Consider the following 144,179-nt stretch of genomic DNA (forward strand, 5'->3'; position numbering starts at 1 on the left):
CCGCAAAGTTTTAAAATAAAAGAAAAAAAGGTTTTAATTTTATTTATTTTAAAAATATCCTTACAATGGCATCGGTGGAAAATTGTTGCTTATATGTTTCCAGTAATAGCAATATTGGAAAGTGGATTTGATTCTTTCATTTGTGGTAGTGTCTGAATGAAGAAAGTTTTTCATCACCCAAGTTTCAATTGGACAGAAACTTGGAATCATACAAGTTGTATTGTATGATGAATGAGAATTTTCATCTTTGAAAAATTAAGACTAATTCTTTGATCACATGTATATGTGAGTCAATTGAAGGACTAAGGAATTAGGTACACTGGGTGTGCGCTGGTCAAGGTCCACCACAAAGATTGATTTGTCATGATTTACTAAAGATTAGTAAATATGATTATACTTATAAGGTTAAGTATAATTTTGTAACATTGGAAAACGAATAAGAAGAATCAAATTAGGCAGAAAGATAAAAGTTTCTCAAATCTGAAAGGACGGGAGAGTACTTTAGTATCAGCTTTGTGATCATCTTAATGATTAAGAAACCATATCAAAATTTGTTCTCTAAGAAAGTCTTAGTGCATTCTTATGACTAAGAAGAAGGGATCTTGAAATTGTTGAAATGGTTAAATCAAGAAGATGAATCATACTTCGTTCCAATACAAGTCTTGGAGTCATACTCCAAGATTGTAATTTGAGTGACATGTCTTAAAGAAGGTTTAAAACACTTATCAAATGTAAGAGTAAAATGTTTTCTACTCTTGTACATTTGAGATTGGTAAGTTGTGATGTCTTGGATGAGACAAAGACCAACTAAGACCAATTGTGTGAAGTGTTAGTCTTGATAAGAATCCGCACTATCCCTTGAATATTTGTTTTATCAAGGAATGGTTCTTGACTAGGAAAACTTATATGTCAAGGGGACAGTGGGAGCCTTAAAGATCCTGAAAGAGTTTCAAGATTTAATCAAGAGTGAAACCTGTAATTTATCACTAGCACACGACTTAAGGTTTTCAACCTATCGTGTTGACATAATTCTTATTTCTGTACCTACTTCAAATAAGTTGAATTTACATGTGAGTTATCAGAGTTCAACTTGGAAGCATTGGTGGGCCTTGTGTTACCAAGGTGACAAGAAACTAAGATTGAATAAGTTTAATCCATGTAGGGCTGAATTTGTCACTAACCTTATCTTGTGATTATGGTTTTGACAAATTCGCATGGATAGGAACTCATACACTATTAAATCTAAGTGTCATAAGGTTTCTCTCCGATTCATGAAAATGATGGTGAGGAAATGCTTTCACTAAATAGATTTTAAGTAGATATCAATTGTGTCATTTGCATTTTCAAAAGTCATTAGTGGAGCGCGTGTGGTTAACCGGCACACTAACATGGACTTGTGAGAAATGGCAAATGCCTAAGCAATTGAGACTATGATTACGGCATCCCTTTTCATAGTTCTGAAAATTGTTTAGACACACATGTGAGCTATCTAAGAAAGGGTGTATGAATCTAAATTTCAGAAGTCCAACAGATTTCTGGAAATGTGTCAGAGCTAGTGGGAGCATAAGTGTTATGCTGATAATCATCATGTTAGTGGGAGCATGACTATTATGATTAGTATTGCAAGCTAGCAATGTTAATTATAGAAAACAAAGTTTCAATCCGTGAAGTTGCAGGGGTTGAAAAGTTGTTTTGCTATAATTAAGGGAGAGGAAATTATACTTCATGTCAATTCTAAAGCTTAGATTGAGATTTTAATCATCTTTAGTCAAGAATATATGTGAATTTTGTGTTGGAATGGTTCAACTTGAAGAAATTCTATATATATTGCATTTTCAAAATTCGATTATGATTACGGCATCCCTCTTCATAGTTAAATTTTGAAAACATGGCAAATAAAAAATATTGTAGCAAAAGACTGGTCTAGTGTCATGTCTTTATGTCAAACATCATGAATAGTATCCCATATGCTTCGGATATAGGATCGATTTCATGTGCTATAATATTCATCCTTTCTAAATTTTCCAAATGCTTAAGGCATTTAGAAGGGAAAAGTCTAGAACTGGATATGACTAAAGTGATTAAGCAATTGTCGAGGACAATCTGAGGTTCGCCAAAGATTGGTTGCTCAGGGACATTTGGAAGTCTAGTGTTAATTTTGGTAGGACCATATCGACATTTTCTGAAAAGAGGTAACTCTTGTTCGGAAGTGATAGTCAAATAGGACTATGGAAATGTCTCCATAGGTGGAAGTGATTCAATCTATGTAAGATTAGGAAACTTAATGCAAAAAGGATGTTCCCAAGGAGCTGATCTCCTTTGGAATGCTCTGTAATGGTTGTTGTCAAGTCTTTCTGACTTTGTGCATAATCATTACAAGAGGATCAATGCATATAAGTTTAGAATCTAACAGATTTCAGTAAATGACATAAATTTGGAATTCTTGCATTTACAATAAGGATTTGGGATTGTGAAATGAGTATCATTGGAATCATGTTCAATTGATCTACATCACAATGTAAGGATCATAGACAAACATAGTGTGCATACTTGGGGTATGGCATAACTATTGTTTAGAAAAACAAAGTGTACATGCTAGGAGCATGGGACGACTGTTGTTTTTATTCAAGTCTTAAGTTGATTATTTGAAACATTGAATAATGTGTAATCAATATGGTGATAAATAAAAAGTGGTTTTATTTATATTCAAAAGGGTTCTGAGACCATATTAGATTCGATTATTATTGTATTTCACTTTGCATGTTTTGACTTCCAAAATAGCTAGGTTATTCTTTCCGGATGACTAAGTTATTTAAACACTCCACAGTCGTTCATATGTTGGAAGTAGGTATGAATCAAGACTGTCATGAATCGGGTTTGTAGATGGCTAAATGAGTTTAGTCATAGCAATGGTTGCTACAACATTCATGAGTACTCATAAGTTATGAGTATTGGAATAAACCCACGCTCACTTGTATCACTTCATGGAATTTATCTCGAGTGATCGTGAGACGATAATATCATATAAATCTTCAAACCTAGAGATATGAGTTGTTACCTATGAGTTGGTTGTGCATTGATTGCACGTAAACGCATCAGTAACTTGATGTTATAAAACGTGCCTTTGTGTACAATTCAACAAGTAGTAGAACAAGCATATGAGTCGAAGTTTATCTGTTCCTTCTAGAAATAGAAGCGATATCTGGGCCCCTCGATGATTTTGTTGTGACCTATGTACCGGCCGGTCAGAACTGAATTGATGTGTTCGATTAAGTTCTTTGTCAAACAAATCGAAAATCGGGAAACAAACTGCTGGACAATAAGTACGACGTTGTTCCATGTATTTGTCCGGCTGATATCATGAGAACAGAGGATTATATGATCCCTTATCTAATGGACAAGTCATTGACAAGATCAGAGTTCATCTACAAGGTCGGAGTTCGACAGAAGCTTTTGAGAGCTACGATTGTCGGTTGGTTCCTGAAGTCATACACAATAATAGTTTTAGACTTATCCAAGTGGGAGACTGTTGGATTAATGTCTAAGTCCATAACTATAATTGGTAAGACTTGACCCGACCCGGCATGGTCCATTTGGGTTGCAAACCTTCATGCACTTAGATAGACTATAATGAGAGAAATAAGACACTTATGGTTATTAATATATTATAAGTTCTAGTATATTAATAATAAGAATAATAAGATTGTTTAATTAGTATTGATCAAGAATTAATCTAGGATTAATTAAGTGATCAAAAGAAGACTAATTAAATATATGGGTTGATTGTGTAAATCATCCATACTTATATAGTGGGCTAATGCTCCATGGATAATCAAGTTGGGCTAAAACCCATAGGATGGTCCATGGGTGCTCCATGGTGTATTTGAACCCATGGATCCAAGGAAATGGAAAGTCATGACAATTAAGGATTTACCCTAATTGTAACACTATATAATGATCTTATTCTTGACAAAAAATCGGACACTAGGATTATTCTAGAGAGGGCTAGCCGATTTCATGAAGTGTAGAACTCTCTGAAGTTATTCTAAGTGTTTTGATAACTGTGATTCCATTTGAGGCTTCCACACTATTGGGGCTAGGCACTCAAGCTTCATGAAGACTTTCTACATCAAAGAGGTATGTATTCTATCTTGTAATATTCATGTTTTGTATGATAGATTAGGATGATACCTTGGATATTCTTATTTGCATGTATAATAGAGAAAACATAGATCCAAGGTATTTAGGGTTGCATGTACACTTAGGAGTGTTAGAATGCTCAAAACCCAAGGTATTCACTCAAGCTTCATGAAGACTTTCTACATGCAACCCTAAATACCTTGGATCTATGTTTTCTAACACTCCTAAGTGTACATGCAACCCTAAATACCTTGGATCTATGTTTTCTCTATTATACATGCAAATAAGAATATCCAAGGTATCATCCTAATCTATCATACAAAACATGAATATTACAAGATAGAATACATACCTCTTTGATGTAGAAAGTCTTCATGAAGCTTGAGTGCCTAGCCCCAATAGTGTGGAAGCCTCAAATGGAATCACAGTTATCAAAACACTTAGAATAACTTCAGAGAGTTCTACACTTCATGAAATCGGCTAGCCCTCTCTAGAATAATCCTAGTGTCCGATTTTTTGTCAAGAATAAGATCATTATATAGTGTTACAATTAGGGTAAATCCTTAATTGTCATGACTTTCCATTTCCTTGGATCCATGGGTTCAAATACACCATGGAGCACCCATGGACCATCCTATGGGTTTTAGCCCAACTTGATTATCCATGGAGCATTAGCCCACTATATAAGTATGGATGATTTACACAATCAACCCATATATTTAATTAGTCTTCTTTTGATCACTTAATTAATCCTAGATTAATTCTTGATCAATACTAATTAAACAATCTTATTATTCTTATTATTAATATACTAGAACTTATAATATATTAATAACCATAAGTGTCTTATTTCTCTCATTATAGTCTATCTAAGTGCATGAAGGTTTGCAACCCAAATGGACCATGCCGGGTCGGGTCAAGTCTTACCAATTATAGTTATGGACTTAGACATTAATCCAACAGTCTCCCACTTGGATAAGTCTAAAACTATTATTGTGTATGACTTCAGGAACCAACCGACAATCGTAGCTCTCAAAAGCTTCTGTCGAACTCCGACCTTGTAGATGAACTCTGATCTTGTCAATGACTTGTCCATTAGATAAGGGATCATATAATCCTCTGTTCTCATGATATCAGCCGGACAAATACATGGAACAACGTCGTACTTATTGTCCAGCAGTTTGTTTCCCGATTTTCGATTTGTTTGACAAAGAACTTAATCGAACACATCAATTCAGTTCTGACCGGCCGGTACATAGGTCACAACAAAATCATCGAGGGGCCCAGATATCGCTTCTATTTCTAGAAGGAACAGATAAACTTCGACTCATATGCTTGTTCTACTACTTGTTGAATTGTACACAAAGGCACGTTTTATAACATCAAGTTACTGATGCGTTTACGTGCAATCAATGCACAACCAACTCATAGGTAACAACTCATATCTCTAGGTTTGAAGATTTATATGATATTATCGTCTCACGATCACTCGAGATAAATTCCATGAAGTGATACAAGTGAGCGTGGGTTTATTCCAATACTCATAACTTATGAGTACTCATGAATGTTGTAGCAACCATTGCTATGACTAAACTCATTTAGCCATCTACAAACCCGATTCATGACAGTCTTGATTCATACCTACTTCCAACATATGAACGACTGTGGAGTGTTTAAATAACTTAGTCATCCGGAAAGAATAACCTAGCTATTTTGGAAGTCAAAACATGCAAAGTGAAATACAATAATAATCGAATCTAATATGGTCTCAGAACCCTTTTGAATATAAATAAAACCACTTTTTATTTATCACCATATTGATTACACATTATTCAATGTTTCAAATAATCAACTTAAGACTTGAATAAAAACAACAGTCGTCCCATGCTCCTAGCATGTACACTTTGTTTTTCTAAACAATAGTTATGCCATACCCCAAGTATGCACACTATGTTTGTCTATGATCCTTACATTGTGATGTAGATCAATTGAACATGATTCCAATGATACTCATTTCACAATCCCAAATCCTTATTGTAAATGCAAGAATTCCAAATTTATGTCATTTACTGAAATCTGTTAGATTCTAAACTTATATGCATTGATCCTCTTGTAATGATTATGCACAAAGTCAGAAAGACTTGACAACAACCATTACAGAGCATTCCAAAGGAGATCAGCTCCTTGGGAACATCCTTTTTGCATTAAGTTTCCTAATCTTACATAGATTGAATCACTTCCACCTATGGAGACATTTCCATAGTCCTATTTGACTATCACTTCCGAACAAGAGTTACCTCTTTTCAGAAAATGTCGATATGGTCCTACCAAAATTAACACTAGACTTCCAAATGTCCCTGAGCAACCAATCTTTGGCGAACCTCAGATTGTCCTCGACAATTGCTTAATCACTTTAGTCATATCCAGTTCTAGACTTTTCCCTTCTAAATGCCTTAAGCATTTGGAAAATTTAGAAAGGATGAATATTATAGCACATGAAATCGATCCTATATCCGAAGCATATGGGATACTATTCATGATGTTTGACATAAAGACATGACACTAGACCAGTCTTTTGCTACAATATTTTTTATTTGCCATGTTTTCAAAATTTAACTATGAAGAGGGATGCCGTAATCATAATCGAATTTTGAAAATGCAATATATATAGAATTTCTTCAAGTTGAACCATTCCAACACAAAATTCACATATATTCTTGACTAAAGATGATTAAAATCTCAATCTAAGCTTTAGAATTGACATGAAGTATAATTTCCTCTCCCTTAATTATAGCAAAACAACTTTTCAACCCCTGCAACTTCACGGATTGAAACTTTGTTTTCTATAATTAACATTGCTAGCTTGCAATACTAATCATAATAGTCATGCTCCCACTAACATGATGATTATCAGCATAACACTTATGCTCCCACTAGCTCTGACACATTTCCAGAAATCTGTTGGACTTCTGAAATTTAGATTCATACACCCTTTCTTAGATAGCTCACATGTGTGTCTAAACAATTTTCAGAACTATGAAAAGGGATGCCGTAATCATAGTCTCAATTGCTTAGGCATTTGCCATTTCTCACAAGTCCATGTTAGTGTGCCGGTTAACCACACGCGCTCCACTAATGACTTTTGAAAATGCAAATGACACAATTGATATCTACTTAAAATCTATTTAGTGAAAGCATTTCCTCACCATCATTTTCATGAATCGGAGAGAAACCTTATGACACTTAGATTTAATAGTGTATGAGTTCCTATCCATGCGAATTTGTCAAAACCATAATCACAAGATAAGGTTAGTGACAAATTCAGCCCTACATGGATTAAACTTATTCAATCTTAGTTTCTTGTCACCTTGGTAACACAAGGCCCACCAATGCTTCCAAGTTGAACTCTGATAACTCACATGTAAATTCAACTTATTTGAAGTAGGTACAGAAATAAGAATTATGTCAACACGATAGGTTGAAAACCTTAAGTCGTGTGCTAGTGATAAATTACAGGTTTCACTCTTGATTAAATCTTGAAACTCTTTCAGGATCTTTAAGGCTCCCACTGTCCCCTTGACATATAAGTTTTCCTAGTCAAGAACCATTCCTTGATAAAACAAATATTCAAGGGATAGTGCGGATTCTTATCAAGACTAACACTTCACACAATTGGTCTTAGTTGGTCTTTGTCTCATCCAAGACATCACAACTTACCAATCTCAAATGTACAAGAGTAGAAAACATTTTACTCTTACATTTGATAAGTGTTTTAAACCTTCTTTAAGACATGTCACTCAAATTACAATCTTGGAGTATGACTCCAAGACTTGTATTGGAACGAAGTATGATTCATCTTCTTGATTTAACCATTTCAACAATTTCAAGATCCCTTCTTCTTAGTCATAAGAATGCACTAAGACTTTCTTAGAGAACAAATTTTGATATGGTTTCTTAATCATTAAGATGATCACAAAGCTGATACTAAAGTACTCTCCCGTCCTTTCAGATTTGAGAAACTTTTATCTTTCTGCCTAATTTGATTCTTCTTATTCGTTTTCCAATGTTACAAAATTATACTTAACCTTATAAGTATAATCATATTTACTAATCTTTAGTAAATCATGACAAATCAATCTTTGTGGTGGACCTTGACCAGCGCACACCCAGTGTACCTAATTCCTTAGTCCTTCAATTGACTCACATATACATGTGATCAAAGAATTAGTCTTAATTTTTCAAAGATGAAAATTCTCATTCATCATACAATACAACTTGTATGATTCCAAGTTTCTGTCCAATTGAAACTTGGGTGATGAAAAACTTTCTTCATTCAGACACTACCACAAATGAAAGAATCAAATCCACTTTCCAATATTGCTATTACTGGAAACATATAAGCAACAATTTTCCACCGATGCCATTGTAAGGATATTTTTAAAATAAATAAAATTAAAACCTTTTTTTCTTTTATTTTAAAACTTTGCGGAAAAACTTATCCTTACAATCCACATGAAAACCTTGTTGTTATCTATTCACAAGCAATATATTATAACTCTTAAGCAACAGCTCAAAAATTCTGATTACCGAACCATGCGATCGAAACCCATCTTCGCAATCAGAATCAGCATATACTTACTTTAAGCTTCCTATCTTTTCTTTGATTCTTAAAAGACATCAGCATGTGACCCATTCACATTATGTAATAAGAATCTCCAAATAGGAACTTAACAGAGTTATACAGTGTATTTTACCCGAAGTAGAGTCAAACCTCTTGACTTGATCAACCTTATGACCTTTCAGGTAAATAGGGCAGCTTCGCAACCAATGCCCCTTTCTTTGGCAATATAAACATATGGAGACCCTTAGATAATGGCACATGAGACTATTTCAGACTTAGCCTTTCTCTTTACCATTTGGTCAACCGAGTTGACTATGGCCGATCCCTTTCCATTGGGAAGAGAAATGCTTTTCTAGATATCCAATGCTACCATTGCCAATGTCCATTTAAGGTTTGGGAAGTTGATCTTCTAACAAAATTTGCTTTACTAGTGTTCCAAATCATTGCTGATTCCACAGTACAAAACAAATAGATAAGATCATTAAGGCTCGTGTCATAGTCTGTCTCATAGTAGTCCCAAAGTGACCCGCTATGTTACTAATAAAGTGATTGAACATCCAACTTTCACGAGACTTTGACACCCAACTCTCCCGTCTTGTCAATATGTGACTACATCTCCAAGATGTGACCACACCAAGACCTTAACTTGCCAATAGGGCTTGAGTGACTTTAAACTTTTCAAGAACTTGTGGGTGAGGGAGAATAATTGGAGGAGATAAAGGAAGTGAAGCATGATGTTGAGGAACATCATCTTCAAGAGATTTGGGAAGATCATAAATGTCTAAACCAGACATGTTTTGGGAGATATTCAAGATAGTTGATTTAAAGTCCTTAATATGACACCCAATATGAAATATTAAGGCTAGGACCCAACAAACTATTTTATAACTTAGAAGAGGGATGCCGTAATCCAAGCTATAAAATATTTGAAGGTAGGCGAATGACGATTCACCAATTTCCACCATGAAAAACGAAATAATTTATTAGGTTTTAATTGGATTTGAAATTCCTAGATCTTTTGAGATTCATTGAACTTTTCAATGGCATGTTTCAATCTCGAGTGTGCCCTCTCAAATTTTGTGACTGGGATGCCGAGGATCACAAAACAAGGTGTGAATAACCATACCAATTCACTTGGTATCCTTAATATTATCACCTAATCAATGTGCCGGTTAACCACACACGCTCCATTGATCTATGACAAACATTAAGTCACCCTTCGTGGTCCTTACTAGTCCAAGTTAGTGTGCCGGTTAACCACACACGCTCCACCAACGACTTGGTAAGGTACAAAGTGTGAATTCCATGGGTTAGCACCAAATTCACATTTTTCCTAAAGTAACTAAGATTGGGAATTATTAAGATTTTAGTTACTTTAGTATTTATCATTAATACTTTTAATGAAGGGAGAATTTAAAGTCATTGTCCTACCCGTTCGGCTAACGACCCTCCACCAGTCAAGCAAGCGGTGGGTGAGAGTAGACACCCATTAAGTCGCCATTTTATAGGCAACAACCTTATACCCACCTTATAGACCGGCTTCGTGAATGAGGCCTACTAACGGTAAAACGACTTGTTCTTATACATATATATAATAATTAACCATTAATGTTATAAATAGTATAAGTGTTGAATTTTAACTTTTTTTTTTAAATTCTAAGGGCTAACTTGGAATTAAAGTATTCATAAGTGAAAACTTTTCAAATTCCAAAACTTGAGGGCAAGTTTTGAAACTATTCAAAACTAATTAATTCCATAACTTATGTGTTTAAAGTAGTTTTAATCCAAAAAACTCTTCAAGTTCCATAACTTATGGAAGACTTTAAACTAATAAAAGAATTAATCTTTTCTTTATTTTTATAACTTATGGAATTAATTAAGGTTACACTTTATTTATTTATTTATTTATTAATGAAGTGACTCTTGAATTTCCATAACTTGAGGACAAGTTATGGAGTCATAAAAAAAAAAATTCAATGACACAAGACTCTTCATTTTGTAACCATTACCAACTTTTATGAGTTTTATGAGTCTTTAATGTGACTCTTCATGTAACTTGAGGACAAGTTACACAAACACATTTTGTACTCAACTCTTAGATTAAAATGGATTGAAAACAACTATTTCAATTAACTTTTCTATTAATCTAAGCAACTCATAAGAACAAGATAATTCATATCAAACTTCTTCATGTAATTAGTCTAAACCTTAAACTAATACAAAACATGAATCTATTGACAATTATCTTTGAAAATGGATTAGCATGAACATTACCACATTAAAAAACAAGTTTATAAGTTCAAAAACAACGTAGGGTATAATGTTCCTAGTCCATTTCTAGCCAAAAACCTCGAAAATATGCTGTCTGGGGTCCAACTCGTCGAGTGCATGAACATAACTCGGCGAGTTGGATGAATTTTGCCTTGGACTCGTCGAGTCCCTTCATGGACTCGGCGAGTCTGCTGGGCTGACAGCATCACAACTCGATTTTTCAGCTCCATTTGCAAGTATAACAAGAAAACATGCCTAGGCTCTGATACCATTGTTGGGTTTTGAGCATTCTAACACTCCTAAGTGTACATGCAACCCTAAATACCTTGGATCTATGTTTTCTCTATTATACATGCAAATAAGAATATCCAAGGTATCATCCTAATCCATCATACAAAACATGAATATAACAAGATAGAATACATACCTCTTTGATGTAGAAAGTCTTCATGAAGCTTGAGTGCCTAGCCCCAATAGTGTGGAAGCCTCAAATGGAATCACAATTATCAAAACACTTAGAATAACTTGAGAGAGTTCTACACTTCATGAAATCGGCTAGCCCTCTCTAGAATAATCCTAGTGGCCGATTTTTGTCAAGAATAAGATCATTATATAGTGTTACAATTAGGGTAAATCCTTAATTGTCATGACTTTCCATTTCCTTGGATCCATGGGTTCAAATACACCATGGAGCACCCATGGACCATCCTATGGGTTTTAGCCCAACTTGATTATCCATGGAGCATTAGCCCACTATATAAGTATGGATGATTTACACAATCAACCCATATATTTAATTAGTCTTCTTTTGATCACTTAATTAATCCTAGATTAATTCTTGATCAATGCTAATTAAACAATCTTATTATTCTTATTATTAATATACTAGAACTTATAATATATTAATAACCATAAGTGTCTTATTTCTCTCATTATAGTCTATCTAAGTGCATGAAGGTTTGCAACCCAAATGGACCATGCCGGGTCGGGTCAAGTCTTACCAATTATAGTTATGGACTTAGACATTAATCCAACAGTCTCCCACTTGGATAAGTCTAAAACTATTATTGCATATGACTTCAGGAACCAACCGACAATCGTAGCTCTCAAAAGCTTCTGTCGAACTCTGACCTTGTAGATGAACTCTGATCTTGTCAATGACTTGTCCATTAGATAAGGGATCATATAATCCTCTGTTCTCATGATATCAGCCGGACAAATACATGGAACAACGTCGTACTTATTGTCCAGCAGTTTGTTTCCCGATTTTCGATTTGTTTGACAAAGAACTTAATCGAACACATCAATTCAGTTCTGACCGGCCGGTACATAGGTCACAACAAAATCATCGAGGGGCCCAGATATCGCTTCTATTTCTAGAAGGAACAGATAAACTTCGACTCATATGCTTGTTCTACTACTTGTTGAATTGTACACAAAGGCACGTTTTATAACATCAAGTTACTGATGCGTTTACGTGCAATCAATGCACAACCAACTCATAGGTAACAACTCATATCTCTAGGTTTGAAGATTTATATGATATTATCGTCTCACGATCACTCGAGATAAATTCCATGAAGTGATACAAGTGAGCGTGGGTTTATTCCAATACTCATAACTTATGAGTACTCATGAATGTTGTAGCAACCATTGCCATGACTAAACTCATTTAGCCATCTACAAACCCGATTCATGACAGTCTTGATTCATACCTACTTCCAACATATGAACGACTGTGGAGTGTTTAAATAACTTAGTCATCCAGAAAGAATAACCTAGCTATTTTGGAAGTCAAAACATGCAAAGTGAAATACAATAATAATCGAATATAATATGGTCTCAGAACCCTTTTGAATATAAATAAAACCACTTTTTATACTTTTACTCTTACATTTGACAAGTGTTTTAAACCTTCTTTAAGACATGTCACTCAAATGACAATCTTGGAGTATGACTCTAAGACTTGTATTGGAACGAAGTATGACTCATCTTCTTGATTTAACCATTTCAACAATTCAAGTTCCTCTTCTTAGTCATAAGAATGCACTAAGATTTCCTTAGAGAACTAATTTTGATATGGTTTCTTAATCATTAAGATGATCACAAAACTGATACTAAAGTACTCTCCCATCTTTTCAGATTTGAGAAACTTTTATCCTTCTGCCTTATTTGATTCTTCTTATCGGTCTTTTGTGGTGGACTTAATCAGTGCACAAGAATGTGTACTCGATCCCTAAGTCCTTTACTTGACTCACACATCCATGTGAACAAGTAATTAGTCTTAATTTTCCAAAACTTGAAAGTTCTCATTCATCATGCTATACAACTTGCATGATTCCAAGTTCCGGTCCAATTGAAACTTGGGTGATGAGAATCTTTCCTTATTTGGTAAATTTAGACATTACCACAAATGAAAGAATCAATTTCATACTTCCACTCTTGCTACTAATGGAATCTTATAAGCAACAAAAATTTCCACAGATGCCATTGTAAGGATATTTTAAAATAAATAAAATCAAAAATTTCCTTTTATTTTAAAACTTTGCGGAAAAACTATCCTTACAATCCATATGAAAACTTGTTGTTATCTATTCCTAAGCAATATCTCATAACTCCTAAGAAGTAGCTCAAGAATCCGATTTTTCAAACTATGCGATAGAAATCCATCTATGCGATCAGATTCAGCATATTCTTCCTTTAAGTTTCTTCACTTTCCTTTGATTCTTAAACCATCACCATGCGACCCGGTCACATCATGTATCAAGAATCTCAGAATAGAAACTTAACAGAGTTAGATAGTAGATTTTACCTGAAGTAGAGTCAAACTTATTGACTTTAACATCCTTAGGTAAATTTGGCAGCTTCGCAACCAATGCCCCTTCCTTTGGCAATATAAACATATGGACCCTTTGATAATGGTACACGGGACTATCACAGACTTAGCTTTTCTCTTTACCATTTGGTCAACCGAGTTAACTATGGCCGATCCCTATCCACTGGGAAGAGAATGCTTTACTGGATAACCAATGTCATCATTATCAATGTCCATAAAGTTTTAGGAAGTTGATCTTAGCAAATAGATAAGATCATTAAGGGTCTTGTCATAGTCTGTTTCATAGGTGTCCCAAAGGAACTCACTATGTGACTTAGAAAGTGATTGAACCACCAACTTTCTCAAGACTTTGACACCCAACTCTCCCGGCTTGTCAATATGTGACTACATCTCCAAGATGTGATCACACCTAGACCTTGCTTTGCCAATAGGGCTTGAGTGACCTTAAACTTTTCAAGAACTTGTGGGTTAGGGAGAATAATTGGAGGAGGAGAAAGAAGTATGATATCCATGGGACATCATCTTCATTAGGAAACCTTGTTTCACTAGATTTGGGAAGTTCATAGGTGTCTATTACAGACATCTTTTGGGAGATATTCAAGATAGTTGATTTAAAGTCCTTAATATGACACCCAATATGAAATATTAAGGCTAGGACCCAACAAACTATTTTATAACTTAGAAGAGGTATGCCGTAATCCAAGCTATAAAATATTTGAAGGTAGGTGAATGACGATTCACCAATTTCCACCAAGATAAACGAAATGAATTATTAGGTTTTAATTGGTTTTGAAACTCCTAGATCTTTGAGATTCATTGAACTTTTCAAAGGCATGTTTCAATCTCGAGTGTGCCCTTCAGGTTTTGTGACTGGGATGCCGAGGATCACAAAACAAGGTGTGAAGTAACCATGCAAATCACTTGGTACCCTTAATAAATTACCCCTCAATCGATGTGCCGGTTAACCACACACGCTCCATCGATACTATGATAAATATTAAGTCACCCTTTACCTACCTTGTTAAGTCCAAGTTAGTGTGCCGGTTAACCACACACGCTCCACTAACGACTTAGACAAAGTGTAAAGTGTAATTTCATGGGTTAGCACCTTATTCACATTTTTCCTAAGTAACTAAGATTGGGTATTATTAAGAGTTTAGTTACTTAGTATTATCATTAATACTTTTAATGAAGGGAGAATTCTAGTCCTGTCAAACCCGTTCGGCTAACGACCCTCCACCAGTCAAGCAAGCGGTGGGTGAGAGTGGACACCCATTAAGTTGCCATTTTATAGGCAACAACCTTATACCCACCTTATAGACCGGCTTCGTGAATGAGGCGTACTAGCGGTAAGACTGACTTTACTCTTATACATATATATATTATTAACTTATAATATTATAAAGTATAAGGGTTGAATTTTAACTTTTAAAATTCTAAGGGCTAACTTGGAATTAAAGTATTCATTAGAGAAAACTTTACAAATTCCAAAACTTGAGAGCAAGTTTTGAAACTATTCAAAACTAATTAATTCCATAACTTATGTGTTTAAAGTAGTTTTAATCCAAAAACTCTTCAAGTTCCATAACTTATGGAAGACTTTAAACTAATAAAAGAATTAACTTTTCTTTATTTTATAACTTATGGAATTAATTAAGGTTACACCTTTTTTTATTTTATTTTATTTTATTAAATGAAGAGACTCTTGGTCCTCCATAACTTGAGGACAAGTTATGGAGTCATAAAACCATTTAATTAGAACTAGACTCTTCATTTTTGTAACCTTTGCCAATTTTTATGAGTTTTATGATTCTTAAATGTGACTTTTCATATAACTTGAGGACAAGTTACAAAAACACATTTTAGAATCAATTCTTAGATTAATTTGGATTAAAACCAACTATCACATAATTTTCATCATTAATCTAAATTCACTCATAAAACAAGATAACACAAAAAACTTTTGGTGATCCATAACTTATTCTTAAGTTATGTAATCCTTTAAAACATTAACACCAAATTTTGTAACTCCAAAAAAACTTTGAATCAATTTTTTTTTAAAACCTTTTCATATCCATAACTTATGGAGGTTTCAAAAAATAAAACTCTTTAGATCAAACTTTTAAAACTAATAAAAATAATCATATTATTTTATCTTTTATTAAATTTGACCTAATTCAACTCATAAAGCAAATTATTCAAATTTTACAAATAATTAGTTTTTCACAAGAACAAGTAATTATCTTAAAATTTGACAAACTTCATGGTTTTTTTTTTCAACTTTGAAAATAAAATATTTGCATCAATATAACAGAAAACAACCCGTGGCTCTGATACCACTGTTGGGTTTTGAGCATTCTAACACTTCCTAAGTGTACATGCAACCCTAAATACCTTGGATCTATGTTTTCTCTATTATACATGCAAATAAGAACTTCCAAGGTATTATCCTAATCTAGCATATAAAACAATGAATATAGTAGGACAGAATACATACCTTTTTGGTGTAGAAAGTCTTCATGAAGCTTGAGTGCCTAGTGCCCCAAGTGTGACAACATTACCATCCATGTCGGTCTTCTTCTTGAAGATCCATTTGCACCCTACAGTCTTATGACCTGGTACATTCTCAACCAAGTTCCAAACTTGATTGTCATACATGGATTGTATCTCACTGTCCATTGACTCTTTCCACTTAGCTGACTCAGGGCTTGCCATGGCTTCCGCGTAACTGTTAGGTTCATCCAGACCTATCAGTGTCTCATCACTGATTAGTGTATCACCTTCCGCAATAATATGGAATCCATAGTAATGCTTAGGTGCATCCCTAACCCTTGTGGAATGCCTCAGAGGTACAGACTTGTCAATTGGCTCAACAGGAGTTTCCTCCTCAAGTTGAGTGCTAGGGTTTGAAGTTCCTTCACCGCTTGACTCTTGAATTTCTTCAAGGTCAACTTGTTGCCCACTGTTTCCTTGGCTTATGAACTCTCTCTCTCTCTCTCTCTAAAGAAAGCCCTCCTATCTACAAAGACCACATTTTCACTAGGTCTGTAGAAGAGGTAACCAAAGGATTGTTGTGGGTAGCCGATGAAAATACACCTCTCGCTTCGAGGTTCGAGCTTATCATAAGTCTTGCGTCTCACGAAAGCCTCGCAACCCCAATTCTTGATGTGGTCTAGTTTGATTACTTTACTAGTCCACATCTCATGAGGAGTTTTGGCAACTTCCTTTGTAGGGACTAGATTAAGGATATGGGCGGCAGTATCTAAGGCATACCCCCAAAATGAGATTTGTAGTGAAGCTCGACTCATCATGGAACGAACCATATCCAAAAAGGTTCGATTATGCCTCTCAGCCACACCATTCAACTGCGGTGTCCTGGGAGGTGTCAATTGTGAGACAATCCCACATTCCCTAAGATAGTCGAGGAACTCTGAACTAAGATACTCACCATCTCAATTGAATCGAAGCATCTTCATGTTCCTGCCCAATTGATTCTCGACTTTCTATTTAAATTCTTTAAACCTTTCAAAAATCTCTGACTTATGTTTGATTAAGTAGACATATCCATATCTACTGTAATCATCAGTAAAAGTCAAATAATAACGATTAGAATCCCTTGAGGCATATTTGAAGTGTCCACACAGATCCGTGTGTATAAGATCCAACAAACCTTCACCCCTCTCACAAGAACCTGTGAAGGGTGACTTTTTCATTTTTCCAAGTAAGCGTGATTCGCTACTATCATCTGACTTTAGGTCAAATAACTCCAAGACTCCATCCTTTTGGAGTTGGCCTATGTGTTTCTTGCTTATATGTCCAAGACAACAATGCCATAATCATGCTTTATCCAAGTTATTATTATTAACAGAATCAATACACAATACATTATTTCCTAAGTTATCAACCACATATACAGTTTCATACACGCCTTCACAAGGTAATGCTTTAAAATAAAGAGCATTATTAAAGAAAGCATTCATCGAACCAACTTCATTATCAAATGAAAAGGTGAAACCTTGTTTATACAATGCATGAAAGGAAATAATGTTTCTTGCCATTTCTGGCGAATAACAACATTTATTCAAATCTAAATTAAACCCACTACTTAGAGATAAAGTATAAACTCCAATCTTGGTGACAGGTAAAGCTTTCCTATTCCCCATGATTAAGTTTATTATTCCATGCTCCACATTCTCACTTCTTCTTAGTCCCCGCAAATAAGAACAGATATGAATACCACAACCGGTATCAAGGACCCAAGAGTTAGAATGGGGTAAGTTATTAGATAAGATAGTGTAAATACCTGCATGGTTGGGTTTAACTTTCCCGTCCTTCACATCTTGCTGGTATTTTGGGCAGTTCCGCTTCCAATGTGACTTTTCATGGCAATAGAAGCATTCAGCCTCTTTTGGGTCAGAAGAAGGAGTGATGAAACCTTTCTTGGTTCCACTTGAAGAAGAGCTATCAAGGGTCCTAGCCTTGGTACCCTTCGAAGAGATCTTCCTCTTCTTCCCTCGACTTTTCCTGATTGCCAAAACTAGGGCGGAGTTTGGAGTAGGAGTGTTAACAACCGACTTCCCCTTAAGACCTATTTTTGCGGTCTTAAGAAGTCCCTGAAGTTTGCTGAGTGTGACCTCTTCCTTATTCATGTGATATGTCATGCGGAATTGATCATAGCACGATGGTAAGGAGTGCAAAATGATATCTATTGCAAGCTCCTCAGGGAAGCTCACATTAAGCCTCGGTAACCGATCCACATACCTTTGCATTTTCTGCATGTGGCTCGTGACGAATTCCCCGTCCTTCATCATGGTTGTTATCATGGAGCAAATGATTTCATACCTCTCTTGTCGTGCACTTTGATTGTATCTTTCCATCAGATCTTGGTGCATTTCAAAAGGGTAGAAGTCCTCATAGGACTTTTGGAGTTCTGCTGTCATCATGGCCAACATGATGCATGCCACTTTAGTAGCATCCCTTTCATGTGCCTCGAAGTCAGCGATCTCCTGGGGAATTGTAGTGGTCTCATCAATCTCCTTAAGCTCCTTTTCGAGGACATATTCTTTGTCCTCGTAGCGGGTAATCATCTTGATGTTTCTGATCCATTCATTGAAGTTGGATCCATCAAAAGTGACTTTCCCACACAAGTTCATATGGGTAAAGGAACCATTAGGATTAGAGCCAGAAGCAGCATTGTTTGAAGACATCTGAAAGAAGAGAATCATATTAGTTTAGATATTAAGAGAGTCCTTAATAAAACACCCAAATGTAATATTAAGGCTAGGATCCAATCATAATATATTATAGCTTAGAAGAGGTATGCCGTAATCCAAGCTATAACATATTTGAAAGGTAGGTGAATGACGATTCACCAATTTCCACCATGAAAAACGAAATATTAAATATTAGGTTTTTGATTGGTTCTTAGAAATTCCTATATTCTTTTGAGATTCAATGAATTTTTCAAAGGCATGTTTCAATCTCGAGTGTGCCCTCCAAGTTTTGTGACTGGGATACCGAGGATCACAAAACGAGGTGTGAAGTAACCATGCAAATCACTTGGTACCCTTAAAGTTTATCACTCAATCGATGTGTCGGTAAACCACACACGCTCCACCGATACTATGATAAACCATAAGTCACCCTTTACCTACCTTGTTAAGTCCAAGTTAGTGTGCCAGTTAACCACACACGCTCCACCAACGACTAAAACAAAGTGTAAAGTGTAATTTCATGAATTAGCACCTTATTCACATTTTTCCTAAAGTAACTAAGATTGGGAATTTAATAAAACATTTAATTACTTTATAATATTCATCATACTTTTAATGAGAATTTATAAGTCCTTGTCCTACCCGTTCGGCTAACGACCCTCCACCGATCAAGGAAGCGGTGGGTGAGAGTGAACACCAATTAAGTTGCCATTTTATAGGCAACAACCTTATACCCCCCTTATAGATCGGCTTCGTGAATGAGGCGTACTAGCGGTAAGACGACTTGATCTTATACATACATACATACATATATATATATATATATATATATATATATATATATATATATATATATATATATATATATATTAACTTATAATATTATAAAGTATAAGGGTTGAATTTTAACTTTTAAAATTCTAAGGGTTGGAACTAAAGTTTTAATCAAGACTTTACTTGTTCCAAACTTGAGGGCAAGTTTTGTAAACTTTCAAAATTTTTCATTTCTTATAACTTATGAATTTAATTGAGTAATAAAAAATGAAGACTCTTCATTTTTATAACTCTAGTGTTCTTTTAATGGCTTTAATAAAAGTGTGACTTTTGGTTTTTCATAACTTGAGGACAAGTTATGGACTCCATTAAAACACATTATGATCATGAATTAAACTACCATGAAGGTTACAAGTAATTCCTATGATCATCTAATCTTCATAAGTTCAAGAACATGAATATGAACACTTCCAAGAATCAAAAATTACACTTAAAAACTTTGTAATTTTGATAATTGCCATTGCAAATGGTCTAGCATAAACATTACACCATCAAAAACAAGTTTTCATGTACCAAAACAGTTTAGGGTAACGTTTCTAGTCCATTTCTAGCAACAAAAGTCGAAAATCTGCATTCTGAGGCTCCTACTCGTCGAGGGCACGTACCTACTCGGCAAGTAGAATGAATTTACACATGAACTCGGCGAGTCCCCCCATGGACTCGGCGAGTTCAACAGGCAGATTGCACAATATCAACTTTTTTCAACAATTTTGGACAAATAACAAACAAACAAGCCTAGGCTCTGATACCACTGATAGGTTTTAAGCATTCTAACACTTCCTAAGTGTACATGAAACCCTAATAACATTGGATCTATGTTTGTCTAATTATCATGCAAAGTTGAATTCCAAGGTTATATTCCTATCTAGCATACATGGGGAACAATTTTAACTTGAATGAAAGATAGAATAACTTACCTTGTTGTTGCTTATGATCCTTGAAACCTTGTGAGCCTAGCACCCCAAGTGTGATGCCTCAAATGCTTCACACAACACCAAATGCTTTTGGAATGACTTTAGAGAGAATACACACTTCTAAAATCGGCCTAGCCCTCTTGTTTCTTATGTGTAGCCGATTTTGGTGGAAAATGGGTTTCTTATATAGTTTTGACACATCTAGGGTTACACCATGTAAACCCTAATGTGTCATGACTCTTCATTTCCATGACCCATGGGTTTGTAACTCCCATGGAGCATCCTATGGGTGGAACCCAACTTGATAATCCATGGAGCCTCTTAGCCCACTATACAAGTTATGGATGATTTACATAATCAACCCACATATTTAATTAGTTATCTTTTGATCACTTAATTAATTCTAAATTAATTCTTGATCAAACTAATTAAATAATATTATTAATATATTAGAACTTATAATATATTAATAATCCACAAGTGTTATTTCTGTCATGTAGTCTATCCAATTGCATGGTGCCATGCAACCCAAATGGACCATGCAGGGTCGGGTCAAGTACATACCAGAAATAGTTATGGACTTAGACACCTTATCCAACAGTCTAGTTCAGACAACAATGATCTTCCCAAATCTTATGGAACAAGGTTTCCTAATGAAGTTGACTTCCTGAGTTTGGCTCATGGAAATCATACTTCTCTTCCTCCTCCTCCTCCAATTATTCTCCCTGACCCATAAGCTCAAAGACTTGAAAAGTTCAAGATCACTCAAGCCCTACTCGCAATGAAACATGAAGAGGCAAGACATGTGTGCACTCATGTATTAGGAATGAAGTCACACATTGACAAATTGAGAATGTTGGATGTCATTGTCCCAAGGAAGTTGGCTATTGGCTGGGTCCTTCAGTCACTTCCTAAGTCATATAGTAAGTTTATTAAAGACTATTATGTTACAGATCATGACATTACCCTATTAGATCTTTCTTATTTGCTTATTGCTGCTGAATCAGAAATGATTTGGTGCAATAGTCAACCAAATATGGGTGGAAGGTCTACTTCTCAAGCTTTCATGGACATGGACAATGGTAACATTGGAAGTCCAGAAAAGCTTTCTCTTCCAAATGGAAAGGGATCGGCCTTGGTCAACCCGGTTGACCTGAAGGTAAAGAGAAAGTCTAAGTATGGAATAGCCTTTTGTACCATTCCCGAGAGTCTATATGTTTTCATTGTGAAGAAAAAGGGCATTGGAAGCGAAGCTGCCCTAGCTACCTGAAGGATCTGAAAGGAATCAAAAAGTTTGACTCTAATTCAGGTAAGTCCACTATCTAACTCTGTTAACTTCCTAATTGTTGATTATCAATACATGATGTCACTAAGTTACATTTTGATGTTTGGTTGAATCTGATCGCGAAGATGGATTTCTATCGCACGGTTGAAGATCAGATTTTTGAGCTACTACTTAAGGGTTATGATAGATTGCTAGAAAACATGTAATAGCATAGTGTTCATTTAAAGTTGCATTGTAAGGAAAAAAATCTCATTTTTATAAATAAATAAAATTTTGATTTTAATTTAGTTTATATCTCCTTGCAATGACTTTTATTGAAAATTGATCTTTATATGTTTCTAGCAATAATCGAAATGTGAATTTGATTCTTTCGTTTGTGGTAGCGTCTAAATTTACCAAATAAGGAAAGCGTCTCATCACCCAAGTTTTCAGTTAGATAGAAACTTAGAATCATACAAGTTGTACAGTATGATGAATGAGAACTTTCAGCTTGGAAAAATTAAGACTACTTCCTTGTTCACATGTATATTTAAGTCAAGTGAAGGACTAAGGGATCGAGTACAAATTCTTGTGCACTGATTAAGGTCCACCACAAAAAGTTGATAAGACTATTCGTCATGATTTACTAAGGTGTAGTAAATATGGTTATACTTACAAGTTTAAGTATAATTCTGAAACACTGAAAAATTTCAGTGTATGGCAGGACGGATGAGAAGAATCAAATTAGGCAGAATGATAAATGTTTCTCAAATCTGAAAAGATGGGAGAGTACTTTAGTATCATGTTTTGTGTTCATTTTAATGATTAAGAAACCATGTCACAATTGGTCCTCTAAAGACATCTTAGTGCATTCATATGGCTAAGAAGAGGAATCAATAATTGCTGAAATGGTTAAATCAAGAAGATGAGTCAAACTTCGTTCCAAAAACAATTCTTAGAGTCATACTCCAAGATTGTAACTTGAGTGATGTATCTTAAAGAAAGGTTTATAACACTAGTCAAATATAAGAGTAAAGTGTATCCCACTCTTGTACATTCGAAATTGGTAAGTTGTGATGTTTTGGATAAAACAAAGAACAACTTAAGGCCAATTGTGTGAAGTGTTTGTCTTGATAAAGAATCTGCACTATCTCTTGAATATTTGGCAAGTAAGTCTTATATGTCAAGAGGGAAGTGGGAGTCTTAAAGATCTTGGAAATACTTCCAGATCTAATCAAGAAGGAAAAACCTATAGTTGATCACTAGCACAGGACTTGAGGTTTATAACCTATCGTATTGACATATTCCTATTTTTGTGCCCATTCCAGTTAAAGTTGGATTTGCATATGAGTTCTGAGAGTTCTCAATTGGTTGCATATGTAACAACGTAAATTTGAAAACAATTTTTCACTTTTAAAGATATAATTTCATTCATAAATATTCTCAAATCTCGATGTATCACATATCAAATCCATAAAAACACATCCCAAGATCAAAATGTATAAAACTCCAATAGTGTGTACTAATCATGCCGGCACCCTCCCGCGATCATCACTCGTGCCTGAAACACATAACACAAAAAACTGTAAGCATAAATGCTTAGTGAGTCCCCCAAAATACCACATATAACACATATTAGCCACTCGAGGCTATAACTCTGTGGGACCTCTGGCCCTAACTCTGTGGACCCTATGGTCCTAACTCTGTGGACCCTCTGGACCTAACTCTGTAAACTCTGGAGCACATACAACATAAAAAAATAGTAATAATGCAGTGCATCACATCACATACATAACATACAATATACTCTGTCACATAACTCTAATTACCACTCAAGGTAAAGTATAGTGAGAAGACTCACCTCGGATAACTTGGTAACCCTCGGACTCGGAAATACTGATCTAGCCTCCGCCTAATCACATAAAATAGTTACTCTAATGAATACAACTTTCAAAGTCTAGGCTTAACCCTCTCTAAGTTCTCAAAGAAGGGTAAAAGACCATTATACCCCTCCAATGGCTCAAAAGTCCAAATATTGACTAAACTCTAATAGTCAACAAAGTCAACTCCAGTCAACGGTCAACTTTGACCAGACTCGTCGAGTGCACTCGGGCGACTCGACGAGTCCACGCAGGTCCCCTAAATCCTTCTAAGCCTCACTGGGCACGTCGAGTCGCTCCTCCACTCGCCGGGTCACTCTGCAACGAATCATGGGGCAACCCCGACTCGACTCGTCAAGCCCACTTATGAACTCGGCGAGTTGCTCCCATAACATCTCTCAAATGACTTCTGAGGTCAGATCTGCTTCTCTAAACTAAAGATCTGACCTCCCCAAGGCCAATAACCACGTAAAGTTCGAAACTTGACCCACATGCAATGCACCCAAGGCTTCTTTTGGTGAAATAACTACTAAAATGTCTTGCTAGGCTCATAACTCCAAAGGGGTGGCATAAAGCATAATGATAGGGACTCTCTGGACCCCTTATGGTACAGATCTAAGAACCATTTCACCTTGGGACCTCACACATTCCAGATTTAAGTTAAATAAGGCATATAGAAACTCTAGGTTCAACCAAATCAACATAAATACGAGAATAAACATAGATTGATACCTCCAACAACTTCCTCTGATCAAATGGAAATAGATTCAAGCTCCCCAACTGTCCTAGCTTGACCTTCCTCCTTCCTTCTTGCTAAAATCCACAAGAAATGATGAACAATGCCCTCATTTCTCACTCACAAGGCTCACAGATGCTCTGGTACACTCAAGGACGAAGGTAGCCGCAATTAAGGGCCATAAGGTCCTTTAAATAGGGCATGACGTCATGTCAAGTATCACAACATACGCAATATAGTAATCAAAGTACAACAACCATTGCATTAATAGTAATAATTTTACATCGATTACATGTTATAGTAATATCAAAGTAATTACACAACATAGCATAGATGCAGCTCGGTACTAGACTGTCTTCACAAAAACTCCTGGGATGTACCTGTCTATCGCTGACCTGAGAATACAAGTTATTTTGAAAGCGAGTATCAGCATTTTATAATGCCAGTGAGTCCATAAGTATTTAGTGTCATTTGTATAAATACGCATTTGTATTCAAAATAACTTTATGAAAAGTAGTAGTTTAGAATCTCCGGTGTATTAGCGTCCTTTCAAGAAAATCCTATATTTTCTAAATAAAAGCAGTCTTCTACCAAGACTCGGCAGAGTTAGGTTTTAAAGAGTAATTTCCCCTTACATACTATCATTACCAAAATACGGTATTTGACTTTAAAGAAAGTAGGAGAATATCACTAGTAAAAATACTAGGGGAAAATAACATATGCCTCAGCAAAAATACTGCTGACTAAGGCAAAAGAAAACATAGACTCCAGGGGAGTATCGAATGAATGATACGCCTGGCTCAGTCTAACGAAAGGAAAGACAGACCCCAGACGGTATCAAATGAACGATACAGCTAGCAAGGTCTAAAACAAAGAATACAGAGACCCCAGACAGTATCAAATGAACGATACAGCTAGCAAGGTCTAAAACAATGAAACACAGACCCCAAACAGTATCAAATGAACGATACAGCTAGCAAGGTCTAAAACAAAGAAACACAGACCCCAGACATTATCAAATGAACGATACACCTAGCAAGGTATAAATCATCAGTTAATCCTAAGTGGGTTGTCTCGAAGTACAGTGTTGATTCTCGTTACCTTAAGGCCATGAATTATAAGGTAAACATGGAGATACTCGTAACCATACTAATTGACACTATAGTACTTGACGCCCTGCAAGCGTCGGAATAATTGTGACATTTGTCACCCCTTGGCTTGGTAGGCCGAGGAGTGTAGCTAACAGTCAGGGTGCGGGAGTGTCAGTCCCCCATAGATCTATACACACAATGCTCGCTCTCCCTCCAAGAGACTCTGGTTACCAACTTGACAACGGGGAAATCCGTGTCTTGAAGATGTATCTCGTATTCTAAATTCTGTTAGAGGCGTTGGAATAATGATATAGACTCACGAATGAACTGACTCCTTTGGAATTCTCGTACTAGAAAGAGTAAATAGAACCTCCTAATTATTCCTACAACAGTTACTAGTGTCTCTGGTCCATTAAAGTTGACTAGAAGGATGCCCTTGCTACCCAAGGGAAATGAACTAGTCGATGGAAACCTTTATGTCTATACATGTATACATGATATATAACTAATATTTAAACGACCTTCGGACGGATAACCGATACCCACCAGACCACATCCAAACGAGGAAAAGGAAATAGGGTGAACTAGCCTTCCTAAGTCTTTTAAACATTATTTTTAAAATTATACAAATACAGGCATGCATTTAACGCAGTAAAAGCATACAAGAAAATTCTAATGAAAACTTTGGAAAACCTTTACACATAAGAAGTTTACGACTTGATGTAAGTTTGTAAAACAAGTTTTGAAAATCTTTGGAATCCTTTGAAAAACCTTTCATAACGACTTTGAAATTGATTTTTATAAGACAGATTAAGTGAAGAAAACCTTTGGAAAGCCATTGACAAGAGTTGAAAGCGAGATTTGGAACATCTTAAGCTGGAGAAAACAGTTATCATGCAAAAATGTATTTGGCTATACAGTTACTAATCACATGTGATTTATATAATAACTGTATAGATCAACTTGTATTCCCCCCCCCCCCCCCCCCCCCGCAGAAAAAAGTATTTAAAATCATTTAAAAGGTTAATTCAGGGGTATGAACTCACCTGCCGTTGGCGTTTCGGATGAATGGACGGTATAGGATGCTAAGTGTCAAGTGAGGACATGACCACACACACGAATCCTATTTAACATGTAATGATACATTTAAGTATCTAATTAGTCATTTAATAACTAATTAAGCAAGTAAGGATGTCTTAGTACTTAAAAACACTTTGCTACAAGTGCTAGAAGTACCGAGGGTTGCATATAAGGTGTGTATGGACTCACATTGGAGTTTACTCTTCAAATGATGGCCCCTATGGGTGTTTACGGTTTCAAGACCACTTCCCCCATGAGTTTACGGCCGTAAACTCATGGTAGTGGTGTCATGGGATGTTTAAAGGTCTTATCTCACTCATAGAATCATGCTAGAGTCGAATCAAGGGCTAAGGAAGTGATTGGGGCTCAAAATGGACACAATAGGGAGTTTACGGTCCTTGGACCACTCCTTGAGGAGTTTACAGTCATAAACACATGAGTTTACGGTCGTAAACTCATCTTTGTGCATTTCTTTTGTGCTTTGGTGGTTCTAGGATATGTAGGCAAGGTTCTAGTCACTTATATGAGGATAGGAAGGTGTTAAAGGCACTTAAACACCTTGGAAAGGTGTTTATGATTTTGGGAGACCTTCCCAAACCGTAAACTCAAGTGTTTCTCATTAGGGCATGTATTGGTGCATCACATGAAGGAATACAAGGCTCTAGGCACTCATGAAAGCTTTTGGAGGTGTTTGAGGGGTAATTTAACACCCAAAAAGGTGTTTATGGTCCTTGAATATGGGTTTACGGTCCAAGAATGTTCTTAGACCGTAAACTCATGTTTACTCCCCATATGTTAAGATTTTGGTGTTCTAAGTCCTTTCATGTAAGCCCCTAAGTCATAACTAAGCTCCATAAGTGGTTTGGAAGGGTTTTTGGGCATCAAAACCCCATTTATGAGTGTTTACGGTCCAAGAGTGTTCTTGGGCCGTAAACACATGATTTTGGCACTTTTGGATGTCTTAAACACGAATTTGCATGTTAAATGAGCTAAACAACAAGTTGGGGTAGATCACTTACTAGTTTGGGGCTTGAAAGAGGCGATTTTTGACCAAACCCGATTTATAGAGAGAGAAAGTAGAGAGAGAGAGAGAGAGAGACTCCTAAGGTGTGAAAAGGGTTAGAATGAAACTCACTCAACCCTTATATAAGGTGGAGTTTATGGCCTGGTTGGGGCTCCACCCGACACCAACCGCGAACGGGGGTTTTTCACGACTACCGTTAAACACGGTAATTTTTAAAATTAGACCGCCTTATTTTCAGTTTGCTTGACGAATATTATTTAAAATATTCCAACGGGTTTAAATCCGGTCAAAAATATTTTTGGGATAAATTTGGCTAATTTTTGACGTACTTAATTTCGACGTTAAACACATCATCCCCCCGTTAGAGGGAATTTCGTCCCGAAATTAGAGTTTAGGCAAAGAAGTAGGTATGAATGATCGAGTAATGAGATGAGGGAACTTCCTATTCGAATGTTCCTTGCACTCCCAAGTGAGCTCCTGTCTTTGCTTAGCGTTCCAGCGAACCTTCACTAGTGGCATGCGGATTCGTTACGCTCGCTTGATTCTTCGGTATGCAGTTTCCTATGGGTTTTTCTATGAAGTTAGGGTTCCCAATGATTGCTATTAAGACGAGTGGTTTTATACAAGTCACGTTGGTCAAATGCTTTGTCCAAGCTGGAGACGCAAATAGACTACGGTGGAATTTATGGAATTCCGTAAGTAGTCGTGGTCTGACAATGGTTGGACCAATTCTTATAAAGAATCTCGAATGGTCCTAAGCTCTCGGAAAGATAGAGCTTTTCAGTTCTCAGAACATAATGCACTTCTAGGGTGGGATCATCACTGGCGTGATCGCCATTTTGAAGTTTCAAACGTTCACTCATACTGGGGGTGTAGTTCTTCGGGTTGGTTCTTAGAAAGCTCATGTCGATTTCGGATTCGTCTTTCCTACTGATTGGCTTTTGGAGGTTTTCTGGATCATCGGATGTATTGGCTACACACTGGCATGTAATTGGTTTCGTGGAATCTATCTCAACTTAGTGCAAAATGGACCTGCACTTCTGATTCTTGAGGTGTTTCTAACGGAAACTCTCAAAGTTAATGAGATAGGGCCTTAGCAGACGATGGTTAGAGGGTTTTAGATTTCTTCGTCGTCTAACAGATGCTTTCACAGTATGATTCTTAACTTGGAAGGAATCATGCTATGACTAGCTTTGCTATTTCATGAATAGCAAGCTTTGCTTAGGGCTAACTCAATCCTTAGAGATTTTCTGAAGTGTTGGACTATCTCGGGAGGTGGTTTTACTATTTCTGTGTGAGATAGTATTCTTGGATCACTTAGTAGTCCGATGAATCTCTAAGATATGCCCTATTCTTTAAGGCTTCGGTTTATTCCGGTAGCAGAAAGCGCGTGTTCTTGTATAACCCATCGAATAACACCTAGACTGGTGTCAAGTCTATAATCTCTTCGGGATCTGGTTTATAAGGTTTAACGTAACCTACTTTCGCACTTTACTCAAGTATTCTTGGCTACGTAGTTTATCCTGTGGTTCTTGGCATTCTGGTATTCACTTCGGAGAACGCAGTCTATTGTCTACCGGGAGACGCTGACTTCTTCCACGTGAGGAGGCGGAGTGTCTTATGCACTACTTGTCAGTAACGGGGTGGATGAAGTGCCTGAGTAGTGTGAGCATCTTCTGCAACTACTCTTCCGGTGGTTCCGAGTTTTCTTGATTTAGATTAGGTCTTGAAGTATAGTGTTCTGTCACTCGGAACTTTTAATGTCCTCATCCACTCTTCTCAGAGTTTAACTTAACACAGCTCCCAGGTTTCCGGGATATCCGCTGAGATTCTTAATTTGTAGGATTAAGCGTGAATGGATGGTCGCAATCAATGTCCTTGACTCTTACAACTCAGATTTCTTTACCAACTGAGGGCGTTAGCTACTATATTGGCTTAACCGGGATGATAACAAACTTCTGATTTGTGGTCATTATAGTAGCTCAACCCGCAGTGGTTCTCTTGACTCTAGTTCCTATTCTATGGGATATGATGAAAGGTTTTACTATGAGGTTCATGGTAGAGCTCATACTTCGCTTAACCACTAATACTTGGTGTATGCAAGCCGTATATAATTGAGGTCGGTAGGATGTTCAGTTGTGCGACTCCACCCCAGACCCACAACCCAACAAGAAACAGGGAATAGGGAGGAAGCACACATCTTAAATCTTTTTTATCTCAATTATATACCACCCTTATGCATATACTCAGTTATAGTAGTCAGTCCCATGAGTTCTATCCTCTTGATTCACGAACCTGATTGTGAGGTGCGAAGGGTCTTTCTGGCGGGTTCTACGGAGTAGGTTTCGGGTGGTTATTGTCTTCTAGAATGCCTATAGTGTCTTTCGTTTTGATTCCTATCCGTCTAAGAAGGGTTTGGTTAACAGCGCGCAATAACCTACTCAGGGGTATTTTGGAAAGTTTTAGATAAGAGCGATGACCGATGGATCGCATTAGGTTTTATTATTAGGTTTGGAAGAACCTTTATTTGCTAAAATGGCTATGGTGAAAGTTCTTTTTACACAGCACTAGGAATTTACACATGGTTGCACTAAGTCAAACCATGATCGATAGAGGCGTCGAAGTTGGCATACATCGTCATGACATAGAATGAGGGTTGATAGGGCCATGTGCCGAACGGGCACACAAGTTCTTGGCGTCTCGGGTTTCATCCCGTGTATCACTGTCACGGATACTCGGACTGATAGAGTCGATGCGGAACTATAGAGGGTCCCGAGGTTCCGGAATAATGTACTTCTCATGAATGGATTCTCACGAGGCCTCTCTATAATCACCTAGTATACACTAGTCATGTATAATTAAGATGGGAAGGACTATTGACTGAGCGACTCCACCCTAAATCCACAACCAAACGAGGAACAGGAAATGAGGCAGCATCACTCACTCGAGGTCTATCCATCTTCATTATACATGGCCTTAACGTATATTCCGAGCCATTATAGTTTTACCTGATGAAACTTTAAATTCTTACGACAGTGATGTGAATTTCATCTTATCGGGAGAGTAATTACATTTAGAATTAGCCTTTTAATGTTTTCGGTTAGTTATCTAGGATTGAGAGACGTACCAAAATTCTACCGGGTTTCTTGATGCTTCTTCCTAGGCATTAGAGTTAGACTCATCCTGCGCTATTGTCGTTCCTTTCAGTTGGGCAGTCTCGCTTTAGGTGCCCAATCTCACCACATAGATGGCATACTGGATTGGTCGCCACATTGGTGGTTGATGTAAAGAACTCAACCAGGGCTCTATAGGTACGAGAGGTATGCCCCTTCCTGTTGCACGTAGCACAAAAGAGTTCCCGGCATATACCATGATGATGGTAGCTACACTTGCTGCAGTGGGGAAGGTTTCCTAGGTATGGTATTCTTGAAGTCGGGATGGAAGGGCTGGCAGGGGTATTGACTGTCTCAGCTCGTTGCCCTTCAGAAGGTCCTTGAGACGAGGTACTTCCCTCCTCGCTCTTGAACTTCCTCTTCAGTGGCTTTGGTTGAGGTTCTTGGGTGGCTGGGTACGTAGAAGTTGGTTGTTGTCGTCCTTTGCTAGGATCAGGAATCCTGATAGGGCTATTGCTAACATTTGCGTTGTTAGCATTTAGATGAGCCATGATAGCTGCTACGGCTGCCGAGAATGCAGCTTGGAACGCAGCTTCATCGAATAGGAGAGTAGGTTTCTTGCCAGCGGATTGGTTACGCTTCTTTGGAGGCATCGTTTTCCTACAAGGAAAGGAACACAAGCTGATGAGAGACGATGGTTAAACCTGGACGTATCTATCCTTACTATATTAGGCATAAACTTTTCCCGCGCCTCGGATATTGGTTATCTGAGTGTCGACCTACATCCCTATGATGTAGTCTGGGTATTCAAGGTAGGAATAAGAGTATCGGAAAGCCATTAGATGGGAGTCGTTCCTACTAGTTTATCTTTATACTTGAGAGATTCACTCTCTGGCTTTGGAAAGATCCGAGGACAGTTCGGAATGAAGACTGCAGAAAGAAAGGCTCATGAAGACTTATGGCTAAAAATTCTCAATCGAGGTTTTGAAATCCAATCTAATCGTATCACTTGTGACGGGAAAAGGCGATTTACCTAACACATAGTGTGAGTAGTGTAATCACTAACTCACGAAATTGTTTTATTTTATGGGTGTATTAGCGCGACAATAATGAGGAAAAGACACTTCTCGGGTTCCATGTACTGGCTCCCTCTGTCTACCTCTTATTCTTGACTGGGATCGGCGTTGGTTTTCTTCGGGTAGTTACCTAGGGTTCTCCTCTTTTGTAGACGTACTGAATCTCTACTCCGTCTTACTTCCGATTCTGAATCTGAGTGTCATCGCTGCATGGAGGATGACTGGAAATCTCGGAAATTCAAGCGGATTTCCCACCGGTGTCCTTAAAAGGTATAGGCACTTGGTGGTTTCAGTAGTCTCGTCCTAGTTCATTTATTTCCGAACTGGAAATCTTCTCAATGAACCTCTTATGGGTTTGAATCAACTCTTCTGTCGAACACTGAAGTGGATAAGGTTTTCTACAGGGTTCGTGTGAGAATGGAAATGTATAGAGAATCCTAAGAGAATATTAACATTTCACTGGGTGATCCATATCGAGTCCTGCTACAATTACATATGGTACACAAATTATACATAGTTTAGATCCGATAGGCCTTCGAATATGTGACACTTCTCTATATCCACATCTAAACAAGGAAAAAGAAGTAGAGTGAAACCACACATTCTTAGCCTATGGTGCATAATCTTGGAAGTATACCCTCTGAAATCATAGGTATATCAATAAGGGATCTTTTTAGTTTTTCACACAAGGTTAGTTATGGATCCTAAAATACCCTTATGGTATTTTAATTTCTTGTTTGATTCTTAACTTCTGAATATGATTATGGGATTAATGTGAGTCTTTTAGTATTCCAAAATACTCCCATAGTATTTTAAACTTTATGTTTGGCTCTAGCATTCCTAGTTGTTAAGTTTCAGACCTGTTGCAACACCACCATCACTCCCAAGCACACGTTCATCGTATCTCGAATAAATGTAGTTGATCAGGTTACATTTATTCCAGCTTACGATTACATAGCTGCCCAGGTTTGACGGTAATGCTCAACATCCGAAGACTTTTATCCTTGTTCTTCTTGTGATACTTGTGTTCGAGTGTTTAGATTATGGATGTTCTTATACTTTCGTAAAATATGGTTATATTTTAAAGTATAATTCTTGTTCAGAGTGTTTTATCCCTATGTATTTATAGGTTGTATATCTTTTATGAATTGATATACTGAGCTCACTATAAACAATGCTCTGATACCAATCTGTCACACCCCAAAACCGGAACGGCGGAAACGCTCTAGGGTGAATGACGTCATGTCAAGTATCACAACATATGCAGTATAGTAATTAAAGTACAACAACCATTGCATTAATAGTAATAATTTTACATCGGTTACATGTTATAGTAATATCAAAGTAATTACAGAACATAGCATAGATGCAGCTCGGTACTAGACTGTCTTCACAAAAACTCCTGGGATGTACTTGTCTATCGCTGACCTGAGAATATGAGTTATTTTGAAAGCGAGTATCAGCATTTTATAATGCTGGTGAGTCCATAAGTATTTAGTGTCATTTGTATAAATACGCATTTTTATTCAAAATAACTTTATGAAAAGTAGTAGTTTAGAATCTCCGGTGTATTAGCGTCCTTTCCAGAAAATCCTATATTTTCTAAATAAAACCAGTCTTCTACCAAGACTCGACAGAGTTAGGTTTTAAAGAGTAATTTTCCCTTACATACTATCATTACCAAAATACGGTATTTGACTTTAAAGAAAGTAGGAGAATATCACTAGTAAAAATACTAGGGGAAAATAACATATGCCTCAGCAAAAATACTGCTGACTAAGGCAAACGAAAACATAGACTCCAGGGGAGTATCGAATGAATGATACGCCTGGCTCATTCTAACAAAAGGAAACACAGACCCCAGACTATATCAAATGAACGATATAGCTAGCAAGGTCTAAAACAAAGAATACAGAGACCCCAGACAGTATCAAATGAACGATACAGCAAGCAATGTCTAAAACAAAGAAACACAGACCCCAGATAGTATCAAATGAACGATACATCTAGCAAGGTCTAAAACAAAGAAACACAGACCCCAAACAGTATCAAATGAACGATACAACTAGCAAGGTCTAAAACATCCGTTAATCCTAACTGGGTTGTCTCGAAGTAAAGTGTTGATTCTCGTTACCTTAAGGCCATGAATTATAAGGTAAACATGGAGATACTCGTAACCATACTAATTGACACTAGAGTACTTGACGCCCTGCAAGCGTCGGAATAATTGTGACATTTGTCACCCCTTGGCTTGGCAGGCCGAGGACTGTTGCTAGCAGTCAGGGTGCAGGAGTGTCAGTCTCGTATAGATCTATACACACAATGCTCGCTCTCCCTCCAGGGGACTCTGGTTACCAACTTGACAACGGGGAAATCCGTGTCCTGAAGATGTATCTAGTATTCTGAATTATGTTAGAGGCGTTGGAATAATGATATAGACTCACGAATGAACTGGCTCCTTTGGAATTCTCGTACTAGAAAGAGTAAATAGAACCTCCTAACTATTCCTATAATAGTTACTAGTGTCTCTGGTCTATGAACGTTGACTAGAAGGATGCCCTTGCTACCCAAGGGAAATGAACTGGTAGATGGAATCCTTTATGTCTATACATGTATACATGATATATAACTAATTTTTAAACGACCTTCGGACGGATAACCGATACCCACCAGACCACATCCAAACGAGGAAAAGGAAATGGGGCGAACTAGCCTTCCTAAGTCTTTTAAACATTATTTTTAAAATTATACAAATACAGGCTTGCATTTAACGAAGTAAAAGCATATAAGAAAATTCTAATGAAAACTTTGGAAAACTTTACACATAAGAAGTTTATGACTTGATGTAAGTTTGTAAAACAAGTTTTGAAAATCTTTGGAATCCTTTGGAAACCCTTTAACAAGAGTTGACAGCGAGATTTGGAACATCTTAAGTTGGATAAAACAGTTATCATGCAAAAATATATTTGGCTAAATAGTTACTAATCACATGTGATTTATATAATAACTGTATAGGTCAACTTGTATTCCCCCCTATAAAAGAAGTTAAAATCATTTAAAAGGTTAATTCAGGGGTATGAACTCACCTGACGTTGGCGTTTCGGATGAACGGATGGTATAGGATGCTAAGTGTCAAGTAAGGACTTGACCACACACGTGAATCCTATTTAACATGTAATGATAAATTTAAGTATCTAATTAGTCATTTAATAACTAATTAAGCAAGTAAGGATGTCTTACTACTTAAAAACACTTTGCTACAAGTGCTAGAAGTACTAAGGGTTGCATATAAGGTGTGTATGGACTCACATTGGAGTTTACTCTTCAAATGATGGCCCCTATGGGTGTTTACGGTTTCAAGACCACTTCCCCCATGATTTTACGGTCGCAAACTCATGGTAGTGGTGTCATGGGATGTTTAAAGGTCTTATCTCACTCATAGAATCATGCTAGAGTCGAATCAAGGGCTAAGTAAGTGATTGGGGCTCAAAATGGACACAATAGGGAGTTTACAGTCCTAAGACCACTCCTTGAGGAGTTTATATTCGTAAACACATGAGTTTACGATCATAAACTCATATTTGTCCATTTCTTTTGTGCTTTGGTGGTTCTAGGCTATGTAGGCAAGGTTCTAGTCACTTATATGAGCATAGGAAGGTGTTAAAGGCACTTAAACACCTTGGAAAGGTGTTTACGGTTTTGGGAAACCTTCCTAAACCGTAAAATCAAGTGTTGCTCATTGGGGCATGTTTTGGTGCATCAGATGAAGGAATACAAGGCTCTAGGCACTCATGAAAGCTTTTGGAGGTGTTTGAGGGGTAATTTAACACCCAAAAAGGTGTTTATGGTCCTTGAAGATGGGTTTACAGTCCAAGAATGTTCTTAGACTGTAAACTCATGTTTACTCCCCATATGATAAGATTTTGGTGTTCTAAGTCCTTTCATGTAAGCTCCTAAGTCATAACTAAGCTCCATAAGTGGTTTGGAAGGGTTTTTGGGCATCAAAACCCCTTTTATGAGTGTTTACGGTCCAAGAGTGTTCTTGGGCCGTAAAGACATGATGTTGCCAATTTTGGATGTCTTTAACACGAATTTGCATGTTAAATGAGCTAAACAACAAGTTAGGGTAGATCACTTACTAGTTTGGGGCTTGAAAGAGGCGATTTTTGACCAAACCCGATTTGTAGAGAGAGAAAGTAGAGAGAGAGACTCCTATGGTGTGAAAAGGGTTAGAATGAAACTCACTCAACCCTTATATAGGGTGGAGTTTATGGCCTGGTTGGGGGTCCACCCGACACCAACCGCGAACAGGGGTTTCTCACGACTACTGTTAAACACGACAATTTTTAAAATTAGACCGCCTTGTTTTCGGTTCGCTTGACGAATATTATTTAAAATATTCCAACAGGTTTAAATCCGGTCAAAAATATTTTTGGGATAAATTTGGCTAATTTTTGACGTACTTAATTTCGACATTAAAACTAACGGAAATTTTTGGGTTTTCACAGAAGGTTAATAAAGTACTTATTTCTAGAAGTCCAGCAGATTTATGACTATATGTCAAAGCTAGTGGAAGCATAAGATTCATGCTAATAATCATCATGCAAGTGGGAGCATGATAATTATAATAAGTGTTGCAAGTTAGCAATGTTAATTATAGAAAACAAAAGGTTTCAATTGGGAAAAAGTTGTTTTGCTATAATTAAGGGAGAGAAATTATACTTCACTTCAATTCTAAAATCTTCGATTGAGGTTTTAATCATATTTAGTCAAGGATATATATATATATATATATATATATATATATATATATATATATATATATATATATATATATATATATATATATATATATATATGAATTTCATGTTGGAATGACTCAACATATGGAAATTCTATATATGGGTCCATTATTTGCGTTCTAAAATTCGATTATGATTACGGCACCCCTTTTCATAATCCGAGTTATGAGAACTTGGCAAATAGAAATAGAAATATTATAGCAAAAGACTGGTCTACTATCATGTCTTTATGAATCGTGTCCTGTATGCTTCGGATATAGGACCGATTGCATGTGCTATAATATTCATCTGTTCTAAATTTTTCCAAATGCCCAGAGCATTAAGAGGGAAAATATACTAGAAGTAGATATGACTAATTTTATTAAGCAATTGTCGAGGAAAATCTAAGGTTTACCAAAGATTGGTTGCTCAGGGCAGTTGGAAGTATAATGTCAATTTTGGAAGGACCATAGTGACATATTCTGAAAAGAGGCAACTCTTGTTCAGGGGTAATAGTCAAAAGGGGAATATGGAAATGTTCCCATAGGTAGAAGGTATTCATTAAATCTATGTAAGATTAGGAAATTTAATGCAAGAAGAGTGTTCAAAGGCAATGAACATTGAATATAAGACTTCGATTCCTTGGAGTTGATCTCCATTGTAATACTCTGTAATTTCTGTTGACAAGTCTTTGTGACTTTGTGCATAATCATTACAGGAGGACCAATGCATATAAGTTTAGAATCTAACAGATTTAGGTAAATGGCAGGAATTTGGAATTCTTGCATTTGCAGTAAGGATTGGGTTTGTGAAATGAGTATCACTAGAATTATGTTCAATCGATCTATTTCACAGAGTAAAGATCATAGAAAAAAAAACATGGCATGCATACTTGGTGTATGGCATGACTAGTGTTTAGAAAAACATAGTGTACATGCTTGGAGCACTAACAACTATTGTTTTTAACTCAAGTATAAAGTTAATAGTTGGAACAGTATGCAACGAATGATGGGTAATCAATATGGGGATAAATAACAGATGTTTTATTTATATTCATAAGCTCTGAGACTAAATTGGATTCAATTATTCTTGTGTTTCACTTTGCATGTTTTGACTTCCAGAATAACTAAGTCGCTCTTCCTGAATGACTAAGTTATTCAAACCATCCACAGTCGGTCATATGTTGTAAATAGATATGAATCAAGATTGTCATGGGTTGGCTTGTAGAGGTCTAAGATGTTGGACAAAGTGGTGCTACAACACTCATGAGTACTCATAGGTTCTGAGTATTGGATTCAACCCACGCTCACTGGTATCACTTCATGGAATTTATCTCGAGTGATCGTGAGACGGTAATATCATATAAGTCTTCAAACCTAGAGATATGACTCGTTGCCTATGAGTTGGTTATACGTTGATCGTAAGAAAACGCATTGGTAACTCGGTGTTAGGAAATGTGTCTTTGTGTATGATTCAACAAGTAGAAGAACAAGCATATGAGTCGAAGTTTATTTGTTCCTTCTTGGATTAGAAGCGATATATGGGCCCTTCGATGATTTTGTGTTGACCCATGTACCGGGCCCGGTCAGAACTAAGTTTATCTGTTCACTTAAGTTTTATGTCAAACAAATCGGAAATCGAGAAACAAACTGTTGGACGATAAGTAAGACATTGCTCCATGTATTTGTCCGGCTGATATCTAGAACAGAGGATTATATGATCACTTATCTTAAATGGAATATCATCGTCATCTCACTTCCACAAGACCTTTAAAGAGCTACGATTGCTGATCGGTTCCTGAAGTTATTCTTGCAGATATAGTTATTAGACTTATCCAAGTGGTAGACTGTTGGATTAGGTGTCTAAGTTCATAACTATTCTAGGATGTACTTGACCCGATCAGCATGGTCTATTTGGGTTGCATGGCATCATGCATTTAGATAGACTAAAACGAGAGAAATAACACTTATGGTTTATTAACATATTATAAGTTCTAATATATTAATAGGATTATTTAATTAGTGTTGATCAAGAATTAATTTGGAATTAATTAAGTGATCAAAAGAAGATAAATTAAACATATGGGTTGATTGTGTAAATCATCCAAACTTGTATAGTGGGCTAATGCTCCATGGATTATCAAGTTGGGCTAAAACCCATAGGATGTTACATGGATGCTCCATGGTGTCTTTGAACCCATGGATCATGGAAATGAAGAGCCATGTGAAATTAGGGTTTACATGGTGTAACCCTAATTATGACACATTATATAAGCAACATGTTGTAGACCAAAATCGGGATTAGTGTGTGAACAAGAGGGCATTTCTGATTTTAGTAGTGTTCTATTTCTCTCATGGTTATTCCAAGTGCATTTGCTGTTGTGTGAGACATTTGAGGCATCACACTTGGGATGCAAAAAGAAGACAACAGAGCTGAAACCGACGACAAACAAAGAAAACTGGTAAGGCAACTCAATATCGCACCACACATCTTTATGGGTAAGCCCCTCCCTGACAAAAAAATATATCCATTATCGGTTTATGAATTCGTGTGCAATATGGAATATCGTCCACCACACCACAGTTTGGACATTATCGAGACGCGGCGTCGCAAATCTATAAATACATGATCTTTCCCGCCTTAATCGGTGTACAACCATTGGCAGTCCTATGAAACAAGTTATAAGTCAACTTTGACTTCCAAAAAACCCTTTAGGTTCTATTTTGAAGTTAGATAGTCAACTAGAGCAAAGATTCAAAAAAGCATCAATATTTCACTTCGGGTTTGCTTGATGATCGTGTGTTGGAATCATTTAGTGATGTTTTTTCTATTTTAGATACTAATTATGGTGTAAAAACTTTATACTTTCCCTAGATGTAAATGAACCCTTGTTAAAATGATTCAGTTTTGTTAGTAGGGTTAACGATTTTGGTTAATACTTGTACTTGATTGATCGTTTTACCTTTCATGTTAAAGTTATGATATGTATTCCATATTGTTGAGTTATGTGTAGTTAAAAGGAACAATCTAATTACATTAACTTTAATCATAACTGATTTATGACCATTAAAATGTCAAGACTAGAGATCCATCTAATCCTAGGGTTAGGTAAGATTAACTTTTAACTTTGATTGTGTCAAAAATTATTTTGTCTAATATTTGTTGATTGAGTCAGATCTAACTGATTCACAGGTTGACTGAGTTAGAGGATAACAACAATACCAATACTAAATTTTAGGGAACCATAACCTGATACATGATCTTCAACCCAATTTAAACAATAATTTGTCATAAAGCTCTTGATAACCACCAAATAATCATAAGCAAACAAATATACCAATTAATCCAAGTCCATCATGTACCAAATCTAAAGATCATTATCCCATCCTCATAAACCCACCCATCCATATCATATTCCATAGGGCTGCAAATATCAATCAACTTCCTCCTATATATAAGGAATCCTATGGGCAATATTGTCCAACTCACCCAAAAACTTGCATAAAGAGCCAGCTCATCCAAGAAACTCGACATGGGACAGCCCATAAAATAAATTATTGTTTAAGAAATGAATTCAAAAGGAGTATTCAAGTAAAAACAAGGGATTGACTAATTGAAGAAAAATCAAGGACAAAACCCTCAATGGACATACTACTATTTCTTAAAAAAATGATGATGGAATGAAGAATAGAAGACGACTTGTTGCTGCTTATTTAAGGGAAGGTTGAAGATGATGGAACCCCTTTCTGTTCATACCTAGCACACATAGAAGATGATGGCACAATTTTTGTTGCTTATTCAAAAAAAGATAATGACACTATTTTCTAAGGATGAAGGAGTTGTGCAGATGGGGTGTTGGGCAGAGAACATACATGAAGGAAGGAAGAAGAGAATGGCAAATGGGGGCAAACAGATTTCTTGTCTCGGTCAACATTAGTTTTGTAATGGAAAGAGATAGAATATTTTTTTGTGGACAAAGACCTGTTTAGATTCTCAGTCTACACAAATCAACAACTCTGACAGGACCGATCAGACAAAAATGTCTGACCGGACCCAATCAACACCAAATTAAACAATCCCTTAGATATCCATGTTATTATTCGATTGATTGTTATCACTATTAACAAGAAGTGACTAGATCACATCGTTCATAGTTCAAATATAATTAATTAATTATGTGTTCACTACTTACATGACCGTTGTGTTAGTTGTTCATTAATTATTAGTACTAATAGATCCTAACAAGATAACTAATTATATTACAATTCGATAACCAACTCATTAATCCATTGCACGTCTAATAAATAAAACATAAAAGTTGTGGGGATTTGTATTCTAGTGGAAGTACTTAAAATTTATTGTTTTAAATAAGTTCCTTACTTCCGTTTACTTCATTTTAGTGTTAAAACAAATTTAATTATTTTAAACAAAAACCGTCTTTATTAATTTAATTAAGATTTGAATTATTTGATCTACACCATTCTCATTTTCCGTAGTGTTCGACACTATTTTCTTACCACAACTATATTATTATATGATTAGGTTCACTGCCTAGTGTGTCTATTATTTAAGACGTAAATGATTTGGATTTATAAATTTAAAACTACTACATAAAATACACACCAACACATCAACCCACGAACCAAAACAAGTCACCTTGAAAAGCACAGCCTGTGATGGGGTAGGCTGTAACCTAGCCATTAATTTTCTACCCAATTCAAGTTTGTATGTTGTAGTGGCAATTGTTTCATATATACCGTCATGCTATTCAAAAAATTAGCATATTGTGTCAACTAGAATTGCTATTGTTTCGGATACTGCACTATTTTACGTGTTCCACAAAAGTTCTACAAATTTTGGACGCATTCTCACATTTAGGAGTGTTTAGGAAGAGTTGTTTTTTAGGATTATACTTGCACTAATTGTTGCTAATACTAATATTAATCATACAAAAACCATAAATACCATCAAAATATAGTAACATGAATTATTTCCTACTAAAAGCTACTACCAACGAACAAAAGATTCTAGTGACGCCACCGATTTATGAAGGACACATACCAACAGATGTTTGAGCTCTTCATAGTTAGATGACATCCTTTGCTAATCTTTTAGTATGAAATGGGCATTCCTACAAGTCCAGAACACCAGGTAGAGAAAAAGGTGTAGTTTCAAATACTTATTCTAGAGTAAGTGTCCGAAGTGATGTAAATATCGTAACCAAGTAGCAAATCTGATGAACATTATGGGTAAACCGATTCCAAACCTAAATCTAATGAACAATATGTGTGAACCGATTACAAACGAGTAACAAATGCAACATTCTACACTTTATGGTTATTCTAAAAAAAATTTCAAATAGTTGGTTACATTTTTTAAAAAACCTACAAAATTGGCTAGTTTACTCAATTTCCATAAAAATAACACACACACACACACATATATATATATATATATATATATATATATATATATATATATATATATATATATATATATATATATATATATATATATATATATATATATATATATATATATATATATATAAACTAGTCAATATCCTTAAATACATTGCAACTATTAGCCAAAAATTAGTCATCGAAACCTAATACGAGACAAATTCGGCTTCGGTTTCGGCCTTCCCTATAAAAATAAAAATAAATAAATAAATAACATTTGTAGCCATAAATGAAACTGAAGCCAAGATGAGAGGAAAACTAAGATGGCATAACCCATATTGGATTTCATTGTGAAAAAATGAATTTTTTTTTATAGTGAAGGCCGAAACCGAAGATGAGTTACGAATCCAAGCTGAGTTTGTCTCCTATTAGGTTTTGATGTTTTTTTTTTGGTAAATGCTAACTTTTTCCTAATAGTTGCTAAGTAATTAAGGATCTTGGTTAGATTAATAATTCTCTTAAACTAATTGAATTTTGATTTTTTTTTGAACGACAATTTGGTACAGCGGACAGTGACATTCAACATCGGATACGACAATATGTCATAACATCCAACGAACCTGAGTTTAGTCCCACCCCGAAGAGATAACATATTTAGCAACCAAGATTTCCCATAAGAGGTTTAATTTCTTTGGAGAGGGATAGAACTCGATACCATTCTTCCAAAAATCTCTCAAAGAGAAAAATTGTAGTTCAACCGGACTTCATTGCCAATTGAATTTTGATTTAATATAAGAACAATTATATTTAGTAAATGGTCTTAGAAAGGTCATGTGAAGCAATATGAGAAGCCGAAGACATCGAGAGATTCCTTCCACCGAATTCTTTAGTTGCCACTAGTTTTAAGTAAACGATTCGATATTTCGATCAATAGACGCCATTTCTTAAGTCAACGAGAAAACCCGGTCAAAGGCGTTTCTGGATTTTAAAATAACTATTATTAATCTTCAACAGTTACAACAGGAAAGGAATATTTTGCGAAAAGATATTACGCGTGTTTGGTTCCTGAATTCTTACACAATTTTAAATGAACGAAAAACTGAGATTCTATTATGTGACCTAGTTGATGACAAAAGAAAAGGATTTAATTTTGACAAGATATGAAATATTTGTGAAATAATCAATACTTATTCCTCTTGAATTGATTTTATATATATATATATATATATATATATATATATATATATATATATATATATATATATATATATATATATATATATATATATATATATATATATATATATATATATATATATATATATATATATATATATATATAGGGAGAGATCAAATGAGAACACCTAAAAGGTTGAGAACGCGAGAATAGTTCTGGACCAATCATTTTATAAGGGTATATTAGTAACTTTATATAAATATTAACTAATGATTTTCTAAAATCTAGGGATAATGATTTTAATTACCTAACAAAATTAATATTTCCTTTTAGTTAATAAAATATATATAAATATTTTTTTTATGATTTTTCCCAAAAATTATTTATGACTGTTTCAAAAAAAATCACCTAAAAAAATTAATATTTTCTTTTATTTTAAATCTGAAAAGAAAATCTTAAAAAAATGTTATTTTCTACTATTTTACGTTTTTGTTTTTCAAAAGAAAAAAATGAATAGAAATCCAATCACAAATCAATATACTTCCAATCATAAATGAAAACACATCAAATTACAAATAATTCAATGCATTTTTCATAAATTGAAAATAAAAAAAAGTGTAAAAATTATCATTTTTTCATAAAATGAATAACTCTAACCATAAATAAATACACTCATTCATATGAATACACTAATATTCATAAATAAATACAATCATTCACACATGAATACATTGCAATTCACAAATGAATACACTGTTATTTATAAATTACTACACATTCTATCATAAATGAATACACGTGCTATTAATAAATGAATACAACTATTCACACATAACTACAATGTTATTCATAAATGAATACACGTGTTATTCATAAATAAATACAACCATTCACGCACCCCCTTCAATAAATTATTACCAAAAAATTCGAAAATTAGGATTGTGTTTCTTTCCATTGGTACACCTCGTTGTCGCTTTTTGGTTTGCAAAATCTCTCCCATAAGGTGGGAAATTGCCCCTGAAAGGGGTCAGAATGTAGTTGTTGTTTCCAGGATCAGAAGTGGAGTCTCCGAACACCAAAATAGCAGAAACCTTGTGGTTTTGAGTAGACATTTTCACGATAAGATCTTGTGGTTCATAAAACTTAATTCCAAAGCTAGATTCATGTATGAATAGAAAAAAATACGAGTAAAGAAATGTAGTTGATTAAACTTCATTGATTTACAGTCAAAATAAAAATAAAAGAGAAGATAATCATTACCGATCGAAGCAACTGCCCCATCGAGACCCCTTCCATCATTCCAGTCGAAAATGCTCTCACAAACATTTTATCGAGCACCTTATGTGCACAATTCATCCCTTCTTCATGAACAGACCCTCTTGGCCCCATTGGTTCCCATTCGTTCAACAAATTAAAGACCATTGCTAATTTGTAAACAAAAATGTACAATTTTTGAGAGCGATCCATGATTTTCGATTAAATCCCAAATCTAGGTAGCCATGTGTTAAGATATTTGTATTTGGATAATAAAATTTCAAAGAGCATACCTGTGAACAATGTGTCCCTTTCCATCCACTAAATCTACCCGACTTCAAGTGAGAAAGAAATCGGGGGTTTATCTCGCTACTGTTGACTTTTTGTCAAAGTTACATTGTGAAAATATGCATCCCTGATAGCCTCGCCGATACAATGTTACCATGTGCTGTGAACGAGAAAACTCAGAAAGATGAGAAATCAGATGACTTACAAAGGTCCGATTAGGGCTGCGATAGATGGTGGAGCGAAGATGATGTTGCTATTAGGAAGAAATCGGGGGAATACAGATGATGGAGACAGTTTATTGATTCAACCCTAGGAATAAAGAGAGAGAGAGAGAGAGAGAGAGAGAGAGAGAGAGAGAGAAAGAGATGAGGTGGGGGAAAATAATTTAAACGGCAATATGAGAGGTGATTGAGAAATTATAGGAACAAGTTAAAATTGCAATTACCATTATAGCCTTGTGACCTTTTACAAGTTACACTTAAATACCTATGGTTTTAGAATTTTCATAAATCCCCTTTCAATAATGACCTTAGATTTAAGTATTTAAATGGTCCAGATCTGTTCTCGCGTTCTCAATCTTTTAGGTGTTCTCATTTGATCCTACTCCTATATATATATATATATATATATATATATATATATATATATATATATATATATAGAGAGAGAGAGAGAGAGAGAGTTAGGTTCAAATGTTTTCACTATCTATTATGTGCATGTATGATTGATTATGGACCAATCATTTTAGTTATTTTAAGAAAGTAATTAATGCATATTAAATGTTGAAGATGTAATTAATATCCATTATATCTTCAACACGTAATATGCATTAATTACTTTCTTAAAATAACTAAAATGATTGGTCCAGAATGAATAATACATGCACACAATAGATAGTGAAAACAAAATAACCTAACCCTATATAGAGTTATATATATATATATATATATATATATATATATATATATATATATATATATATATATATATATATAACCTAACCCTATATAGAGTTATATATATATATATATATATATATATATATATATATATATATATATATATATATATATATATATATAGGAAGGATCATTTGAGAACTCAAAGTTTCCCGAAAACTAAACAATAACTGTTAGATTAAATAATAAAGGGTTAGGATGCTTCGTGGCATTTTCGTAAATATCTGAAAATAAAATGGGGCGGGGGCATCTTATTAAAATAAATCAGGGACATTTAATCACGTCAACTCTTTATGTCATCTCTCTCTCTCTCGATCCTCTCTCTCTCTCTACCCTTCATCACACCTCCGATCTCAAATCCTAAAATCGTCGTTGAAATATGACAGGATGTGAAGAACTGCAACGTATAATTCTTCGGAACCTACGCAGATCGTCTACAAAGAAGCATTAGGTCGGTCATTTTCTTCTGAATCTGATCTTGACCTATCGATTTGGAGAAGACAGTCCTATCGAATGTCCAGTTGGAGTGGAATCGATCGTATAGAGATCCAATCATGTCCGGTTGAAGAAGATGATCCTCTGTCGATCGATTATTACAGCTCCACCGATGGATCGATTTTTTGATGCCTTCTAATCTCACCAAAAACATACACAGCTACAGATATTAAATCTACAGTAGGCGACGATCTCTCCTTCCAGTGGTAAATATCTCGTTCTCGTGTCTTCTTCCTCGATTGATCAAGTCGCGAAGATTTCTCTTTCCTATGGTATAAATCTATTTTATTCTATTTATTTTAATTGATAAATAAAGTGACAAAGTCTTCATTAAGACAATTTCTCAAATGTAATTGCAATTAGAAGGTATTCTGAACTGATAGAAACATAAATTCCTTGATTCTAGCACTTAGTTCTTGTTACGTATGTTACTTATTTTCTTTTTCAACGATTAAGTTCTGAACTTTTATCAATTATCATATAGTGATATTGTGCTCTTTAAATCGATTAAGTTCGTTTATGTGATAACTGATCACTGGATTCACTAATCTAGCAGTAGAGATGAGCATGTAGTAGGTAAAGGATCTAGTGTATAAATCTTATAAGTGTGATATATATATATATATATATATATATATATATATATATATATATATATATATATATATATATATATATATATATAATTCTTGCGCTTCTTTTTCTTTGTAAAAGTTCCTGCCATTTTGTCCCTGAACCGATTTGACCCTGTTTTGGACACATTTTCCCTTCAAAATATCCATTTTCATCCTGTTTAGAACACATAAACCTGTTTTGGCTACACATCTACAACTTTTCATCCTGATGGTCTCATTCTAGGAACTGGTATTTCTGGATCTATTGTTAAAATCTGGGATGTGAAGAGTCAGGTAAAATTCCAAAACTGCCCCTGGTTCATTGCTTTTCTGTATCTTACATCATTTGATTTTTGTAGGCAAATGTTGCAAGGTTTGATGGGCATGTTGGGGCTGTTACTGCAATATCATTTTCAGAAAATGGTTACTTCCTTGCTGTAAGTGTTTAGCTCTAAATGCAATATTTAATAAGATGGCCGATGTACTTTTTTGAGTTTAACAGTTTTTTCTCAAAAATTGAAACTTTTATTACTTTTGGTCCCTTTTTAATGGTTTCATATCGGTTCTGGTCCCTAAAAGTTTGAAACGAAGAGCAAAATCATAAAAAGCCCAAGGGACCAAAATTAAAAAATGTTTTAACTAAGGGAGAAATTATATCACCTGCCATTTTGTAAAAAGTTCATTTTCACTTATAGTCTCTTTCAAATAGTTTCATAACTTTAATTTCTTACAGGGATATTTTAGCTTTCTGATTACATGTGAATCACATGTAATTTACATGTGAATCACATGTAATTCATATGTGATTCACATGTAAGTTGCATGTGATTTATATGTAAATTACATGTGATTCACATGTAAATCACAAGTGAATCACGTATGAATTACATGATTCACATGTAAATCACATGTGGTTCACATGTAAATCACAAGTGAATCACATATGAGTTATATGATTCACATGTAAATTACAAGTGAATCACATATACGTTACATGATTCACATGTAAATCACATGTGGTTCACATGTAAATCACAAGTGAATCCCATATGAGTTGCATATGAATCACAAGTGATTCACATATGAATTACATGTGATTTAAATGTAGATCACAAGTGAATCACATAAGAATTATATGTGATTCACATGTAAATAACATGTAACTCACATATGAATTACATGTGATTCACATGTAAATCACATGTAATTCACATATGAATCACATGTAAATCTTATATGATATATACATGTGCATTTTTGTGAGTGTTCTAGCATTAATCAAAATTTTTTAATTTTCTTGTAAATTTTGAAGAATTTGTGGAAATTATTGAAGAGGTGAAAAGTGAGAAATTAAAGAAAATATGAAAATCTTGATATGAAGAAATGATAACATTGTGAATTTTCGTATCATTTTTTTATTTTTTATATTGTATTTGTATCGAATAAAATACTTGTATTATTATGTTTATAGATTGATTAATAAAAATGAGATTTTTTATGATTTACTTACAAATATTATAGTATAAGAAATATGTATATATTCATTTGAAAAAAATATGAATATATGCACCTAAAATGTTGATTTTTTTTGTTAAAAAAGTTAGAGTTTTTTTTTTATAAATATTCTAGTTTTTTTATATAAATTTACTGATTTTTAAAAATTATATTTTTTTTAAATAATGTAGCTTTATTAAAAAAATGCAGTTTTTTTTTTAAAAAAATTACAATTTTTTGTTGAAAAAGTTGCACTTTTTTTGAAAAAAATCGCAGTATAATAGAAAAAATGCAGTTTTTTTGAAAAAATTACAGTTTTTTTTTAAATTACTATTTTATTAAAAATTTTGCAGTTTTTTTAAACACAGTTTTTTTTTTCAAAAAAACTGTAGTTTTTTTTTTTTGAAAAAATTGCAGTTTGTAAAAAAAACGAATTTTTTTATGCTTTCCAAAAATTTATGCTTTCCAAAAAAGTTAAAAAAAATCTGCAGTTTAAAAAAACAAAAATTATTTTTTTATAAATAAATCCAAAATTTTGTTTTATAATGTTAATTTGAGAGCATTTTATTAATATTTCCAATAATACAAAAAATTAAGTGGGATTGGTATGATGACGATCATGTCCTTAATGATTTGATTTTGATCCAACGCTCCACTTTTACTTCTTAGGTTCCTATATATATATATATATATATATATATATATATATATATATATATATATATATATATATATATATATATATATATATAAAGAGAGAGAGAGAAAGAGAGAGAGAATCATTTGAAAACTTATATACTCAACCAATCTCAACCGATCTCAACCCTATATATATATATATATATATATATATATATATATATATATATATATATATATATATATATATATAAAGAGAGAGAGAGAGAGAGAGAGAGAGAGAGTAGCTAAATAAGGACCATCATATCAAAATAATAAAGGGTTAGGATGCTTTATGGCAGTTTTGTAAATAATTAAAAAAATTACACAGGGGTATACGATTGAAATAAATCACTTGGCATTTTAGGGATAAGATAATTCATATCCCCCTAATACGTTTCTCTCAAACCCACGATCTTCCTCCTCCCCCTACGGCGTTCTTCTTTGATGCTCCCTAAATCAGCATTTCTCTGGCTTTATTCATCATCCCAAACCCTCTGTTGTTTTCATTTCTCACCGACCGTCTTTTCCTACGCCATACCTGTTGATATTTCACTCAAAATCCAGATTCTAGCACCGTCGTATGAAATCAATGGTCACATTCACCTATCAGCACTTTTTAATCTCTTGATTGCAAGCAGCTAAATCCATGGATCAACGTTCCGACCTAGAAATCCAATGTTGCCTCTTCCATTATCGGTTATGAAGTTATTTTATCCTGCAATCAACAACGATTTTTTGATATCCTGTAATTGTTCGGACACTGTTTACATCTTATCCTCACACCTCATGGCGGCCTTGCAAGTTCCTTGAATCGTTTCTATCTTTCATGAATCAAGTAATCCATTGAACAATACATCATATCCTCTTCTGTTTTCCATAGTGTAACGGCATGATGTTTTTAACCTTTTCTCATACGAATAATTATATAATGACCTGTCACGGAATCGAGTGAGGAACATTGGAAAACAAGATTACTGAAAAAAACTCCACCTCCACCTCCATTGGAGAAAAGGAATCAGATGCTTTACTTTCATTTTCTTCCATCATATGAACATCACATGAAATTTGAATCATTAAAATCCTTATTGCTTCCCTGTTTTAGTAGAAAGTGTGATGTTACTGTTATTCTAATCATAAAATATTCAAAAATGAAGTATCAAATGAGTATCAATGAAAATCTTTGAATTTTGTTAGATTTTGATTCTAATCAAGTCTGTTATTCATCCTTCTCGTTGTTTCATTGATCCGTGCACGCAACCTATTTGATAAAGTGTCATAGTTTTACTTCATTTAAGTTGTTGTCCCTAGAAGAGATGTATGATGTAATCCATTGTTTTGGCAGGTGTAATCCCTAAGATATTATGTTACAACTTAGAAGAGATCCTCCAATAGTAGGTGATGATGCCCTCTCCCTCTTTTCTTGCAAACAGGCTTTCTCCACTCCTTTCTTTCTTCACTCTCGATACAGTTGTTGGTGGCATTACATACAGACCATATGTCAGGTAGATATTTTACATATCTCACATGGTTTACATTCATTTAGTATTTGGAAGAATTACTTTCTGAAAAGAGATTTTGTTTGCTTATCATATGTGACATGTTAGCCAAAAATTTGGGGAGATAGTTTTTTGTGCAATCATTTTAGATGAACAAGTAAAGGGTTATGGTACAAGACTATTGAATCATCTAAAGCAACATGCTCGAGATATGGATGGGTTACTCATTTTCTCACACATGCAGACAACAATGTTGTTGGTTATTTTAATAAACAAGTTAAACATCTTTTACCTGTTCTCTCATCATTTAGTGTTACTACTTAAAAGTTAAAACACCTTCTTATCCGTATGTAATCCACTGTTTTTTAAAATATACTTTGTTTTTTTGTTAGGTTGTATCGAAACCAGGATCCACAGTGAAGAGGATCTCGGGGATCAATATACTTGACAACAATGGTCTGAATCTTGTATTGGTATTTTTAACTTCAGTTCTTACCTCTTTCATGTGCTTATACATATTCTGAATGTACAGTTTTACCCTTTTAATATGCCAAATATTACCATAATGCCATTATTCATGTTGCATCCTTCATCATTCACATATCATGTTAATTTTTGCAACTCGGTTATGGTTTTTATGAGTTTATGTTTGTTATGTACAAATGGAAAGTGAAAATAACATGATACTCAAGTCTGATAATCGGAAAAAAAAGCATATTTCATCCCCGAATAAATATTTTCACTAGATTTGTTTTGTAATATTTAGAAGCCGAGATGTTTAATTGATTGTTTGATTTATTAAGTTAAAACAATGAATTGGTTATTTGATTCATTGATCCGTGCACACAACCTGTTTGACTAGATCTAGCTGCAGCAAGAATTGTAAGGATAAAGCATGCCAAGCTCAATATATTAAACCAAATCCAGGTAAAAGAAACCTTTTACTGCAGTTTCTTGGAATCTTATGAACCCAACCTATGAGAATTTAATAATTTATATTACGATATTTGGGTGGATATCTCTGTATGTGATTTGTTATAATATTTTAGTAATTAACTAGAAGCAAGACTATAAATATGTAGTGATTCACATGTAAATCACAAGTGAATCACATATGAATTACATGTGATTCACATGTAAATCACAGGTAATTCATATATGAATCACATGTGATTAACATGTAAATCACAGGTAATTCATATATGAATCACATGTGATTCACATGTAAATCACAAGTGAAATGCATATGAATTACATGTAAATCACATATGAATTACATGTGATTCACATGTTAATCACAAGTGAAAATTATTTGAGTTAATGAACTTTATTATCTTCAATGGCATTAGCCTCATACTTTTATTTATTTAATTTACAAGGTACGAGAAAAATTATATATTTACATGTGAATTATATGTGATTCACATGTAAATCACATGCGATTCACATGTAAATCATATGTGATTCACATATAAATCACATGTGATTTACATATGATGTCATATGTAAATGTGATTCGTATGTGAATTGCATGTGATTCATATATTAATCAAATGAAAATCACATATGTATTTTTGTGAGTGTTTTCACATTATTAAATATTTTAAAATTTTCTTGTAGATTTGGAAGAAATTGTGGTGAATATTGAAGAAGTGAAAAATGATAAATTTAAAAAAAAAAAGGAAATATTGACATGAACACATGAAAATGCTTTGAAATTTGTAGCATTTTTTATTTTTTATATTTTATTTTGTATCGAATAAAATACTTGTACTATTATGTTTATAAATTAATTAATAAATATAAGATTTTTTGTGATTTACTTATGAATATTATAGTATAAGAAATATACATATGTGCATTTGAAAAAATATGCACATATGCACCTAAAAATGTACTTTTTAAAAAAATGCAGTTTTTTTTTAAATTGCAGTTTTTTTTTTTAAATATAGTTTTTTCTAAAAAAAATGTAATTTTCTTTAAAAAACTTAAACTTGCAGGTTTTTTGAAAAAATTGTAGTTTTTTTATTTATAAATGTAGCTTTAAAAAAAATTGCAGTTTTTTTTTTTTTTGAAAAAATGCAGTTTACTTTAAAAAAAATTGCAGTTTTTTTTTGAAAAAAAAAACATGCAGTTTCTTTAAAAAATTGCAGTTTAGAAAAAAGCTTTTTTCAATTTTTTTTTCACAAATTCATGTTTTCTATAAAAAAAATAAAAATCTACATTTAAAAAAAACAAACAATACTATTTTTTAAAAAATATGAAAATTTGATTTATAATGTAAATTTTTAGACATTTTTTTTAACCGACAAATAAATAGAAGGTAACCCGAGCCGATGGATCAGGAATGCCTGGCGGGCCACCAAAAGGGGCACCACTCACCACCAAAGGGAACGAAGAATCGAAGCCACGTCAATCCAGGGCAAATCCCTCAAATGTGTTCAACCAAGAATCGAACTCTTGACCTCACCCACTGAGGCCTATAACCCAAGATGCATCACAACCAACTAGGCTGGTGATCACTTGCAAATGTTTAGACATTTATATTAATATGTAAAATAACACAAATAAAGATTAAACATTAAATGAGATTGATATGATGACGATCATGTCCTTAATGAATTACTTTGGATCAAACGCTTCACTTTTAGTTCTCGGGTTCTCGGGAAAATATGAGTTCTCAACCGATCTCACCCCTATATATATATATATATATATATATATATATATATATATATATATATATATATTCTAATAAATGAATATTTTTTGCCACTTGTCACACTCTGTCACACCCCGAAACCGATGGTGGAAACATTCTGGGGCGGAGGACGTCATGTAAAGTATCACAACCAATGTACATAGTAAGCGTAGTAAACACAACCATTACATTACATAGAAGTATTTACATTTCCTTTGATAAACATTTCTGTAATATTGAAAACCATTGATACTAAGTTATGAAATACATATGCATGTTTTCCCAGAAAATCCCATATTTTCTAACATGTAAGTTGATTTCCATAAGATAAGAAAAACCTCGATTATCACCAGTACAATAAGAAAACCATAAGTTAAGATCCCTGGAATACCCTTCAGTACGAAAGTAGGTAGTTTTAATACATAAAACTATAGATTAAGATCCCTGGAATACCCTCCAGCATGAAAGTAGGTAGTTTTAATACATAAAACTATAGATTAAGAACCCTGGAATACCCTCCAGTACGAAAGTAGGTAGTCTTATTACACAAATAAGGCTATAGAAGAAAGAAAGAAATAAATCCGTGAATAAAACTATTTAGTTTAATACGTATTGTCAATCGTATAACCATACTGATTTGACCCGTGACCTCCTTGACGTTCTTCAGGCGTCGAACGATATCCGAAATTTGTCACCCTAGGTGTGCCCGCCTAACTGTAGCTAGCAGTTAAGGTGTGGGATTGTCAGTCCCGAATAGATCTATCCACAAATTTCACGCTCTCCCTCTAGGAGACTCTGGTTATACTTCCGGTGAGGATTTATTCATACCCTGAAGGGTATAACGAAGACGAATCTCATAAGCTAGTATTAAATAATTCACGGTGCACTTGGTCGTTATCGAGTTTCGAAATCGTTTGAAACGAAGTAGAGTATAAATAATAAAATACAAAGTAATTATTTAGCATGATACTCTAGATTAAACATGGATAAACCAAATCAGACATAGTTTATATATCGTCTTTTCATGAAATCTGAATCCGTGAAACTAGTAATGAAGATCCCAAATTATTCCCATAATAATTTGATTGGTTTGATAAATTTCCCCACACTGTATTGAAAACTATGTAATTATATTCAGAAAACATCCCTTATGCTCCGCATATTACAAAAGGGATAAAGATATCTAAAAGTTTGTCAGAAAATCGTATAATTACATCAGTTTTTTTAAGTTACGAAAACTTTTATGGTTTGCTTATATTCCCCCCCCCCCCCTGAAAACATGAAAAACTCGGAAAAAGAGTAGGGGTATGAACTCACCAGTCGAGAAATGCGCCGATTAGGATGCTAAGTGTCAGTTCGGGGCTTGAAAACACGCGAGGTTCCTATGTAATATGAAGAGATACATAATTGTATCTAATTAGATTTTGAACTACCAAATAAGTAAGACAATACACTCCGAGACGCGAAAACACTTTATTTCAAGTGTTAGGAGTGATCTGGGTTGCATCAAAGGGTGTGTAGGGCCTAGATAAGGAGTTTACTCTTCAAGAGTAAGCCCTTAGGGGTGTTTACGGTCCAAAGACCATATCCCCATGAGTTTATGGCCGTAAACTCATGGGTGATGTGTTCTTGGATGTTAAATGGTCTTACAATGCACAAGGGAAGGTTCTAGGGTTTAATCAAAGGCTTAGGAAGTGATCGGGACTTGAATTGGCCTTGGAAAGGAGTTTACGGTTTATGAAGGTGTTCTTGGTGAGTTTACTGCCATAAACACATGAGTTTACGGCCGTAAACTCATGTTTGCCCATGATTCATGTGATTTGGTGGTTGTAGGTTAAGCATGCTAAGATCCAGACCCAAATCTAAGCCATACAAGGTGTTAGGGGCACTTTTTCACCCTTAAATGGTGTTTATGGTCCATGAATGAGGGTTTACGGTCCAACCATGTTCTTGGGCCGTAAACTCATGTTTACTCCTCAAATGGTAAGATTTTGGTGCTCTAAGTCCATTCATGCAAGCCCTTAAGTCATATCTAAGCACTAGAACTGATTTGGAAGGGTTTTGGGGCTTCAAAACCCTCTTTAAAGGAGTTTACGGTTTTGGGAGGGTTCCCAAACCGTAAACACATGTTCTTGATGCATTTGGATTATTTCAACACGAATTTGCATGTTAAACACGCTTAGTAACAAGCTAGGATAGATTTCTTACCAATTTGAAGCTTGAAAGGGTGTTTTTGGATCAAACTCGAGTTTTAGAGAGAGAGTAGAGAGAGAAATATATGAGGGTGGGCAAAACGCTTTAAATGAAGGTCCACTCACCCTTATATAGGGTTTGAGTTTGTGGCCAAGTGGGAATCCGCCCAATACCGACGTTAAACGGGGCTTTTGGTCGTACGCGATTAATTTGCCATAACCCGACTAAGTCGTAACTAAAAATTTTCCAAATAAAAATTTGGGGCGTTTTCACGTGCTTCAAATGGGTTTGGACACTCACGAGGTCATAATAAAAGTCGCAATTTAATTAATTTATACCAAAAGTTAACGGAAAATTTTAAATACAAACGAGTTTTATTAACGGAAACGGGTTATAGTGATGGAATAAATTACGGGTTGTCACATTGTCCCCCCGTTAAAGGGAATTTCGTCCCGAAATCCAAAATTAATAGAAAAATCATGGATTTGGAAATAGATGCGGATATTTCTGTTTCATTGAGTCTTCGCGCTCCCAAGTGAATTCAGGTCCCCGCTTGGAATTCCAACAAACCTTCACTATTGGGATGCGGCTTTCTTTCGTACGTTTGATCTCTCGATCCATGATTTCGATTGGTTCTTCCACAAAGTTTAGGTTTTCGTTGATCTCAATCTCATCAAGAGGGATCACGAGGGTTTCATCGGATAGACACTTTTTAAGATTAGAGACGTTGAAGACAGGATGGATGTTGCTAAGTTCTTGAGGTAGTCGGAGTTTATAGGCTACAGGACCGATCCTAGCGAGGCTCTCGAAAGGTCCTATGTACCTCGGGTTAAGTTTTCCGTGCTTTCCAAAGCGTATCATGTCTTTCCAGGGCGAGACTTTCAACAAGACACGATCTCCTACCTGGAATTCCAAGGGTTTCTGTCGTTTATCAGCGTAACTCTTCTGTTTGTCTCGTGAAGCTTTCAGTCATTCTCGGATTTGGATGATCTTCTCGGTGGTTTCGCGGATAATTTCAGGACCAGTTAGAGCATTGTCGGGGACTCGACCCTTAGCTAACTGCGTGTCTCCTACCTCGGCCCAACACAGATGGGATCTGCACTTGCGACCGTAGAGGGGCTTCGAACGGGGCAGCCTTGATGCTGGTGTGGTAGCTATTGTTATACGAGAACTCGATCAAGGGTAGATGGGTGTCCCACGACTTTCCGAAAACGATGACACATGCTCTCAGCATGTCTTCCAGGGTCTGGATAGTTCTCTCACTTTGTCCGTCTGTCTGAGGATGATAAGCTGTACTCATATCCAGCTTAGTTCCAAGAGCTTTCTGAAGGGACTGCCAAAACCTTGAGGTAAACCTGCTATCTCGATCAGAGATAATGGAAACAGGTACACCGTGTAGTCGGACTATCTCTTGGATGTAAACTCGCGTGAGTCTCTCCATCTTGAATGATTCTTTAATCGGAAGGAAGTGAGCGGATTTTGTCAAACGATCAACAATTACCCAAATGGTATCGTACCCACTCGGAGATCTGGGTAACTTGGTGATGAAATCCATAGTAATCATCTCCCATTTCCACTCAGGTATCTCGGGCTGCTGGAGCAGACCCGAGGGCTTCTGATACTCGACTTTTACCTTGGCGCAAGTCAGATACTTGCCCATGAAGGTAGCGATCTCGGCTTTCATGTTTGGCCACCAGTATTGTTTCTTGAGATCCAGGTACATCTTGTCCGAACCTGGGAGAACAGAGTAGCTGATCCTGTGAGCTTCGTTCATAACAACTTCCTTGAAACCTCCGAACTTTGGGGTCCATATTCGATCCATGAAACAGTAGACTCCGTCACCTCTAATCTCAAGTTTCTTATCCATTCCCCTTAAAGCTTCGTTCAACACGTTCTCTGGTTTTAGGGCTTCCAACTGGGCTTCTCGGATCTGTATGGATAAGTGGGAATGGATTGTCTTTGCCTTGTTGCTTGATCTTTCCTTTCAGCTGAGGGCATCTGCTACCACATTGGCCTTACCGGGATGGTAGCGGATTTCGCACTCGTAATCACTGAGCAGCTCTACCCATCACCGTTGCCTCATGTTTAAGTCTTTCTGATTGAAGATATGATGCAGGCTTTTATGGTCAGTGAAGATTGTGCACTTAGTTCCGTAAAGATAATGTCTCCAAATCTTCAGTGCGAAGACCACTGCTCCTAACTCCAAGTCGTGAGTTGTGTAGTTAACTTCGCGTGCCTTCAACTGTCTCGAAGCATAACTAATAACTTTTCCTCTCTGCATAAGCACACAACCTAAGCCCTAGTTGGACGCATCGCAATAAACAATGAAGTCCTCTGTTCCTTCGGGCAGGGACAGGATAGGCGCACTGCACAGGGCTCGCTTCAATGTTTGGAAGGCAGTGTCTTGCTTCTCAGTCCAACAAAAAGGTACACCTTTCTGTGTCAGAGTAGTTAAGGGTTTGGCGATTCTGGAAAAATTCTGGATGAACCTGCGATAGTAGCCAGCGAGACCCAAGAATTGACGGATTTCTATGGGTGTCTTCGGTGCCGACCAATTCTCTATCGCCTTGATTTTGGACGGGTCCACGTGTATACCCTCCTCGCTTACCACGTGACCAAGGAAAGCTACCTTCCGAATCCAGAATTCGCACTTGGAGAATTTCGCGTACAGCTTCTCCGTTCTAAGGGTTTCCAACACTGATCTCAAGTGTTGTTTGTGATCTTCCTCGCTTCTATAGTAGACATGTATATCTTCAATGAATACGATAACGAAATTGTCCAGAAAGGGGCGACACACCCGGTTCATCAGTTCCATGAACATTGCCGGTCCGTTGGTTAGACCAAAGGGCATCACTACGAACTCGTAGTGTCCATACCGAGTCTTGAAATCTGTTTTGGAAACATCACTCTCATGAACTCATAGCTGATGGTATCCTGACCTAAGGTCTATCTTCGAGAAGTAACTGGCTCCCTGAAGTTGGTCAAAAAGGTCGTCTATTCGAGGAAGAGGATAACGGTTTTTGACGGTCAACTTATTCAGCTCACGGTAGTCTATACACATCCGGAAGGATCCATATTTCTTCTTTACAAACAATATCGGGGCTCCCCAGGGTGAGGAACTCGGTCTGATGAACCCTTTGTCGAGCAGCTCATTAAGCTGGCTGGATAACTCCTGCATTTCTGTTTGCGCTAACTGATAAGGAGACTTGGCTACAGGGGTAGCTCCAGGGATTAGATCGACGCGGAACTCAACTTGACGTTCGGGAGGAACTCCCGGAAGCTTTTCGGGAAAGACATCAAGAAAGTTGCAGACTTTGGGGATGCTCTCAAGGTCTTTAACTTCCTGTTTCTCGTTGATTACATGAGCCAGGAATGCGTAACACTCCTTTCGCAAGAGCTTTTGAGCTTTGATGCAGGAAATGATGAGGACATTGGAACTAAGTTTATCGTCGTAGATTATGAGAGTTTGACCAGCAGGAAGATTGAGACGAATGACTTTTTCATAACAAAGGATATCAGCATGATTAGGCTCAACCAATCCATGCCGATGATAACATCGAATCTCTTTATGAAAACTGGCATAAGATCAATGGGAAAGGAATGCTTGTTGAGGGTAAGGGTACAACCTATGAATATATGGTTAGCGTTTTCTTTTTCACCGTTCACCATCTCGACGGTAAATGTTCCGGTTAACGGTTGAGGATTAGGTTGAAGAAGATGTTTGAATGAATGGCTAACAAAACTTCTTTCAGCACCAGAATCGAAAAGGATACTAGCATAAGAGTTGTCAAGAAGGAATGTACCCAAGACAACGGTGGGATCGGCGACTGCCTCCTCTCATCCCATAGCTAGGACTCTCCCGGTGTTACCAACTGTTGCTGCCTTAGGGAAGTTTCGCTTAAAATGCCCGACTTCACCGCAACCGTAGCAGGCCTGACCGACACCTGCTCCGGAAGCTTGATTGGTTGATTGGGCTGGTGTTCTGCAGTTTCGAGCAAGGTGGCCCTTCTTGCCACAGTTGTTGTTGCAGAGTCTTTCACGACATGGCCCGGGACTACGATGATGGTAGCTGCACTTGCTACACCAAGGAAGGGTACCAGTGTATCCACTGGTAGGGGTTTGAGTTGTGGAAGTGACAACAGAATCAGCAACAGGAGTAGTAGCAGCATGGATTGCCACAGTTTGCTGGTTCTTGGAGGATCCTTGCGAACCCTGGCCCTTCCATTTGTTCCAGAATTTCTTTTTATTTTCACGACTACCTTTAGTCGGTTCAGGAGCGGTGACCGCCTCATCGGGATTGTCTCCGTGATCAATTAGAGTTTGCGCCAGACATTTAGCGCTGTCGTATGTATACAGCTTCACAGCTAAGACATTACCCTTTGTTGGCTGGGTCAACCCCCAGATGAACCTCTCAATCTTTTTACTCTCCGGGGTAACCATTCCCGGACAGAGTAGCGCCAAGTCATCGAAAATGGAGGTGTAAGCGGCGATATCGGAACTCTTCATCTTTAGGTTCCAGAGTTCATGCTCCAGCTTTTGCATTTCGCCCCGGGGGCAGTCCTCCGCAAGTAGAAGCTCCTTCATGACCTCCCAACCCATAACATTGGCTACAGGTAGAGTTAAGGATTTGACTCGGCCATTCCACCAAGTCAGGGCTTTATCGATGAAGGTGCAGGCGGCAGACTTCACCTTATCAGTTTCAGAGCAGTCACAGATTTCGAAAATAGATTCGATTTTCTCGAACCATCGAGTTAGGTTAATGACACCTCCAGTGCCATTGAAGGGCGTGGGTTTTGCGTTCATAAAGTCTTTATAGGAACACTCCTTCCGGTGTACCTGGCTACCTTCTATGTTTTGAGGCTGAGTTCCACCTCCTGACCCGCCTGAACCACCGGGGTTCATTTTTGACATGGCAGCAGCCACAACAGCAGTAACAGCTGCTTGGAACATGGCGGTATCAAATGGAGAGGGAGGTGGTGGTGGAGGAGGATTGTTGTTCTTTGAGCTGGGTCTTTTCCTTGGAGGCATCTTGATCTAAAATAGCCAGGAAGGAGAGGATTATAAGTCCTCTGAATTGAATCAAGAGATATGGAACAAGAGATATCTCATTATGACAAATATAGGGTTCTATTAAGCGATAAGCAGGAAAGAGTTATCAAAGCAGATAAACTATCGCTAAAGAAAGAATGAGTAGCAACACTCAGAATGAATTTCTACAACGTATTCGGTTTTGGCTAAAATACTCCCATAGTATTTTATGTTTCGCTGCGACGACGACTCATTGTTTGGGTATTAGGTAAGTTTTAGGCATGCTGCACACCACAGTCACTCCCAAGCACATGTCGACCGTGTCTCGAATGAATATAGTTGATCAGGCTATATTGACCCTAGACACGACTACATAACTGCCCAGGTTTAACCGCAGCGTACAACACCCAATTACTTATGTTTTGTTCTACTCGTAGTTACGGTATCTGACGGTTAGGTATTCTTGTATACTTTTGAAAAATACTTATATTTTAAAGTATACTTTTAGTTCAGAGCACTTCGGCCCCTTAATGTTTATAGTCTTATACCATGTAAGGTTCAGTATACTTAGTTCACTATAAACAAGGGCTCTGATACCAATCTGTCACACCCCGAAACCGATGGCGGAAACGTTTCGGGGCGGAGGACGTCATGTAAAGTATCACAACCAATGTATATAGTAAGCGTAGTAAACACAACCATTACATTACATAGAAGTATTTACACTTCCTTTGATAAAGATTTATGTAATATCGAAAACCATTGATACTGAGTTATGAAATACATATGCATGTTTTCCCAAAAAATCTCATATTTTCTAACATGTAAGTCGATTTCCATAAGATAAGAAAAACCCCGGTTATCACCAGTACGATAAGAAAACCATAAGTTAAGATCCCTGGAATACCCTCCAGTACGAAAGTAGGTAGTTGTAATACATAAAACTATAGATTAAGATCCCTGGAATACCCTCCAGCACGAAAGTAGGTAGTTTTAATACATAAAACTATAGATTAAGAACCCTGGAATACCCTCCAGTACGAAAGTAGGTAGTCTTATTACACAAATAAGGCTATAGAAGAAAGAAAGAAAGAAATCCGTGAATAAAACTATTTAGTTTAATACGTATTGTCAATCGTATAACCATACTGATTTGACCCGTGACCTCCTTGACGTTCTTCAGGCGTCGAACGATATCCGAAATTTGTCACCCTAGGTGTGCCCGCCTAACTGTAGCTAGCAGTTAAGGTGTGGGATTGTCAGTCCCGAATAGATCTATCCACAAATTTCACGCTCTCCCTCTAGGAGACTCTGGTTATACTTCCGGTGAGGATTTATTCATACCCTGAAGGGTATAACGAAGACGAATCTCATAAGCTAGTATTAAATAATTCACGGTGCACTTGGTCGTTATCGAGTTTCGAAATCGTTTGAAACGAAGTAGAGTATAAATAATAAAATACAAAGTAATTATTTAGCATGATACTCTAGATTAAACATGGATAAACCAAATCAGACATAGTTTATATATCGTCTTTTCATGAAATCTGAATCCGTGAAACTAGTAATGAAGATCCCAAATTATTCCCACAATAATTTGATTGGTTTGATAAATTTCCCCACACTGTATTGAAAACTATGTAATTATATTCATAAAACATCCCTTATGCTCAGCATATTACAAAAGGGATAAAGATATCTAAAAGTTTGTCAGAAAATCGTATAATTACATCAGTTTTTTTAAGTTAAGAAAACTTTTATGGTTTGCTTATATTCCCCCCCCCCCCCTTGAAAACATGAAAAACTCGGAAAAAGAGTAGGGGTATGAACTCACCAGTCGAGAAATGCGCCGATTAGGATGCTAAGTGTCAGTTCGGGGCTTGAAAACACGCGAGGTTCCTATGTAATATGAAGAGATACATAATTGTATCTAATTAGATTTTGAACTACCAAATAAGTAAGACAATACACTCCGAGACGCGAAAACACTTTATTTCAAGTGTTAGGAGTGATACGGGTTGCATCTAAGGGTGTGTAGGGCCTAGATAAGGAGTTTAGTCTTCAAGAGTAAGCCCTTAGGGGTGTTTACGGTCCAAAGACCATATCCCCATGAGTTTACGGCCGTAAACTCATGGGTGATGTGTTCTTGGATGTTAAATGGTCTTACAATGCACAAGGGAAGGTTCTAGGGTTGAATCAAAGGCTTAGGAAGTGATCGGGACTTGAATTGCCGTAACCCGACTTAGTCGTAACTAAAAATTTTCCAAATAAAAATTTGGGGCGTTTTCACGTGCTTCAAATGGGTTTGGACACTCATGAGGTCATAATAAAAGTCACAATTTAATTAATTTAAACCAAAAGTTAACGGAAAATTTTAAATACAAACGGGTTTTATTAACGGAAACGGGTTACAGTGATGGAATAAATTACGGGTTGTCACACACTTTCATTCAATTTGCAAATGTCATTTTGTGGTTAATTTAAATTAAATTTTCTTCTCACATGTCATTTTATAAGTTTTTTTATTTTATTGAATTTCACATAATATTTTAATATAATAATTACAACTAGATAACTTACCCCCGCTACGCGGGGGCCAGAAACTTTCGATGTTGTTTCCGAATCGATAAATATGATAGACGTAGAAAGTGCAAGGATGAAAAGCCCGGGCTTTGCTCCAGACCGCTTTTTTCATGTTTTTTTGAAAAAATGTAAAAGTTTTGACTGCAAGGACCAGCAGTGTCAAAATAGCTAAAGAATTAAAGGGGTAGGAATTAGCAAGTTTTTAGAAAAGGGATCAAAGCTGTCAAACCGTTAAAGTTTTATGGTCAAACTTTAAATATTAAAAGGTTCCTAAAAAGTGTAAAAATATTGATTGCAAGGACAAAGAGTGTCAAAATGGCTAAAGAATGAGGAGCAAAGCTGAAAAAACATCCAAATTTACTATTCCTACCTTTGAAGCCCAACAATAATACAGGGACCAATTCTTCCAAAAAAATCGTAACTTCACTATTCCTACGATTCATATATATATATATATATATATATATATATATATATATATATATATATATATATATATATATATATATATATATATATATATATATATATATATATAATAAATCTAATCTAATAAATGAAAATCTTTTTGCCACATGTCACAGTTTCGTTGATTTGGCCACATGTCTTTTGTGGTTATTTTCAAATAAAATTTTTCCAAATAACATTTTGTGGTTTTTTTTTTATTTTTTTATATTCCATATAATATTTAAGTGTAATAATAAATGTATATCAATCTCATTATCTCATTTTCTTTTTAATTTTAAAATATCTAAATTAAAACCTCATTAGTTTCCTTTGTTTATTTATCTAAATTATTTGTTTAAAATTAAAAAAGTAAAAAAAACACATTAATTTTAATAATTCAATATTTTTCTTTCGAATTTTTAAATGTTTAGATTTTCATATTTAATTTTTCTTTATAAATGAACTCATATAATACATGAGTTTTATACCTAGTGTAGTAATAAATGGATATCAATTTTCTTAAGAAACCCACCATTTAATTTTAAGATTCCCAAAATTAAAGCGTATTATTTCTTTTATTTATTTATTTAAATTATTTGTTTAAATTTAAAAAATAAAAATCATATTTATTATAATAATTCATTATTTTTCTTATTTTCTTATAAATTCAAAGTTATCAAATATTTTGACATTTATATTTAACCTTTTCTTTTTAAAAAATTAACCCATGTAATACATGAGTCTCACAACTAGTTGATTATATAGGAAATCCTGGATAAAGTATTAATATTTTTGGTCGGTTTACGATTTAATCCTGATATTTCGGTTTTAAATAGAAAAATCTCAATTATATAATTTTATACCACAATTTGTAATTTTCTGTTGAAAAAAAATAAAAATAGTTTCGTTAATTTGGGCAAAATATAAAACAATCTGAACTTTTCTAGTGAAAAAATAAATGTTAAGATTTAAACTTAAACTGACCTAAAATATTAGAACTTTATTGGCGGTTTTTCGATTATATATCTATATTATACATACATAAAATCTAAAACCCATCAAGACATTATAAACATATAAAGGTCAAATATTAACATTTCATTAATTTAGTTTTAATGGTATAGATGTATGAAACAAATACAACCGTTTAAAAACAAAGTATTTGAGGTTAAGACTCTTCAAACACAACTTATAATTGTTTATGAAGAGAAACTCTAACAATGAAGTTAACACTATTAAAACACAAGTTACAACATTTGTAGACCACTTGGTATGCGCAATGCCTGTACATGATACTTTGATCTGGCACCCAAAAAACTGCGTCACAATCACTTCAGCTCCACTCCCAGAGCGCGTTATTGCACGCTATGATAACAACGTTATCATGGAAACGGGAGGTAACATCGTTTTTTGCTTAAATTTTCGGAGAAACGGTCACAATGTAAAAAACAATTAAAAAGATTAATTTTTACATTTTAACTCTACTATAAATACACACACACACACACACACACACATATATATATATATATATATATATATATATACTAATAAATAAATGTTTTTTTGCCACTTATCACACTCTCATTCAATTTGCCAAATGTCATTATGTGGTAATTTTAAATTAAATTTTTTTTCCACATGTCATTTTATGAGTTTTTTTTTTTATTAAATTTCACATAAGATTTTAATTTAATTATTACAATAAATGTAGTAATAAATGGATATCAATTTTATTAAGCAACTCACCTTTTAATTTCAAGATTCCGAAAATTAAAGGGTATTATTTCTTTTATTTATTTATTTAAATTATTTTTTTAATTTAATAAATAAAAAACATTTTCATTATAATAGTTAATTAATTTTTTTTTTTATAAATTCAAAGTTTTCAAATATTTTGACCTTTATATTTAACTTTTTCTTTTTAAAAAATTAACTCATGTAATACATGAGTGTCACAACTAGTTGATTATATATAGGAAATCCTGGATAAAGTATTAATTTTTTTGGTCAATTTACGATTTAACCCTAATATTTATTTTTTAAATAGAAAAATCTCAATTATATAATTTTATACCGCAATTTGTAATTTTTTGTTGAAAAAAAATAAAGACTGTTTCGTTAATTTGGGCAAAATATAAAACAATCGGGATTTTTCTATTGAAAAAATAAATGTTAAGATTAAACTTTAAACTGGCCTAAAGTATTAGAACTTTATTGACAGTTTTTTAATTGTATATCTATATTATACATACATAATGTAACATCCCGAGTTCAGGAGTGCAAGTTCAGGGTTCAAAGTGTAAATGTGGAAGGGCAACTCGGCGAGTCCATGGGTGGACTCGACGAGTAGGGTCGCGACTCTAGTCGCATGTTAAGTGGCCAACTCGGCGTGTCGGAGGCTGGACTCGGCGAGTAGGTGCTGAGTGGAAAAAACCCTAATTTCGGAGGATGAGCCCTATATAAAGGACATTATACCCTCTCCCCAGCCTCTTTACCCTCTCTTGAAGTCCAGAAAACCCTATGGCGCGTTTGTGAGGGTTTTGAGAGCATTTGAACCTTGGAGAAGAGATTTTGGAAGAGATCTTAGAGAGTTAAGAGGCTTGGAGCAAGGGGCTTTGTTGGGATTCAGATTCCTCTTCTGTTGAAGCTTCCTTTTGAGGTATTATTTCGTTGCTTGGGCTGTTATTCTTCTAGATTCATCATTTTGGAGTATTTGGAAAGAATAGCTTGTGGTATTTTGAGTTTGGAGGTTAGATCTGAGGTTGCTACCTCAGATCTGGAGTAGAGAAGGTCTAGAGTGCATTAAAGTCCCTATTCTTAAGTGTTTGGTGAAGCCATCTTGTCCCAAACCCTAACCCTAGAGTGTAAAATGCCTAGATCTCTTTGGATTCACGTAAAGTTTGCCACTTTACGTGATTGATGAGTTGTAGAAGGGTAGATCTATGGTTTGGATCATCTGCATGGCCTGGAAGGCTTCTGTATGGGTTAAGATCTAGAGGCACTCGGCAAGTCACAAAGGTGTACTCGGGGAGTTGCTTGAAGATGGGCGGGAACTCTGCGAGTTGGAAGAACAACTCGGCGAGTAGGTTGAAGATAGCCTTAGACTCGGCGAGTCTGTTCTTGGACTCAGCGAGTCTAGTCGTGAGGTCCTAACTTTCTTCCGGTTGAGCCATGAATCGGTGAGTCAAGCGATGACTAAGTGAGTTGAGTGCGAGGAGACTCGGCGAGTCTCGGTGTGACTCGGCGAGTTGAGTCGCGGATTGGGGAAGTTCTGAGCATGGGGACTCGGAGAGTCATAGGGTTGACTCGACGAGTAGAGTCAGTCAGGAGGTTGACTTTGACTTTGACTTTGACCAAGGGTTGACCAGTTGACTTCCAGGGGCTTTTTGGTAATTGTTGGCTTTTGTTTTGAGTTCAGTGTTGGTGTCAGCTAGTGGTGGAGATCGTGTCAGTGGTCGGAGCATCTTGGTCTTATCTTTCGAGTCGGCAGTTGCGAGGTGAGTTACCCTCACTATATCAACAGGGTCTAAGGCACCAAGGCCGGCCCTTTATCGGATTGTAATCCGGGTATCGTTGTTATGTTGTTGCTTTGCTATGTTTGCATCCTGGTAGTTAGGATTGTATTTGTTAGAGACCTGGTTAAGGTCGGTATCCTAGTTAGGATGATGTTATGTTATGTGATCTGCTAGATCAGCCTTATTGAATGTGAATTGTTATATGATTGAATGTTTATGTGCACATGGTTGTTGGACTAGGGTTTGGGTTGAGGCGGGTCCTACTTTGTGCTGTAAGCCAATATACCCAGGGCGGACCGGTTATTCCGAAGGCCCAGCGAGCGGTCCGGATAGGCTGCAGGCCCCAAGAGGGCGGACCAAACGTGTCGAGGCTCGGAGAGTGGACCAGACCAACTGAAGGCCCAGTGCAGGCGGACCAGTCATACTGTAGACTCAGAGAGTGGACCAGGTGGATTGAAGGCCCGGTGCGGGCGGACCAATCACACTATAGACTCGATGTATATGGCTAGACTCGGAGGGTGGACCAGGTGGACTGTTGGCCGGTGCGGCAGACCAGTCACACAGCAGACCCGAAGTGCATGGGTGTTCTGTGTTCTGTTATGATATGGCATATTGTGCGTGTATGGTATATGTGGTTGGTATTTTGGGGTATCTCACTATGCTTTCGGGCTTACAGTTGTGGTTTAATATTTTCTAGGTTCTTCAGGAGACCGTGGCAAGGCAAAGGCGTGATCGTACCTTTCCTCATGATTGTGTTTTATGATGTGGTTTTGGGAAGACTCTGATAATAATTGTATTGAAAACCTTTTTGTAATGACATTATGAAAATGGGTTGTTTTTGAAAATTTTAAATTGATTGAAACTTTTAGACCGGTACAAGTTGGTATCAGAGCCTTGGTTTGAGTAAATTGGAGGAACATTCGTGTGAATCCAGTCTCAAATCAGGGAGAGTTTTCAAAAAAGAATTTAAAATGGTTTTCAAAATGAGTAAAGGAGGACACGGAGGTACGATCAGCCGGAGCCAGTAAGTAACCCCAAAATACCATACATGATATTTGTTTTTGAGCTTTGATAGAACAGCATGCTAGTACTAGGCTAGGGATCTTCAGGATTTCATGATAATGTTGCCTGATTTATGATGTCTGCTAGCCTAGGGTTCTTTTGTGGGAGATTTCTGATGTTCCTCTAGCAGTGAGGGTTGAGCGCTTGTTATGTATGTTTTTCACTAGGGTGTTGTGGTAATACTTGATACAAATATGGGTAGGTGTGGAAGGTAGTATGGGCCCGTACTACTGAAAGCACAGGACCCATACACATATCAAAGAAACCATGATCTCTAGGGTTCAGTTGGGAGTTGGTTCCCAGATTTGTGGGAAGTATCTAAGATCTTGCGGTGTTTTTCAGTATGGTAGTTACGAGACATGCTGGGAGCGGATCTGGGTCAGGATCGGGAGCAGGAAAGAGCGGTCAGGGTGGGTCAGTACCGCCCGAGGTTATTGGTCAGATGAGCACAGGCGAGTTGGATGCTAGGATTCGTGAGATCCTGCATGATAAGGTTGCTGCATTGTTCCGGACCGAGTTGCCGGAGCTATTTGGGTCGATCAAGACCACCATGGTTGAGTATTTGATGAGCGTTATGCGGCTCTCACGGAGACAGCTGCCACGGCGGCTACAGCTGTTGTAGCAGCGGCAGGGGGAGGAGCCGGTCGGGGTTTTCAGTATCGGGACTTCGATAATACGAAGCCCCTACCTTCGATGGAGTTCAAGACCCGGTTGTTGCTATGAGATGGTTGTCGGACGTGGAGGGGTGTTTCTTCACGTGTTCATGCCCTGCTGATCAGAGGGTGAGGTGTGCTCTGAACCTGTTGAGGCTTGGGGCGAAGGATTGGTGGAGATTGACCACGGGGTCATATTCGGATGCGCAGAGGGCTGTGGTTTCTTGGGATCAGTTCTGGGAGATGTTCAACACTCGTTATGTTCCGTGGGTTGAGAGAGAGAGAGGTTGGCTCAAGAGTTCTTGGAGCTGAAGCAGTATTCGGAGTCGGTGACGGAGATCACCAGGATGTTCATGGAGAGGGCGATGTTTTGCCCTGAGTTTGCTTCGGAGCAGGCTCAGATGTCCCGATATATGAGTATGCTCAAGAGGGATATCAGGCAGTTTGTGTCTACGCAGAGGTGTGAGACCTTGTTGGAGTTTCAGGAAGCCGCCAGGCGGTGTGAGTTGGAGATTGAGTTGTAGTTGCGAGAGCTGAGGTAGGCTCCGGTGCAGTCGCAGCCGACGCCGAAACCGTCCAAGACCGTTGATTCTAGATTGGGAGATCAGAGCAGCCACACTTGTGGGAAGTGTGGGAAGGGTCACATCGGAGTTTGCAGGTCCGGTGGTGCATGCCATAAGTGCGGAAAGGAGGGACATTATGCGAGGGATTGTCGGCAGACAGCCCCAGTTCGGGATTTGAGGATTTGTTATCATTTCCATCAGGTTGGACACTTGAGGGTCAACTGTCCATAGCTTGCTGCAGAACCAGTGCAGGCTCCAGCACCGGCCACTTTGAGGATTACGGGTGGAGGTCAGGGTGGAGCGGAGCCCCCAAGGGCTCAGGGTCGTGCTTTTCAGCTTACAGCGGAGGAGGTCAGGGCAGTGCCGGATGCAGTTGCGGGTATGTTTCTTTCTTGATGTCTTGTTATTTGGTGAATTTTGTGGAGTATTGTTTATCTGCTAGTCTCGTTGTGTGAATTTTTTGGTATTGTATTCGTTGTTCCTTGAGGGTTGTGGTATGGTTATGGGTTTGGTGTTGGGAATTTCGTTGGTTATCATTCATGAGGATTACTAGCAGGAATCTGGCTTTTGGTCTGAATGTCGGGTAACATCTGCAGTCTGAGGAGTGGTTAGCTGAAGATCAGGTTTCTTTCGAGCCGGGATGATCAATGTTGTTATGAAAATTTGTGAAGATTGTTCGTTCTGGCAGGAATCAGTTCGCGTGTAAGAGTTTGTGTTGTGTAGGGTTGTCGAGGGAGATCGGTGATGGCGACCGGTGGTTGATAGTCAGTGCTCTAAGTGGGAGAGAATTGGAGAATTCTCCGAAAGATCGATAAGCATGATAGGTTGTTTAGCTGTTGGGATTCAATAGTGGTTCTGTCAGCCGAGCGTAGGCTGGTATGAGCAAGTGTCAGACAGGCGGGGCGGGATGCAGACCAAGGGTGATTGATTGTGGAAGGCCTGGGATCAGGCCGGGTTTGAGTATGTAGGGTGGAGATAGAGTTCGGAACCCCTTGAGGGCTAGAACGGTATGCATGGGAGAGTTTTCTGGAGGTATAACGCGGGATCATGAATACTAGTTGAGCAGTCCGGATAGACTGAAGGCCGGTGGGCGTACCAGTCAGGCCGAAGGTTCGGAGAACGGTCTAGACAGGCTGAAGGCCCTGGAGGGCGGTCCAGACCTATTGAAGGTTCTGAGAGTGGTCCAGATGGGCTGAAGGCCTTGTAAGGCGGTCCAGTCATGCTGAAGACTCTGCATGTGTTGATAGATCTGTATGCGGATATGGAATGAGTATGTCGTGATGTGATAGCATTAGAGGGTCTGGCTCCGGGTATTGATCATCGACTAGTGGAAGGTAGTGCATGGACTCGAGAATCCTTGCGATCAGATTCAGAGTATGTGTGGTGCATGGGATAGCGGTTATGCTATAAGGAAGTGGTGTAGTATTGGGTGAGCACCGTGGCACTTGTGATAGTGTCAAGGCAGCCAAGTGGATTTCCTTGGTAAGGAAAGGGAAAGGAATGTAGCTCCGAGAGGGAGTGTAAGTTCACGGAAGTGAAAGCAGTAGTGCGGAGTTATGATTGGAGTGTTCCAATTATGGTCATTGAGCAGCGTGTTTGCGGCAGTGGTATGGAATCAGATCCGGATTGGATGTCTGCTGAGGTCATGGAAGGAATTCCGAGGGTGTAGAGCCGAGAGGATCAGAAGGGATGCAGGGATGGAGTCTTGGATTCCCAAATTGATTTTGATCAAAGAATTGTGTATGTAGTAGTAATTCATCCTGGGGGATGTTTGGAGATGTCGTCAGTGCATCGGGTTTTCCCAACCTGAGGATGTTAGAACCAGTCTGGCATGGGTATGAGATTGCGGAGGAGAACTCATGGGAGTTGCTCTGAGACTGAAGGATGTGTCCTTTTGTCAACCTAGAGTGGATAGAGTTGGACTCCGATCGGGATTCCGGTGGTTTAGGGTTATTTCTAGCTCGAATGAGTCAAGTGATTGGCGTGATTTGGAGCGATTGAAGTATCATGGAATGGTAATTGGCTGTTAAGTGTAGTTATCTGAGGATGAGGCCGGTGGCCGGCTTGAGGCGGTGGTTAGAACGTCGCAGGGGAAGAGTTGGGTTTCGGGGGTTGTGTTTTGAGGAATCTGGTCTGGTTAATGGCAGGAGGCGCATTGCGAGAGTAATTCTAGAGTTGTGTTGTCGCAGGCTTCGAGGACGAAGCCTAATTTAAGTGGGGGAGAATTGTAACATCCTGAGTTCAGGAGTGTAAGTTCAGGGTTAAAAGTGTACATATGGAAGGGCAACTCGGAGAGTCCATGGGTGGACTCGGGGAGTAGGGTCACGACTCTAGTCGTGTGTTAAGTGGCCGACTCGGCGAGTCGGAGGCTGGACTCGGCGAGTAGGTGCTGAGTGGAGAAAACCCTAATTTCGGAGGATGAGCCCTATATAAAGGACATTATACCCTCTCCCCAGCCTCTTTACCCTTTCTTGAAGTCCAGAAAACCCTAAGGCCCGTTTGTGAGGGTTTTGAGAGCATTTGAACCTTGGAGAAGAGATTTTGGAAGAGATCTTGGAGATTTAAGAGGCTTGGAGCAAGGGGCTTTGTTGGGATTCGAATTCCTCTTCTGTTGGAGCTTCCTTTTGAGGTATTATATTGTTTCTTGGGCTGTTATTCTTCTAGATTCATCATTTTGGAGTATTTGGAAAGAATAGCTTGTGGTATTTTGAGTTTGGAGGTTATATCTGAGGTTGCTACCTCAGATTTGGAGTGGAGAAGGTCTAGAGTGCATTAAAGTCCCTGTTCTTGAGTGTTTGGTGAAGCCATCTTGTCCCAAACCCTAACCCTAGAGTGTAAAATGCCTAGATCTCTTTGGATTCATGTAAAGTTTGCCACTTTACTTGATGGATGGGCTGTAGAAGGGTAGATCTATGGTTTGGATCATCTGCATGGCCTGAAAGGCTTCTATATGGGTTAAGATCTAGAGGCACTCGGCGAGTCACAAAGGTGTACTCGGCGAGTTGCTTGAAGATGGGCGGGAACTCGGCGAGTTGGAAGAACAACTGGACGAGTATGTTGAAGATAGCATTGGACTCGGCGAGTCTGTTCTTGGACGCGGCAAGTCTGGTCGTGAGGTCCTAACTTTCTTTTGGTTGAGCCATGAATCGGTGAGTCAAGGGAGGACTCGGTGAGTTGAGTGCGAGGAGACTTAGTGTTGTGGGACTCGGCGAGTCTCGGCGTGACTCGGTGAGTTGAGTCGCGGATTGGGGAAGTTCTGAGCATGGGGACTCGGCGAGTCATCGGGTTGACTCGGCGAGTAGAGTTAGTCAGGATGTTGACTTTGACCAAGGGTTGACGAGTTGACTTCCAGGGGCATTTTGGTAATTGTTGGATTTTGTTTTGAGTTCAGTGTTGGTGTCGGCTAGTGGTGGAGATCGTGTCAATGGTCGGAGCATCTTGGTCTTATCTTTTTAGTCGGCAGTTGCGAGGTGAGTTACCCTCACGATATCAACAGGGTCTAAGGCACCAAGACCGGCCCTTTATCGGATTGTAATCCGGGTATCGTTGTTATGTTGTTGCTTTGCTATGTTTGCATCCTAGTAGTTAGGATGGTATTTGTTAGAGACCTGGTTAAGGTCTGTATCCTGGTTAGGATGATGTTATGTTATGTGATCTGCTAGATCGGCTTGATTGAATGTGAATTGTTATATGATTGAATTTTTATGTGCACATGGTTGTTGGACTGAGGTTTGGGTTGAGGCGGGTCCTGCTTTGTGCTGTAGGCCAACATACCCAGGGCGGACTGGTTATTCCGAAGGCCCAGCGAGCGGTCCGGATAGGCTGCAGGCCCCAAGAGGGCAGACCAGACGTGCCGAGGTTCAGAGAGTGGACTAGACCGACTGAAGGCCCAGTGCGGGCGGACCAGTCATACTGTAGACTCAGAGAGTGGACCAGGTGGATTGAAGGCCCGGTGAGGGCGGACCAATCACACTGTAGACTCGATGTATATGGCTAGACTCGGAGGGTGGACCAGGTGGACTGTTGGCCGTTGCGGCGGACCGGTCACACAGCAGACCCGAAGTGCATGGCTGTTCTATGTTTTGTTATGATATGGCATGTTGTGCGTGTATGGTATATGTGGTTGGTATTTTGGGGGTATCTCACTAAGCTTTCGGGCTTACAGTTGTGGTTTAATGTTTTTCAGGTTCTTCAGGAGACCGTGGCATGGCAAAGGCGTGATCATACCGCTCCTCATGATTGTGTTTTATGATGTGGTTCTGGGAAGAATCTGATAATAATTGTATTGAAAACCTTTTTGTAATGACATTATGAAAATGGGTTGTTTTTGAAAATTTTAAATTGATTGAAACTTTTAGACTGTTACATATAAAATTTGAAACCCATCAAGACATTATAAACACATAAAGGTTAAATATTAACATTTCATTAATTTAGTTTTAATGGTATAGATGTATGAAACAAATACAACCATTTAGAACAAAGTATCTGAGGTTAAGACTCTTGAAACACAACTTACAACCGTTTATGAAGAGAGACTCTAACAATGAAGCTACTACTACTAAAACACAAGTTACAACCTTTGTAGACCGGTTGGTATGGGCAACGCCGATACGTTTCATTGTGATCTGTCACCCAAAAAACGGCGTCATAACGACTTCAACTCATCTCACATAGTGCGTTATTGCATGTTATGTTAACAACGTTATCGTGGTAACGGGAGGTAACGTCGTTTTTTGCTTGAATTTTTGGAGAAACAATCACATTTTACACCGTTGGTAAACGGTCACAAAGTAAAAAACAATTTAAAAAAATTAATTTTTACATTTTAACTCTACTATAAACACACACACACACACACACACACACACACATATATATATATATATATATATATATATATATATATATATATATATATATATGAAAACCCTATTTTTCAAATAGTGCGTGTATCGCGTGAGATGTCTTCAGTAGTCTCCACATTTCTAGTCATAGGAGATTGGATCATCACACCCATTGGGAGACGTTTCCTACCTTTAAACAACGCCACGAAGGTCAACGTTTTTTTCACACCGCTTCATGTTCACGGTCTTATTGTTTTTAATTTCACCAAACACACAATACTACCACTGCCTTTTCTCTGTCTTTTCATACCTCTTCCTCATCGTCGAGACCTCCAAATTCATCCCCAACGCTCCATGTTTCACTTTCCTCAATCTCCCGGATCTATCAACCATTACAGATTCTTCATCTGCAACACACGTCCACTCCTTTTTCTCCTGCCACCTACATCGTTTCTATAGTTCCTAGGACACACCACTTTCCTCAGGACACCAATAAAAATGGATGCACATTGCCTTTTACTCAACTTTCATGTGTCAGAGCGACGCCATGTAGAAGTGGATCCACACCGCTTCCTATCCGGTTGATGTTTGAAAGATGATATGCACCGCTCCATCGCTTACCTTTCTATCCACCGTTTTATTATTCTGATACCGTTTATGCGTCAAATTGGAATCCATTGTGTCTCTACATATTCCGCGCTTCAATCTAGAAGGCAACACTGATATGATTATCCTAAGTTTCATTTAGGTAACTTATTTCCGTTTGTTTGCCTTAATTTTTCCCTATTCAGGTTTTCAGTCTAATTATGGTGATCGATTAGCAAAAACTCAATGGTTTCTCAATAAAATATCATAATCGATGGCTATAGAAATCCTAAAATGGTTCGGGTACTGCCACAATACTTTGGCGCAAAGTTTATATCATTACATAGTTGTATTCAGTTTAATTATGAGGCAAACTATATAACTCTACATTGTTGATAAATGGATTTTTTTCTTGGGCGCTTTGCAGACTCAAGATGTAACTGTCAATGATATTTGTTTTTATAATCATGTTCTACATTATATATAGAACAACTAATTATCATGGCTTCAATATGCAATGATTTTACATTACTATCTGTCTGTCTATCTCTTTTATTGCTGAAAATTTCAATTTTATTCAGGTTTGATTCACTCCCCAAATAGCAAATGGGTTTCTTTGTTCTATAATATTTCTAACTACTAACTGTTCATGGGATAATTTGATAAACATCAAATTAGTAGAGATATGATATGGCTAACTTGTTTACCCATGGTATATGTTTTGAACCCATGCCAGTGGCATTGGTTGACGAAGTTTTAAAAGTTGTGGAAAGTACGGTTGGTTTTATGAAATTAATCCCGGTGGTGTAAAGAGGGTTGAAAACTTAGAGAATATGATAACATAATGTTTCTCATCTATCGACCTCAAAAAAATATTTGGTGGATTCTCTGACACTATTTTAAAATTTTGGACTTGTAGAGGTATCTTGTGATTTGGAAGCCACCGTTCCAAGACACCCTTTTACTTATAACCATGTTGTTTCAAATTAAAATTATTGAAATGGTTATTTAAAGTTTAGGAATTTTTTCAAGAATTTTGAAATAGTGCTTAAAAGTAAACTTGCTCAATTTTTGAAATAGTGCTTAAAAGTAAACTCATAACAACCATTTTAATTTTGCTCATTTGATCTTGTATGCACGTGAGGTGATACCAAAAACTGATTTTTTTAAAATGATGCTTAAAATTATTTCACTAATTTTGATCTTTTTAGGCATATTATTTAAATGGTGTTTAAAAGTTAAAGAACTTTAATGCATTTTGATATTTTTTTATGATTTAATCTTGTAAGCATTGTGTGGTGATAAACCAAAGTTTAATTCTTGTAATGGTTCGGTTTCTAAAGTTTGGAAATTGGAACATGAAGTGAAGGAATTTGATCCTCCTTATAAGGTTAGTATAGTCATGGATCCAGGTCTCACATACAATATGGGAGACCTTCTGTTTGAAAATACCAAAAATCAGTTGCTAAGTACACTTCATAATGCAATTATGAGAATATACAATATGAAACCGAAAGCCTTCATCAAATGCAACAGATAATCTGATTTAAATATTAGCACATATAACCGTCTTTTGTTGCATTTTCTCAAGTTTATAAAAAAATTGCATGGATTCGAGCATTAGTTTGTCATATGGATTAATTTTTGAACTATTATGGTGATCGAGATCATGTGAATCACTTGGTGCCACCAATGACGAGCATAGAAGACAACAGTGGCGAATATGCTCCATGATGGTGCAAATGGTGAGATATGATATTGAAATTTCAAAATAATTTTTCGCATAATATAAAAACATATTCATTTAATTTTCATAAACCATCAATGTTTAAAACTCCAATCCATGTCATACAAAGAATCCCAAGATCACATATCATAAAAATCCCATGTATGTGTACTGATCAAGCCGACGCCTTCCCACGGTCATCACAAGTACCTGAAACAAATAACACCAACATTGTAAGCATAAAGCTTAGTGAGTTCCCCAAAATACCACGCATAACACATATTAGCCACTCGAGGCTATAACTCTGTGGGTCCGTAGACCCTACTCTGTGAACCCTCTAGTTCTAACTCTGGGAACCTTCCGGTTCCAACTCTATAAACATGCACAGCATAAATCACATAGAAATAATGCAGTACAACACATAACATACATATAGCATACAAATACTCTGTCACATAACTCTGATTACCTACTCAAGGTAAAGTATAGTGAGAAGACTCACCTCGCGTATCTCGATAACTCGCAAATCCCGGAAATCACTCACGCTCGATCCTCCGAGCTATAATCCTCCTATAACACAATATATCTCTAATTAACACTTTCAAAACTAAGGTTGACTACCCCTATCAAGTCAACATTGGTCAACGGTCAACGGTCAACTTTGACCGGACTCGGCGAGTGCACTAGAGCGACTCAGCGAGTCTATACGTGTTCATTGACTCCCTAGAATCCTCCTTTGACACGTTGAGTGCTTCCCTGACTCGACGAGTTCCACCTGACATGACTCGCGGGGCCACCATGACTCAACTCGCCGAGTCTCAAGAACAACTCGGCGAGTTCAGGCTTGACTCAGCCCCCTAATGACTCTCCCTGACTCACTGGGTCAACCCCCAACCCGACGAGTCCACTCGATGAACACTTTACGTGAAACCCCAACCCTACTCGCCGAGTCTCAAGAACGACTCGGCGAGTTCATGCCATGCACAAACTCTATTGACCTTCTGAGGTCAGATCTGCTTTCCCAAACCATAGATCTAGCCTCCCCAGGCAAGAATGTCACGTAAAGTTTGGAAGTTGATGCTTGTATAACCCCCACAAGGCATCAAAAGATGATTTGGTCCCAAAAATGACCACCTAGGTCTAATAACTCCATAATAACCCAAAACGCCCCAAGGGTTAAGGTCTCTGGACCTCTTTGAGTCCAGATCGAAGGCACAAACTCGAAGAGGGACCATTTGTTCACATAATCACTCTTCAAAGGGATTATAAAACCCTAACTCTAAAGATCAACCCTAAAACTGAAGGAGATTCGAATCATTACTTCAAAATGAAGCCTCTGGACTCTGGATCTACTAGAATCTAACCTCCTCCTTGCTCTTGCCACCTTCTTCTTGCTAAACAAGGAATACAAAGGCCCAAAAGTGACTTCTTCTCTCCCAAAATGAATTAGCTCTCTTAGGGTTCTCTCAAGGTACTGTTAGCCGCAATGGGAGGCTATAAGTGCCCTTAAATAGGCTCCAAACCCAGGGATTTAGGGTTTCATTAAACAGCATGGACTCGCCGAGTCCACTCCTTGGAGTCGTCTAGTCCAGGCGCGAACCCGCGTCCAAACCGCGATCCTACTCGGCGAGTCTGAGCTCCAACTTGCCGAGTATCCTCACAAAATACCAAAAATATAAGAATAAATATTACCTGGGAATCCGAGTTGTTACAACTCTCCCCCACTAGAACTAGACTTCTTCCTTGAAGTCTCGCTCTGCAAATAACTCCGGATGTTGCTCGCGCATCTCACGCTCCGGCTCCCAAGTCATCTCGGACCCCTTCCGATGCTGCCACTGAACCAAAACTAAGGGTACCTCCTTGTTCCTCAGAACCTTGATTTTCCGATCCCTGATTTCCACTGTTCTCTCTGCATAATTCAGGCTCGCATCCACCTTAATATCCTCCAATGGAACCACTGCCGACTTATCGGCTATACACTTCCGCAATTGCGACACATGGAAAGTGTCGTGAATCTGCCCCAACTCTGCTGGCAAATCCAAACGATAGGCTACCCGGCCTACCCTCGCGATCACTCGGAATGGACCTATATATCGGGGCCCCAACTTGCCCCTCTTCCTGAATCGAATCACTCCTTTCCAAGGAGAGACCTTCAGGAGTACAAGGTCACCGACCTGAAACTCAAGCTCGGACCGGCGTCTGTCTGCATAGCTCTTCTGACGACTCTGAGCGGTCAACAACCTCTGCCTGACCTGCTGGATCTGCTCTGTCGTCTGAAGCACGATCTTCGTACTGCCCATCACATGATGTCCAACCTCTCCCCAAAAAATGGGGGTCCCACACCTCCTCCCATACAACAGCTCAAAGGGCGGTATACCAATGCTCGAATGATGGCTGTTGTTGTAGGAAAACTCCGCCAAGGGCAAATACGTATCCCAACTTCCCCTGAAATCCAACACACATGCCCGGAGCATGTCCTCGAGCGTCTGAATCGTCCGCTCACTCTGTCTGTCTGTCTGGGGGTGATATGCGGTACTAAAATGCAGCCTAGTACCCAACTCCTCATGAAACTTCTTCCAGAATCTGGAAGTGAATCGCACATCACGGTCTGAAACAATCGAGATCGGCACCCCATGCCGAGATACCACTTCCCTCACGTACACTTATGCCAATTTCTCTACTGAAGAACTCTCGTTGATAGCAAGAAAGTGAGCGCTCTTCGTCAACCTGTCGACAATCATCCAAATTGCATCAACTCCCCTGGCAGTCCTTGGCAATTTGGTGATAAAATCCATGGTGACCTGTTCCCACTTCCATTCAGGAACCTCCAACGGCTGCAACTTACCATGCGGCCTCTAGTGCTCGGCCTTAACCCTACGGCAGGTCAAGCACCTCTCAACAAACCACGCAACATCCCTCTTCTTACAGGGCCACCAATACTCTTTCCTCAGGTCCAAATACATCTTAGTGGCCCCAGGATGGATCGAAAACTTCGACCGATGAGCCTCTTCCATCAAAATGGCCCGCGTTCCTCCCACAAACGGCACCCAGATACGCCCCTGAAATGTCATAAGCCCCCGACCATCGGTAACGAACTCTGAAACCAAACCAACAACCCGCTCTTTCTTCTGCATCTCAGGTTGCACAGCCTCGGCCTGTGCCCCACGAATGGCGTCCAACACTTGAGCTATCACGGTCAATCTCAAACATACATCCCGCAACGGGGTGCTCTCCGCCCTGCGGCTCAGTGCATCGGCTACAACATTAGCCTTGCCTGGGTGGTACAGGATCTCACAATCATAATCCTTGACCACATCTAACCACCTTCTCTATCGCATATTTAGGTTGGGCTGATCCATCAAATACTTCAAACTCTTATGGTCCGTGTATATCATACTCCGAACCCCATACAGGTAGTGACGTCAAATCTTGAGAGCGAACACCACTGCCCCCAACTCTAGATCATGGGTGGGATATCTCGTCTCATGAGGCTTCAGCTGCCTCGATGCATATGCTATCACATGCCTTCTCTGCATCAGCACCGCTCCCAACCCCAAAATCGATGCATCACAGTATACCACAAAGTCCTCCATCCCCTCCGGGAGGGCTAACACCAGGGCTTCGCATAACCTTTGATGAAGCGTCTCAAAGGAGGCCTGCTGCTTGGGGCCCCATGAAAAAGCGACACCCTTCCGGGTCAACCTAGTGAGTGGCACTGCGATCTTAGAGAAATCCTTGATAAATCTCCGATAATAACCTGCCAACCCTAAGAAACTCCTGATCTCGGAGGATGACCTCGGCACCTCCCAACTCATCACTGCCTCAACTTTGGCCGGGCCGACCAATATCCCTTTCTGGTTAACGAGATGCCCTAGGAACTGGACCTCTCGCAACCAGAAATCACACTTGGAGAATTTGGCGTAAAGCCTCTCCGATCTCAGAACTCCGAGAACCTCCCTCAAATGCTCCTCATGCTGCTCTCTAGATCTCGAGTATACCAAAATGTCATCGATAAATACAATCACCGACCGATCCAGCATGGGCCTGCACACTCGGTTCATGAGATCCATGAACACTGCCGGGGCATTGGTGAGCCCGAAAGGCATCACCACAAACTCGTAATGCCCATAACGCGTCCTGAACGCTGTCTTCTGGACGTCCTCATCTCGCACCCTCACCTGATGATATCCAGACCTCAAATCGATCTTGGAGAACCAAGATGCTCCTTGTAACTGATCGAACAAATTGTCGATCCTCGGCAACGGGTAGCGGTTCTTGACCGTCAGCTTGTTCAACTCCCGGTAATCAATGCACATCCGGTGTGAACCATCGTTCTTCTTGACAAACAGGATAGACGCTCCCCACGGCGAGCTACTCGGCCAAATAAACCCCTTCCCCAGCAGCTCCTGAAGCTGCGAGGATAACTCTTGCATCTATGGAGGTGCAAGGCGATAAGGCACCTTAGCGATAGGCGCAGCCCCCGGCACCAAATCGATATTGAACTCCACTTGCCTCACAGGAGGCACACCCGGAAACTCCTTAGGAAATACATCCGGGAACTCACGCACTACCGGAACCTCCTCAACTGACCTCGGTCTCTCGAAATCCACCCGCATATCCATCACATACGCCACAAAACCCTTACAGCCCTGCTGTAGACACTGGCTCGCCCTAGCGGGTGTACAAAACGCTGATCCAGAATGTGTAGCCTCGCCGTACACCGCAAGAACTCCCCCACTAGGGTCTCGTATGGTCACCATCTGTCGCTCGCAATCGATAACCGCACCGAATCTGCTCAACCAATCCATGCCCACAATGACACAGACATCACCCATCGCGATAGGAACCAGATCAATCGGGAACTCAAAACCGAAAATCTTGACAACGCACCCTCGGAGAATCTACGTGGCATATATCACCCTCTCTTTAGCTATGGAAACTCTCAAAGGCCAACTAAACGCCTCACGACAAACACTGATATGCTGACTAAAAGCCAAAGATACAAAAGACCGACTCGCACCCGAGTCAAATAACACCAAGGCAGGTACAAAATTCACAAGAAAAGTACCTACGCATAACATAATATAAGCATAATATCTCAACATCAAAATAAATTCAAGAAAGAATACATACCAGCCACAACATCGGGCGCTGCGCGGACCTCCTCCGCGGTCAACTGAAAAGCTCTCCCTCGTGCCCTCGGCGCCTCGGCCTTCACTGGCCGACTCTCGGTAGCTCTGATGGCGGTAGGGGCAGATCCCTGAGGTGCTCCCTGAGATGATCCTCACAATTGCGGACACTCTGCCTTCCGGTGTCCGGTCTGGTTGTAGTGGAAACACACCGCAAACCCCTTGGGGCAATCCTTGGCCATATGCCCCTCCTTGCCACACTTGTAGCAAGATCCCGCTCTACAAACTCCATCATGACCCTTGCCGCACTTTCCACAAGTGCGGCCCTTCTGGCTCCCTGGTTTGGGATCAGCGGGCTTGGCCCGATTGGCTGTCGGCTGAGACTGCGTCGGTCGCCGATCCCTCCCCTAAGACTTCGCCTCCTCCCTGGCCTGAGTCTCTAGCTCAATCTCCCTCTTCCGGGCATTTTCCTGAAGCTCGGAAAATGTCCGGTACGAGGAGTTCGCCGCGAACTCCCGAATGTCTCGCCTCAAGATACTCAAATATCGGCTCATACGTGCCTGCTCAGTGGACATGTGCTCAGGGCAGAACATCGCCCTCTCATGGAACATCCTGGTAATCACCGTAACAGACTCAGTACCCTGCTTGAGGGTCAGAAACTCCTGGGCCAAAAGCTCCCTCTCCACCTGGGGAACGTACTCATCTCGGAACATGGCAGTGAACCTCTCCTAGGTCACTACCGCAAGCTCAGCAGGCATAAAGTGCGCCATCACAAACTTCCACCAGTCCTTCGCTCCCAAGCGAAGCTGGTTCAGCGTGAACCGAACCTTAAAATGCTCAGGAGATGAGCAAGTGAAGAAACACCCCTCTATGTCAGAAATCCATCTCATAGCCGCCACCGGATCCTGGGTCCCATCAAACTCTGGCGGTTTTGTGTTGCTGAACTCTCGGAACAGCAACGCATCACCACCCTGCGGCCTCGCGGAAGCAATAGCTGCGGTGGCCGCTGCAACAGCAGCCTCAGAAAGAGTGGCATAACGCTCGTCTAAGGTCTCAATCAACGTGGTCTTAATAGACCCGAACATCTCTGGTATCTCTGCCCTGATGGCCGCAACCACCTCCTCATGGATGATCCGACATATCTCCTCATCACTGACCCCACTGCTCTCAGGCATCATACGTGTCCTCACCATGATCTACCTCTGAAATACAACATACAATAAATTAGAATCCATTCGAGCATTCTCACACTCAAAAACTCATTCCTCCTTGATCCTTGGCATTCCAAAGATTCCTACTTGGGTTGTACACCGCTCCGGTGCTTTCAGTAGTACGGGCCCAATACTACTGTCCGCACCGTATCAGAATACACCCCAAGTCCTCCTCTTCGGATCCCAAATTCCAAGTACTCTATCATGTATAATCCACTATCCAAGTCCTCCTCTTGGGCGCTTTGCAGACTCAAGATGTAACTGCCAATGATATTTGTTTTTATAATCATGTTCTACATTATATATATAGAACAACTAATTATCATGGCTTAAATATGCAATGATTTTACATTACTATCTGTCTGTCTATCTCTTCCATTGCTGAAAATTTCAATTTTATTCAGGTTTGATTCACTCCCCAAATAGCAAATGGGTTTCTTTATTCTATAATATTTCTAACTACTAACTGTTCATGGGATAATTTGATAAACATCAAATTAGTAGAGATATGGGTTTCATCACTGACCCCACTGCTCTCAGGCATCAGACGTGTCCTCACCATGATCTACCTCTGAAATACAACATACAATAAATTAGAATCCATTCGAGCATTCTCACACTCGAAAACTCATTCCTCCTTGATCCTTGGCATTCCAAAGATTCCTACTTGGGCTGTACACCGCTCCGGTGCTTTCAGTAGTACGGGCCCAATACTACTGTCCGCACCGTATCAGAATACACCTCAAGTCCTCCTCTTCGGATCCCAAATTCCAAGTACTCTATCATGCATAATCCACTCTCCAAGTCCTCCTCTTGGGCGCTTTGCAGACTCAAGATGTAAACTGCCAATGATATTTGTTTTTATAATCATGTTCTACATTATATATAGAACAACTAATTATCATGGCTTCAATATGCAATGATTTTACATTACTATCTGTCTGTCTATCTCTTCCATTGCTGAAAATTTCAATTTTATTCAGGTTTGATTCACTCCCCAAATAGCAAATGAGTTTCTTTGTTCTATAATATTTCTAACTACTAACTGTTCATGGGATAAATTGATAAACATCAAATTGGTAGAGATATGATATGGCTAACTTGTTTACCAATGGTATATGTTTTGAACCCATGCCAGTGGCATTGGTTGACGAAGTTTTAAGAGTTGTGGAAAGTACGATTGGTTTTATGAAATTAAGCCTGGTGGTGTAAAGAGGGTTGAAAACTTAGAGAATATGATAACATAATGTTTTTCATCTATCGACCTCAAAAAAATATTTGGTGGATTCTCTGACACTATTTTAAAATTTTCGACTTGTAGAGGTATCTTGTGATTTGGAAGCCACCGTTCCAAGACACCCTTTTACTTATAACCATGTTGTTTCAAATTAAAATTATTGAAATGGTTATTTAAAGTTTAGGAATTTTTTCAAGAATTTTGAAATAGTGCTTAAAAGTAAACTCGTAACAACCATTTAATTTTGCTCAATTTTTGAAATAGTGCTTAAAAGTAAACTCATAACAACCATTTTAATTTTGCTCATTTGATCTTGTATGCACGTGAGGTGATACCAAAAACTGATTTTTTTTTAAAATGATGCTTAAAATTATTTCACTAATTTTGATCTTTTTAGGCATATTATTTAAATGGCGTTTAAAAGTTAAAGAACTTTAATGCATTTTGATATTCTTTTATGATTTAATCTTGTAAGCATTGTGTGGTGATAAACCAAAGTTTAATTCTTGTAATGGTTCGGTTTCTAAAGTTTGGAAATTGGAACATGAAGTGCAGGAATTTGATCCTCCTTATAAGGTTAGTATAGTCATGGATCCAGGTCTCACATACAATATGGGAGACCTTCTGTTTGAAAATACCAAAAATCAGTTGCTAAGTACACTTCACAATGCAATTATGAGAATATACAATATGAAACCGAAAGCCTTCATCAAATGCAACAGATAATCTGATTTAAATATTAGCACATATAACCGTCTTTTGTTGCATTTTCTCAAGTTTATAAAAAAATTGCATGGATTCGAGCATTAGTTTGTCATATGGATTAATTTTTGAACTATTATGGTGATCGAGATCACGTGAATCACTTGGTGCCACCAATGACGAGCATAGAAGACAACAGTGGCGAATATGCTCCATGATGGTGCAAATGGTGAGATATGATATTGAAATTTCAAAATAATTTTTCGCATAATATAAAAACATATTCATTTAATTTTCATAAACCATCAATGTTTAAAACTCCAATCCATGTTATACAAAGAATCCCAAGATCACATATCATAAAAATCCCATGTATGTGTACTGATCAAGCCGACGCCTTCCCACGGTCATCACTAGTACCTGAAACAAATAACACCAACATTGTAAGCATAAAGCTTAGTGAGTTCCCCAAAATACCACGCATAACACATATTAGCCACTCGAGGCTATAACTCTGTGGGTCCGTAGACCCTACTCTGTGAACCCTCTAGTTCTAACTCTGGGAACCTTCCGGTTCCAACTCTATAAACATGCACAGCATAAATCACATAGAAATAATGCAGTACAACACATAACATACATATAGCATACAAATACTCTGTCACATAACTCTGATTACCTACTCAAGGTAAAGTATAGTGAGAAGACTCACCTCGCGTATCTCGATAACTCGCAAATCCCGGAAATCACTCACGCTCGATCCTCCGAGCTATAATCCTCCTATAACACAATATATCTCTAATTAACACTTTCACAACTAAGGTTGACTACCCCTATCAAGTCAACACTGGTCAACGGTCAATGGTCAACTTTGACCGGACTCGGCGAGTGAACTAGAGCGACTCGGCGAGTCTATACGTGTTCACTGATTCCCTAGAATCCTCCCTTGACACGTCGAGTGTTTCGCTGACTCGATGAGTTCCACCTGGCATGACTCGTGGGGCCACCACGACTCAACTCGCCGAGTCTCAAGAACAACTCGGCGAGTTCAGGCTTGACTCAGCTCCCTAATGAGTCTCCCTGACTCACTGGGTCAACCCCTAACCCGACGAGTCCACTCGATGAACACATTACGTGAAACCCCAACCCTACTCGCCGAGTCTCAAGAACGACTTGGCGAGTTCATGCCATGCACAAACTCTATTGACCTTCTGAGGTCAGATCTGCTTTCCCAAACCATAGATCTAGCCTCCCCAGGCAAGAATGTCACGTAAAGTTTGGAAGTTGATGCTTGTATAACCCCCACAAGGCATCAAAAGATGATTTGGTCCCAAAAATGACCACCTAGGTCTAATAACTCCATAATAACCCAAAACGCCCCAAGGGTTAAGGTCTCTGGACCTCTTTGAGTCCAGATCCAAGGCACAAACTCGAAGAGGGACCATTTGTTCACATAATCACTCTTCAAAGGGATTATAAAACCCTAACTCTAAAGATCAACCCTAAAACTGAAGGAGATTCGAATCATTACCTCAAAATGAAGCCTCTGGACTCTGGATCTACTAGAATCTCACCTCCTCCTTGCTCTTGCCACCTTCTTCTTGCTAAACAAGGAATACAAAGGCCCAAAAGTGACTTCTTCTCTCCCAAAACGAATTAGCTCTCTTAGGGTTCTCTCAAGGGACTGGTAGCCGCAATGGGAGGCTATAAGTGCCCTTAAATAGGCTCCAAACTTGGGGATTTAGGGTTTCATTAAACAGCGTGGACTCGCCGAGTCCACTCCTTGGACTCGCCGAGTCCAGGCGCGAACCTGCGTCCAAACCGCGATCCTACTCGGCGAGTCTGAGCTCCAACTCGCTGAGTATCCTCACAAAATACCAAAAATATAAGAATGAATAATACTTGGGAATCTGGGCTGTTACAAATATATTCCAAGGAATTGAGCATTTCTGAGCCGGAATGATTAATCATAATTACAAAAAAAATCATTAGTTGATTGGAATCCACATTGATTTTACTGCACTTGATATGGAAACCAATCCCAAGAATTGTGAGATATAAAGCAAGACTCATTGCACAAGGTTTTACCCAAAGGCCCATTATTGATTATGAAGAAACATACTCTCCTGTGGTTGATGCAGTTAGATTTCGTTATCCAATAAGTCTAGTAACACAAGAAAAACTGGAGATGTGTCTGATGGATGTAGTTACCGCCAACTTATATGGTTCACTTGAGAATGATATTTATATTAAAATTCCAGAAGGGTTTAAGGTGCCAGAAGCACAAACTCCTAATTCTCGTGAAGTATATTCGGTGAAATTAAATAAATCATTGTGTGGATTGAAACAATCTGGCCATATGTGGTTTAGTTGTTTAAGTACATTTATGTTGAAAGAGGGCTATAAAAATGATACATTAAGCCCATGTGTATTCATAAAAAGATTTGGATCAGAATTTGTGATAATTTTCGTTTTCGTAGATGATTTGAACATGATAATCGGAACTCTTGGAGAATTGGAAAATGCCACTTATTATTTGAAAGAAAAATTTGAAATGAAAGATCTTGGTAAAAGGAAATTTTGTTTGGGTCTTCAAATTTAGCACATCAAAAATGGAGTTTTTGTACATCAATCTAGTTATCTAGAAAAGGTTCTTAAAAGGTTTTATATGGATAACTCACATCCATTGAGTAACCTGATGGTAGTAACACATTTAGATGCCAAAAAGGACCAATTTGGGCCTTGTGAAAACCATGAAAAACTTCTTCCTCCCGAAGTACCATATCTTAGTACTATTGGTGCACTAATGTATCTTGCTAATAGTGCGAGAACTTATATATATTTTGTTGTAAACTTATTAGCAAGATATAGTTCTTTCGCAACAAGAAGACAATGGAATGGAGTCAAACACATTCTTCGGTATCTTCGAGGTACAATGGATATGGGCTTATACAATTCAAATTCATCAAATGTGGAGTTAATTGGTTATGCAGATGCCAGATATTTGTCTGATCCATACAAAGCTCGATACCAAACAAGTTATTTATTCACTTGTGGAGGTACCCCAATTTCTTGGCATTCTGTTAAACAAACTTTAGTTGCTGCTTCTTCTGACCATGCAGAGATTCTAGCAATTCATGAGCAAAGCCGTGAATGTATTTGGTTAGGAAATTTAACTCATCACATTCGTGAGAATTACGTTCTAACTTCTAAGAGAGACGTTCCAACCATACTATATGAAGATAATGATTCTTGTATAGCCCAATTCAAGGAAGGGTTTATCAAAGGAGACAGAACCAATCATATATCACCAAAGTTTTTTTTTTCACTCATGATCCTCAAAAAGAGTGTGTCATCAACATCCAAAAAATTCAGTAAAGTTACAACTTTGTAGATCTGTTCACTAGAGAACTTCCTACATCCAAATTTGAAAACATGGTATGAAACATTGGAATGTGACGCTTTAAGGAAATCAAGTGATGTGATGATCAGAGGGAGTTGGAAACATATTGTACTTTTTTACTTAGCTATGTTTTTCCCACTGGGTTTTCTTAGAAAGGTTTTTAACAAGGCAATTGTTCCCAATATATATTATTAATAATGTACTATTTTTCTTTAATAAAGGATTTTTTTCCCATGAGGTTTTACCTATTAAGGTTTTAACAAGGCATGATACAAACGTCATTCAAGGGGGAGTGTTATGAAATAATCGTTTGTGAATGACCATTGGATTCTCCATTTCTCCCACAACTCCCCATCATTATTTAGCATTAGTAACAACCATTTTAATGTGTTTCATGAATGTAAGAATGTGCCTTCATAATGTGCGTTCATATTATAACTCATATTTCATCTTATTTTGATAGTATAAATAGTGAACCATATGTAATAGAAACTTGATGATTTCATCACAAGTTTTAGAATAAAAGTTTTCTCCACTCTCATTTCTTTCATTACTCGATAATTTATCTCGTTATTAGCTTCATATTTTATAACATAATCTAACCCTTATAAACTAGTTTGTTTATAATAACAACTATATATATATATATATATATATATATATATATATATATATATATATATATATGTATGTATATATATATATAGATATATGGTAAAATAACCCTTATAAACTATGTGTACTCATTCTGAAGCTCTGGTATGAAAGACTTAGGTTCCCTTAGAAAATCAAACCCAAGTTCTCGGTGTGCTAGCTGGTTCTTTTGAGCCTGGTAAGCTGGTCCGATTTTGCCCTATTTTGAGTCCGGGTTGGTCCGATTTACTCCGATTTAGATCGAGTTGGGCCAATTTTGACCAATGTTTACCAGGGTCGACTATGTTACCCTCTAGCCTTTATTTGTAGGCGGATGGCGGCCGCCAAGCGTCTAGGCGCCGATTAATCGGCCGCCTAGACCGATTTTTACAACCATGATATATATATATATATATATATATATATATATATATATATATATATATATATATATATATATATATATATATATATATACAGAGAGAGAGAGAGAGAGAGAGAGAGAGAGAGAGAGAGTCAAGATCAAATAAGAAGAAAAATGTTGGTAGGAAGGTAAGAAGTTTTTTTTTACATATTTTTTTAGCGAACAAACAGAATGAATCATTAGATGATTCACAAGAAAAAATTCCCAAAAAAAACATCTTCATCATTCATTTTAAGTAAATTAAGAAAAAAATCACTTTTATGACAATTTTAGTGAATAACAACAAAATCATTGTATAAATGACTCATCGAGATGTTTTTTTGAGAATTTTTTTATTTTTTTGGTGAATCATGTTATTTCTGAATCATCTACTGAGTCATTTGTTTTGTTCGTCAAAAAATATAAAAAAAAAAAAAAAAAAAAAAAAACTTCTCACCTTTCTATCAAAAAAATTTCTTACCGGATCTATATCCTATGAACAACAGAAAAGTAACTCTTAGTTACTTTAGTTACTTATATATATATATATATATATATATATATATATATATATATATATATATATATATATATATATATATATATATATATATATATATATATATATATATATATATATATATGAATTGTTAATTTATGTATTTAACCCTTTCTAAATCTATGTTCTTTAAAATGCTGCAACATTAATTATTAACATTTCAAAAAAAAAAAGTTATTCTAAATATAAGATCAATTCTTGTGAATATAAAACATTTTAACCAATGTACGTATACAATCAAATGTCAAGGATCGAAAGAACAATTATTATTTGGAATTTAAATTTTTAATGGTTACCTTAAAAAACATCATAAGGATACAAGAGTAACTAAATGCTACTAGGACATTTTAAATATCACAAAAAGTCAAGGTCAAACTTTGAAGAATGTCAAAATGAAACTCGGCCGCGGTAGTACGGACATATCTTCACACGCGGTAACCGAGTTTTCTCTCAATATTTTTAGTAGCAAAGATTAAAGAGTTCCAATATTAAAAGTTCAAATTACAAATAAGTGTTATAAGAATAAAAAGTGCTATGCAAATACAAATTTTGTTTGTAAAAAATAATAAAAAGCTTATTAATTTGTTAATGTGAAATGCAAATATTTTGAAGGAATTGATTGGCTATCAAAGGATAATCTGAAAGCTTGATGATAAATACAACCTATTGAGGACTTATCAAAAGCGTTATCTTAGGATTAAGGGAATGGGTTGGCCGGAGATGTAGGTGAAGGGCGCCGGCAGAATGCCGGCGATGACAAGTGAAGATGGAGGGGACTGGGGAGTTGTGAACTCGTTGGGTTATTTGATTAGCATTTATTTCATGTTTTAGAACACATACATAAATGGTCTCTCGTGTTTTCAAAGTTGCAATATATTACCGGCATGTAAAATGGTCTATGTAGATGCCACATAAGCACATAAATGAGCAAACCGGGAGTAGGAGATCATAATTAGGGCTGGCAAAATTGTACCATAGAAAACCAACCAACATGTTATCAACCGAACCATGAAACTTGGTAGCCAATATATTTTGTAGCCAATATGTTTGGTTGGTAGTACCGTACCAATTGATCAATGTTGGTACGGTAATGATACAAAAATTGGAATACCATGGTAATACGGTACCAACCAACTCATTTGATATATATATATATATATATATATATATATATATATATATATATATATATATATATATATATATATATATTCAACTGTTAATTGTATTTAGTGTTTACAGTTTTAGTAACATTATATTACTCATTTGGTCGTATTAGTCAATAGTTATTAACACGTTAAAGCACAATATTAAAACATTACTTTAACGTTACTTCAATAGAATTCTTTTGTAAACTAAAAGAACTACGTAACTAATTTCTATACTACACATCAAAATCCCGATGTCTTTGGTTATTTTTAAATCTTATAATAGAAAATTAAAAGAAGTTGATATATACCATTACCAATTTGTACCAACCAAACTTTTTGGTAGCCAAATAAATTGGTACCAAGTATACTTGGTACGGTACCGATAGTAATTTTTTTATACTGATACTATACACAGTTTAGAGAAAAATAAATTGGTACGATACCAATTCCACCCCTAATCATAATGGGTAACCGAACAAAGAAATTGAGAGTTCAATGGCTTTATTAACACGATCTATACATAAATGGTTGAATGGTGATGGTTCTCTAATTTTGATGGTTATTTATGTCAAAAGTCCTTTAAGAAACAAATACACCAAAGTTTTAGTATTTGTTGACAAGAAAAAACATACAAAATACATTCAATGGAAATTGTATTTCAAAGAAAATAGATTAAACAACAAAAACAACAACGACCAACTCTTTCACGAGTTTATTTTTACATAAACCCAATATTGCCAAGTTATAACGAGACTTTCATACACGATCACCCCTTAATTCTTATCGGTCCAACAATATAAGCCTGTTGACAAAGACGACACGGTGGTCGTTGATGCCCTACATTGGTTGCTAACGGTTTGATGGTAAAAAAGTTGGGAGGAGTTTAGGAGACTTTAAGTTGGATTATTTCTTCTCAAAGAAATTTACTTATAAAATAAAATAAATTCGTCGTTCATATGGATTTTCACAAACCAAATGTACCTTAAAACATTATTTTCACAGTACAAAATGGATATCAATTTTATTGAGATAACTTAGAAAGTCCAATATTTGTTAACAAAATTGAATTATAAACATCTAGTTGTTGTTAATAATGAAGGAAATAGATCGTGTATTGGATGGAACTACTTCATATATTATGACCCGATGCAATTCAAAGTGATTTTTAAATTAAATTATTCTATGGACTGATAAAATAATGCTGATTATTTTAAATCTCACTCATATCCATTAATGGTGGCATACACCAAAGGGCAAAAATAACAAAGGCAGTTGCATTCCAAGAATAGAGGACCCAAGAAGTAACCAACGGTCGTTGTTTATTAACGATTCGGACATCCATTGACAGCTATGTTGATACCAAATACAACAATCAAATTATTAATGTAATTAGTAACATTGTTATTAATGAAGTATTTAGGTGAAACAAAAGGGAAAATAAGTTAATATTAAATGAAATTATTTTGAATAGAGATTTTTTAATATGTCCCTAAAGGGCACTATGTAAAAATTATTAATTAAGGAAAATATTCATAATTAAATATGAAATGAATTAATTAAAGTAAAATATCACATTTTTCATTGAAAAATATTTTTTATATGCATTCAAAAATCAAAACGACAGTGTGTGCATGTGGCAATACAAAAGCCCCAAGGCCCGATGAATTCACATTTTCTTTCATCAAAAAAATCTACGATACCATTAATATTGATGTATTGAATTGTGTTCAACACTTTGAAGAATTTGGTACTCTAGCTTGTGGGTGCAACTCATCATCATTTATCACATTAGATCCTAATATCAAAGATCCAACAACACTTGTAGACTTTCGACCGATAAGTCTTATCGGTTGTATATATAAAATCATCTCAAAGATTCTTTCCAATAAACTCAAATTAGTCATCAAAAGTATCATTGGTGATGTCTAGTCAGCCTACGTCGAAGGTCATAACATTCTAGATTGTCCTTTTATGATCAACGAAGTCTGCTCCTGGGCTAAAAAAGTCAAAAAGAAGATTCTATTATTTAAAGTGAACTTCGAAAAAGCTTTTGACTCAATTAATTGGGAATACTTCGATTCGATTCTTGATCAGATGGGGTTTGACACTAAGTGACGTTCATGGATTCGAGGCTGCTTAAACTCCTCTAAGGCATCGGTAATTGTGAATGGGTCTCCAACGGACGAGTTCGAGATATCCAAAGGAGTGTATCAATGTGACAACCTAAAAAATACTTCATCGACCACCGTTAGTACTTAAGGATAAAGCATGACAATTTAATAAGGACAATCTTGTAACCATTCAATATATTTCAATATATTCAAATTTTCGTCCTTAATTACGACAACCTTTAAACTCAATAATGGGTGCACGAAAAGTCGCGTCACTTTGAGAGCATGTTAGCATTTTTAGATTATATAAGCTACCGCCATCCCAGAAATATAAATTTCTCAACAATCTGACTCAATATAAGTAAGATATGACTTTTATAATAAATAAGTATCTACTGTATGTAAGAAAATTTATAATGATGAAAATTACAAGGAGAATGGTTGACCATATAGAAAGTCACCAACAAGAAAATCATAATACTACTGAAAGTAGGAATTATGAGACGAAGAACGCTTAAAACAAAAACCATATAAGAGAGTTATGATTTTTATAAATCATAACGGTAATAAAAACTAGTCGAAAAAAGAAAGTGAAAACTAGACAAAACGACCAAAAGGAAAGTTGTAGAGTATATCGATACCTACACGCATATATAAGATTCGTTGAAAATGGAGTTTGTATGAAAGAGTTACGAAATTTCAAAGTTTAACTTTTACCGTCACGCGCTCCTGGACGTAGTGCGCCACATGAAACCTGACACTCGGTAAGTCTGGATACGGGGTGACTGGGCACCAGGAGTGGACGATACATGGTAGCCCCCTTGTCGCTCACACATAAAGGTGAGGCGCGCATTGCGCGACTTGCATGCCAAACCTACTATAAATAGTCGACTTTGGCATTCTCCATTCTACACCTCTCAAACTCGCTCCCTCACTCTCTCGATCCGTGTGCCACTGCCTCCGAGAGCCTCTCGAAGTTCGGACTTTCGATTTCCATCCTACAACAACGTTATCATAACTTACATGTGAGTTCACGACCCCATTTTCCAAACCTTATTTTAGTGGGAATACATGTTAAAATGCAACTATTACATAATTATTACTAATTGTTGTTAGATAATTATGCTCATAGCATTAGGATGATATTATGCCGCTTAGATACTCTGCCCAACTCTTAAAGTTAATATTATGTCCGGTTGTTTTACTGATTCACAATGATAGAAAACATCATATATGGTTGTAATGTTGGCCAGTTGCCAAGAAACACTGATATTGTAGTCGTTATTATAGCCACCATTTGGATAAGCTTAGTACCTAGTGGTTACTCTGCCAAAATGCTCGGCTACGCAAAACACAAACTATATATATATATATATATATATATATATATATATATATATATATATATATATAATAAGTAACTCGTGTAAATACAACAAGGAGTAACAAAACGAGCGAATAGGGGAGGCCGTCCACAACATGAGTTAGACGAGACACGATTCATCAAAAAGATGGAAGAATTTTAGCTAGCCCCTGACCTATAATCATTATCTCTTAAGTGAGCGGGAAATATATGTATAGATCTATACGGGATTGACACTCCCACCTTCTAGCTACAACCTGATGGCAAGTCGAAGCAGGCATGACTTTCTAATCACATTAGCGATGTCCGATGAAGCATCATGGTTTTCGAGGATCAACATTCATAACTCGTTTATAGAACTCATCGTAACTTTGTTAAACCAAAACTAACTATATTAGACTATTACTAGTACTACTAGGGAACAACCTAATAAAGTAATGATAGTACACATAAACTCAAGGAAGTGAGTTTAGGATAAACAACATAACTAAAATAACCACACAACTTTTTATAAGAATAAAACATGTGCACTCACAAGCATTATGTTGAACTTTTAAAAACCACATGTATTCTCAGGAGAATGAACCCAGTTGAAGAAGGAGGTAACCCGACGATGCAACTTGAAGTCTATGTGCTTTACTTTTGTATTTTGCTGTTGTGACCTATTTGTACCTCAAACAACTTTGTAATATATTTTATTTAATGAACAAATAGCAACATTTTTTAATATATTAGTGTATTTCTCAATGTATGCATGTGGCTTGAAATCCAACATTCTAATGTCGCACAGCCTAACGTTTCCACCGCCGGCTGGGGGTGTGACTGATTGGTATAAGAGTTTCCGATTATAGCAAACTAGTAATTCCTTAGGTTTAACCCTTTGAGCCTAATGAATTAAAATTATTAATATTAATTACACTACTTCTTCACTACTTACGGGAGGGGTGACTAGTTTGAACTATCATTTGGGTTGTTGGATTTTGGAACAACTATATGCTAAAATGGTCCTACCCTTCGGTACTTCTCACCCGACCGATCCTTACTTGATAGTATTGGAGTACAAAACCCTAAAAATTAATAAAATATACACAACCCAACAAAGATTTAAAGATATAGAGCGATATAAATATGCTCACAAAAATATATCTATTACTCACCAAAACAAATCCACGAAATCTCAACTTAGGAATATTTATCAAAAACCATATTTAGAGTTGGTAGAGTACAACGGCCTTGCCACAACTAGACCGAGAATGTGCGACTAAATTTTATTATGGTCCGACTGATGCATGAACAAACTCAGATACGGTTATTGGCAATCTAAATGCTTGAGTACTTTTAGATTGGATACATAGAAACGGATAATATTGATGGGTTTTGGCTATAAGAACATCCTATGTGTTCATACAAACCCTAATGTTGGATCTAGGTTTATCTATTTTACATGCAAGTTATCCAAGACTATAAACCCTAATTCTAGCATTCAAGTAATCATATTAACATGTGAATATGTTTAAGATATTACCTTGATTGTTATGTAGCAATAATAATCCAATTCCTCCTTGTATTGACTTTAGAAAGCTTAGAGTCACAAATGTCACTCCTCTAATGGTTCACAAACACCAAGAGCAAGAGGATGAAGAGGAGAGGTGAAGGAGGCTGCCCTAAAACGTGTGAAACCCTAGAAGAAGTCTTGGCCACGTTTTTGGGTCATAAGGGATGTATATATAGTTAGGCTATTAGGGTTATCAAAGAAGGAAACCCTAATTTGGATGCTTAAACCCTAAGCAACCCATGTATCCCTTTCCTTAAGGCCTTGGACGATTTCTTATGGGCTTCCCCATAGAATTCGTCCACTCCTTAATATAAGGCAATCCATGGCCCAAATTGCAATTATCTTATAATTACAGTTCCAGTCCCTTAAGTTTAATTAATCTCTTTCAGTCACAAAAATAATTACCAATTAATTATTGACTAATATTAATTAAACAATATGATTTCTTCTTTAATATATTATTCTCATAATATATTAATAAATCATATTTAATCCTTTCTCTCCATAATTCATCCTATCAAGTTGCTTTGGTGAAGGCAACCCAAAAGGACCATGCACCATCGGGTCAAGTACATACCAAAATAGTTATGGACTTAGACACTAATCCAATAGTCTCCTACTTGGATAAGTCTAATAACTATTATGCGTATGACTTCTAATCCTGATCTGCAATCGTAGCTTTCCAAAGCCGCTGTCAACTCTGATCCTATCAAATATGTGTGTCCTTTAGATAAGGGATCATATATTCCTCCATTCTAGATATCGTATGAGACATGATTTCAAATCATTCTCTTTGTACTATTTCTCGACTTCCGATCTATGACGACCGACTAATTGAACAAATCAAATTAGCCCTAGCCCGGCCGAGCATTTACGTTTGTCATCACTAAATCATCGAGGGGCCCAAAGATATCGCTTTTATCCTACTTTGGATAAAAGGAATGGGTAAACTTTGATACAATGCTTGCTTGCATTCACTCACCGAATTACACACAACAATATGTTTTATAACACCAAGTTACTAGTGCGTTTACATATTATCAATGTGCAACCGATTTGTTAGATACAACTCACACATCTCGGTTTCAAGAATATAAGATGTTATCGTCTCACCAATCACTCATGATACAATTCATGGAGTGATCCAAATGAGCGTGGGTTTAATCCAATGCTCAAATCATATTCATAAGCACTCATGAATGTTGCCGCAAACATTTGCTTATGTCTAATACCCTTTAGACAATCCACACACCAATTCACGACAGCCTTCATCCATACCTACTTCCAACATATGAACGACTGTGACCCGTTTGAATAATTTGACTGTTCTTAACCAATTAAATTATTTAGGAAGTCAAAACATGCAAAGTGAAACACAAGAATAATACTAATCCCATATGGCCTCAAACCTTTGAGTATAAATAAAACTCCTTTTATTTATCACCATATCGATTACTCATTATTTGTCATTTCGGGTAATCAACTTCTTACTTGAATTACAACACTTGTCCCATGCTCCTAGCATGCACACAATGTTTACCTATGGTTCTTATTTTGTGAAATAGATCAAATTGAACACATTTCCAATCATTCTCATTTCACAACTCCTAATCCTTTTCCAGAAGTGTAAGAATATTAAATTCTTGCCACTTATAGAATATGCTAGATTCTAACATTTTATGCAATGATCATTTTGTAATGTCACTGCACTAAAGTCACAATGACTATTGCCAATGAAATCACAAAATCCTCTATCGGAGATTGTTACAATACAATTCCTTAGATGTGATGTCTCTCACTCAAAGTACATTCATTTGAACATCCTTTTGCATAAAAATTCTAATCTAGACATTGATTCTCAATATCCAACTCCCAATATGGAAACCTTTCCATACTTACCATATGACAACTCATTCTCAATAGAATCTTATCTATTCATAATAATGTCGATATGGTCCATCCAATACCATACTTCCAACTACTCACAAGTGACCAATCCTCGGCGAACTTTGGATTGTCCTTTGATAGTTGTTTAATTATCTTAGTCAAAACCGATTCTTGTCCTTTTTCCCTCTAAATGCACTATACATTTGGAAAATTTTAGAATGGTCAAATATTATAGCATTTGCAATCCATCCTATACCCGAAGCGTATGGGACACGATGCATAATGTCTTACATAAAGATTTGATACTTTATCAATCTTCTGCCATAATATTTTATCTGCTACGTTCTCAAAATTCGAACTATGAAGAGGAATGCCGTAATCATAATCGAAATTTGTGAACACACTATGTTTCCTTTGACTAAATTATTAACATTCCACAACCTAAGCCTTTAGATTTGAAATGAAGCATCATATTCTCTCCCTTAATTATAGCAAAACAACTTTACAACCCTTACGACTTTGCAAGGTGTAACTCTTGTTTTTCTATAATTAATATTGCTAAATTGCAATACTTGCCTTAATAATCTTACAATCATAACATTTATGCTCCCACTATCATGATGATTATTATAAAAATAACACTTATGCTCCCACTAGCTTTGACATGTATTCAGAAACAGCTTAACTTTCAGAAAAACAATGCCTATTGAATTTCTTTAAGTTCATATTTCTAATACCCAATGCTTTGATAATCCTTTATCTAAGCTTATACACCTTTCCCTTAGATAGCTCATATGTGTGTCTAAACAATTCAGATTAATTGTCAAATCTTACAATTTGAATCATGGAAAGGGATACCGTAACCATAATCGAATTCGAGAATGCAGTTTTACAATCACTATCTTCTTAAAATCTTTCTTAGTGAAAGCATTCCTCACAATCATTTTCATGAAGGAGGTAATCTTATGACACTTAGATTTTAATGGTGTATGTGTTCCTATCCATGTGAATTTGTCAAAATCAAAATTTACGACAAATTCAAGCTCATATGGACCGAACTTCCTTAATCTTAATTTCTTGCCTTATGGTAGCACAGCTTCCCACCATGTCTTCTAAGTAGTTAAGCCACTCACCTTTTCCTATCAATGTACTTTTCATTGATCAAGGTCCTTGCCTTTTATGCATTCAAATGAGAACTCATAGGACTCACATGCATAATTAACTCAATTGGAATAGCACAGAAACAAAATAATGTCAACACGATAGGTTGTAAACCTCAACTCGTGTGCTAGTGATGATCAATAAGGTCTATTTTGATTTGTTCTTGAAACCTTTCAAGACCATTAAGACTCCCACTGACTCCTTGACATATAAGATTCACTTGTCAATAAACATTTCTTGACAATTAAATACTAAAGAGTTAGTGTAGCTTTTATCAAAACACTTCATAAATTGGTCCTAGTTGGTCTTTGTCTTATCCAAGACATCACAACTTTCCACTTTTGATGAATGTTATAAACCTTCCTAATACTTATCACTCAATGTCACAATCTTAACTCTAAGATTTGTTTTGGAACGAAGTATGATTGACTTCTTGATTTGACCATTTCTTCAATCCTTGATTCCTCTTCTTAGACATACAATTGAACTAAGACACACTTAGAGGATCAATTAAGATATAGTTCTTAAGCATTGAGACCTATCATAAAGCATAAAAGCTACTCTCCCTTCTTCTTAGAATGGAGAAACTTTTATCTTTCTGCCTACTTGACTCTTCTTATTCGTTTTGCTATTGATTTAAACCTTTTAAATCAATTCACAATTACACTTAATCTTATAAGTGTAATCATATTTACTAAACCGTTAGTAAACCATGACGAATTTCTTTGTTACTCTTATGGTGGACTTTGATCAACACACAACTTTGTGTACTTGATCTCCTAGTCCTTCACTTGACACTTTGTCAATGAATTAGTCTAATTTCCAAATATGAAATTTCTCATTCATCGTGCAACCAAGTCGCGTGATTCCAAGTTTCTGTCCAATTGAAACTTGGGCGATGAGAAACTCTCCCTACTTGGTAAATTCTCGACCTTTCCATAATTATCATAAATAAGAATCATATCCACTCGTTGTAGAAATATGAAAACATCAATTTTCATAATGATTCCATTGCAAGGAAATAAACAAATAAATAAATAAGTCAAACCAAAATTTATTTTATTTATAAAAGCAGTGGAAAACATTTGTCCTTACAATGCAAAATCCATTGAAAACTATGTATTCAAAAAGAAAATTCCTAACAACTCTATCATAACTATCTAAGCTCAAAATCTAATCTTCAAGTCCATGCGATCGAGATCCATTTCTTTGTGATTAGACTCATCTTGCTCTTTCATCAAGTTTCCTTTCTTTTCACCGATCTTGCAAAACATTCAAATGCAATCTTATCACATCATGTATTAAGAATCAACGAATAGGAACTTAATGGAGTTAGATAGTGGATTTTACCTGAAGCATAGCCGTACTCTTTGACTCTCCCATCTTCTGGAATCTTCAGGTTCTTAGGGCAGACTTCTATCCAACGCCCTTTCTCTTGGCAGCAAATGCAGGTCGATTCTCCTAGAACGTCCTCGGAAGCATGGTCGGTTGACTTTCCCAACAAATACGCTCCATTGCTTCGCCAAATCATTTCTGATTCAGTAGCAATGAGCATGTAAGTTAGTTCAATGAGGTTATGGTCATGATCCATCATATAATACTTTCTTTTGAACTCAGTATATGATTCAGGCAGTGACTACAAAACCCAGTTCACAGCCAACTCATCCGGGAATGACACACCCAACATTATCAACCTATCAATGTGTGATTTCATTCCTAGAATGTGGGCACACACGGGTTTACCATCTTCATGTTTCATTTCCAGTAGGGCTTTAGTGATGTTGAACCTTTCAATTCTTCGATCTTGTGGGTTAGGGAGAACAATTGGAGGAGGTGGAGGAAGTGAAGCATGATTTCTTCTTCCTTGATCGAATCGTGGAATACCATCTTCATGTGGAATGCTTGTTCCACGGGATTTGGGAAGACCATAGTTGTCGAACTTTGACATTTACAAAACGGGAGAAACAAATTCAAGTTAGTTGATTGATTGAGTCCTTAGTAAATCACCCAAATGAGATACTAAGGCTAGGACCCAACACAATATTCTACAACTCGGGAAAGGAATTCCGTAACCCAAATTGCAGAACATTTGAAGGTAAGTGAATGACGATTCACTAATTTCCACCATGAAAAACGAAAAAGAAATTTAGGTTTTAAATCTATGAAAACTCCTATATCCTTCGAGATTCATTGAACACTTCAATGGCATGTTTAAATCTCGATATGCCCCTCTTGTTTGTGACTGGGATGCCGAGGATCACAAAGCGGGTGTGAATAACCATGCAAACTTACATGGTGACCCCACATGTTTCAGTCACCTATTCGATGTGCCGGTAAACCACACACGCTCCACCGAACTATGACAAACATTGAGTCACCCTTTGCTACCTTTGCTTAGAACCATTTAGTGTGCCGGTAAACCACACACACTCCACTAACGTCTTTGCAAGGGTACAAAGTGTAATTTCATGGAATTGCATCAATTCACTTTTGCCTAAGTAACTAAGATTAGGAATTTTATGAAAACATTTAGTTACTTTTGTACTTCATTAAACTTATAATGGAAGGTTTTGTCCCATCCTACTCGTTCAGCTAACGACCCTCCACTAGTCAAGAGTGCGGTTGGTAAGAGTGGATACCCATTCAATCGCCATTTTATAGGCAATTTCCTTAAACACCCCTTATAGACCAGCTTCGTGAATGAGGCCTACTAACGGTAAGACTGACTTTTACTCATATATATATATATATATATATATATATATATATATATATATATATATATATATATATATATATAATGTTAGACTTTTAATGTTATATATAGTATAGGGTGTATTTTACAACTTTTAAAATACTAGGTGGTCAAATTTAACAATTATACTTTTAATTCAATTAAATTGTACACCAAAACTTTTATGGATTTATTAAACCTCTTTTAATTATACACCTTAATTAATTAATAAAACCATAAGGGTGTGATTTGAACTTTTTCAAAACAATACTAGGGTTTTAGAATTTAACATTCCTAATTAAACTTTTAGTCAACTTTTAAATTCCAAAACTTGAGGGCAAGTTTTGAAACATTTCAAAACATTAGGTTTAGAATTTAAATATACATCAAAATTAAACTATTAATCAAAATTTAAATTCCAAAACTCGAGGGCAAGTTTTGAACCATTTCAAAACTTTAGGGTTACAACCATTTAAATTTCAAAACTAAACTTTTAAATTCAAATTTAAACTATAAAACCTAAAGGGGAAAATATGAAACTTTTCATAAAACAAGGATCAAATAACAAATAATCTTAATTAACATTTAATCACATAATTATCCATATTTGATTTATTTAATGATTTCTTGCAAAACAATTTACCAATTTAATCAAAATAATTAATCAATTATCACATAAGGAAACAAATATTTTATTAATTGATAAATATCTTCAATTAGATCAAGAATATAGTTATATATATATATATATATATATATATATATATATATCATAAAATAGGATTTATATTGATCTAATATGATAAAGGCAAGTATCTCAAAGATAAACAACAAGAAATCCCGAAAATAGCTCCATCTGACGCTCGAACTCGCCGAGTACCCCCATGGACTCGCCGAGTAGGGGCAACTCGCCGAGTCCACAGTGGGACTCGCCGAGTCCATGATGCAGAACCACAAAAAACGAATTTTTTCAACATACAAGGCATTAATACAATAGAAACCAATCTAGGCTTTGATACCACTAATGGGTTTTGGCTATAAGAACATCCTATGTGCTCATACAAATCCTAATGCTTGGATCTAGGTTTCTCTATTGTACATGCAAGTTATCCAAGACTATAAACCCTAATTCTAGCATTCAAGTAATCATATTAACATGAGAATAGGTTTAAGATATTACCTTGATTGTTATGTAGCAATAACAATCCAATTCCTCCTTGTATTGACTTTAGAAAGCTTAGAGTCACAAATGTCACTCCTCTAATGGTTCACAAACACCAAGAGCAAGAGGATGAAGAGGAGAGGTGAAGGAGGCTGCCCTAAAACGTGTGAAACCCTAGAAGAAGTCTTGGCCACGTTTTTGGGTCATAAGGGATGTATATATAGTGAGGCTATTAGGGTTATCAAACAAGGAAACCCTAATTTGGATGCTTAAACCCTAAGCAACCCATGGATCCCTTTCCTTAAGGCCTTGGACGATTTCTTATGGGCTTCCCCATAGAATTCGTCCACTCCTTAATATAAGGCAATCCATGGCCCAAATTGCAATTATCTTATAATCACAATTCCAGTCCCTTAAGTTTAATTAATCTCTTTCAGTCACAAAACTAATTACCAATTAATTATTGACTAATATTAATTAAACAATATGATTTCTTCTTTAATATATTATTCTCATAATATATTAATAAATCATATTTAATCCTTTCTCTCCATAATTCATCCTATCAAGTTGCTTTGGTGAAGGCAACCCAAAAGGACCATGTACCATCGGGTCAAGTACATACCAAAATAGTTATGGACTTAGACACTAATCCAACAAATACACTATGACAACTGTCAAAATTCAAGGTTGTTCTAGATTTAAATAAACCTAGTTGCACGTAGAGGCACAACATATGCTAGATTTAGTAACTAGAGGCTAAGTCAAAACCTACTTGAAACTTGGAAACAGTTAGCAATTAGGGATAGTGTACATAGATTTCATGTTGATATGTAAATTCTATAACACCTTTAACTGTAACAACAATCCAAATTCGGGTCATTTCTTGACTCGAAAATCATTGCATCTTCATGTAGACACATCACGCATTGACCTAGTATTAGAAATTAGGTCAGAGTCTCGTAGGAACTCAAGTCAGAGTTGAAAACTAAGACTAGTATACTTGATTCTTCAATTTCACTTGAATCCCAGAATCACCACATAGAAATGCCAATAAACCGATAAAAGTAAATTACAAAAATTATTTCTAACTTGAATAAGAGTTAGGAAACCCAAAATTAATTTGAAGTCTCAGGGATTCAATTTATTTTGATATTGAAAGATTTACCAAATCCCAAACCCTAAATATATCTAAAATCCAAATTAATAAACTTTATCATTTAAAAACTCCATAAAATTTGGTATGAACCTCATTACATAAAATTTACTATATTTAAGTTATGGGATATAATAAAAGATATAAAAATTTAATTATAAAAAATTAATCATATTTTATGAGTTAAAATATAAGGACTTTTATCAAAGTCAAGATGTAATTAAGGAGCTTTTATAAAAATGAGGCTTTTTATAAAATTGAAAGGGATTTTATAAAAATAAGAGAGAGGGAGCCTCTCTCGTTTAAAAATTTGGCCTCCCCTCTCTCCTGCTTCAATTTTTGGCCATATCCCTACTCCGTATACTCCTCCTCCCCAAAAATCATCATCACTTCCTCCATTTCTCCACACTTCACTCTCTTTCACACTCTCCATCACCAACTTCATTCTCACTCTTCTCCACCCTCTAAGCCACAAGACTTCTAGCGAATAAGACCCAAGAACACTCCTTAAACTCAAAATTTTCATCATCTTGTGGTGTCCTTGAAGGTAAAATCGATTTATCCTTAACTTTTCCTTCAAGTTATACTATTTTTCTTGCATTTTCTTCTTCTTGTACACCATTCTATTGTAAAGTCATGAACACTTGCACCTACTCACGATTTTGATGATGATGGTTGTAGGGCTTCACCCAAAACAACATGCATGTTGCAAATGGTGAAGTCCCATGACCTAAACCTAAGTCAAAATCAAGGAAATGCATTTTTCTACAAGTTTTGGCTAAAAATCACCACATGCACTGTAAATTTTCGTTCAAAAACGACTTTTGAACATTTCAAAACTCATGAATGGTCTTCAAACCAATATGCATGTGATGATCTTCAAGCTTAGATGGTAGATGATCAAAATATGTTGTTAAAAAGCTTTCAAATATGTCATAAAAGATCTATTCACAAATAAATAACTAAAACTTCTTTTCTACTCAAATTTGATTTTTCCCAGATCTGAAACAATAAAATAAGATGAGCTAGAAATTTTCAGAAAATAACTCATTTTTCTCGAATTATTGTAAATTTTGCAAGAAAATAGAGCAATAATTCACATAGAATACTTTTTGTGGTTCATAAACTCTAGGAAGTTTCTCATGTTACCCATACATTGACTAAAAATGTTCCACGAAGTTGAATGACTGTTTTCTGTTGATTTTGAATTTATTTTTGTAAAAGACAAATACATAGTAAAGTATAGTTATGAATGTCAAAATCCATATTTCATACTTTTCACATCTTTTGAATAATATAAAGACTCAATGGAAAACTTTACAGATTTTTCCATGACAATTTCGTATTTTTCCCGATTTAATGAATGCTTAAGGGATTAAATTGATGAAAAATAGCCACACTTACCCAAAAATTATAGAACTTCACTACAATATCTTATACTACATATTAATCGTAAATAAAATGTTTGGTGAATTTTGCTTACTGTTTAGTAATTTTTCATGAATTAATGCGACAAAATAAAGGAAAAATAGTTAAGCTATTCTAAATATCACAAGAAATCATTATGACATCTTGTATTACATTTGAAACACAAATACAAATTTTGGGAAATTTCCGAAACTATTTGCTATTTATTTGCATGTTTAATTGAATAAATACACAAAAATCATAAAAATAGGTTAAATTGTTTCCAAACCAATTTTGATATTTTTCCCAGTTTGTATACATACAGTAACAAGCGTACAAAAATTTAAAAGAATTATAAGATTTGTTTACTATTTATTATATATTTCCTTCATTTAATACATACAAATCATGAAAACCTAACTCTACTATATGAAAACGATTTTTGATATTTTTCCTAGCATATATATACATTTTAACAGTTTTTTTTAAACGATTGATTATTTATATTAACTGTTCACTATTATTCCATGAATTTGTGAGAGTTGAAGTCGTTAAATATGGGAAAAAGAGTTATACATATAAAAAACTCATTAAACATTTTCTGGAAGTCTTTGACAGGAACTAGAACACAAATAAAGAGTTTTTAGATCTTTAATTACTATTTTCTATTTAATTAGAATTTCTTCAAGTAAAACACAATTAAATTACAAAAGCCGAGTTTTATTGATCAAAAGTAACATTTAATAACTTTGCCAGTTTAGGGATGCTGTGAAACAGTTACATAAAAAGTTTAAGATTTTTTTTATTATTATTTACTATTTTTCCATGATTTTGTGAATATTCAATAAATTAAAATGGTGAAAAATAGTTAGACAAATCAAAAATTCAAGAAAATTTATCTTAAGGTCGTTGACTTCAGTTAAAATTGAAACACAAATTTTGGGAAATTTTATAACTTATTTTATTTAGTTTTGAATATTTAATCAATTGAAACACCTTCCAAAATGTTATACTTATACTTCAATTGACATTGCCAAAAATGTGATTTTTCACTTAAATTTGTTGTATAACAAATTGATCCATGGAAATCTGAATTTACAGAAAAATGTTTCTAACTTACACAAAACCTAATTTTGACACAATATTATCATAACTCTATTGTAGAAATTAAGTATACTAGTGTTAGATATTCGACTAGAGACTTACTAGTGTGTAACTTTATCCTAGGGAATTGATAGTAGGACGTGTGGGAAGTTAGCTCAAGGCATCACAAACACTTCACGCATCATTGTAAGTATTCATGCCTCTCCCTATTTTCAGTTTTTTAATGTTTTGAGGTGGAAAAAGCATGTCCTAACTATTTATTTTTGGTATATCTATATTGAATTGTACCAAACTTGATTACTATATTTTGCGATATTTTGCTACGTATTTGTATGTAACTTGAAACATGAGGCCTTATCATCTCAAGTCCCTTACACTTTACTCCAACCATTAACTCTTGGAGCCAATGGTCATTATCTATAACACAATTAGGAATTGACAACTCCACACTCACCCGATTGGTTAAGTGCATTTTGTTGGATTAGGTGTCTAAGCTCATAACTATAATTAGTATGTACTTGACTCGAGAGTAGCATGACCATTTCGGGTTGCATATCACCAGGACAATTTGAGGATGGATATTTGAGTAAGAGGTTATTTATTATTTATTAATATATTATAAGTTATAATATATTAATATGAAATCATATTGTTTAATTAGTATTGGAAAAGAATTAATTTGGAATTAATTTAGTGATCAAAAGAGACTTATTAAATTAACGGGGAATGATTATGTAAATCAATGATATATATATATATATATATATATATATATATATATATATATATATATATATGGTTTGGGTTATTGATCCATGATAGACTAAGCTTATGTAAGTTTCCATGAAGAGTTAGCCTACATGAAATATGGATCACAACCCAAATTGTGTGGATTAGGGTTTACCCAAGACTCATATATATATATATATATATATATATATATATATATATATATATATATATATATATATATATATAACTCTATGGCTAAAATCGGTTACATCAAGTGTTCTTGGAGTTCATAACCACGCAAGGTTCACTGGACAATAACAAAGTAAACACGATAAGTTAGTAAACTAAAATAGAAATCTTCATGGAATCGTTCAACTCTACGGTAGGTCTTCTGGTCTTCGGTACACAAAAGATAGGATTAAACTTCGGTAGTCATTGTCTTCTATGGTAATAGCAGCAATCCAGGACTACGGTTCCTTAGCTAAAGAGTGTCACATTTTGTTTCAACATTTTAAGTTTCACATCTTGGTCTATTTTGAATGGTCTTTTTAATAGGTGTGTGTATGTGCGTATCTATGGGATAAGAAGGTGGGCAAGTGGTATTTTTGTGTAAATATGGGATATTTTCTGAGGAATTTGATCCTAGCCTTAATTTAATTTATGGATTAATAATTAAGTATTAAAAATTAAGTAACTTGAATTCTCACTTCTCCTAAATTTTATATGTCTTATGAATATAGAAACGGTCTTCCTCGTTCATCTAGAGATGGTCTTCCACATTCATGTTAAGGTGAAATTGTCTTCCCTTTCTTAGGCAAATGAGGAACTGTACATCGTCTCTCTTTAACTCTTCCACCTCCTCTTGTGACTATCCCAACGTCACATTTTCCTTAAGTTGAAAGATATGAGACTACTCAAGTTTTAATGGCATGTAAACACAAAGATGGAAATTCTGTGTGTGTGCATGTTTTGAAATTTAAATCTTACATTGACAAACTTGGATAGAATGGGTGTCGTATTCTCGAAGGAACAAGCCATTGATTTGGTTCTTATCTCACTTCCTAAGTCATATGGTCAGTTCGTTGAGAACTTCCATATGAAGAATCTTGATGTGGTAAAGAGAAATGCTCCTTTTCAGATCATTCCAAATGTTGACCCCAATGATTCCATTTGTTTATACTGCCAATTTAAGGGACATTGGAAGCGAAGCTACCCCAAATACCTGAAGGATCTTAAAGATGGTAAATTCAATCCATATGACTCTACTTTAGGTACATCCATTATCTAACTCCATTATAAGTTCCTACTCATAGACTCTTAATACATGTTGTGATGATCACATTTTGATGGTATTGCATGATCTAAAAGAAAGAAGGAAGCTTAAGCAAAGTGAGCTAAATCTGATCATGGGCAATGGAATTTTGTGACATGGTTCGATGGTTAAAAGTTACAACTACTACTAAGGAGTTAGGATAGTTTTAGTAGATTTCTATTATTCTTCAAAGACATCTAGAAATATAGTTTTCATTTTATGCATTGTAAGGAGACGTTCCAGTTTTCTTTTTAGCAATGAAATGAAGTTTTGGTTTATGAAGTTGCCATATTTGTATTTCCTTGCAATGACATTTATGAAAGTGTTGTTTATGTTTCTAATAATACCAATATTAATTATATATTTGATTCTTCTGAATGTGCTTGTGGTACTGTCATATATGACCAAGTGAAAAGAAATCCTATCACCAAGTTTCAATTAGAAAGAAACTTGGAGTCATACAATATGAATTGCATGATGCATGTGAATCTTGTTAATGGAAAATTATGACTGATTGACGATTCACATGTTTAAGTGAGACAAGTGAAGGACTAATGGATCTAGTACATGTTGATATGGACTCTTCAGATCCACTATAAGGGACATTGACTATATCATTCATAATTTGTTGATGCTTCAGTAAATATGATTATTTTTATATAATTAAGCATAATTCTAATACTTTTGAAAAGGTTTAAAGAGTAGGAGAACGAATAGAAGAATCTATTAGGTAGAAAGATAAAAGATTCTCCATTGTGAAAAGAAATAAGAGTAGTTTAGTATCATGTTTTATGATCATCTTAGTAATTATATCATAACTAATCCTCTAAGAACATCTTAGAGCAATTGTATGACTAAGAAGAGGAATCGCACATTGTTGGAAATGGTTCGATAATAGATGAATCATACTTCATTCCAATCAAGTTTTAGATCTCAGAAGGTTGATAACACCTTATAATATATGCAGTAATAATGTTTTCCTTACTATAGCACATTAACAATTGAAGTTTTGATGTTTTCGTTGATCGAGAAATAAAAGATAAACTGAATCGAATTCTATGAAGTGTTTTCTTATCGGTCATCCACAAAAACATTTGTATATTTGTTTTTGCTCATTAAGGAATGTTTATTGAGAGAGAAACTTATATGTCAAGAAGTCAATGGGATTCATATTGATGTTGAGAGTTAAAAAAGTCAACCGAAAAGGATCCTTTTAGTTATCACTAGCATGTGACCTGAGGTTGAAAACATGTTGTGTTTAATTCGCACATTCTTATTTCTGTGCAATTCCAGTTGAGTTGGCAATGTTTTTGATTTCTATGTTTTTGATTTAAATGAAAAAGGAAAGTGCATTGGTCGGTGAATGTACACTAATCGGTATGGATTAGTTGTTAAGGACATGGAAGCACTAGTAGGCCATTGTGCTGCCAAAAGGAAACAAATGTAGAATAACGAAGTTTAATCCATGAAGGAAAACTGAGTTTGAATTTGGTTTGTCCTAAACCTTCTCTTATGACTGTAGGTTGGAAATAATAGGTTCACATGGATGGTAACGTATGCACCATTAAATCTAGATGGCCGATGCATAAATAATTATGCACTAGTTTAACCTACTAATGTAACTAATTATTACTTCCTAAGGCAATGTAACTTGTTGAAATAGAATAGCACAAATATAGGGTATCGAACACATCGAACGGAATGATTAGCTAATTTTGTCTACTAATTACCTAAATTACTATTTAAACAAGCGAAAGGGGTTTTGTCTAGTTTTGCAAGGCCATAAACTTAACTTACCAAACTAAACTACTATTAACTGATGAATAAAACTAAAACTTAAAGCAAGAAACACAAAATACGATTTTAACCAAGATAATTGGGAGACTTTCATTTAGGTTCGAAATACATGCTATTATGGTTAATTTATGAAAGTGAAATGGATTAATGCTTCGTTGGTTACCAATTCCTAAGATGACCACAGTAATGTTCACTAACCTAATCCTTTTGCAAATAAGCTCATTCATACAGTGATTAGGATGATAAACTAACAATTTGACTAGTGTCCCGTTCGAGTTAAATTAGACTTATAATGGATTGATTAATTTGGTTCATTAAATCAATTCAATATATGATCGTTATTAGCTCTTACGATTACTTACCAACTTTTCTATTTAACGCTATGCTTTGGTCAAAACACTAGTCCTACAATTTTACAATTCACAAAGATCATAAGATTCAAGCTCATTCAAGAGTGATGGTCATGAAAACTTAATTAAACTCAGCAATAAACAACTACTCATAATCTAAGCCATAAATCAAACCATAAAAAGTCAAGTAATCTAGTCTAAACGAAAGTCATAGGTTTTTAGCCCATGATTTCAGCAGGTAAGCACATTAAAATGAAGTTCAACTTAATATTCATGATTAAACTTAACAAGAAAAATGTAATAGGAAGTAGTTTTTCCTCATATCTCTCAAACCCAAGATATAATCAATCTTCTGCAACTCCATGCTTAAAGGTGTGTTTTTGGCCTTCAATAGATGACAATCGCTCCAGAAAAAGTCAGGTTTTCGGAGGATTATGTCTTCTATTTATAGTTTTCTTGAAGTCGGTCCACCTCATCGTGGTAAGTCCACCACGATGCGGTCTTCAGGTTTATCATGTAATCATCAAGTCTTCAAGGTTCGACTGGAAAATTCAAAACACCACATCGTGGTAATGTCACCACGTCGTGATGGTCATGCCAACTTAATTAAACTCAACAATAAACATAAAAGTGGGACTTATAAGAATAGAGAGGTTCTTTAATAAGCTAAAGTAACAAATAACCAACTATTCATAGTCTAAACCATAAATGAAACCATAAAAAGTCAAGCAATCTAGTCTAAACGAAAGTCATAGGTTTTTAGCCCATGATTTCAGCAGGTAAATGCATTAAAATGAAGTTCAACTTAATATTCATGATTAAACTCAAGAAGAAAAATGTAATAGGTAGTAGTTTTGCCTCAAATCCAAGCTATAATCAATCTTCTGCAACTCCAAGCTTAAAGATGTGTTCTTGGCCTTCAATAGACGAAAATAGCTCCAACAAAAGTCAGGCTTTCAGAATAGTTTTCTTGAAGTCGGTCCACCACATCATGGTAAGTCCACCACGACGTTGTCTTCAGGTTTATCACGTAATCCTCAAGTCCTTGAGGTTTGGCAGGAAAATTTAAAACACAACATCGTGGTAATGTCACCACGTTTTGATGTTCATGCAAACTTAATTAAACTTAGCAATAAACAGAAAAGTAGTTCTCATAAGCATAGAGAGGTTCTTTAAAAAGCTAAAGTAACAAATAACCAAATATTCATAATCTAAACCATAAATCAAACCATCAAAAGTCAAGAAATCTAGTGTAAACGAAAGTCATAGGTTTTTAGCCCATGATTTCAGCAGGTAAACACATTAAAATGAAGTTCAACTTATTATTGATGATTAAACTCAAGAAGAAAATGTAATATGAAGTAGTTTTGCCTAAAGTCTCTCAAATCCTTGCTATAATCAATCTTCTGCCACTCCAAGCTTAAAGGTGTGTTCTTGGTCTTCAATAGACGACAATAGCTCCAGCAAAAGTTAGGTTTTCGGAAGATTATGTCTTCTATAATCAATCTTCTGCAACTCCAAGCTTAAAAACTTACCATTCTTAAATACTCGCAATCCTTATGAACCTTCACCCCTTACCTTATACGAAATTTATTTTTGCAACCCTCTAAATCCATCCCAAAAAATCTTTCTTAACCTCAAGGTATTTTTGGTTAAACTATCACCACCTTCTTGTTTGATTTTTGGTATCTTCAACTTTAATTCTTCAGAATTTTTGATCTTTTGATTCTCATACTTTGACAGCTCCAAAATTCTTTCATCTTTTTTGTAATTTCTCTTTTTTTTTATCTCACATTTTTTCACTCATATCTTACATGCTTAAGCAATGAGCGTAACTTTAACCTTTATTGGTTAAAGGTATTATTCTAAGTGAAATGACTACATAAGCTCTCCTGGATGGATTTCAGGTATATGTTGCAAAACTTTTTACATCACATAAACTACCAGATTATCTTTCATATCTCATAACTTTCACTAATAATGGGAAGCCATAAATACACTATAACATGTGTTGGCTCAGGTAAACATTTGGGCTCTCATCAAATCATCCCACACAATACTAGCAAAAAAAATTAATTAGCTAGATTTTCCTAAATTAAACTATTATTTCATGTTTATATGAATGCATATTGTAAAAACTAGCAATTTTATGATAATGCAAATTTTCAAAAATTAAATGCTTTTTACTAATGCAATGAACCTCTTCCCCCACACTTATTGGATGCAATGCTCTCATTGCATGCTACGGAAAACATAAAAGTAAAGAGGGAGAGAAGGGAACAGACTCCCTTGGGATAGAAGTTGCAAGGTTGATCGTGTTGATTGTGTGTAGGATTACTCGTCAATATGTGTAAAAATGGAAGTGTGTGACTGGTATGGAACTCGTTAGAAAGACTTGGGCATTTTATACTTCATAAGCAGTAGGAAAAAGACTCGAAAAGTGGACTTGAAACAATCACAATGTAGTGATAGGGAAACCACGTCGTGTTAAGCTTGTTACAAATAATGTGTGTATTTTGTAACGACACCATGTCGTGGCAATTGTGACCATGTCATGCTGGGTGTAAAAATGAAAAAATAAGTGCATTTCATAGCAGATTTCTTCAATAAATTGGTCACTAATGATGATATGATCTTTTGGAAATGTGACTCGTCATCTTGGGTGACCAAATTAACGCTCTATATGCTTAAATTCACCTCTCTCTCCGCATTCCTAACCCCTCAGTTAAATTCATGAAAGTCTCTCGCGAAAAATACTCCTCTCACCAAACTCGAACTTCTGAGAATTCTAGAGACAAAAAAATAATAAAAACAAGGAAACAAATAAAACCAAATACTTATATCCTACAATTACCATCATCTTAGAAAATAGAAAATAAACCAAACCAAACACAAACAAATAAAAATAAAATTGTCTTAAATCCACTCAAACAAATAAAAAGGATAATTTCACTCATCATCATCATGTCATCCTCCATTTCCTCCAAATCCTATGTGTTTCTCTTCCAAAAGCTCATCCCATGTCAGTATGTAGGCGTATGATACCGGATACGCACTCGGGCGTTATATGTTCAAGTGTTGTGTCAAAATATCGAGGTGCATATTGGTGTAATTAACACCTCTACCCAAGTTGTCTTGATAACAGCGCAAAGCAACATTATACGGGTCCATTGGCAACTCATCATCGGTAGGAATCACGGTTGGTTCTTCTTCCGCATCACCCGGCCTTTGTCTCACTCTCCATTCTGGCCGGTCTCTTGGGTTTTCATTTGGAATGGAGAAGTTCCCAAACCCATTGTCCACCACAATATTTTTTCTTTTGTAAAGAAGTAGACTAAAAGGTTTAATATTATTCACCGTTAGCATAAAAGCCTCCTATTTCTGGAGGACCCCAAGCGACCTCGCCAACCTTGTGATGAACATGCCACCATACAAACGTGACCCCATACAATCATTTCCTGTCTGATTTGCTAAAAAGTCAGCCACGTGCCACAGAACATCAATAAGTACACCTAGAGAAATGAGGCTCCACAAATAAAAGACAACCAAGCTTGGGACTTTTTCCCCCTCCTGGCTTCGGTTGATGTTATTAATGATCAATTGGTACAAGAGGCAATGAAGAGGATACCAAATTTCACTTTCTTGGCTCGTGCCTTATTGGTAAACACCATTGGCGATGTTGGGCCAATAGATGGTTTCCTTGAATTCTTCATTTGAAGCGAGACATTGAGCAATAAACTCAATGTATGATTCAGTATGAACGTCGGACAGAAGATAGAGCTCTGTCTTCATAGCAAATTCTGCCAAGCTTAATTCTCTTCTTTCTCCGCCCAAGCAAAAAAGTGTGTTTTTCCTATCATGGACAACTTTTTCTTGTGTAAGTGCACCATGGCTCAGAATTCCACATAAAATTCATTGTACATAGGTTCTTGGATGTGGAAAAGGCATCTCCAAGCCATATAAATAAAACGGCCTTGGACCCCATCAAACGATTTTTTTATAAACGGTTTAATTGTCTCCGACATGCGAACTTCTTCCATCCAATTTTAGTTAATTTCCACAGGTATGTGCATCTTCCTCTCTTTCCACCAAGCTACCTTCTCGTTCCATTAAATCATCACCTCAGGAGCTACAACATTCAAGAAAGAATACCATGGGAAATCGGGACAACCCTCGGGTTGATTTCTACGATCTCCACCTGCATTGCCTACAAAAGAAACATATATCACCATTCCAAACAACCAATTGAGAGTTAGGAAGAAAATCAGTCAAAATAGGTTGAATAAACGGTGACCATGACGAGGACCACGAAGAGTCGTCGTGGTCGACAAACAATTCGCTTATCGGGACTGAAATGAAACGAATGCATACCAATTTAACTCAAATCAAGTTCTAGGTTTTACTTAGGCCATAAAAATATGTGTTTTAGAGTAAGATTCATAGCAAAATCAACCAAAATGAAGCCCGACATGAATCAATTTTAGGAACCCTAACTAACTAAATCCATAAATAAAGGTTCATATCAGTGAATTCATACGATATATGCAATAATAGTTAATTATTAACTGTGAAAAACACTTAAAATCATACCTTTTTGTTGGAGAAAGTCGAAATTGGAAGAAATTTTGGAGGTAGAATTCATGTGACAGCATGCACGCGCATGAGTGAGGGTGAATTGTAAAAAAGAAACATTAATTTTATTGGTTAAAAACCCTAAAAATCGACTGTGGTGAACAGTTACTACATCGTGGTTTGGGCACCACGTTGTGGTGTTTTTTCAAAAATCGTTCTGTCGAGTTATGTGAAGTCACCACGTGGTGGTGTATTATACCACGTTGTGGTAAATAAAATAATTTATTTTTGGCAAACTTTTCATAATGACTTCTACCCCACACTCATTCCGTGCTTGCTCTCTCAACAATATCCACATAAAAAATCAGAGGAGTGAAAAATCAACAAAAGAAAGCAAAATAAGCCATGAAAATAAAGAAAATAAAAGAAAAGGAAAAAAAACTCAAACTCTAAACCACAGGTTGCCTCCTACAAGCGCTTCTTTTTGGGGAGTCATGAGTTAGACTCCTTCCCACTCTACGTTTCCTCAATTGGCATCCTTTCCTCATAAATCTTTACCCGATGTCCATTAACCTTGAAAGGAGATCCATCTTTTCCAAATAACTATATAGCCCCTTATGGAAATACTTGTTTCACAATAAATGGTCCGTACCAATGTGTCTATAATTTCCTAGGAAAAAGCTTCATTCATGAGTTAAAAAGGAGAACCTTTTGCGCTTCTTGATAATCTTTACGTCCTATCAATGTTGTATCACGCCATTTCTTCGTTTTGTCTTTGTAAATTGAGGATCTTGTATATGCTTCATTTCTCAATTCCTCTAGGGAATTCATTTGCATTAGACAATTAGTTCGTAGTTCAGCCAACTCAAAATTGCAAGTCTTCAAAGCCTAAAATGACTTGTGTTCAATTTCTACCGGCAAATGAAAATTTCTTCCAAAGCCTAACCTATATGGTGTAGTACCACTAGGTGTTTTAAAGGCAATACGAAATGCTCATAAGGCGTCATATAACTTTTCTAAGCACTCCTTGTTACTACCATACCCTTTTTATCCCTAATCTCGATTTCAAATTCTCGCAAGAGTAGCACCCATCAGATAAATCTTGGCTTAGCATCCTGTTTAGCAAAAAGATACTTAAGGGTAGAATGGTCTATAAAGACAATAGTTTTGGATAAAACTAAGTAAAGGCGCAATTTGTCAAAAGCATAAGCAACAACAAGAATCTCCTTTTCGGTGGTAGTCTAATTTTCTTGATCCGGATTTAGTGTCTTGCTTGCATAATATATGTGTTGAAAATGTATATCAACCCTTTGTCCAAGGACCGTTCCTATCGCAAAATCACTAGCATCGTACTTGAGCTCAAATGGGAGGTTCCAATTCGGGGCGATCATGATCGGGGTATTTGGTTAATTTCTCTTTCAATAATTGAAAGGCTTTAATGCATTCGTTTGAGAAATCGAATGTTGCATATTTTATAAATAGTTGGGTTAAAGGCCTTGTAAATTTTAAGAAATCCTTTATAAATTGGAGGTAAAATCCCGCATATCCTAAACAACTTCTTACCTCTTGTATGTTTGTGGGAGGTAGCAATTTGGCTATAGTGTCAACCTTTGCATGGTCCACCTCTATCCCCGATTTGGAGACTTTATGTCCCAAGACAATCCTTTCCTTGACTATGAGATGGCACTTCTCCCAATTTAAGACCAAGTTGTTCTTTTCTTATCTTGCAAGCATCAAATCTAGGTTGGCCAAGCAATCGTCAAAAGAAGACCCAAAAACTGGAAAAAATTTCCACGAAGGCTTCCATGAACTTTTCAACCATTTCGTGGAAAATAGCCATCATGCATCTTTGGAACATGGTTGGTGCGTTGCATAACCCGAATGGCATCCGACGATAAGCAAAGGTCCCACTTAGGCAAGTGAATGTGGCCTTTTCTGGGTATTGAGGATCAATAGGGATTTTAAAGTATCCTTCAAACCCATCTAAAAAGCAGTAATAAAGGTGACTGGATAATCTTTCAAGCATTTGATCAATAAATGGTAAAGGAAAATGGTCATTGCATGTGGCATCGTTTAGCTTACGATATTCGATGCACACATGCCAACTGGTTACCGTTCTTGTTGGAATGTGATCGTTTTCTTCGTTTGTTACTACTATCATGCCTTCTCTTTTTAGGTACCATGTGCACCAGATTCACCCATTGGCTATCCGATATTGAGTAAATGATACCGGTGTCTAAGAGTTTAACTAGCTCTTTCTTCACTACCTCTTGCATGTTCGTGTTTAATCTTCTTTGGTGTTGCTCCCTCTTCTAAATTGATTTTATTTGAACAATATGAGGGGCTAATGCCTTTGATATCAATGATCTTCCATATGTGTGTTAACTTTAATGGCTAAAAAATCATGGGCGAGTTTGGATCTTTTTGATATAGTATTTTCATTTACATTGTTTTTTTTCAGTAATTGGTCTTAACTATTATGAGTTTGTCTAAATGGAAACTTATTGAAGCATACAGTGGAAGGGAAAATCACACATTAATACTCAGGTTACACGCATATATATTGGTTCTAAAATTACATTAATGCAAAAAAAAAAAAAAAACATACTTACATTTATCTGTGTCCTATGCCACCGTACTTTCATTACTTTCTATTACAACATTGTATTGTATTATTGTAGGGGAAATTGGATGCATGAAGAAATAGAAACATACTTTATGCTATATTTGTGAAATATCAATGTACTTTCGCTGTCAAAAATGGTCTATAAAGTTGAATAAGTTTCATGAAAATTATTGTGAAACTTATAATATTTTGTATCTCTAACAATGACCTTTCCGACCCATGCGAAGCATGGGTAACCATACTAGTTAATAATTAAAATCAAATATCGATATGTTGAGATAAAACTAAATTAAGTTGTCTTATTCATAGTTTAATACATTTTAAATTGTAAAAGATTTATTCTGTCTTTAAACTTTGTTCGAATTTGTTCTATACTTACCACAAATAAATTTATCTGTTTGATACTCATATTGGATGATTAAAAAAATTATTAAACTGTGAATGGTTGGTTTTTCAGGGTTGTCAGGTTAATATATATATATATATATATATATATATATATATATATATATATATATATATATATATATATATATATATATATATATATATGTGACAACCCAAAGTTTATTCCGTTACATTACTCCGTTACCGTTAACGAAATATTCCATTTTAGAAAAGTTCCGTTAATTCGAGGTCGTAAAATAAATAAATGTTTTATTTATTTATATTCTATGTCGTTATAGTCGTAATAAAGTAAATAAAGCAATTACTCTACATTTCCATATTAAATTGGGAAAAAGTTAATTTTATTACGACCACTAAATCGGGTGCGACCAAAAAGCCTCGTATAACGGCAGTATCGGGTATATTTCCACTGAGCTTCAACTCAAGCCCCTATATAAGGGGGAGTAAACTCCATTTCAACCTTTTTCACCCTCTCTCTATACTCTCTCTCATAAAACCCGATTTCGTCCCAAAAACCGCAAGTTTCCGCCTCCAAATCATAAGTTCTTGTACGCTAGCTTGTTTTACAACCTATTGCATGTCATTATAGCACAAAAATTGACCATTTAAGCTGTTGAAAAGGAGTTTACGGCCTAAGAGCCTCCTTAGGCCGTAAACCCCTAAAAAGAGGCCAAAATGACCCAAATTTGTCCCTAAAAGCTTGGAAACTAATTGGGGATTTAGCCTAGGAGTGTTTGCACCTTAAAACAATCAATTTTGGGACATAAAAGAGGGTTTACGGCCCAAGCACATGCTTAGGCCGTAAACACCCTCTAAACTTGTAAAATCAAGTTCCAAACACTCCCAAACCACCCTTAGGCTTAAGACATAAATTAGGGACATGCTATTTCGGGTTTGGAACAATTAAACACATAGATTCGAGGGGTAAAAAGGAGTTTACGGCCCAAGCACATGCCTAGGCCGTAAACACCTCCAAACCATGTCAAATGGTGGTTTAAATTCCCCAAATGGCCTTATACCTTCATTATAAATCACTAGAATTGAATCAAGGGCTAAAACTTCACTAAAATCAAGAGGGTAGGAGTTCATGGCTGTGAACTCCCATAGGGGTGGTTCATGGGCCGTAAACTCCCATTTAGTCCCTTTAAAAGCCTTAAATCCATTCATACCTTTTAGATTTGGACATAGCAAAATTCGACTATCAAGATAAAGCCTTTAAACATCCTAGAAACCCCTCACCATGAGTTTACGGCCGTAAACTCATGGGGAGTTGTCCTAGGGCCGTAAACACCATATGGAGAGTTTACTCTTGGAGAGTAAACTCCATTCCTAAGCCATTCACACCCTTAAATGTTACTCGGGACACCCCAAACACTTAATCAAAGTGTTTTCCGCACTTTAGGATGCGTATACTTGTTTAATTGGTATTTTATATACTAATTGTATGTAAACATATGTTATCATATGTTAATAGGTCACTAAGTGTGTCCAAGTCTTTACTTGACACCAAACACTCAACCGGCACCTCCGCCGGATCCACTTACATCATGTGAGTTCATACCCCAGAATGAACCTTTTAAATGTTTTTACATGTTTTATAGGGGGGAATACAAGTTAAACATGCCAATTATCATATCAATCACATGTGATTGATAACCCGCATACTCAAGGATTTTCCACACTGTTAACTGTTTTACCGAGTTTGATACTGTAAATGGTTTTCTAAAATGTTTCCACTTGTTCAAATCTCTTAATTATATTGTTTTATCAAAGTTTCATTTAAAACTGATTTATGAAAGGTTTCCAAAAGAATTTCTAAAGGTTTTTCAAACTTATTTTACCAAAGAACATCAAGTTGTGATTTTCTTAAGTATAAAGTTTTTCTTCCATGTTTTGATGCCCCACTCGTTATATACCACTACCTTGTTATCCTTTTACTTAGTTGATACTTCAACTTAGTTAAACGCTTATACTTTTTTACACTCTTACTTAGTGATACGCTTCTACTTCACTTATACTCGATATCGCTTCTACTTCACTTATACTTGATATCGCTCTACTTCGCTTATACTCGATACACTCCTACTTCACTTGTTGTCGTTTCTACCTCATGATACGCTTATACTTGTTAGACGCTCCTACTTCACTCGTTAGTTGCTTCTACTTCACTTATTGACGCCACTACTTGAAGAACCACTCCTTCTTGTTAAACACTCACACGTAGTTAGATGTATGTTTGTGCTTGTATAGATGCATATAAATAATGATTGAGGGACTTAGGAAGGCTTGTCCGCCCTATTTCCTTTTCTTCGTTGAGATGTGGTCTGGTGGAATCGAATGGCCGTCCGAATGTCGTTTGCTTCATTAGTTATATATTATGTATACGAGTATAGGCATATAGGTTTACTCTAGTCAGTTCAGCTATGAGTCTCTACCTCTAGTTCAACACTTATATTGGAAACACACTACTCACTATTTGGGATGCATCTTCGGGACACGACCTTCTCCGTCGTCTAGTTGGTAACCAGAGTCTCCTATAGGGAGAGCGGACATTGTGTGTATAGATCTATACGGGATTGACACCCCCGCACCCTGACTGCTAGCTACAGTCCACGACCTACCAAGCCAAGGGGTGACAAATGTCATATTTTATATAGACGCTTGCAGGGCGTCAGGTACTCTAGTGTCGGTTAGTATGGTTACGAGTATCCCAGGTTACCTTATAATTCATGGCTTTAAGGTAACGGTATTTCACCAGCAATTTACATTGTATGCTGGAAACCCACTCTCAGAGTCACACTGTTTTTAGACCTTGCTAGCTGTATCTTTCATTTGATACTATCTGCGGTCTGTATTCTCTGTTTTAGACCTTACTAGCTATATCTTTCATTTGATACTGACTGGGGTCTGTATCCTCTGTTTTTAGACCTTTCTAGCAGTACCTTTCATTTGGTACCGTCTGGGGTCTGTGTCTCTCTTTGTTAGACTTAGTCAGGCGTGTCATTTGTTCGATACTCTCCTCGAGTCTAGATGGATGAACCATCAAGTTGTTTTGTTTACAAGTGGGTTGAAAACCCTATATGCTCACCAGGCTAGATGGATACTCTCCTCGAGTCTAGATGAATTAACCATCAAGTTGTTCGATACTCTCCTTGAGTCTAGATGGATGAACCATTAAATATAATTATTTATTGTGGGTTGAAAACCCTATATGCACACCAGGCTCCCAAGCCTGACCCACTCAGTTTTATTTGTATTACATGAAGTGGCGCAAGGGCATAAGATGGATGAACCATCAAGTTGTTTTGTTTACAAGTCTGTATATGTATATATTTGTTGAATGACTTGTAATGTTATCGTTTATGCTTATTGGTCTGTATCGGAACATGACACCCCGAGTTTTGATTATATAATGAAAATATATTTCTTTTATGAAATGCTTTGGTAAACATTGTTTTATCATGTTTTGTTTTTGGGAACAAATTCCGCAACTCTTTCAAATCAAAAGGATTTACTATGAAATTATTTTAAAAGCATAAATGAAAATCGGTATTTTCTAGCCGAGATTTTGGGGATGTCATAGTTGGTATCAGAGCATTAGTTTAAGCGAACTAGGAATTCGTAGGATTTCTAGACTTAAACTTAGAATGCTAAGTGAAATTTTGAGATGTGTGTCTGTTATGTTTTAGACTCGAGCACTAGTTTATTTTAGGAAAGTTGCCTAAAATGCTTTTATGTGCTAAATGTTATATGTTTCCATATATGATATTATTTGTTCGGATCTATGGTCTGTTGCCGACCGGATCTAGAAACTTTATGTGTGTAGGATTCTAAGCGTATGTCTACGGTATTAGAACTAGCATGTAAACGTTTCGGAGTGATAAGGATGATTTGAATATCTATCGTGAACGAGGATCTAATTTCACCTTATTCGGTGTGTAGATCAAAATGGTGAGAACAAGAAGTGGAGTTGGAAATGCTGACGAAAACAGGATTCAACCACCAGTGATTGAACAAATACCTATTGTAGCAGCAGCACCTGAGCCGATAACCATGGCTGGTGTGCAAATGATGATTCAGACGATGTTGGATCGTTAGATGGATGAAACTAGACGGTTGCTTCAACAAAATCGTGAAGAACTGTCAATTTGCGTGGAAGAGCCCGAACTAAATGAAGGGCACTCGGAAGGTGGAGACTTCAGTGGGTTTGTTGGTCAAGCCAACCCACCGATAGTTAGGCAAAACAACCATGATGGAAGGAATGATGGAATGGGATGCAAGTACAAGGACTTTCTAACTTGCAAACCATCGACCTTCAATGGAAAGGAGGATTCGATTGGATTTATGGATTGGATCTCAGAAATGGAATTGGCCTTCATGACTTGTGGCTGCATAGGAAAGTTGCAGACTATCTATGCAGTGCGTCAATTCCGAGGTGGAGCCGTTCGTTGGTGGAACACTCTAGGGAAGACTTTAAGCCCTAATGAGCCACTACAATTGACATGGGCAGAGTTCTTGGTGTAGTTCAAGCGCAAGTTCTGGTCGGCTCAAAATCTATAGGAATTGGAGAACAAGTTTTTGGCATTGACGAAAGGCAGCATGTCAGTTGATGAATACACCAATAATTTCACCGATAAGATGGAGTTTTCTTTGCACATCATTCCAGATGAGCTGACAAAGGTGGACCGGTATGCGAAGGGACTCCTATGGGAGTATGAGGTGCCAGTACGTCAGGCACATACTCTAGAGGCAGCTATCTGGGCTGCCAAGTCTGTTGAGAACATGATTAAGGGGAGAACCACCGGCAAGGTTGAGTTTGGTGAGAAGAGAAAGTTTGAGGGAACATCTGGTTCCGGTAAGAAAAACAAATTTTCGAAATCTGATTCAAAAAAGTTTGGAGGAAAAGGAGGCGAAGCGAAGTGGTGTGATAAGTGTAAGAAAAAGCACTTTGGGAAATATAGCGAGGATGTAACCTGCTACAAGTGTGGAAAGGTTGGACATTTTGGCAATGAGTGTCCGAAAAACAAAAGGATGTGTTTTGGTTGCAATGAAGAGGGGCACATTTTGAAAGACTGTCCGAAGAAGAAGGAGGTAGCTAGGCCCAACATTCCACCAAAGCCGAAGGCGAGAGCCTTCCAGATGACACTTGAAGCTGCGAAAGATGAAGCTGATATCGCTTCAGGTACCTTTCTCATAAACGAATTACCTGCTCAAATTTTGTTTGATTCTGGAGCCAACTACTCCTTTATTTCGCATGAGTTTGGTAGAAAACTAGCCTTGCCTGTTGATAGACTAGATAACGCTTTATTAGTCGAAGTAGCTAGTGGCAAGTTTGTACCTGTTAGTCATCGTATGAAAGACATCTTAATTGACCTTAATGGGAATAAGTTTCACGAGGAATTATTGCCTATCGAACTTAATGGTTTCGACATCGTGTTGGGAATGGATTGGCTTAGCGCCAATGATGCTGAAATTTTGTGCAAGAAGAAGATAGTTAAAATAAACCCGCCTGGGAAAGATTCATTTATGGTGTATGGGGACAAACGCAGAGTAAATTCTGGAATCATTTCTCTAATGAAAGCCAGGAAGTGTTTGACCAAGGGATGTACATCATATTTAGCATTCGTGATCGATGCTAAGAAGGAAAAGAAGGTGATGCAGAGTATTCCTGTGGTGTGTGATTATCCGGAAGTATTTCCCGAAGATCTTCCTGGATTACCACCTGATAGACAAGTGGAGTTCAGAATTGACTTGTTACCAGGAACCACGCCAATAGCAAAAGCACCTTATCGATTAGCACCGACGGAGATGAAGGAGCTAATGATGCAACTTCAGGAGTTATTGGACAAAGGTTTCATTAGACCTAGTTCATCGCCCTGGGGAGCTCCGGTGTTATTCGTGAAGAAGAAAGATGGAAGTATGAGAATGTGCATCGATTATAGAGAGCTGAACAAGGAAACAATAAAGAATAGATATCCGTTGCCAAGGATTGATGACCTATTTGATCAATTGCAAGGTTCGAGCTATTTCTCGAAGATCGATCTTAGGTCAGGATATCATCAGCTAAAAGTAAGAGAGCAAGATATCGAGAAGACTGCATTCAGAACTAGATATGGACACTACGAGTTCTTGGTTATGTTGTTTGGACTAACCAATGCTCCAGCGGCGTTCATGGATTTGATGAATAGGGTTTTTAATCCTTTCCTTGATAAATCCGTGATAGTGTTCATAGATGACATTCTGATTTACTCGAAAAGCCAGGAGGAGCATGGCAGACACTTGCGAGAAGTGTTAGAAGTTTTGAAGCAGGAGAAGCTGTATGCTAAGTTCTCTAAGTGTGATCTTTGGATTCGTGAAGTCCAATTCTTGGGTCACATGGTCAACCAAGAAGGGATAATGGTTGATCCAACAAAGATTGAAGCTGTAATGAAGTGGGAGCAACCAAAAGTCCCACGGAGATCCGAAGCTTTTTAGGATTAGCCAGATATTACCGCAAGTTTATCCAAGGCTTTTCTTCGATTGCTACTCCATTAACAACTTTGACCCACAAAGGAGCTACTTATGCTTGGAGTGATAAGCATAAAGAAGCATTCGAGCAGCTAAAGAAGAAACTATGTGAGGCACCGATACTTTCTCTACCCGATGGAGTTGAAGACTTCGCTGTTTATAGCGATGCGTCTGGGGTTGGGTTGGGTTGTGTTTTAATCCAAAGAGAAAAGGTGATAGCATATGCGTCTCGACAGCTGAAGGAGCATGAAAAGACTTACCCGACTCATGATTTGGAGTTGGCATCGGTAGTTTTCGCTCTGAAAATATGGAGGCATTACCTCTATGGCACGAAGTGCAAACTTTTTACTGATCATAAGAGTCTCCAATATCTATTTAATCAGAAGGAATTGAATATGAGGCAACGACGCTGGCTAGAATTACTCAAGGACTACGACTGTGAGATACTTTACCATCCCGGTAAAGCTAATGTTGTTGCTAATGCTCTCAGTCGGAAAGAAAATCTTGAAAGGAAAAGGCCAAGAGTGTTGAGAATTGAAGTTGTCTCGACCATTGTGGAAAGTATAAAGAAAGCTCAAGAGGAAGCTTCTGAAAAGAATGACCGAAAGGAGGAACGTTTGGGCAAAACGTTGGTGTTCGGTGTAAACAGTCATGGACTGAAGGTGTTCCAAGATCGGATTTGGATACCTAAGACGGGAGGAATCAGAGATCTTCTTATGGAAGAAGCTCACAAAACCATGTACTCGATTCATCCCGGTAGCACTAAAATGTATAGGGATCTGAAACCCTACTACTGGTGGCCGACGATGAAGCTTGATGTTGCAAAGTATGTGGTTGAGTGTGTGACTTGTGCGAGAGTAAAGACACAACATCAGAAACCGTACGGGAGTTTAGAACCATTGCCTATGCCTATGGGTAAGTGGGAAGACATTTCTATGGATTTTGTCACTAAACTGCCCAGAACAAAGAATGGTCACGACATGATTTGGGTGGTCATTGATCGATTCACTAAGAGTGCGCATTTCATAGCAGCCAAGGAGAAATGGTCTATGGAAAAGCTTGCAAATTCTTACGTGAGGGAAATTGTGAGGCTTCACGGTGTTCCATTAATGATTGTATCGGATCGTGATAGCCGTTTCAGCTCGAGGTTTTGGAAAAGTCTACAAGAGGAAATGGGTACCAAGTTATGTTTAAGTACAGCTTACCATCCGCAGACTGATGGTCAGAGTGAAAGAACAATACAAACACTTGAAGATATGCTGAGAGCATGTACCTTGTAGTTCCTAGGTAATTGGGATGAACATTTACCATTGGTAGAATTTTCCTATAATAATGGTTTTCACTCGAGCATTAAGATGGCACCTTATCAAGCTTTGTACGGACAAAAGTGTCGTACGCCGTCTGGTTGGCTTGAGGCTGGGGAAAAGCAGTTTATGGGACCGGAGATGGTTCATCAAACTGCTGAAAAGTTGAAAATAATTAGGGAAAGAATGTTAGCAGCTCAGGATCGTCAAAAGAGCTATGCTGACAAGAAGCGAAGACCGATGACTTTTGAAATTGGAGATTCGGTTTTGCTTAAAGTCTCGCCATGGAAGGGACTTATAAGATTTGGTAAAAGGGGAAAGTTGAGTCCAAGGTTTATTGGAGCGTTTAAAGTTCTTCAGAGGGTTGGGAACCAAGCTTACAAGCTCGAATTACCCGAAGAACTGAATGGAATTCACAACACTTTTCATGTGTGTTATTTGAGGAAGTTCACGGGAGAAGTTCCTGATATAATTCCAATTTCTGAATTGAGAATTGATGAGAACAAAAGGTTGATTGAAGAACCAGAGGCAATTGTTGACTGAAAGACTAAGAAGTTGCGACGCAAAATGGTTGGGTTAGTGCTTGTCCGATGGAAACACACGAATGGGCCGAATCTCACCTGGGAGATGGAGAGTGACATGATGAGTCGCTATCCGCATTTGTTTGTTGATGTGTGATGCCGGGGACGGAATCATTCTAAGGTGGAGAGAATTGTAACGCCTGTGTTTCCGGGCTTGCCATTTTTAGCAATGTAATAGTCTAGGTTAACCTTTGTAACCCGTTTTGTAATAATAAAATTGTATTATTTGAGTATTATGTGTTCTGTGCTTAATTGCTTAATTATGTGGTTTGATTAATTAAGAATAAAAAAAATAAGCATCAAAATTTAAGTGTAAAATAAACTTGATATCTTTGGTTAATGTTGTAGTAATTGAAACGAGGTTTCCGAATATATATAGAACGCCCAAATCTGACTTCGTATGAGGAAGTTATGATTTATCGAAGTTTCGGCTTAGCGGTATGCAATCTGAAATACTCGATTTGAGATCGAGGGGTTTTTAGCCAAAGCAATCTAAACGAGGATCGAAGGTCTCGTTGTTGGTATCGAAGCGATGAAAAGTTAGGCGAGAACGGACGTTAAACGAAGAAGTTATGAATTTATAACGAAGTTTTTCTGTCCCGGCCTATTAAAAATAAATAATAAAAAAAAAGTTAAAATTAGCCGATCGAGTCTAAACGAAAGTTGTAGAGCGTAGTCTCATCTTCGCGTGGATATAAAGAACATAAAAAACGGAGTTCGTATGAAGAAGATATGAATTTACGAAGTTTATTAAATAAATTGTATTTAAATTTAATTATTAAATCCCGGTATTATCCGAAGACGAGTCATCGGACTCATCCGAAGTACGCCCCGCTTACACCGAGGTATGTCGACATTCGCACTCGAGTATTTCGGATACGTAAGCCATGATGATCCGAGGCGTACGCCCCGCATACCCTCGTACACCCCTCGTACTCCGAGGTTCCAGCCTCTATAAATAGGATCCAAAGGCAGCCGACTCCTTTGCTACCTTTCTCTCTTCTCTCTCCCGTTTTACCTCGATTTGCGTGCCATAAATACCCCGAAGCCCCGATAATATTCTCGAGCCCCGAAGCAAGTCCCGAGATCCCGAAGATCCCGAGAAGTGCGATTCCCGAGCCGAAGCTCTGCCCGAGAGAAGTTTGGTTTTTGTGAAGATCTTCCAGATCTGCTGAGGATTACTACTTCTGCAAGTCGTAGTGTTGTCCGATCATCTTCTAATCAAGTGAATGTATACTACCTTTCACAAACACAATAATAATACAAGTATGGTTTGAGTGTATTAAGTATATTGTTGTTTATACGTGTGAGTGTGTAGTTACTTTCTTCTAACGCATAATTATGAAGTATTTTATACGGAATACGTACGATTTGTAAAATTTGGTGGTTATGTGTGTGAATGTGTATTCACTTTCTTCTATCTCATAGATATGATTTATTCTCTATGAAATACGTGTTATGTGTGTGTGTTCCTCATCTGTTATGTGGAATATGTATTGATGAAAGCATGCTATACAGGTTTTTAAGCTATGTATAAAAATGTATATTTTTATCTACTAATATGTTGGGTAGAACATGGGTAGATAGTTGATGTGTAATAAACAGATGAGAAGCCTCGTTGTTGTTTGATTTAGTCATCTAGCGAAGTTTAGACAACGACCACGGACTTTTCTAGATAGTCTTGTGGAACATTAGCAGGTTCGCCACCTGTAGGTGTTAATGAACTTGGGTGTTCATTCGCTCTACTCCATCCCCCTCATGGTTGCCTTATTTGACTTATATTGCTGAGGAACCCCCGAAGCATGTGTTGTCGCCCCGATGAAATATTCTTAGACTAGGTCCCTTATGTTAGTTGTCTTAGGGACATAAAGTGAGAATAATGGGAATGGGTAATTGGGCTATTGTTGGTTGGTGGAAATTAAATATAATTATTTATTGTGGGTTGAAAACCCTATATGCTCACCAGGCTCCCAAGCCTGACCCACTCAGTTTTATTTGTATTACAGGAAGTGGCGCAAGGGCATAAGATGGATGAATCATCAAGTTGTTTTGTTTACAAGTCTGTATATGTATATATTTGATGAATGACTTATAATGTTATCGTTTATGCTTATTGCACTACAAGAAAAAGACCCTTTTACGATGCGCAAACCACCACACTCCTTGATTTATGTTACGCAAAAGCTTGTGACATTAAAAGAGTGTCATCTCTTAAAAAAATTTAAGGATTTAGGTCGCACATTATTGCATGCCCTTAAATTAGTGTCTAACTAAAAAACACGGAGGGCACCTATACTAAAATGTGTGTCGTTTAAGGATGTCGCTTTATAAATTTTAATGGAACGTGCGTTTTCCAACCTTTGATAGCTAAGCGGGAACGAAATCCTCAAAAATTAGAAAACTCCACCTTTTTGTCATCTTCCTTCGTTTCTACTTTTCTCTTTTCCATGGTTTAGCTTAATGAAGCTCTGTGAATTCCATGAGTTATCGTTATGAAGTATGGAATGCAAAGCTTGAATCTCGTTTGTTTCTAATTTCCCATAGATAAATCAAAACAACACACAGACGAAGAACCCTAACGTGCGTCTTCCTTCTTTGTAGTTAGCAGGAGGTTTTTTATTTTCTTCTAAAATCCCGATTCTCTCATTTTTTCTATTGAGATTGAGGTTTTTTTGCTCCCAAAAATAGACCTTACAAAATCATTACGATTGAGGGCTCTATTATGAAGAACTAGGGATTCTAAGCCCATCAAGGTTTCCTCCTCTCCTAGAATTCATGTTTTCAAAACCTAAAAGGAAATTTAGGTTTCTATCTCCTATTTTAGAGTTATCTTTTTAAATCGTCTTGTTCCTTCACCCAGCTTGGCTATGGATTCCCGGTATGGCATCACAACCCTGCGACTTGGTTACTCTCGAGCCTACAAGGGTCGTTGAAACCCTCAAGAATCTTACCACAAGGTTTCGTGACTACAGAGTGGTTGAGGTCGTGAACTTGTTATCCACTACCAATGATGGAACCATGATGCATTTATATACGCAGGTGAGTAATCAAATCTTAGTATAGTCATCAGTAAATCTTTTACGCTGTTTTTAAATCTTTTAAATCTTCTAAACACAATTGATGTTTTATTTCTCTACGCTCCTACAACCCAGGCTACCGCTTGTTATTTTTGGTTGTTTTGTTACTACATAAGACAACAACCTGGTAATATTTGAATAATTAATCACTGCCTGTTTAGGGATACTTTTTGGTGAACACCAACTGTTTGATAAAATGCCCCAATGAGTGATTCTTGTGTTTTCTTGGACATAACAATGTTGTTGAGCCTCTTGAATCAACCCCTTTATTTGAGAAGTATTGCACATCTTGAGCAGGTAGAATTTGCACATTCGTTTCTTTTGGAAAAATCTTAAATGTATTTTTTTTTCTTCTTCCCTAATTGTTGTTTGATTTGCTGTGTTTCAGGTGTTGAACTTGTTAGATGTGATTATTGACTATGCAAAAAGCAAAGCAAGTTCATGCTCCTGAAGAATCACATGTTCAGATATCCACTACAGAGAAAAGGGAGAGACTATTTTTGTTTGGATAAGCAAACAAGCTCCTGCTCTTGAAGAATCACATATAAGACATGAGTTAGCCTCTGAAGAATCACCTATTTAGATGTGATCATTGACAATGCGGAAAGCAAGCAACCAAATAAAAGGAGTTATAACCTTGGAAATGAGTTATAACCTTGCAGTGGATGCTTGAAAAAGACAAGGTCAAAACTAATATGATACACAAATTACGTGTTGCATCTAACAAGTCCTTTAACTTCACCTTTTGCTTTGGAGTTCTATCACCACTACAAACAAGTGAAGTATATTTCTTTCTCTTGAAATTTTCCCTAATTTATAAAACAAAAATAAGGTGGTAAATCTTATCGACGAACTATAGCAATTACATAACGAAGCTCTTTAGCTTGGCCAAATGAGCCAATGATTCCACTCTCTTGACGTGTTAGTCCTTCATAAAGGCTGAGCTGGCTCGTCATTTTTCATATGGTCATATGTTGATCTTTTTTCTTTACCAGATAGAATACTGAAGGCTTCATAAATATATTTAAATATATTTAAGCATGCCATTATATCTCTTTTAGTCAAGTTGACCAGGATGACCAGTATCTTATAATTTACTTCATTCTTCAAGTGAATATTATTTGTTTGGATTACAATCAATGAGGTTAAGCACTATGCACAACAACAAGTAAACTAGGACTTGATTCTAGTTGTTCTCTAGATGTGACTTTTGTCTCCCGTCTTTTAAGTGAAATATTTCTATAAATAATTTTCATATTTCTTTTTTCCTCCCTTGACCCTTTCCTGTTTCATTAGTCTAAGTTTATGATGAGATTTCTCTTTCGAATTAGCTACTTTTTATAATGGTTATGTGTTGACGATTGATATGTGGATGTATTCATGGTTTTTGAAATGTAATCTGCTTACTCCCTCTTCTTGGAGTCAGGGAGTTTTTTTGCTACAGTTAAATATTTCTTTATTCCCATTTAGCAATTGGCAAAATGGTCATTCTCACAAGTTTAACATCTAGGCTTTGCAACCCATATACCAAACCCATTATATTTATGACACCATATGTATGTATATATTTTGGTACTCATTTCATGGTTTCATAACGTTTTTAGTCCATAAATTGTCAACTTTAGCAACAAATTCTCTTTCAAAAAAAATAGCAACAAATATGTTAACTTTTGGAACATGACCATTTTGCCCCCGTATTCTTCATCTCTTTCATTTCCATGTTCAACAAGTAACCCTAAAGAAATTAAGATCTCTCCTTAAAAAAATTGCATTTGATATCTGATATGTATAAAAGATATAGTTGTTCACAATAAGTAATTTTTTACTTCAGATCATTAGAAAGACGTTGTTGTATTTCATGTGAATAACTTTCAAAGTAATTTGTCTACACTGTTAAAAGCAACTCAATTATACTTTTCTTTCTGATTGCTTACCTCTACATATGTCTAATGCAATTTCTTTCTGATTACTTTTCTTTTGGATGCAATGATAAAAAAAAATCTTAAATTACAATCCGTTATCGCATCAACAATTAATGGCTTAAAAATCTATGTAGCATCATCAATCCTTGATCTGTTTTTTCTTGATATTTTGCTTTAAAAAATGATAGGTATATAAAGCCACTGCCAGCTGAATCAGAGACGAAATTTGAATTTGAGAACAAGATAATAGGACAGGCTATACCCTCCAATTTTATCCCTCACATTGAGAAATGTTTCATGGAAGCTGCCAATTCATAAGTGTTATTATTATTATTATTATTAATCATACTTCTGTTTGTTTTATTACCTTTATATATTTTTATAAAAAAAAAAACTCAACTTCTTTTAATTGTATATGTGCAAGGGTTTTTTGATTGGATTCCCAGTTGAAAATATTTGTGTGGTTATGACAGATGGTGCTTCTCATGCTGTGGTTATGACATAACAAAGTTCAGTGAAGGGGGGTATTTTGGAGAATGGACACTTCTTGGTGAATACGTTGATTCTTTACATATTGTTGCTTTAGGTGATGTAATTTGTGTAATTTTAACAAAGGAAAAGTTTGAATTAGTTATTGGCCCTGTGTTATAGACCTTACAAGATGGGTACAGGTAAGAAATCCCACAATAACCACAAAAAGGTACTGCCAAGTTTCTAATTCTTTATTAATCAATTGTTCAGGTCAGTATGCAGTTTGACTTAATTACGCTTGTCACAGTGAATTACGCAATCGTAACTCAGAACGACTTAATGTTTTTGATTTATAACTTATTTGTTGCATTAGTGATGGTTTTCCAGAATTGATTGTTGTGGATGCAATGTCTATTTTATCGCTGAATTCGTGTTAATAAATTGTGTATATGCTATTTAGCCGAAGATGGTGATTAGCCACAAGGCAAGGATGGGAGATCTGGTGCTACAGGATCTCTATGCTCCGATGATAGACTCAGGGCTGAGGTAATTATTTATGTAATGCTATTATAGGCTCAAGTATCTGTGATTCGCTTTAACATCAACATGAAAGTGCAAATGACAATACTAGAGTTAAGAAGAAAGACATGTCTGATGTCTCTAGAAGGCGAAAAGTAACAGGAAATGCTATAAATAGAATTTGAGTATTAGGTTCAAAAGATGGCTGAATGTTTCAATAATATGTCTTGAAGCATTAAGTTCAAAATATGGCTGAATATTTCTGTAATGCTATGATAGGCTCAAGTATCTGTGTTGCCTTTTAACGTTTGTAGAGCCCTTCTCTCTATTTTCTACTTACTCTCTTTCGAATTTTCATTCGATTTTGAACAGGTGAATGCACATAATCTTGCATAGGAGAATGGTGTAAATGGTTTCCTTCCTCTTGGAAACTTAGAGAAAGTTGTAAAAGAAATTGATGATCAGCCACTTCCACTTGCTGATGGGATTGAAGATCAACTTGTGGAGTTTTCGATAGCCATGAGAAGTATGATTACTTTCATTCGGGTGAAACAAAAGTAGGATGCTTTTGTTAATAATAAGTTTCGTGTCTGATCCTTGTGGTTTATGTCACTCATAAGCAGTTGGCAAGGTTTTAAGAGAAGCAACAAAAGCTAAAGTTGCTGCTCAACCTGAGGCTATAGAATGGAAACACAAATATGAATTGGAAAGAGAAAAGAATCTGCAATTGGAACAAAAATAAGAACAAAAGCTGACAAATGTTTCAATTTTGATCTATAAATGTGAAAATCAGAAAGCTCAGGGACCATTTTTTAATAATTTACCCTAAAACACATTATTATGTGCATTTTATTGAATCTTGAAATTTGATCTGTATGTCATGACATCTTATATCATTGTGCAAAAGCTTTACTAGTATCTTATTTGGAAATCTTATAAGATCATAAGAATATGATTATGTGCATCTTATTGAATTTTACATTTGCTCTGTATATCATAACATCTTATCATTATGGCAAAGCTTTACTAGCATCTTATTTTGAACATCTGTAGTTTTTTTACTTACTATTTTCTTAGTAATTGAAGTATATATTCAGAAAACCATTTTTTTTCTTTCATTTTAGGTCCAACATTTGCTAAGAATCTTGGAAACTTTGAGCAAAAAGTAGGAGGCTCGGGATCCTTGAAACACTATCCAATTGAGCTTGAAAATGGTGAAAAATCTCAGAGGTGTTGTGGAGAAAAAGGGATTTGCTCTCATGTAAGTTTTTGATCAATGTTCAAGTATTGATATTGGTCTAATTTATAAAGTCATACTTAATCTTCTTCCGATGCTTACTTTAAGGGCATTTTAGTCAGTTCATCAGTTTTATGTCTCATTAGTTACCTACCTAACTTAGTCACTTAACTTATCTAACGATGCCATAATCAGTATGATGCATTTTTTGAGATAAATGAGGTCTGTATGGTGAAGTAAGTAGTAAATGAAAAAAGTTGTTCCTTTTTTGCTCTGAATGAACTGTAAATGACCATTTTACCCCTTTAACATAGATGCATAAATTTAATGCTTACATATTAGGATTTGTTGGTTTATGTGAATCTAATGGTTGCATTATTCAAATTTGTAGGTCTTGTTGATGTGCATAGGGACAAGCAAAGTGGCTCGAGATGTTGTGAAGGTGGGCAACAAGTTTTTTTAGCTCAACTGTTATTTTTGGATGACTTTCATCTCTTTCACATTTGGTGTATTACATTTGTCTAATATTAGAATGAGTATTTGTATGACATTAACTTTTGTGCAATGGATTGTAACTTTGTATATGATATTTTATTTTCTATTATGAGACATGAAATGCAAATTTAATTTGATAATTAGTAAATATATAAATATATATATATATATATATATATATATATATATATATATATATATATATATATTTAAATTTACAATTACGATACGCAAAAATGTGTGTCATCTTCATTTATGACACTGCCTTTCTTGACAGCGGGTTTAATGATACGCATTGCGTGTCATTAACACGTGGGTCGTAAGGTTACGACACGCGAATGCGTGTCGTCTTCCTTTATGACAGGGCCTTCCTTGATACGCATTGCGTGTCGTAAATGAGCGTCGTAATTGCGTGTCATAAATGCACGTCGTAAATGCGCGTCGTCTATAGTTATGACAGGGCCTTCCTTGACGCGCATTTGCGCGTAGTCTGAGCGTTTTACGACGTGCAATGAGCGTCGTGAAAGGCCTTTTTTCTAGTATTGTTGGTCTGTATCGGAACATGACACCCCGAGTTTTGATTATATAATGAAAATACATTTCTTTTATGAAATGCTTTGGTAAACATTGTTTTATCATGTTTTGTTTTTGGGAACAAATTACGCAACTCTTTCAAATCAAAAGGATTTACTCTGAAATTATTTTAAAAGCATAAATGAAAAGCGGTCTTTTCTGGCCGAGATTTTGGGGATGTCACAGATGTGGATATAGAGTAGTATCACATATTCGAAGGCCTATCGGATCTAAGCTATATGTGATTTGTATACCCTGTGTAATCGTAGCAGGACTCGATATGGATCATCCAGTGAAATGTTAATAATCTTTTAGGATTCTTTAGACATCTCCATTCTCGCACGAACCCTGTAGACAACCCTATCCACTTCAGTGGTTGACAGAAGAGTTGATGCAGACCCAGAAGAGGTTCATTGAGAAGATTTCCTGTTCAGAAATAAATGAACTGGGTTGAGACTATTGAATTCACCAAGTGCCTATATCATTTTAGGGACATCGGTGAGAAATTCGCCTAAACTTCCGAAATTTCCAGTCATCCATCATGAAGTGATGACACCCGGAGTCAGATTCGGGAGTAAGGTGGAGTAGAAATTCAATGTGTCTCCATGAGAAAAGAACTCTAGGTAACTACCTAAAGGAAACCAACGCCGATACCAGTCAAAGATACGAGGCAGACAGAGGGAGCCAGTACATGGAACCTGAGAATTGTCTTTTCCTCGTGTTCGTCACGCTAATAAACCTATAAAATAATACAAATTTAGTGAGTTAGTGATTACACTACTCATGCTATGTGTTAGGTAAATGGTCGTTTCCCATTGCCAGTAACGCGATTAGAGCGGATCCCCGCACCTCTAGTGAGAGTATTTAGCCATAAGTCTTCATGAGCCCCTTTATTTGCAGTTTCGTTCCGAACTGTTCTCAAATCTCCCCAGGCCGGAGAGTGAAACCTTTCCCAGTATAAAGGTAACTTAGTAGGAACGACTCCCATCTTATGGCCTTTTTCCGATACTCATACTCCTACCTTGATTTCCAGGACTACATCGTAGGGATGTAGGTCGACACTCAGACAACCAGTACCCGAGGCACGGGAAAAATTTATGCCTAATACAGTCAGGACAGATATGTCCAGGGTTAGCCATCGTCTCTCATTATCTTGTATTCCTTTCCGCGTAGGAAAATCCATGCCTCCGAAGAAGCGTAACCAGTCCACAAGCAAGAAAACTACTCTTTTATTCGATGAAGCTACGTTCCAAGCTGCAGTCTTGGCAGCCGTAGCAACTGTCATGGCTCACCTGAATGCTAACAACGCCAATGTTAGCAAGGGCCCTATCGGGAATATCGATCCTAGAAATAGACAGCAACAACCAACCCCTGCATACCCAGCCACCCAAGAACCTCAATCAAATCCACTGAAGACAAAACTCAAGATCGAGGAGGGAGGTACCTCGGCTCAAGGACCTTCCGAAGGGAAACGAGCTGAGGCAGTCAATACCCCTGTCAATCCTTCCCTCCTGACTTCAAGAAGACCATACCTAGGAAACCTTCCCCACTGCGGCAAGTGTAGCTACCATCATCATGGTATATGCCGGGAACTTTTATGTGCTAGGTGCAACATGAAGGGGCATACTGCTCGCGTATGCAGAACTCCGGTGGAGCGTATTGCATCAATCACCAATGTGACGACCAATCCAGTTTGCCGTCTATGTGGTGAAATTGGACACTTCAAAAGGGATTGCCCAACTGAAGAAAACAACAAAGACACAGGAGGAGCCTAACTCTACTGCTTAAGGAGAAGCATCAAGGAACTCGGTAGATTTTTGGTACGTCTCTCAATCTCAGATAACTAACGCAAAACATTAAAAGGCTAATTCAAATGTAAATACTTCCCCATGAAGGGTACCGCGCGCTGCTGACCGACCTCTCTTAGTCATATGGAAACCGAAGCGAAAGACACTGCAAGATACTCTAGAAGACGATAACCATCCGAAGCATACTCCGTAGATTCCCCAGAAAGACCCTTCGCACCTCGCACGTCAGGTTCGTGAACCCAGTGGACAGAACTCATGAGACTGACCACTATAACCAGGTATATGCATAAAGGTAGTATATAGTTGAGATCAAAAAGATTTAAGATGTGTGCTTCCTCCCTACTCCCTGTTCCTCATTGGGTTGTGGGTTTGGGGTGGAGTCGCACAACTGAACATCCTGCTGACCTCAATTATATACGGCTTGCATACACCAAGTATTGGTGGTTAAGCCAAGTATGAGCCCTACCACGAACCTCATAGTAAAGCCCTTCATCCTATTCCATAAAATAGGAGCTGGAGTCAAGAGAACCGCTGCGGGTTGAGCTACTGTAATGACCACAAATCTGAAATTTGTTGTCATACCGGTTAAACCCACATAGTAGCTAACACCCTTAGTTAGCAAAAGGGATTAAAGTTCCGAGTAATGGAACCCTATACTCACTAGATTTGACCTAGACCGGGAAACACTCAGGAACTTCAGAAAAGTAGTTGCAGAAGATGTTCGCACTACTCAGGCACTTCGTCCACCTATTACCGACGAGTAGTGCTTAGCACCTCCACCCTCTCGCATGGAGGAAATCATCGTCGCCCTGTAGACGATAGACTTCGTTCTCCGAAGTAAACACTAGAATACCGAGAAGCATAGGATAACCTTCGCAACCAAGAATACTTGATCAAAGTGCGAAAGTAGTTGCGTTAAGCCTTATAACCCAGATCCCGAAGAGATTATAGACTTGACACCAGTCTAGGGGTTAGTCGATGGGTTATATTGGAGCACGCGCTTTCCGCACTGGAATAAACTAACGCCTTGGAAATTAGGGCATGTCTTATAAAGATTCATTGGACTATCAGGTGTTCCACGAATACTATCTCACGCAGAGATAGTAGAACCATCTCCTGAGATAGTCCAACACTCGTCTAGTGAAACCCTATCTTCCTGACAATGAGGGTTTCTGTTAGAAATATCTCAAGATTCGCAAATGCAGGTTCATTTTGCACGAGCTTGAGATAGACACTCTACAGAAAACAGATAACCGTAAATACACAACCCATTCGATGACCTAGAAAGCCTCTAAAAGCCAATTGACAGGAAAACGCGAAACCAAGGACAACTTGAGCTTCCTAAGGACCAACTTGAAGGACTACACTGCCAGTATGGGAGAGAACGTTAGGAACTTCAAAATGGCGATCACGCTAGTGGTGATCTTTCCATAGAAGTACACTATGTTCTAAGTACTGAAAAGCTCTACTCTTCCGAGAGCTTAGGACCATCTGAGAATCCTCGCGGAGATTTAGTCCAACCCTCGTCAGACCACTACTACTTCCAGATATTCCACAAGTTTCACACCCGATCGATTCACTTCGTAGACTTGATATGTGTTTACCCGACGTCACTCTTTGTACCCTACTCATCTTGATGGAAACCATTAAGAACCCTAACCTCGTAGATACACCAGTCGGAACTCGCTAACTACACAAGACGGAAATCCATATCCCGTAGGTGAAGGTTTGTTGGAATGACAAACACAGACCAGAGTTCACTTGGGAATGCGAGGACAAACAGAATAGGAAGTACCCTCCTGCCTCTATCATTCGTACCTACTTCCTTGCCTAGACCTGAATTTCGGGACGAAATTCCCTCTAATGGGGGTATGATGTGACAACCCAAAGTTTATTCCGTTACATTACCCCGTTACCGTTAACAGAATATTCCATTTTAGAAAAGTTACGTTAATTCGAGGTCGTAAAATAAATAAATGTTTTATTTATTTATATTCTATGTCTTTATAGTCGTAATAAAGTAAATAAAGCAATTACTCTACATTTCCATATTAAATTGGGAAAAAGTTAATTTTATTACTGATGGGTTTTTGCCATAAGAACTTTCCTATGTGCGCATGCAAAACCCTGATGCTTGGATCTAGGCTTTCTAATTAAACATGCTTTGAATCGAAGGCTTCTAATGACTATTTAGGAATAAGAACAATGTTAAAACAGATCTAGAATCATACCTTTGAATTCCTTGTTGATCTTGTTGTCTTGGAGCTTCTAGAGTCACAATTGTCACTCCTCTAATGGCTTACAAACACCAAATAGCAAGGAGGATGATTTGGGAGAGCGGAGAGGGGAGGAAATCGGCCAGGGGTTCTATACTTTAGATGAAGTGTCGATTTCCTTATACCATAGGGTCTATTTATACTTGTAGACTCCTTAAGGGTTACAACCTAAACCCTAATTGGATAATCTTCTCTTAAGGCTATCCAAATCCATTTCTTAGATAACTCTTGGACGATTTGAGCTATCCTTTAGCTTCTAGAATCCGTCAAATCCATATCTATATGGATTTACAGTCTAAAGTTTAACTATCAAACAATTGACAATTTATACCCTCTTATTTAATTACTCTCTTTAAATCACCAAATTAATTCCAATTAATTCTATGACGTATATTAATCAAATAACAATATATTATTCTTTATATTATTCTCATAATATACTAATAATATTTACTCTCTCTTAATAAATCATCCTATCAAGTTGGTATGGTGAAGGCAACCCAAAAGGACCATGCACAACCGGGTCAAATACTTGTCTAATATAGTTGCAGCCTTAGACACTATTCCAACAGTGTCCCACTTGGATAAGTCTAGTAACTATATGCACAAGTACAATTCGGTTTGCAATCGTAGCTCTCAAAGACGCTGTCAACTCTGATCTAATCAATCTTGTCCTTTAGATAAGGGATCGTACAGTCCACTGTTAGATATCATGCTGACAATTCTATGGAATGGTTAGTTAAGCATTTAGGTTTCTCGATCTCTGATTTATTTGACATAGAACATAATCGAACACATCAATTCAGTTCTGACCGGGCCCGACACATAAGTCAAATCAAATCATCGAGCGACCGAGATATCGCTTTTACCTTCTTAGATAAAAGTTACAGATAAACTTTGACTTATATGCATTTACTTATTCATTAACCAACTATACACAACAATGCGTTTTATAACACTGAGTTACTGATGCGTTTTCGCATTATCAATGTACAATCAATTAACAAATAACAAACCATATATCTAGGTTTTAAGACTATATGATATTATCGTCTTGCGATCACCCTTTTATATCATATTCCACAAGGTGATTCCAGCAAGCACAGGTTTGTTCCAATGCTCAAAACTAGTTCATAAGCACTCATCAACGTTGCAGCAACCCATTGCTATGTCTAACACCATTTAGACAATCTACACACCAATTCATGACAATCTTCATTCATATCTACTTCCAACATATGAACGATTGTGGATAATTTGAGTAATTCGATTATTCTTAATAAACGCAATTATTCTGGAAGTCAAAACATGCAAAGTGAAACAATAGTTAACAATTAACATAAGATAGTAACATTACTCATAAATAACCTTACTCAGTCCCTTCGTAAGCGGATCTGCTGGGTTATCTTCTGATGATATCCTCTTTACTACGAGTTGTCCTTCTTCTACACGATGTCTAATAAAGTGATATTTTTTGTCGATATGTCTAGATCTACCATGATCCCTCGGTTCCTTGGTCAAGGCAACCGCTCCTTCGTTATCACAGAAAATCTTCATGGGCTCCTTTATGGCAGGTACAACTCCAAGATCACCGATGAAGTTCTTCAGCCATATTGCCTCCTTCGACGCTTCGCTCGCTGCAATGTACTCTGATTCGCACGTTGAATCAGCTATGGTTTCCTGCTTGGAACTCTTCCAAGTCACTGCTCCTCCATTCAGGGTAAAGACCCAGCCCGACTGCGAACGGTAGTTGTCCCTGTCGGTCTGAAAACTGGCGTCACTATACCCTCGCACCTTCAAGTCATCACTCTCTCTGAGGACTAAGAACCATTCCTTAGTCCTCCGAAGGTACTTAAGCATATTCTTCACCGCAATCCAATGTGTTCTGCCAGGATTCCCTTGATATCTGCTAACCATGCTCAAAGCAAAGGCAACATCAGGGCGAGTACAAGTCATAGCGTACATGATTGAGCCAACTGCGGAAGCGTATGGTACTCGGCTCATTTCTGCTATCTCAGCTTCGGTACTCGGACTTTGAGTCTTACTCAACTTGGCATTACTTTGTATCGGTAATTCTCCTTTCTTCGAGTTTTCCATACAAAACGTTTTAGTACCTTCTCTAAGTAAGTATTCTGACTAAGTCCAATTAGTCTCTTACTTCTTTCTCTTACTATCCTTATTCCCAAAATGTAAGAAGCCTCTCCGAGATCCTTCATAGCGAAGCACTTCCTGAGCCAGGACTTAACCTCCTGCAGAGTCGGAATGTCGTTTCCTATGAGTAATATGTCATCGACATATAGAATGAGGAAGCTTACTATACTCCCACTGGCTTTGACATATACACATGATTCGTCTTCACTTCGTACAAATCCAAACTCTTTGACTTTCTCATCGAAGCAAAGATTCCATCTGCGAGACGCTTGCTTAAGTCCATAAATGGACTTCTCAAGCTTACACACTCTATTCGAATGCTTCGGATCCAAAAACCCCTTTGGCTAAGCCATGTAAACATCCTCAGCCAATTTCCCGTTAAGGAAAGCGGTCTTGACATCCATTTGCCAAATCTCATAATCATGAAATGAGGCAATAGCTATCATCACTCTAATAGATTTAATCTTCACAACTGGTGAGAAGGTCTCATCATAGTCAACTTCGGGAGTTTGAGTAAAGCCTTTCGCAACCAATCGCGCTTTATATGTGTGTACATTTCCATCCACGTCGGTCTTCTTCTTGAAGATCCATTTGCACCCAACGGTCTTACGTCCGGGCACATTATCAACCAAATTCCAAACTTGGTTATCATACATGGATTGGATCTCGCTATCCATTGCCTCTTTCCATTTCGCAGACTCCGGGCCTGCCATGGCTTCCTTATATCTATTAGGTTCATGAAGATTTATTAGTGTACCATCACTAATATATGTGTCCCCTTCGGTGGTAATATGAAAACCATAAAACTGGGGATGAACCCTAACTCTATCGGAACGTCTAAGAGGTAAGGACTCGTCAATCGGTTCAACCGGAGTTTCCTCCTCGGGTTGATTGCCAGGGGTAGAGGTTCCTTCATCTATCGACTCTTGAATCTCTTCAAGCTCGATTTGCCTCCCACTGTCTCCTTGGCCTATGAGTTCTCGCTCTCGGAAAACTCCTCTCCTCGCAACGAAGACAACATTGTCTTTCAGTCTATAGAAGAGATATCCAAAGGATGTCTGCGGGTAGCCAATGAAAATACATCGCTCACTTCGAGGTTCGAGCTTGTCGTGAGTATCTCGTCTTATGAAAGCCTCGCAACCCCAAACCTTGATATGTGCCAACGAGGGAGCTTTCCCTATCCACGTCTCGTGAGGTGTTTTGGCAACCTTCTTAGTAGGGACTCGGTTAAGGATATGGGCAGCAGTCTCTAAGGCATACCCCCAAAAAGAGATAGGTAGTGAAGCACGACTCATCATAGAGTGAACCATATCCAATAAGGTTCGATTACGCCTTTCTGGCACACCATTCAACTGCGGTGTCCTAGGAGGCGTCAATTGCGAAACTATTCCACACTCCTTGAGATAATCGTGAAATTCAAGACTTAGGTACTCTCCTCCCCGATCGGATCGAAGCATCTTGATTTTCCTGCCCAATTGATTCTCCACTTCATTCTTGAACTCTTTAAACTTTTCAAAGGTTTCTGACTTTTGCTTGATTAAATAGATATACCCATATCTACTATAATCGTCGATAAAAGTCACGTAGAAGCGGTTCCCATCCTTCGTGGTTGATCTAAACGGTCCACATACATCAGTATGTATTAATTCCAATAGACCCTCACCCCTTTCACACGTACTCGTGAAGGGTGACTTAGTCATCTTTCCAAGTAAACAAGACTCGCATGTGTCATCTTCCGTAAGGTCGAATGACTCCAACACTCCATCCTTTTGGAGTTGGGCTATGCGTTTCTTGTTGACATGTCCAAGACGACAATGCCACAAGGATGCTTTATCCATACTAGTGGAAGAATCTATATTCAAAACATCATTTCCTAAGTTATCAACAATCATAACAGTTTCATAAATTCCATTACATGGTATAGCTTCAAAGTAAAAGACACCATTCAGATAAGCCAAAATAGAACCATTCTCATTATTAAAAGAAAATCTAAAACCTTGTCTATATAAACCATGAAATGAAATGATGTTTCTAGCCATTTCTGGCGAATAGCAACAATTGTTCAAATCTAAACATAAATTATTCCTAAGCACTAAATAATACACTCCAATCTTGGTCACAGGCGACGATCTTCTGTTCCCCATGATTAGATTGATTCTTCCTTGCTCCACAACCCTACTTCTTCTTAGTCCTGCACATTAGAACAAATGTGGTAACCACAACCGGTATCAAGAACCCAAGAAATAGCATGATTAGAATCGTTAGATTTAATTGTGTATATACCTGCGAAAGATGGCTTGATCTTTCCTTCCTTGATGGCTTGCAGGTACTCTGGGCAGCTTCTCTTCCAATGCCCTATCTTGTGGCAGTGGTGGCACTCTGCCTCCTTAGGGTTAGGGCAGGGCTTAGCGGGATCAACTTTGGTCCCACTAGAAGAGGCACCATCTCGGGGTTTAACCTTGTGATAGTTCTTAGACGCAGCCTTCCTCTTCTTTCCCTTTCCTTGACCAATAGTCAAGACAGGAGCAGCAGGTGGATTAGGAGTTGGTGCAACAGACTTGTCTTTGAAGTTGCTCTCAGCGACCCTCAAGAGACCTTGGAGTTTGCTTAGGGTGACCTCCTCTTTGTTCATGTGGTAGGTCATCCTAAATTGATTGTACATCGGAGGCAAAGAGTGAAGCACCATGTCGATCGCTAAGTCTTCCCCAAAGTCAACATTTAACTTGCGAAGGCGGTTGACATACCTTTGCATC

This window comes from Lactuca sativa, chromosome 3, assembly GCF_002870075.4.
Source record: "Lactuca sativa cultivar Salinas chromosome 3, Lsat_Salinas_v11, whole genome shotgun sequence".
Lineage (NCBI taxonomy): Eukaryota > Viridiplantae > Streptophyta > Magnoliopsida > Asterales > Asteraceae > Lactuca > Lactuca sativa.